Source organism: Pristiophorus japonicus, chromosome 17, assembly GCF_044704955.1.
Source record: "Pristiophorus japonicus isolate sPriJap1 chromosome 17, sPriJap1.hap1, whole genome shotgun sequence".
Classification (NCBI taxonomy): domain Eukaryota; kingdom Metazoa; phylum Chordata; class Chondrichthyes; family Pristiophoridae; genus Pristiophorus; species Pristiophorus japonicus.
In genome coordinates this window covers 36,211,793-36,355,971 of record NC_091993.1, presented here as the reverse complement: position 1 = coordinate 36,355,971, position 144,179 = coordinate 36,211,793, and the positions used below count along the sequence as shown (strand labels likewise).

The 144,179-nt window shown below is 45.0% G+C and overlaps 1 protein-coding gene across 3 annotated transcripts; it reads left to right on the top strand.

Annotated features, from left to right (window-relative positions):
• Nucleotides 1-27,956: 27,956 nt before the first annotated feature.
• Nucleotides 27,957-135,038, top strand: bnc1 (basonuclin zinc finger protein 1). 3 transcript variants are annotated; one of them, XM_070858668.1, is made up of 6 exons: nucleotides 27,957-28,414; nucleotides 101,525-101,627; nucleotides 105,002-105,237; nucleotides 120,799-122,792; nucleotides 128,012-128,126; nucleotides 134,711-135,038. In XM_070858668.1, exons 1-6 carry the CDS (start codon nucleotides 28,406-28,408, stop codon nucleotides 134,747-134,749), a joined length of 2,496 nt encoding a protein of 831 aa, XP_070714769.1. In that variant the 5' UTR covers nucleotides 27,957-28,405; the 3' UTR covers nucleotides 134,750-135,038. The 3 variants fall into 3 exon arrangements, with proteins under 3 accessions (XP_070714769.1, XP_070714768.1, XP_070714767.1); XM_070858667.1 differs by lacking the exon at nucleotides 134,711-135,038 and adding an exon at nucleotides 128,214-129,708; XM_070858666.1 differs by lacking the exon at nucleotides 134,711-135,038 and having other exon boundaries at nucleotides 128,012-129,708.
• The last annotated feature ends 9,141 nt before the right edge of the window (nucleotides 135,039-144,179 follow it).

Genomic DNA, 144,179 nt, shown 5'->3' with positions numbered 1-144,179 from the left:
TGCTTCGCACAGTTATGTGTGCACTTATTATGAGACTCGCAAGCATACTAGCAGTGATTCCCTGAAGGTTTTTCCCCCCATTTAGGAAACAAAACAGGACGTTTCCCACCCTACATTTCTTTCCTAAAATTTATATTTTGCAATAAATTAGGAACAAATATTATGAAGATCTGATAAAAAAAATTAGCCCCTGCATTGTCTTAAAGAAATGTAAAGCTTTCGAAATTTTATTTTTTTCATTATGACAGGAAGGTGCTTTTGTCATGCTTTGGTTTTGGGTGACTTTTTAAACAGAAATTTCACTTTTAAAATTTAGAATAGGTCAGAAAGATGAACATGATAAGAAGTTAAGTCTAAAAACTGAAAAAGGCTTTTGCCCCAGTTCTACGAGGGGATCGAAGAGAAATGCATTCACTCTTTTAACATGTAAGCTGTCAATTCCTATTAAAAGATGTAGATGTCAACAGATTGATGGTTAAATATTACAGTGTAACTTAAGTCGAAATAACACCCATTGTGAATTTACTGCATCAGAAAAGAACTGTGGTACAGGCATAGGTCCTAATATTTACGAGGAGGCCGAATTTAATGGCAGGACCTCATTTATTTATTGTTCCTCCGTTTCTCAGCCGGCAGTCCGCGCAGATCGAGAGGATGGCCTGCTGTGGGCAGGAAGGCCTGCGTTGGTGTGCCGGGGAACGGAGAGGAGGGACGGGATATCCTGGATGCAAGGACGGAGGCAGGGGGGGGTGGGCGGGCGGGAGATTGTGGATGGAAGGTCGGAGGGAAGTTGAGGATGGATGGTCGGGGGGAGGTTGAGGATGGATGGTCAGGGGGAGGTTGAGGATGGATGCTCAGGGGGAGATCAGAGGTGGAAGGTCGGGGGGAGATTGAGGATGGATGGTCGGGGGGAAGTTGAGGATGGAAGCTTGGGGGGGAGATTGTGGATGCAAGGTCAGGGGGGAGGGAGGCCATTCATGGGGAGGGAAGCAGGATATTTTGAGGGCCCGGTGGGGAGCATTCATGCTCCTCCTGGCACACATGCAGTGCTGGAGAGGCACTTACCTGCTGGATCTGGCCCTTCTCGCCTCCCTTTAGCTGCCGGCTTTCCCAAGCCCTGGGAAACGCATGCTGGAGACGTTAGCAGAACAACAACTTGTATTTATACAGCGCCTTTAATGTAGTAAAACATCCCAAGGTGCTTCACAAGGGCGATATAAAACAACATTTGAAACTGAGCCACATAAGGGGATATTGGGGCAGATAACAAAAAGCTTGGTCAAAGAGGTAGATTTTAAGGAGCGACTTAAAGGAGGAAAGAGAGGCGGAGAGGCTTAGGGAGGGAATTCTAGAGCGGAGGGCCTGGGAAGCTGAAGACAAGCCACCGATGGTAAAGCAATTAAGATCAGGGATGCTCAAGAGGCCATAATTAGAGGAGCGCAGATATCTGAGGGTTGTGGGGCTGGAGGAGATTACAAAGATAGGGAGGGATCAGGCCATGGAGGGACTTGACAATAAGGATGAGAATTTTGCTTATCCGGAAGCCAATATAGGTCAGCAAGCACAGGGGTGATGGGTAATGCTGTGGGAGTGGGAAGAGAAGCCATTGCAGGTGATTCTCTGGCTACGATTAGATAGATAAGACTGGAACCAGGCGAGTGCAGTCCCACCCAGCTGGGTGACAGTGAAGCAGCGTTGGAGGAGGATAGTGTGCTCAACTGTGTCAAAGGCTGCAGACAAGTCGAGAGATTTAAAGGTAAGTAAATTTCAAAGCAAAAGGAACTTATTAGCGGACTAATCAGTGGCAAGTAACATTCGCACCACACAAGTGCCAGGCAATGACCATCTCCAACAAGCGAGAGTCTAACCACTGCCCTTTGACATTCAATAGCATTACCATCCCCCACCATCAACATCCTGGGGATCGCCATTGATCAGAAACCTAACTGGACCAGCCACAAAAATACTGTGGCTACAAGAGCAGGTCAGAGGCTGGGTATTCTGTGGCAAGTGTCTCACCTCCCGACTCCCCAAAGCCTTTCCACAAACTACAAGGCACAAGTCAGGAGTGTGATGGAATATTCCCCACTTGCCTGGATGAGTGCAGCTCCAACAACACTCAGGAAGCTCAACACCATCCAGGATAAAGCAGCCCGCTTGATCAGCACCCCATCCACCACCTTCAACATTCACTCCCTCCACCACCGGCGCACCGTGGCTGTAGTGTGTACCATTCACAAGATGCACTGCAGCAACTCGCCAAGGCTTCTTCGGCAGCACCTCCCAAACGTGCGGCCTCTACCACCTAGAAGGACAAGGGCAGCAGGTGCAGGGGAACACCACCATCTGCAAGTTCCCCTCCAAGTCACACACCATCCAGAGTTGGAAATACATCGCCGTTCCTTCATCGTCGCTGAGTCAAGATCCTGGAACTCTCTCCCGAACAGCACTGTGGGAGCACCTTCACCACACGGACTGCAGCAGTTTAAGAAGGCAGCTCACTCCCTCCTTCTTGAGGACAATTAGGGATGGGCAATAAATACTGGCCTTGCTAGCGACGCCCACGCCTCATGAACGAATGAAAAAAGAAAGACGTTCATTGCTGCGATAATATGGCATCAACCCATCTCTTCTGCAGGGGTGTGTTGTAGGGTTTATGGGAGGGGTCTGGTTGGACAGGCCTCCAAGAAGGGAGCCTAGGCTATCTTTATATTTTCCAAGTTTTAGGTGGTGTCCATACATCATGCATTACAAGCATGTGTCCCACAGGTGCCCAATCCTCCTGCCTGTAGGGCCTCATCATCTGCTTGCTGCTAACATTCTGGAAGCAGCCTCATTAATCCTCTGTCATCCTGGCTAAGCACAGCTCAGTACCAGATTTGCTGCTGATGATCACTTCCAGTGGAAGATGAATGGGACGACGTTGGTCTGTATGGTCTAGTACTGCAGCTATTCAGAGCATGTATCCAGTGCGCAATCAGTGGACTCCACACCTACTTGAAAATAGTTTCTACGGTTAGAAATGTTGCTTTCCAAGAAAGTAATTGAAATGTTTCCTCAGTCAGTAATATCTGTTTACTCATTTGTTGCAATGGAAGATCGCTCCAAACCATCAACATCCACCCCCAGATGTATTTTCGGCCGCCTTGGCTTCATTGTTTTGTGCTGGGAAGTGGTCATCATCATCATAGGCAGTCCCTCGGAATTGAGGAAGACTTGCTTCCACTCTTGAAGTGAGTTCTCTGGTGGCTGAACATTCCAATATGAGAGCCACAGACTCTGTCACAGGTGGGACAGATGGTCGTTGAGGGAAGGGGTGGGTGGGACAGGTTTGCCGCACGCTCTTTCCGCTGCCTGCGCTTGATTTCTGCACGCTCTCGGCGATGAGACTCGAAGGGCTCAGCGCCCTCCCAGATGCACTTTCTCCACTTAGGGCGGTCTTTGGCCAGGGACTCCCAGGTGTCGGTGGGGATGTTGCACTTTATCAGGGAGGCTTTGAGGGTGTCCTTGAAAAGTTTCCTCTGCCCACCCTTGGGTCGTTTGCCGTGAAGGAGTTCCGAGTAGAGCGCTTGCTTTCGGAGTCTTGTGTCAGGCATGCAAACAATGTGGCCTGCCCAGCGGAGCTGATTGAGTGTGGTCAGTGCTTCAATACTAGGGATGTTGCCCTGGTTCAGGACGATAACGTTGGTACATCGGTCTTCCCAGGGGATTTGCAGGATCTTGCGGAGACATCGTTGGTGGTATTTCTCCAGTGATTTGAGGTGTCTACTGTATATAGTCCATGTCTCTGAGCCATACAGGAGGGCGGGTATTACTACAGCCCTGTAGACCATGAGCTTGGTGGCAGTTTTGAGGGCCTGGTCTTCAAATGCTCTTTTCCTCAGGCGGCCAAAGCCTGCACTGGTGCACTGGAGGCGGTGTTGAATCTCGTCATCAATGTCTGCCCTTGTTGACAAGAGGCTCCCGAGGTATGGGAAATGGTCCACCTTGTCCAGGATCTTGATGAATGGGGGCAGTCCTGTGTAGCGGGGACAGGTTGGTGGAGGACCTTTGTCTTACGGATGTTTAGTGTATGACCCATGCTTTCGTACACCTCAGTGAAGATGTTGACTATGACTTGGAGTTCAGCCTCTGAATGTGCGCAGACGCAGGCATCATCCGTGTACTGCAGCTCGACAACAGAGGTTGGGGTAGTCTTGGACCTGGCCTGGAGACGACGAAGGTTGAACAGGTTCCCACTGGTTCTGTAGTTTAGTTCAACTCCAGCGGGGAGCTTGTTGAGTGTGAGGTGGAGCATGGCAGCAAGGAAGATTGAGAAGAGGGTTGACGCAATGACGCAGCCTTGTTTGACCCTGGTCCAGATGTGGATTGGGTCTGTAATGGATCCGTTGGTAAGGATCATGGCTTGCATGTCATCGTGGAGCAGACGGAGGATAGTGACGAACTTTTGGGTACAGTCGAAACGGAGGACGATGCTCCATAATTCCTCGTGGTTGACAGTGTCAAAGGCCTTTGTAAGGTCAAAGAAGGCCAGGTACAAGGGTTGGTGCTGTTCTCTGCATTTTACTTGCAGCTGTCGCGCTGTAAAAATCATGTCCGTTGTGCTCCGTAGGGGACAAAATCTGCACTGTGACTCCGGGAGGAGCTCCTCAGCCACAGAGAGAAGACGATTGAGGAGGATTCTAGCGATGACTTTCCCAGTGGCTGATAACCGAGAGATTCCTCTGTAGTTACTGCAGTCGGACTTGTCTCCTTTTTTAAAGATGGTCACGATCACTACATCTCTGAGATCCCCTGGCATGCTCTCCTCCCTCCAGATGAGAAAGATGAGGTCATGCATTCGCACCAACAGTGCCTCTCCGCCATACTTCAGTGCCTCAGCAGGGATTCCATCCACTCCCGTAGCCTTGTTGTTCTTAAGCTGTCTTATGGCTTTTTCTCCCTTGTGCAGTGCTGGGGTTTTACTGAGGTGGTGGCGGGTAGCATGCTGTGGGATGGAGTCGAGGACACTCGAGTCAAAGGCAGAGTCTGGTTGAGGAGATCTTCGAAGTGCTCCTTCCAGCGGGCCCTGACTGCCTTGGTGTCCTTGATGAGTGTTTACCCTTTCTTGGCCAGCATTGGGGTGGGGCCTTGGATGTTTGGGCCATAGGTGGCCTTGACTGCGGTGAAGAATCCTCACACATTATGGCTGTCGACCAGCTGCTGTATCGCCTGTGTTTTCTCCACCCACCATCTGTCCTTTAGGTCACGGGTATTTTGTTGGACTTTGGCCTTAAGCCGTCCATAATGCTCCCAAGTTGGGTTGATGTTTTATGCTCAGAAATGCCCTGTGCTTGCGATCTATTAGCTCTTGGATCTCCTGGTCATTCTCATCAAATCAGTCCTGGTGTTTCCTGGTTGAGTGACCGAGTGTCTCTTCGCAAGCACTGGTTATGGAGGCCTGGAGGGCAGACCAAATACTGTGGGCATTCTACGTCTCGGGGTCATCAAGGCACGGCAGGTTAGCAGTGAGGCGCTGACTGTATAGGGCTCTCTTAGCTGGCATTGAGTGCCCTGGCATTGACTTTTTTTGCGGCACTGTTTCTGCTGCCGTCGCCACTTTGGGGCTATATTGATGTTAATGATGGAACGGATTAGGCAGTGGTCCGTCCAGCAGTCATCAGCTCCTGTCATGGCACGGGTGATGTGCACATCCTTGCGATCTTGGGAATTGCGATCTTGGGAATACCTTGCGTATTGGGAAGTGGTACTTCACAATAGTAACCTACTCCCTTTTTTTTCTATTTTCTATTTAATCCTCTGGTGTGGATTTCCTGCTCTTTGAATGGCCCACGCATTGGCTTCAGTATGAAGTGGCCATGCATGTGCCAGCATGAACAGCTGATCAATGTTCATCTTTTTTGAGTTAATAATGCTCAATAGCTCTCCATTAGGCTGCAATTATTCTGGTACTTCCGTCTCGCCACAGAGCCGTCTGAGATTCATATCCACACAGAAATCGCAGTGTAACTCAAGATCCAGGAGGCTGTCTCACACCAGTTTCAGATCTCAAAGTGTGCAGTTTAAGTGCAGCCTCGGAGAATGTTACAATGTATAAGTCCCTATCGAGACATAAAATTAGAAAAGAAGGATCATTGCCTTCCCTTCAACGTCTTGCTCTGAAGTGAGGTGCTTTTTTTCTAGTTTAGCACAATGAGACATTCACTCTGCTGATCTTCCACAAAACCTCCTCCTCCTCCTGTATTGAGCATTGGTGATCTAACACTGTAATGTATAAGGTCTGCCCACCACCAGGGGGCGTTACCATCGGCGGTCCTAGGGTCATAGGTACACTCGTGCTGGGCCCGATATATAACCTGAACTTCACCTTTCTATCTTCACTTCTGGAAGCCATTAAAGACTGACCAGGTTACACCGAGTCACTGGCTCACAGTACAGAGTTCATTGTATCATTTCATACACCACAACTGACGACGAGGAAAATACGAACCCACGCAAAAGTATAGCGAGTACAGCACGATTAAATACTGTTGGAATTCGAGAGAGATTCAATGAATGAGAGGATTGGGGAGATTTCACGGATCACCTTGACCAGTATTTCGTGGCAAGTGACCTAAACAAAGACGAGGATGCAGAGAAGCGCAGGGAAGTTCTTCTCACCGTCTGTGGCCCAACGATCTATGCACTCATCAAGAATCTGCTCTCCCTCACTCTTCCTACAGAAAAGGATTACAAAGAACTGTGTGCTCTAGTTCGGGAACACCTTAAACTCACGGAAGGAATCCTCATATCCAGATATCGCTTCTATACGCACGTTCATCCAGAAGGCCAGGATGTAGCAGCACTTGTTGCCGACCTGAGACATCTTGCAGGGCCTTGCAAATTTGGGCCTGCGTTGGAAGACATGCTGCATGACTTTTTCGTGATCAGGGTCAACCACGAGGCGATCTTAAGTAAGCTGCTGGCTGCGGAGCCGGCAGACCTCAGCAAGGTTATCACTATCGCCCAGGCTTGTATGTCCACACAGAAAAGCACAAAGCAGATTACGCGACAAAACTGGAACTCCACAGCAAGTACTGTGTACAAAATCGTATCGACGGCCGGCAGAGCTGCACATGGCAGGGCCTACTCGACTGCGTCTGCAAGACCGGGAGTCGCTCAAAGTTCGCTATCGAGGGCCTACTCAACTGCGTATGCAAGAACGGGAGCCGCTCAAAGCCCGCCATCGGGCACAAATCTGAGCTCAACGTGTTGGCATTGCAGGGCAATCACCTACCCCATCAGTGCCGCTTCAGGCAGTATGTATGCAGAGGGTGTGTGAAGACGGGGCATCTTCAGCGGACGTGTCTGCAGTGGAGCAAGCGAACTGTGACACACCACGTGGATGATGATCAATTCAGTGTGGATCTGGCGATGCAGCTCGAGACATTTGAGAGCTCTGAGGAGGAAGTGTATAGCATACATGCGTTCCTAACAAAGAGCCAACTGATGATGATGGAGGTAAAATTAAACGGTGTGCGATATCCATGGAATTAGACACAGGTGCGAGTCAATCGATAATGAGCCAGAGGACTTTCGAAAAGCTGTGGGAGACCAAGGCAGAGAGATCCAAGCTGAGTCCGATAAATGCAAAGTTGCGTACCTACATCAAAGAGCTCATACCAGTAATCGGTAGTGCAGCAGTAAGAGTGTCGTATGATGGAACGGTTCATGATCTACCGTTATGGATTATCCCGTGCAACGGCCCATTGTTATTCGGCAGGGGTTGGCTCGAGAAAATAAAATGAGAATGATACGATATCAAAGTTCTGTCATCAGCGTATGATGATTTGTGTGCTCAAGTGTTGAGCAAATTTCCCTCACTGTTTGAACCGGGAATTAGCAGCTTCAAGGGAGCCAAGGTGCAGATTCACCTAGGCCCAGATGCAAGGCCCATCCATCACAAAGCAAGGGCGGTCCCGCACATGATGAGAGAAAAGGTCGAGCTCGAATTGGACAGGCTACAACGCGAGGGAGCCATCTCACCGGCCGAATTTAATGAATGGGCCAGTCCCATTGTTCTGGTGTTAAAGGGCGAAGCACGGTCAGGATTTGTGGAGACGATAAGTTCACGATCAACCAAGTTTCGAAACAAGATCAGTACCCGCTACTGAAAGCTGATGACCTATTTGCAAAGCTAGCCAGGGGGGAAATCGTTCACCAAATTGGATCTAACGTCGGCCTACATGACACAGGAACTGGTTGAATCATCAAAGAAACTTACGTGCATCAACACGCACAAAGGACTGTTTATTTACAACAGGTGTCCTTTTGGCATTCGTTCGGCAGCCATATTTCAGAGAAACATGGAGAGCCTATTGAAATCCGTCCCCAGGACCATGGTATTCCAAGACAACATCCTAGTCACAGGTCGTGACACCGCCGAGCACCTGCACAATCTGGAAGAGGTTCTGCATCGTCTGGACAAAGTGGGACTCAGGCTGAAACGTTCAAAGTGTGTTTTCATGGCACCAGAGGTCGAATTCCTTGGACGAAAGATTGGTGCAGATGAAATCAGGCCTACAGACGTGAAAACAGAGACCATCAAAAATGCGCCCAGGTCCCAGAATGTGACGGAGCTGCATTCGTTCCTGGGTCTTCTCAACTACTTCGGCAACTTCTTACCCAAATTGTGCACAGTATTAGAGCCTTTGCACAAGCTACTCAGGAAAGGAGACGACTGGATGTGGGGTGAACTTTAAGACAGAGTCTTTGAGAAGGCTAGAAATCTGTTGTGTTCCCACAAGCTACTGGTACTCTATGACCCATGAAAGCATCTAGTTTTGACCTGTGATGCGTCCTATGGGGTTAGCTGCGTACTCAAGCAAGCCAATGAGTCAGGCAAACTACAACCAGTTGCATACGCGTCTCGAAGCCTATCCAAGGCGGAAAGAGCCTATGGCATGGTAGAGAAAAAGGCTTTAGCATGTGTTTATGGGGTAAAGAAAATGCACCAGTACCTGTTTGGGCTTCGTTTCGAGCTGGAAACCAATCACAAGCCGCTTATATCATTGTTCTCGGAACATAAAGGTATCAATACCAACACGTCGTCCCGCATCCAGAGGTGGGCACTGACATTATCTGCCTATGATTATATCATTCACCATAGACCAGGCATCGACAACTGTGTTGATGCATTGAGCCAGTTACTGTTGCTCACACCGGAGGTGGAAACGCCAATGCCCGCAGAGCTACTCAAGGTCATTGATGCCTTTGAGAGTGAAGGGTCGTCTGTCACTGCTCAACAAGTTAAGACCTGGACCAGCCAGGGTCCGACCCTATCGGTTGTAAAACGTGTTCTTAATGGGGTCTGGTCGATCATCCCCAAGGAAATGGGTGATGAAACCAAACTGTACAGCCATTGCAAAGATGAGCTTTCCATCTAGTCCGACTGTTTACTGTGGGGTAATCGTGTTGTAATTCCCAAGAAAGGCAGGGTGAGATTTGTACAGGAGTTACATAGTACGTATCCCAATATTGTCATGATGAAGGCCATCGCCAGGTCCCATGTTTGGTGGCCTGGCATTGACTCGGACTTAGAGTCGTGCGTGCATCAGTGCAGCACTTGCATGCAGTTAAGCAATGTCCCAAAGGAAGCTCCGCTCAGTCTGTGGTCATGGCCATCCAAACCGTGGTCTAGAATCCACAACGACTTTGCGGGCCCCTTCCTCGGTAAAATGTTTTTTGTGGTGGTGGATGCATACTCTAAATGGATAGAACGTGTGATTATGTCATCCAGCACTTCCACTGCCACCATTGGGAACCTGAGAGCCATGTTTGCCATACATGGTCTGCCAGACATCATTGTCAGCGACAATGGACCGCGTTTCACGAGCCTGGAGTTTCAAGAGGTCATGCTATGCAATGGCATAAAGCACGTGAGGTCAGCCTCGTTCAAATCCGCGTCCAATGGTCAAGCGGAGCGGGCATTTCAAACCATCAAGCAGAGCCTGAACCGCGTAACTCACGGTTCCTTGCAGACATGCCTGTTATGCATACTGCTCAGTTACAGGACAAGGCCACACACGCTCACCGGGGTCCCGCCTGTGCAACTATTGTTGAAGAGAGGCCTCAAAACCAGGCTCTCTCTAGTCCATCCTGACCTTAACAATCATGTTGAAACCTGACATCAACGCCAGCAGTGGTATCATGACCGCGCCACAGTGTCACGCAACATATCTGTAAATGAACCAGTGTATGTACTTAACCATGGTCAAGGGCACAAGTGGCTCCCGGGCAATGTTACAGATAAGGAGGGTAACCGGGTGTATATGCTTAAGCTCAAGAATGGGCAGATGTGCAGGAAATACATTGATCAAATCAAGGTAAGACACACTGATGAATCGGAACAGTTGGAAGAAGACACTGCGAGCTTAGACGACCAACCAACTCACAGCCAGTCATCAGAAGAACCCACTGTGGTCAACGCCCAGCCCCAAGTCGTGAGAGACTCGGAAAGCACTGGGATTGTACTGAGACGGTCAAGCAGGGAGCGAAGTGCTCCGGACCGTCTGAACTTGTAATATGGACTTGTGCCAAGAACTTGGGGGCTGGGGGGGTGGGGAATGATGTAATGTATGTACATAAGGTCCGCCCACCAACAGGGGGCACTACTGTCAGAGGTCCTAGGGTCATAGGTACACTCGTGCTGGGCCCGATATATAACCTGAACTTAACCTTTGTATCTTCACTTCTGAAAGCCATTAAAGACTGACCAGGTTACACCGAGTCACTGGCTCACAGTACGGAGTTCACTGTATCATTTCATGCACCACAACCACAGAATCTCCCCCTCCTCCTGCATTGCTGACTGACCACAGAACCTCCATTCCGCATTGGATAGTTACTACTATCCGGAAAGAAGAACCAAATGGCCAGTATAAGTTATACTCTTAAAACAACCTTTTCAAAGAGTGGAATCTTTGTATGTCTGATCTCCATATGGAGTTCCACAAATCACTGCCTTGTAGGTTAGCTGCTAGCAAACTTTCATATGTAAATTACTCAACCCCTTTTGACCTTGTGACTGATTATGGCGTCCCTCCCTTGTGGATACAATTTACAATGTTATTTAATTCAAATTATATGATAATTCATTTTTCATACTAAATTACCACTTTGCTATATTATACACAGATTAATTCAAATTCTTTCGTGCAAAATATGACTGAATTATCAGGAGCAGACTGTAGTGAAATATCGCCAACTCACATCTGCCCTGAACTCACGTCAGTTGGACAGACTCTCCCCACAAGCAGACCAAAGTTGCTTTTTTTTTTTATCTTCTCCAATCATCACCGACTGGATTTTTTTGCTACCTTATGTGCTTGATTTATATTTGAGTATCAGATTATTTGGTGGCACAAGGTTTGTAAAACCTATTTCCAAAGCATTTCAAATAAATGTCTTAAACCCAAACTGACAAACAGAGCAATGATGTGAATTGCATTGTGCCATGAAACTATTGGCCCAGAATTTGCTGGGAAAATTTGCTGGTTAAGAAGGCATATGGAATACTTGTTTTTATTAGCCACGCCATAGAATACAAGAGTAGGGAGGTTATTCTTGAACTGTATTAAACACGAGTTAGGCCACAGCTAGAGTACTCCGTGCAGTTCTGGTCACCACATTACAGGAAAGATGTGATTGCACTAGAGAAGGTACAGAGGAGATTTACGAGGATGTTGCTTGGACTGGAGAATTTTAGCTATGAGGAAAGATTGGATAGGCTGGGTTTGTTTTCTTTGGAACAGAGGAGGCTGAGGGGGAGACCTGATTGAGGCGTATAAAATTATGAAGGGTCTAGATAGAGTTGATATGAAGGATCTATTTCCATTAACAGAGGGGTTAACAAATTTAAAGTAATTGGTAAAAGGTTTAGAGGGGATTTGAGGGGAAATTCTTCACCCAGAGGGTGGTGGGGGTCTGGAACTCATTGCCTGAAAGGGTGGTAGAGGCAGAAACCCTCACCACATTTAAAAAGTATTTGGATGTGCACCTGAAGTGCCGCAAACTACAGGGCTACGGACCGAGAGCTGGAAAGTGGAATTAGGCTGGATAGCTCTTTGTCGGCCGGCGCGGACACGCTGGGCCGAAATGGCCTCCGTCCGTGCTGTAAATTTCTATAATTCTATGATTGTATGAAACTAATGGCGAGTGTAATGTGGAGGCCGTTATTAATGCGTAAGTAAGCAGCAGTTCGGGGCAAGCAAGTGATATGCGGAGTTGCGAATTATCGCCAATTGCTGGATGATTTGCGCCACTCCGCTGTTAACCTCGCGAAGTCATCAGCTCGCCCTCAACCTCCCAGTGAGTTTCAAGAAATTGTTCTGCTGGTGTTGTTAAAATGAATTAAACTCGTCGCAGAAAGTTAGGGTTAGTATTTAATGACGTAAGGACCCTTTAATGGCAAGATTTATGTTCCTGCAATACCACGCAACTTCACCGGCTCGGAGTGAACAATTCAAACTGGAGTCTCACTCCTGCAGGTAATAAATTGTTAATTAAAAACAAATCTTACTTTTTCTTTCTGTCTCTTTTTTTCATTTTTCTCAATCCATTCTTTCTTTCCATCTCTTTCTATATCTAGCTAGACTCTAATTCACCCAACTTCCTTCTCCGTCATTCCCTTGTTTCCATCTCAATCCTTAAGGGGCTGAATTTTCGGCGCCATTCTGCACCGTTTTTTCGGCCCCCGCTGTTTTTTTGGGAGCAGACTAAAATCTGCAGGTTTCGCCAAAGTTTCTGCGCCATTTTAAAGTAGGTACGTCCGACTTTTTTAGTTCCCGAGTTTTTTTACGTCACTGAGGGCGGAGCCTGCTAGGTCGGCATTTCTGGCCATTGAAGCGAGTTTGGCTAAGTATGATTTTTTTCAAAAAATGGCGCACTGGACCATTCTGAAACACCTTACCTACACTTAAGGAAATCGGTGCAGACATGACGCCATTGTTTCAGCAGAGCTGAAGACATGGCACCGGGGAGTCGGGAGGCTTTTCGGCCCGGGATAGAAGCGGGCCGGTGCGGGGGCCTCTCGGCACTGTGGAGGAGGGGGCGGGGGTGGGGGGAGGCAGCCATCACAGGGTCATGGTTGAGTTTACAAAGAGACAGATCAATTTTTAAAAATTAGGCTCTTGGAATACTTGAAAATAGAAGTTCTTGGGGAGAGAAAGATCAGCAACGACACTACAAGATAAATTCAGCATCCCTCATTACCCTGGCAACCTCAGTTTTTCGGCGCAGACCTTAAACTCCACCCACAGAGCTAAAGGACATCTGCGCCGCTCCAAAATGAAAGGTTATGCCGGCTGAAACTTGGAACCTTTTGTTTTGGCGCTGTCGGGCTTCTAAAAAATCAGATGTACCTCTACAACTGTGCCAAAAGAAGTCCATGTGGAATTTTGGGCCCAATCTCATTGGTTGTGGAGATACCCGGTTGGACCTGTCGTTCACCAAGGTCCCAGATACCCCCTTGCCCTCGCCACTATCACACCGCACTGTTATCAAAGCATACTTCCAGCAATTTGCAGCACAAAAACATTTTGGGCTGAAGGGTGGTGAACGGAATCTAATCAACAGTTGTAAGATGCAGTGAAATCTGGACCATTACGTACCAATGTTGCAATGTAAATGGCAAATCTGTGCAGCTTTCTTCCTCATCAGGCATAACAACAGTGTTGTTTTGCAAGTTCCATGGGTTTTGATTTCAAGTGAATGTAATTGTTATTTTTATTCTCTCCATTACCTGTTGTGTCGTGAAATTGCTCTACTGACTTGCATTTTGAAACATTTACGCGCACTTTCTTATTCTTCATTTCTAATCCATATAATTTTTTGTAGAAATTTTTTCTCTAGAGCCACGTGTGAACCCTTCAAAATTATTTGCTTTTTTACAAATTTTGGGTGGTTATTTGAAGAAAAGGAAACCTGATTTTGAATGTACATTCAAATATTCAGCCACTTATGTTGAAGAGATTGGCCTGTACATTATACATGTCAGATTTGGTGAGAAATTGAGCTTGGAAAGTTTCAGTCAGATTGGAACTTTATGCTTAAGTTATAACTTTAAAAAAAGTACTGTTGATGGGAACAGGTGGAGAGCACAGTGAGACATTGGAGATTTTGATCTTCAGTCGCCGGGCTCTCAAGCTCTGCTGCACTGTGCTGGGAGGGGACAATTATTTCCCTGAAAGGAGGAAGAGAAAAAAAATCAAAAGGGGAGTTTGCTCTGGACTGCACTCACTCACCCTTAGTGACACCATGGAAACTAGTTGTCTTTTAGGACACAGGAGGTTCAAGGCTTGTGTGTGGCAAAAGGGCCTATACCTGTCCTCTCAAAATTTTTAATTCAGGAAAAAAAAACATTATATTTACTAGATCCCGCTTTCATCATCATAGGCAGTCCCTCAGAGTCGAGGAAAACTTGCTTCCACTCCCAAAGTGAGTTCTTTGGTGGCTGAACAGTCCAATACGAGAGCCACAGACCCTGCCACAGGTGGGACAGACATTCGTCGAGGGGAGGGGTGGGTGGGGCTGGTTTGCCATGTGCTCCTTCTGCTGCCTGTGCCTGACCTCTTCACGCTTACGGAGTTGAGATTCAAAGAGCTCAACGCCCTCCCGGATGCACTTTCTCCACCTAGGGTGGTCTTCGGCCAAGGACTCCCAGGTGTCGGTGGTGATGTCGCACTTTACCAGGGAGGCTTTGAGGGTGTCCTTGTAACGTTTCCGCTGCCCACTTTGGCACGTTTGTCATGAAGGCGCTCCGCATAGAGCAATTGCTTAGGGAGTCTCGTGTCTGGCATGCGAACTATGTGGCCTGCCCACCGAAGCTGATCGAGTATGGTCAGTGCTTCAATGCTGCGGATGATAGCCTGGGCGAGGACACTGATGTTGGTGCACCTGTCCTCCCAGGGGATTTGCAGGATCTTGCGGAGACATCGTTGGTGATATATCCCCAGCAACTTGAGGTGTCTTCTGTACATCCTTCGTGCCTCTGATCCATACAGGAGGGTGGGTATTACTACAGCCCTGTAGACCATGAGCTTGGTGATAGATTTGAGGGCCTGGTCTTCAAACACTCTTTTCCTCAGACAGCCGAAGGCTGCACTGGCACACTGGAGGCGATGTTGAATCTCCGCATCAATGTCTGCCTTTGTTGATAAGAGGCTCCCGAGGTATGGGAAATGGTCCACATTGTCGAGGGCCGCGCCGTGGATCTTGATGACCAGGGAGGCAGTGCTGTGCGGCGAGGACAGGCTGGTGGAGGAACTTTGTCTTACGGATGTTAAGTGTAAGGCCCATGCTTTCATATGGCCAAGAACGAGGAAACACTCATCAAGGACACCGAGATTGTCAGGGCCCACTGGAAGGAGTACTTTGAAGATCTCCTCAATCGAAACTCTGCCTTTGACTCGAGTGTTCTCGACTCCATCCCGCAGCATCCCGCTTTAGAAAACAGTTCAAACTGCATCAGAAGCTATACATTTGAAGGGTCTACTGATTTTTCAAAGTGCAAGACAGTACAGCATATTCTCTGACTTGTTCTTTTTAAAACTAGCAATTTAATATTTTTGTTCATTCGCATGGGATTAGGTGCAGTTAAAAGTAAATGTAGAACAGCCAGGCTCAATAATTCAAAATTATTTGGGACATGAGCACGTTGAATGATCCAGTTTTAAGGGAAGTGCTTAAATCTCGGAATGAAAACTCTTCAGTAAAAAGATTTGAAGAGCAGGTCATCCTCTGAAATTCAGAGATATGCTTGGACTGCTCTGAATAAAGGATTATATCTAATCTGTACCTCAGGCTCTTGCATTTAAGGTCCTCACTAGAATATGTAATCACCGCCAGATGGTTCTGTTTGGCATTCACACTTCTACCAAGTGCTGGAGATGGGAAAGTGACGTTGAAGCTTTTTTATAGCCTTCTGTACCAAATTTGGGAATATTTAATAGAAAATGGCCACAGGAATTGAGGTAAGATCCCTTCTTGATTATCGTGTCACCAACAGTCTCAGGGCAGCAGTGTAAACTTGCTTCTTGATGAATATCATATCTGAAAGCAGGAGATTAATGTGCCCAGGCCTAATTATTAAGAGGCTATCTCTCCAGACATGGAATGGTATGTCAGATGCATCTGTTGTATCTCCAAGTGCTGGACTGATGTGACAGAACGATTAGAGAGATGGCTTTTTGACTCCAGGAAAAGGTATGCTTTTCAAAACTATGTGCTCTTACTTACAGTCCAACCTAATGAAATGTGATGTTCCAGGATGGGTGTTCACAGATGTTATGAATTTGTGGTTTGTATATAAAAAGACTTTAATAAAAAAAGCAAATCACCAAACTAGTAGTTATAAAATTGCTTTTTCTTTTAAAATAGGATTATGCATCTCATTCTGTTAGAGATTTAGGTGTATACACAATGTTACCATGGGGATTTAGTTTTTATATTCAGTTTTTGAATGTGCTCGTTTCGATTCAAACTTTTAATAAAGTTCTTAATCAACCCCATCCCTCCACTGAAACAAGTATGTGGAAGGGGGGAGAGTAAGAGCAGTAGTTTTGGACAATTTGCTCACAGGCTTTATACGTGGGCTTGGTCATCTGTACGTGAAGCCATCATCATGTCCAGCAAACCTTGCTGTGTTGTGGGGAAGTTCTTAACGAATCTATTGTTTAACTATGCAATCGACCTATACACATCTATCCTGATGGAAAAAAAATAAAGTATACCGTTTCTCAGGAAATTAAGTTTTCAACAATTTAAAAAACGACAGTGTTTTTAAAAATTAATGTCCAAACCTGCCTCCATGTCTCATAATTCATTTGACAGCTGTAAGTAAGCTGGTGCAAATGTGCCCATTATTATGTGTGTTATCAGATTGTACTAAAAGCATTATAATTTACTAATGTACTAATCAATATCGTAATTCTGTTAGTAATAAGGTAAAAGCATCGTGAGCTGGTATTTCCGTACCAATGGGTCAGATCAGTCACCAACTTGACCTCTGATCGGGAGGAACACTGGTCACAAAAATAAATTGAAACGCAGATCTCCCAAAGATAACTCACTACTTTTTTTAATTAAAAACAATCCAGACTTTAGATTTGTTTGCAAACTAAATTTTCCAAATCGAAGTGCTACTTTTGCCATCTACAACGTTTACACATCCAGATTGATTGTGGTGCATTTAATGTTGCACAAGACTCTCGGATTATTTCGAAGTAGAGAGGCAGTTGTCTGTGGGTCGGGCAACTCATAAAGGCAAAGTTGGTGTCTATTTCACAGGTGGCCAGAGGGTGAAGGGGAGCGGATAAGGAAGCGTTGCAATGAGACACCCTAAAGCAGGAAGCAGAATCCTTTAAATATGCAGATCGGGTCCTGGCAATATGGTGTATGAAATGATAAATGAACTCCGTACTGTGAGCCAGTGACCAGGTCAGTCTTTAATGGCTTCCAGAAGTGAAAATACAAAAGTGAAGTTCAGGTTATATACCGGGCCCAGCACGAGTGTACCTATGACCCTAGGACCTCTGACGGTAGTGCCCTCTGGTGGTGAGCAGACCTTATGTACATATATTACATGCGATGTCATTGGGACCCTACTGCAATTTTAGTGGGAAGCCTGAGAAGGGAAGCAGTGACGTCAGGCCAGACCTGCCGGGAGCGGGATCATGGGAAAGAAGAGGCCCAGGTGGATAAGTTTTAAAACTATAATTTTAGGTTTCTTTGTGGGCCAGAAGGAGTAGTACTGACCGGCGGGGAGCGATCCCATGGGCCACCAAACTCCCACCCCCACCCACCAGCCAGGTAGTGGTTCTGGCCGCGTTCAGGTGGGACTCTGGTAAAATTTAGCAAGGCGCGGCCATTATGATTATCCTGGCCTCCACGCCCCCGGACCCCCAGGGAGCTGCCCCCACTTCAGGGCTCGCTCACACCGTACCCGCAACCCCCCCCTAAAATAGGGGGCTATGTTCATGTCAGTATCTATCAATCACAGTCTACCTAAGTCAGGGTTGTAAGGGGTCCGTGGGGCCAGGACAGTTATTTTTATTTGTTCTCTGGATGTGGGTGAGACTGGCGAGGCCAGCATTTATTACCCATCCCTGGTTGCCTTGAGAAGGTGATGGTAGGTCATCTTCTTGAGCCACTGTAGTCCTTGCACTGATGGTGCTCTCATGATGCTGTTGGATGCAGTGTGCCCACTGGAAGGCAGTCTACACTTTTGCTAGATTTTTTTCCCTCTGATTTCCAGGTGGATGTTGCTTGGTCAACTTCGCATATATCTGGTGGGTTTGTGGTGTTTTGGTTGTAGTGTGGAGACAGGGTGTCATGTTGTGCCATAGTTGGGGAATGCCAGCAGTACCTGAAGGGCATGAGCTCCAAGACACATCCTTTCTGCATGAACAATTGACAGCTGATAGTGGAGCTAAAGCAGTAGTAATGGAAGGGAATTTTTTTTAGTCATTCATGGGATGTGGGCAGCGCTGGCAAGGCCAGCATTTATTGCCCATCCCTAATTGCCCTTGAGATGTTGAGGGTGAGCCGCCTTCTTGAACTGCTGGCGAAGGTACTCCCACACTGCTGTTAGGGAGTTCCAGGATTTTGACCCAGCAACGATGAAGGAACAGCGATGTATTTCCAAGTTAGGATGGTGTGTGACTTAGAGGGAAACTTGGAGGTGGTGGTGTTCCCATCCACCTGCTACCCTTGTCCTTCTTGGCATTAGAGGTCGCAGGTTTGGGAAGTGCTGCCGAAGAAGCCTTGGCGAGTTGCTGCAGTGCATCTTGTAGATGGTACATATTGCAGCCACGGTGCACCGGTTGTGGAGGGAGTGAGTGTTTAAGCTGATGTTTAAAGCGGGCTGCTTTATCCTGGGTGGTGTCAAGCTTCTTGAGTGTTGTTGGAGCTGCACTCATCCAGGCAAGTGGAGAGTATTCCATCACACTCCTGACTTGTGCCTTGTAGATGGTAGAAAGGCTTTGGGGAGTCAGGAGGTGAGTCACTCACCGCAGAATACCCAGCCTCTGATCGGCTCTTGTAGCCACATTATTTATGTGGCTGGTCCAGTTAAATTTCTGGTCAATGGTAACCCCTCCCACCCCCACCTCCCCAGGATGTTGATGCCAGGGTATTCGACAATGGTAATCCCGTTGAATGTCAAGAGGCGGTGGCTTGACTCTCTTGTTGGAGATGGTCATTGCCTGGCACTTGTGTGGTGCGAAAGTTACTTCCTGCATGCGAGCACGGACTGCTTCATTGTCTGAGGAGTTGCGAATGGAACGGAATACTGCAATCATCATTGATTACTGCTGTTTTATTCAATATACCAGGTTAATATAGGACAGAGTGGAAAGTATCTGAGTGTCATGGGAAAGACCACGCAATATACAGAGCAGCCACATTCATCACACGTTGAATTATTTACTCCACCATTTTCCCCTCTGTTGCATGTATCTTTGATGGCAATGGTTCTGGTGTAACAAATGGCAGATAAGTTAGCGCTGCCGTCATTAGATGGATCTTCATGCAATGATTTGAACAGGTGGAAGGTTGGTGTAGTGGGTCAGTATGTATGACTTCGTATCAGCCAGACAAACAAATGATATTTCTCTCCTTGTGTTTGGGGCCCATTCCAGTTAAGTGAATTTACTGGCTTCTTCTCTCTCCAGTTCATCCCATTCTTCTCTCTAAGTACGATGGAGGGCACAATGGGGCAAAATGCCTGTTGCTACCCTTTTATTAGAATTGCTGAATAATGCAGCTCATTAATGACCATGCTCAACTTGACTTGAAATTACAGAGTAGTTAAGATTAATTGAATCTGCCACTTGGTAATGACCTGAATTGAACATAAGAACATAAGAAATAGGAGCAGGAGTAGGTCACCTGGCCCCTCGAGCTTGCTCCGCCATTTAATGAGATCATGACTGATCTGATCATGGACTCAGCTCCACTTTCCTGCCCTCTCCACATAACCCTTTATTCCCTTATCGCTCAAAAATCTATCTATCTCTGTCTTAAATATATTCAATGTCCCCAGCCTTCGCATCTCTCTGGGGCAGAGAATTCCAAGAATTTACAACCCTCTGAGAGAAGAAATTCCTCCTCATCCCAGTTTTAAATGGGCGGCCCCTTATTCTGAGACTATGTCCCCTAGTTTTAGTTTCCCCTATGAGTGGAAATATCCTCTCTGTATCCACTTTGTCGAGCCCCCTCATTATCTTAGCTGTTTCGATAAGATCACCTCTCATCCTTCTGAACTCCAATGTGTATAGGCCCAACCTACTCAACCTATCTTCATAAGTCAACCCTCTCATCTCCGGAATCAACCTAGTGAACCTTCTCTGGACAGTCTCCATTGCAAGCATATCCTTCCTTAAATACGGAGACCAAAACTGTACGTAGTACTTCAGGTGTGGCCTCACCAATACCCTGTACAGTTGTAGCAGGACTTCTCTGCTTTTATACTCCATCCCCCTTGCAATAAAGGCCAATATTCCATTGGTCTTCCTGATGACTTGCTGTATCTGCATACTAACTTTTTGTGTTTCATGCACAAGGACCCCCAGGTTCCTCTGTACTGCAGCACTTTGCAATTTTTCTCCATTTAAATTATAATTTGCATTTCTATTTTTTCTGCTAAAGTGGATAACCTCACATTTTGCCACATTATACTTCATCTGCCAAATTTTTGCCCACTCACTTAGCCTGTCTATATCCCTTTGCAGATTTTGTGTGTCCTCCTCACAATTTGCTTTCCCACCCATCTTTGTATCATCAGCAAACTTGGCTACATTACACTCGGTCCCTTCATCCAAGTCATTAATATAGATTGTAAATAGTTGAGGCCCCAGCACCAATCGCTGCGGCACCCCACTGGTCACTGTTTGACAACCAGAAAATTACCCATTTATCCTGACTCTCTATCTTCTGTTAGCTAGCCAATCCTTTATCGATGCTAATATGTTACCCCCAACCCTGTGAGCTTTTATCTTGTGCAGTTACCGTTTATGTGGCACCTTATTGAATGCCTTCTGGAAATCCAAATACACCACATCCACTGGTTCCCCCTTATCCACCCTGTTCATTACATCCTTGAAGAACTCCAGCAAATTTGTCAAACATGATTTCCCTTTCATAAAACCATGCTTGATTGAATCATGCTTTTTCATATGTCCTGCTACTGCTTCCTTAATAATGGACTCCAGCATTTTCCCAAAGACAGATGTTAGACTAACTGGTCTATAGTTTCCTGCTTTTTGTCTGCATCATTTTGTAAATAGGGGCGTTACATTTGCGATTTTCCAATCCACTGGGACCGCCCCAAAATCCGGGGAATTTTGGTAGATTACAACCAATGCATCCACTATCTCTGCAGACACTTCTTTTAAGACCCTACGATGTAAGCCATTAGGTCCAGGGGACTTGTCCGCCTTTAGTCCCATTATTATACCGAGTACTACTTCATTTGTGATAGTGATTGAATTAAGTTCCTCCCTCCCTATAGCGCCTTGATTATCCACTATTGTAATGTTTTTAGTGTCTTCTACATTGAAGACCGATACAAAATATTTGTTCAACGTTTCTGCCATTTCCCTGTTCTCCATTATTAATTCCCCAGTCTCATCGTCCAGGGGACCAACATTTACTTTAGCCACTCTTTTCCTTTTTATGTACCTGTAAAAACTCTGACTATCTGTTTTTATATTTCGTGCTAGTTTACTTTCATGCTCTATCTTCACCCACTCCATTTTTCACCAAGCAGGAAAACAGGGATATCCATCTTGCCTCAAAGATGAGAGGATAGCTGGAGAATGCAAAAGCAAAACAATTATTAAGCTCTTATTACAACCCATCTGTAACATGCACTTACAATGTGCAGAAACAGTTAAAATAGTGGAATTTATTTATCTTGTGTTTCTTCTGTTGGCATTTGTGATCCTTTGTAAAAAGAAATGCCTCCCCTTTTGCTCTACAAGTGTGATTCTGTAGTTAGAGTATGTGTGCTATATGAGTAACTAATCCCTTATCCCCCATCCACTCCCCTTTACGCACACCAATGATGCACCCTTGACCTCAGCTCTTCAGATGTTTGGGTTTTGCACTGGAAGGATTGACTGGGGAATGCATTGCGCCCACTGGCCTGTCCTCCTGTTTTGTTTCATTTTCTGTGCCTGTTGGAGAAATTTCAAATTCTGCGTTGGGAACGAGGTATGAAGGGGCATCCTTGCCAACATTAATTGAACTCCAAGTCTGAATGATTGAAAGAAAAAAGAAAGAAAGACTTCCATTTATATAGCGCCTTTCACGACCACCGTACGCCTCAAAGCGCTTTACAGCCAATGAAGTACTTTTGAAGTGTAGTCACTGTTGTAATGATTGGTACCGAGAAGGGCACTGTGCATCTTTTGCCCCTTGTCAGGAAGGTGAAGGTGGCAGATTTGGACCCACGATATCGGTAACCAACCAGTTTCATCCGCCTTGCTTCCTTCTCTTTTTTTCCCCTCCCTGTCCCCTTGATTCCGATCCTCTTGATGAAAGTGGACCTGCTTTTGTATTTACACCTAGCGCAAACATAACTTGAGCTTTGCATCTGAGTGGAAGTTGGCCCCATGATTTCTGACATTTTTGACAAGAAATAACAAACACCAGCTTTCTGAATCGCATGTTTATTCTGTCCCATAATATAAGCTCCGGTGAAATCCTTTGTTTTGTGTTAGGGGCCTTATTATTATAGCGCAGTTTATTATTGTAGCATAGCTTATGATTTCCTGTATTGTCCCACATCAGGTGAGTTAGCTGTCCTCTTGCGAGCCGCTCACCCATTCTACTTGGTGAATATAATATGGCCCCAAACCTCGCTCGCCAAAAAACAGAACATGATCAGAATGATTAAACTTAAACTCCATGTACCTTGGAGTTTTTCTGTTTTTAAGGCTGATTCTGCTGTACTCATTACCCTTGACTGTAGCAACTGCCCCTTGAGGTGCTGTCAAAATGAAAGGCATTGATTTTTTTATTTTATTTTGCAGACAACTTCATGACCAAATGAACTAGCTGCTGTACCTTAGATACACTTCTTTGAATCAGCATGTTCAGCTCGTGTTCTGTTCCTTGCCTTTAAAAACACTACAAAAGCAATTCAGTCAATACCGCTCGTGGCCTGGATATAGTGACCTCCAAAACTCGAGGTACTCTGCTCGTTACAGAGACCATGTGGTATCTCGGTCTGCGTTTCAGCAGATTCCCATCCCACTGATAATAGTGTTGCTGATTCCTTCCTCCTGTTGCTATCCTTTGGCTCAACTAGAAATTGATCTGTTGCCCAGCATGCAGTTAATTATATTGACTTCATCACAGCTGGGCTTTCCTAGAGCCTGTCGGTGCAATGTATAAAGTCATGCAGCCCAACCTCGCTGCCTTTTAACTCTCTTGCTACCAAACTAGAAAAGATGGAAGCAAGCCTATCATACATCATTATTCAACAGCAAGTTTTTTTTGAATGCAAAGAAGCATGCTGTATTCCAAGTAAATTTTAAATGTGTAGAGCGTGGGATCAACAGAAATGGAGGCCTACAAATTCGCCTCGTGCAGTGGCACAAAACGAGCGGTATCGGATTGACCACCCGTTGTACACAGCATCTGGTATTCATTTGCATTTTGAGCGACCACTCGAGATGACTTTCTAGGCCAGATTCTCCTACACAGTTTCACTAATAGAAAGAAAGACTTGCATTTATATTGCTGCCTTTCATGACCACCGGGCGTCCCAAAGTGCTTTACAGCCAATGAAGTACGTTTGAAGTGTAGTCACTATTGTAATGTAGAAAACATGGCAGCCAAAAATTCGCACCGCAAGCAGCAATGTGATAATGACCAGATAATCTGTTTTTGTTATGTTGATTGAGGGATAAATATTGGCCAGGACACCGGGGATAACTCCCCTGCTCTTCTTTGAAATAGTGGCAGGGGATCTTTTACATCTACCTGAGAGGGCAGACGGGGCCTCGGTTTAACATCTCATCCAAAAGACAGCACAGCACTCCCTCAGTACTGCACTGGAGTGTCAGCCTAGATTTTTGTGCTTAAGTTCCTGAAGTGGGACTTGAACCCACAACTTTCTGGACTGAGAGGCAAGGTGCTATCCACTGAACCACAGCTGACACTAATGGGGTAGACCTGTCGATAACTTGATGAAAACTAATTCCGTAGAGTTCTGTAAAGATAGATATTGCCATAATCTTTCTTTTAGAATGCACTGATTTTTGTATTCAGTCAGACCTGTGCTTTTTGTGAGGTTTTTTTAGTTCCCGAGAATAGCAAAGATATTTGCGTTGGTTTGTTCAATGTTTTAATGTGCTAAGAAAAAAATTGGCAGATCTGCAACCCATGGAAGTCCACATAAAGAATGGGTTTTCTAATAAATGCAAGGAATTAGGAAGCACTTAGCCTGCAGCTACCAGCTTGAGTTTGGGTTTCAGCCAGTTAGCCAGGCCCAGTCACACTGCCTGGTTGGAAGTTCAGTTCTGCTCCAAGCTCCTGTCCCAGTGGCTAATATTTAAATTGTCAAGACAATGCAGGAAGCAGCAACTCTCACCAAGTGGCCACGTGACCCCTGAGAGCGAGACCAGCAGGCTTTTGACTCTTGGGTCCATCACAACCAAGCCCAATTCTGTCCTCACCAGCCGTCCACACATCCAGTTAGGAGTCACTGGATAGCAGTCAGGAGCAGCAACCCTGGACAGTTCATCCCGCCTTAAACCCAGGGACACTCGGGCCAATTGGAGTCCTCTACCATTACCTCTTAAGCTGTCAGCCGTGGCTCAGTGGGTAGCCCCATCACCTCTGAGTCAGAAGGTTGTGGGTTCAGGTCCCATTCCAGAGACTTGAGTGCATAATCTAGGCAGTGCTGAGGGAGTGCCTCACTGTTGGATAAGAAGTTAAACCGAGGCACTGTCTGCCCTCTCAAGTGGGCATAAAAGATCCCATGGTGCTACTTTGTAGAACAACAGGGGAGTTCTCTCTGTTGTCTTGGCCAGTATTTATACCTCAACCAGCATCTCTAAACAAAACAGATTATCTGGTCATTATCACATTGCTGTTTGTAGGAGCTTGCTGAGCACAAATTGGCTGCCGCGTTTCCTATATTCCATCAGTGGCTGCACTTCAAAAGTACTTCATTAACTGTAAAGCGCTGTGGGATGTCCTGAGGTAACAAAAGGCATTATATAAATGCAAGTCTTTCTTACCACTGCTTGTGCTGGGTCTAGATAACTGATCCCATACAGTTTTTCAAACACATTATCGTTCTAGTCTATATAACTTGGCATAAATTTAAATTGCTAGCTGATCTCCTTTGGTGTTGCTTATGGGTAATCTATGGTTGTGATGTTTGACTGCTAAGGTGGTGCTGTATTTAACCTGGCCTGTCCCTTTAAGGGCACTTCTGTTCCTTGTGAATATGTACATCTAGCAGCAAGTTAGAGGCGACTTGCTTATGCCTCAATGTCTCTGCAAGGTCCTACAAATCTCCTGGGAGGACCAACAAACCAACATTAGCATCCTTGACCAGGCCAACATCCCCAGCATTGAAGCACTGACCACACTTGATCAGCTCCGCTGGGCAGGCCACATTGTTCGCATGCCTGACACAAGACTCCTAAAGTAAGCACTCTACTCGGAACTCCTTCATGGCATACGAGCCAAAGGTGGGCAGAGGAACGTTACAAGGACACCCTCAAAGCTTCCCTGATAAAGTGCAACATCCCTACTGGCACCTGAGAATCCCTAGCCAAAGACATCCCTAAGTGGAGGAAGTGCATCCGGGAGGGCGTTGAGCACTTCGAGTCTCATCGCTGAGAGCGTGCAGAAATCAAGCGCAGGCAGCGGAAAGAACGTGCGGCAAACCAGTCCCACCCACCCCTTCCCTCAACGACTATCTGTCGCACCTGTGACAGGGACTGTGGTTCTCGTATTGGACTGTTCAGCTACCTAAGGACTCATTTTTAGAGTGTAAGCAAGTCTTCCTCGATTCCGAGGGACTGCCTATGATGATGATGAGAGGCTACTTGCTTATGGATGTGCTTGTAGGATGGCAGCTGCTTGTAAATTCCTGACTTCTGCCCTTGAGATGAGGCCAGGTTATCAAGATCAGAAAAGCAAACAGGAAATGACTGGCTTTTCCTTTTTATATATTTATTTATATATATATATACATGTCTGGCACCTGAAGTGTGGCAATCATGCAGTTGATGCTAATGTATATTAGTCTAGGTGTCAGCCTTAGCTCAGTGGGTGGCACTCTCGCCTCTGCATCAGAAGGTTGTGGATTCAAGCCCCACTCCAGAGACTTGAGCACATAATCCAGCTGACACTCCAGTGCAGTGCTGAGGGAGTGCTGCACTGTCGGATGAGATGTTAAACCGAGGCTCTGTCTGCCCTCTTGGGTGGACGTAGAAGATCCCATGACACTATTGAAAAAGAGCAGGGGAGTTCTCCCTGGTGTCCTGGCCAATACTTATCCCTCGACCAACTTCACTAAAAAAAACACATTATCTGGTCATTAATGCATTGCTGTTTGTGGGAGCTTGCCGTGCACAAATTGGCTGCCACGTTTCCTGCAGTTCAACAGTGACTACACTTCAAAAGTACTTCATTGTCTGTAAAGCACTTTGGGACATTCTGAGGTTGTGAAAGGCACTATATAAATGCAAGTCCTTTCCTTTCTTGGCGATCCATTGGAATTAAAAATGGTGTTTTGAGTGAGGGCCGCCCATCCATCCACCCAGAACAGCCGTGAGTGAGGTGACTGCCAGGGCCCTACTAATGACTGCGTTTAAATACTGGAGATTAACTCAGCCGACAATAGGAAAGTGCTGCCATTCTGAAACTTCAAATGACGGGTGAGTAAACACCACTGCCTTTCCATTGCCATTTCACCCATTCTGCTGAGGAATTAGACCACGAAAGGGCAACAGACTGCAAACAAAACATGTAGGGCCGTCTCCTGCTTAGTGTGTGCTCTCACTGTTTGCACACGACCTTCTCAAAGCAAGGCTGTGCCCACACACCCCATCCTAAGTGACTGCTCTGCTATTCGATACATTAGTCTTAACCTGTAAGTATTTGCACAGTGCTATCACATCTTTTCTGGCACTTACAAATACATAGGCTGCAGTGGTTTAGGACAGTGTCAAGAAGACTTTCTACATGTATGGAACTATTGTTGCATGTACATGCATTTGATTTGATGCAATTCGATAGTTAAGTGTCTTGTGAAGGTTTTGTGATTTTTTATTTTTTGTTTTTTGGAATTTTTTTCTTGGTGTTTTCCCCACTCCCGAGGCCCAACTCACAGCGGCCTCGGAAAAAAGTTGCAGAAAATTTGCGGTTTGCGCCAGGAATCCTCATGCAACGCCAATTATTACCCCTGGGCGCACTTTAACCCGAATTTTAGGCCTTGTACCCGTAGCGGAGTCATAGTGGTATTTTTGGTGGAAAAATACCGCTATCACCAAAAAACGAATTTCTAGCCCCTATGGTCTCTAAATAATTTACTGTGCCAGATCAGCAAAGGATCTCTTCAGTCGATGGGACACATCACTCTGCCCCTGGCTCACAAGTCAGTGATTGCATGATAAATGTGATTTTTTAATTGATAAAAGCAGACAGTTTATCCTCTCGCATTCCTAGAATAAAATAGGCCAAAGATTGAAACTTATCACTACGCTTTTCTTCCAAAAGATTAATCTAATAAATGGAAAGGTAACATTTTTTTAAAGTTATTTAAAATAGGCATTGTGGATTAATGTGGGTGTGTACCAAAGGGAGCCAGGATCTGTTCCAGCAAGCTGGGGTTTTTTTTCCTGTAAAAGAAAGCAGAAAACTAGCTGCATTGATATGTCGTTCCGGCAGACAGGGCTGAGGTACAATCTGTTCTGACTGCATTTCGCGGGATGTCGGAGCAGCCAAGAGCCACTGCAATTCTGTTTGATGGAATCTGTGTGAAAGATAAGTGTCGTGCCCTGTTTGCAGCAGCTGCGAGGGGGACTGCCCTGTGACTGGAGGGGACTGCCCAGAGCCGCCAGGCTGGGGCAGGGAGGTGAGAGTTTGCTCTGGAGGTGAGCCGGAGAGCCAGCAACACCCCCACCCCCCCACTAACTCCACAGAACACCAAGTGGGAGGTTTTCAGCCCACTCCCCCTTGTGCAGTGTCGGAGCAGGAACCAAAAAAAAAGCGAGGTTCAGACACCACAAAGACACGTTGCTGGCGACTTGTACAGGCAGGCAGAACGGATGCAGGTCTCTCTAAATCGGCGAGGAATGGCAAACTGCATGGTAGCTGTGCAGATTGATCACTGCTGACAATGTCCGAAGTAAGTCATTTGCTTTAACTCTCTTCTGCCCTAGCCAGCGTCAGGGAGGTGTGCAACTTTCCATGTATGAAGTGCTCTTTATCTTTGGAAAGAACTTCATGTAAATTTTGAACGAGTTGATTCTTGTATCGGACAACTTGTTATCCGATCTTTCCTTCCTGGTCTAGTTGATTCTTTAACATTAGCTATCTGGATATAATTCCCTGCTGTGTGTTCGCGTGTTGGAGAAAATTGCTTACAAGGGAACAATACTTCAGTTGGAATGCAGTGAAAATGTTATGCATGATAACTGACATATTCCGAAGTGCGATATCTCACTTGGTATTTTGCACTCATTCGAGGCGTTCTTTGGCCTGTAACTATCTGTCTTCCCAATGAAGCGACTTCGCTGTGTTGTCTTGTCTTTATTTTTGCAAATTGTGCAGAAGGCCCTTGGGGCGAGATGTTTATGTGTGTGTATGTGTGTGTGTGTTTCTCGCACTTTGCTGGAGCAGTCAGCTTCATTAGCTTCATGCTAGCGCATCAGAATGTGCTTTCTGCTGCTAACTCATTCAGCTTGTCCTGCAGCACAGTGTGCGCTATTCTGCTGCTGGATCAGCCTGTAAGGATTTGTCAGCCAGATGTGACAAGATCATCAAGAGGCTGGGAAGAGGGGGGATCTGATATTAATCAGCGCATAGCTCCCAGCTAAACTTTCTGATGTGCTGTGTAGTAACATGTTTTTCTCGTTTAGTCCTCTTCTTTGTGACCACAACACTGCCACAATGTGATTGCCTGTTCTTGCAGCTCAATAGTGGCAGAGGCAAGATGCAGGTGACAACTCGCTGTGTTGTACATTGCCTCTCCTGCAATGGGTTCGCAAGAAGCACAATAGGGTTGACAGTGTGAAGTTCTTTCGTTTTCTATTAGGTGCTTTTGAACATTTTATTTGCTGTCTATGATAGTTTACATCTTTTCATTTATTTTTCCTCTTGGTGATCCTGGGCTAAGGTTTCACATCAGAATCGTAACCACAAACCTCTGCATTGCCAGCAAAATACACTCGATTATCTGGACATCGGGTCCATAACTTAACTACCATTGCACACCTCAGTTATTGGATCTGGAGAGATTAACTCGCTCTTGGCTGGCAGCTGAAGTTTAGTTAAGTTGAAAAGCTCTTAATTGTCTCCTTGCTTCTTTTTGGGGGTAAAAAATTGCCAAGCTGAGCTAAAAGAGTTAAACCATTTTTTATGCACAACTATGAATCGCCATCTGTTCAGTCAAAACAGATGCATCTGTTCTACCTGCAGCTCTAATTTAGTTTAGTATGCATAGTTTTACGGCCTACTTAAATAAATGGATCTTAGCTATGCCAAAATGTGCTATTACTGATGTGAATTTGTTTCTGAAAGTTTAGCTGTAAGAAGCCCTGTGGCTGCATGTTACTCGATGATATTGTCCATTTTATGTCCAGGCATTTTTGCAAAAAAAATTGATGGTGAGAGTTGCTCTCACTTAATCCCTTTTGATAGCTTATACACTGTATTTCGGTAGGCTTCCATACTGGTATCTCACGACTGCAAGCTTGGCAATTAGCATGTTAGAAAATGATGAAGCTGGAGCAGTGGATTTGAATACTGTGCTATGCACAGGCTGCACTAAAGTGGATTGAATAGCAAGAGATTGCAACTATAGGGATTTAAAGCACATTAAACTCCAAGATCAACCTGCAAACCAAATAACAAAAACTGCTCAGTGCTACCTGGATACAACTTTACAGAGACAGGTAACTTGTTTAAATGTCTCAAAATATTGCCAGGTTCAAGATTGAAGGGAAGAGATAGAAGTGAGAACCTGATTTTGGTTTTTTTTTGTTCAAATTATAATATAAAAATGCATCCTTGATAATATCCGTTATAATTAAAGGGTGCACAAATCAAATGTTTCCTAAGATGTATTTGATTTTTTTTCATCCCTCTGATTTATCAAATGTGTTAACTTGTAAATGGCTGAATATCAGAAACGAACACACAAGCTGATGATTGAGGTGGACCATAGATTGCAGTCTCAACAGTGATCAAAGTTACTTTAAATAGACTGTGGGCTTTATGAAAGAATCAAATATTTGGTGTAGTTTTAGTAATTATTTGTGAATGAAAAGCCAGCAATAGTGAAATTTTCACACTTGCATGTTGCATTAAAATTGATATTCAAACACATAAAACTGTAAAATAAAGAAATCTTGCGTAAATATAAAAAGTATTTTAAAAAAACTCGCAAAGCATGCTGCACGTCATTTGGAGCCAGTTGCATTTCTCTGCCAGTCTAACTTTCATATGTAAACCATACCATTTGCAATTTGAGGAATATTTGTAAAGATGTGTGAGAAACTATTCAGACACAGGTAGTCTCACTGAGGGGATGCAATGTCTTGAGATCCGGGGGCATATACTATGGTTTTTAGTCATTTTAAAAACTAAGACTCTGGGTCAGTACTTTCGGCTCTCTTCCCTGAATGGCCATCTACATTTTAGTTTCTATATTTTTTTAGCTAATGCAACAAAAAGAAAAGTAGAATCATTTTATATATAGGAACATAATTTATATGGCCAAACATGTGTCCCAAATCTGTCAGTACCGTATTTATTATGGTTAGAGACAGAATTTCCTTTACAAGTTTAATTTGCAGTCTGAATGCGACTCCTAAACATTGTTTCAAAATGTACATTTACAGGTATCTTTGCCCTGTCTGTTTGACCGCTCCTGTTCCTGTTACATACAATGGTCTTTCTATGTGAAATAGCCTTATTGACTGTTCTTGCCTGTGACCTACAGTAACTTGGCAGTGTTCTCTCAGCCACTACTTACTGTGGTTTAAAACATCTTGCAAGATAGAATTTGATATATATGTTTGAGGGAAGGTTACATTTCTTTGTTTTACAAATTGCTGCATTAACTTTTATTAAGCGGGGGACTTTGCTCCAGTATAACCAGCTGCAATAGTTGTCAAACATATCCACATGAAATCTCCTTTCTAACATCTGGGGCCAAGACTTTTGAGAGTGGTCCAATAATTGGATTACATTTTACATTGAAGAATATGATTGTAATTAAATACTGTACAGGTCTTTGCCCTCAAAAATCCACACTGGTCTACAGAAATGCAAGTAGTAACTATTGTTGTGATGGCTATGGACAATTGTGGTGGTTGTGGACATTTTTTAGTATAGTATCATGCCATTTTTGTGACTTTGTACTTAAGGTGACAGTTGTCTGCAGAACGGAACACCTTTTGACTGCAGTGGGTTCACATCATGTGCAGGCCTAGCAGGGTCAGGTGCAGAGTAAAGATCTCGCCAGTCCGCTCCGTGCATGTGGCTAAGCCACAGCGCTCAGGAGTGCACTCCTTACTGTACCCATGTGACGGTTTTACCCATTTCGCTCATTAACAACGCTGTGGCCTCTCTGATTCAGCATCGCCACTAATTACCAGTGTTGGGGCTGGGACCCACGATGACCAAGCTCACTTCACACAGGATTTTGTAGCCTTCTAGACAGAAGATATTTGCCCCATCAGTCTGGGCTGAGGTTTAAGCTAGTTTGCAGAGGAGTAAGGCAACTATCTAGCCCACTGCACCACCCAATACCCTGCATCATTTTTAATACACAGAAAGGACCATTATATTGTGATTTGACTACATTGGAAACAGACACAGAATATATGCAGTCTCTGTTTTTACAAAAATCGTTACATGTACATTAGTGTTAAGTAATGTAAAGTTTGTGCTTTTAGTATGTTTTTTTTCAGCTGTGGAATTAAAGCTTCAGTATTTGTGAGTTTACCTTGAAATACTTAGTTTTCTGCCATTGCACAAATCTTTATGGAGGTGTATATTCCAAGGCTATGGCAATATGAAGTTATTCCAAGGCTATGGCAATATGAAGTAAAGGGTTTAAACACCAATTGAACAAGACATTTATCGTTAATATAAATGAGTGATCCATCTCATGGGTGACATTTGTATACAAGAAAAGCTCATTTTAATTGGAGCAGGCTCCATTATCTTTTGATGCATCCACAAATCCAGTTCTTCTTGCCCTCCCAATGCTCCTATCTTATGTGGGGTCGTTGCTGCATGACCTGATATTCGAAGCTGGCATCAAAATCGTCCCTAATTCGTGCAGAACTGATGATATTTTTAAGCCCTCTGTGCCCAGAATTATAACAGGTGAGTTGTTTCCATAGCCCAGTTTCTTTAACTTGAAAATCTATTGCATCGAATGTATTGCCCATTCTAAGCTCTCTAATCTTCCATGTGCTGCGAGGGAATACTGGCTACTTGGAGTGGCTTAGATGTTAAGATGCTAAAGTAACCTTTAAGTAGTTTACCAGCCAGGGCAAAGGTTTATTCAAGTTGTTATCATATATTTACAAAGCTAATTTTTTTTTTAAATACACCACTGACTGACTTGACAATATTGCGTACTACAGGTATTCAGCAGTCACTGCATTTTTATATCTGCAACAGTCTGTTTCACATCCCAGCACCGATCTTTTGTTAATATCATTTGTGTAGACGGGTTCCAGGCTTACTTACGGTACCATGAATGTTGAAAAATATCAACCAGAATTATTAAATTATGGGCTCATTTCACTAAAAACTGTTCGTGTTACAAGTTTTAATCAGAATTTTTGATCTTAGAGCATATTTAAATGCCAAATTGAAAAAAATGTTTACTATGTAAGCAGTTGAAACCCATTACATGCACTTAAGTTTTTCTCCTGAGAACTATCTTGTTCTGAAAGCACATAAATACATGAATCAATATTATGGGATGTGATGCTTTAATTGGTATAAAATGTGTTTGCGATATTGGCTGGGATGTGGATGTACTTCCAATAATATCATTTCTTATAATGTTCCTCATCTGCTGCTTTGAAGTCTGCAGGATATATATATTTTGAAGCTTCCTTTGCATTGGCTCTGTAGATATATAAATGGTGAGGGAGAGGTTCCCTTTTGCTGTGGCATCCCTCAGACACAGTGAAAATATCACACCATAGGCCCGAAAATCACCGTCCCCGAAGGGACGGCTACCGCGGAGTTTGGGCGGTTGATCGCAAAAATCAATGGGCCGCCGCGGTCGGGTACTTTTCCCTCCCCGAACCATATTCAGCTTGGGGAGGATTTCAGCGGTGTTCTCTTCCGCCGGAAACGGCGCGGTGAAGCCGCTGTAATGGAAGGTTTCCAGCGGTGAGCTCTGCAGCGTGCGGGCCGCTGGAAAGGGACTACTACAGCGAAATTCACCGAGCAAAAGGCAGGACTTTTCCTGGCAGTGCCCCCGCGAGGTTTTCGATGCGGTGCTCGAATGCGACATCGCTGGGGCCCTTTGGAAGGTAAAAAGTTTTATTACTTATTAGTGTTTTTATTTCATTTTCCGGCATGCATCCACAGTATTTATCTTTTGATACAGTTTTATTGATTATTAGTGTTTTGATTTCATTTTCCAGCATGCGCAGTATTTAGCTTTTCAGATAGTTTTATTAATTGTTTTGGCTCCATTAAACCTGCTGAGTGCTGCTCAGAGGTTTGCACATACCCCGGTACTTTTGTACAACTTTCAGGTCTGACTCTTTAGTGGAGTCCTGTGGGCTGCAGAGACCTGCCTGGCAGGGTTCACCCTGAGGATGGGAGGAGTGTTGGGAGGGTGACACCTGGTACACCTGGTCAGAAGCAGGGTGGCACACAGGAGAAGGCATCGCCGTCAGCATCGTGCAGACAGGCAGCGGGCAAGGGAGGCAGCAGCCATGATTCGTTTATTCTGTGCCAGACCAGTGAGCCCGCCATCTTCACCGGCCCATATCAGGATTGCGGTTGGATGCTTGGGGACAAAAGATATCCCCTGTCCACTTGGCTGCTCACTCCTCTGCGGAACCACAGGATAGTGCCAGAGCATGCATAAAATGACGCTCATTGTGCCACTAGGTGGATCATCGAGCAATGCATAGGCATCCTTAAGCAGAGGTTCCGGTGCCTTGACCGCTCTGGTGGCACCTTGCAGTACTCTCCTCAACGGGTCTCCATAATCGTCGTGGTCTGCTGCATGCTGCACAACCTGGCCATCATGAGGGGACAGTCGCTGGAGGTCGAGCCAGCAGTACCACCTGAGGAGGAGGATTCCCGTCGCCCCAGAGCTAGGAGGCGTCGATCCATCGCCACCCTGGAAGGGCTGGGTGCAGACTCGCCAGCACCCTCCTGGGAGGGTGTGTTCTCACATATATGGAGGTGCCTGACACCTCCCCTGCAATCTCCCTCCATGCATTTATACTGCCTATCTTCCAGGTCTCCCCACGTCAGGAAACAGTATTCTTCTTCTGTCCTCCAGTAGGTGGGTCTGCACAGGGAACTTGCCCGGGCGATGAAAATGTCCTGGAGCTGGAAAATCACATGATTCTCCATTATAAGCGGGTGCCTATAGAAGGAAAATGGCTCCATTGTGTTAAATATCACTTCCACGCTAAGATCAATTGCTAGCATTGTGTTAAAATCCAGTTAGTTTAAATCCACTTAGTTTGTATCTAGCTGGGTGTATGGCATATGTGGAAATCTATTAATGTGGAATCAACAGCAAGTAGAGTTTGCCTGATACAAAGTGCATGCACTCCCTTGTAGCAACACACCCCACTTACCTTATCCCAGAGAACTTTAGGAATAACTTGGCAAGATCCAAGGCACAGTGACTCCCAATGTGCTGGAGTTTAACCAGTTAGTCATGCACCTTACCAGCACAGAACATTGCACTTCACTCTGTTTTTGTCTAGCCAGAAGCAGCTTACCCAGTAGAAAATTAGTTTGGAGTTATCTGCGGCTGAGTTTGAAGAATCCCAGCCCTCCAAGTGACAGGGTTACCCTCCAAAGTTCCATCAATGAGTGAGGCAGGCCATCCAATCATCAAGAGTTCCCTGGGGTACCTCCGAGCTGTCTGAGACAGGCATCTGTTTACTGGGCAGGAGATGGATTCGATTCCAATCATGCACTGTGGGGTATATCATCATGGAGTCAACTCAATCCTAAAGAGACAAAAGCAAAATACTGCAGATGCTGGAAATCTGAAATAAAAACAGAAAATGCTGGAAATACTCAGCAGGTCGGGCAGCATCTGTGGAGAGAGACAGAGTTAACGTTTCAGGTCGATGACCCTTCGTCAGAACTGGAAAAAGTTAGAGTAGTAACAGATTTTTAAGCAAGTGTAGGGGAAGGGGGCAATGGGAGGAAAGAACAAAAGGGAAGGTCTGTGATTGGGTGGAAGGGGGGAGAGATTAAGAGACAAAAGGGATGCTGGTGCAAGGCAAAAGGAGACGGTAATGGGACAAGTTAAGAAACAAAAGATGAGTCTAGATAGGGTGTAAATGGAAATGGCAGAATCAGACCTGCTGAGTATATGTTTTTATTTCAATCCTAAAAAGGCCCCACGTATAATTACCATTTGGACTTTTACTCATATGTACGGCTTACCCGTTTGTGTAAGTAGGTTGCGTCTCAATGAACTGTAACACGAGGCAGTTACTGTCTTCCATACTGAGCGAGAACAGCCCAGGTCCAGCAACTAAGATTGCTCACGGTAAATTGCTTCATGGAAATGCGTAGGATCTCCACTGTGTTTCCTGTCAACTATGATGGGAAATATTCACAAAGCCAGCACAGCACCAGGTCAAACAACGACCAAGAGTTACTTACAAATAACATCGAGTCACAGGAACAAAAGCAGAGGGAAGATGCTGTGCACTACAATCAGTGATTCATGTTGTATATAACGGTGCTGGTTGTTTAAAAGATTTGGCTGTTTGAGTTTTCCCAACCCCTGTGCCGAAGTCTTCGTGTTATGTAGGTAGGCGCTCCTTATGGAGCTCTCGTCACCCTCCGCAGCAATGAACAGAAACTCACGAGCACTGAAAGATGCTTTGAGTTATATGGATTGTGATAGATTGGAGGTCTGTCTTGTAAAAGACTAGATTTTTAATATTTCTTTATGGGACTTTGTGTCTGGCCTGTATGGTGATTACTTTAAAATTGTTACAACATGGCCAGGAGCAGCCAGTCCAGATGGCATACAGACATTATCTGAACTGGGGCTCCCACATTCTACAGCTCATTGTTATGGAAATTGGGCATTTTTGGGTTCCTTTCATCTCTGATGTCTTTACATCTCTGATGTCTTTACTTATATTTGAAGAAATTATCTGTGTGGCCACAGTCTAGATATGGAGGTGGAAGTTTCCACAGATTATTGCTCACAAGTTGCTATCACCTTGGCTGCAGATGTCTCATTGATCAGGCAATTAATAAGATCGAGGGCCAACAGGTTATGGTGGAGGTCTATATTATTTCCAGTGTGTTCTTTGCAATTACCCAATGGCCCACTATTCCAGATTACTTTGTGCATATGGTCACTTTTCGTGTCATAGGGAGTGTGGGCTTGTCTGTGGACATATGCCTTTGCATTGCATCTGAGGAAATGTATCTGGAGTGTGCCTGAATCCAAATTGGGCCATTTTCTCCTTTTTGAAATTTGAGCAATTTCTTTAAAAAAAACAGCAACTAAAGTGTTAACAGTCTTAACACCTTAGAACACAATGAGTTAATGGCTTGTTTTTCATTTCAGTCGTGTTTCCATTTCTCCATAACAGCCCTCCTATTTTAACAACTAGGAACAATTGAAAGTTACATTTTCCTCTGCTCTGTCACATGAAACAGAATAGAAGTAACAGGTCCCTGCATCAAAGTACGTTCTTCAGCTCTTGCATCAGACCAGTGTCTCAGTGTAACCATTTCAGTTTTCAATGAAATTCTTAGAGTCCATTTTAGAACTGGGGAATTGCCAGTTTTAAAAAGTGTACATGTGTATATATCTACATGATATACATATGTACAAGATATTCATATACACATGGACGATATGTCCAGTAGGACGAAAATGTTGTTTTCATTAAACGTGCCTCCCCCCCTTAAGGAAAATAGTCACTAGTTGGTCATTGCTTTTACTAAGAAGAAGAATCATTGCAACAAATTGTTGATACTGCTGAATGCTATGTTCAGTAGCGAGGAACATTTTCGAAATCAAGCTCCTATTGTCCTTTCCACTCTCACCGTTTAGGTTGCCAGTATAGCTTTTTGACTGAACTTCACACAAAGCACTTTCTAAATTCCAGTAGGTTATTAGGAATGATCTTTTGTTTTGGTAACACATTGTCAGGATTATTACCTATGGGTGTGGGGCGAATATTGTTTGGAATGCTTCAGAAGTGTGCCTTTGATGGTGTTCTTATAGTTGTATGCATGGTGAAAACTGTATATTGTAAATACTTAAGTGTACTGTAAATTAAGATCTCTCATGTGCCGACACTTATTAATATGAGCAATTTAGGTAATCCATCATTCTAAAGGTTTTAAAGTTTCATTCTAAATGGCCACAAGGAATTTTTATTCATACACCATACAATTGCCTTTTAATAGACACACCTGTCTCTTATAAGTGGTTTGAAAAATATCAGCAAGCAATCCTTCAAGTGCCTTCCTTATGTGCTTCAAGATATGACGACAACTGGTGCATTTTCCCCCTTAAATCACTGATGCTGAAAACTGTGTAAATTACAGAATTTACTGGAACTGTAGATCTTCTGGATTTTTGAATAAAGTAAAATAAATTATTTCTATTTAAAGTTCAGAAAGCAGTAAAGTGATCAAAATTTTCAATAACAATGTTCAAATTATTCATTATGAACAACAACTACATGCATTCATATAACGTCTTTAATGTAGGAAAAAAACACTCCAAGGCACTCGTGGATGTGCAGGCATTCACTGTTAAAATACGATTTATGCAATGGCTACTTTAAAAATGTTTAAATTATGATCTTGCATTGCATTATCAAAAACAGGACTTTAAAAAAAAAGAAATGTTTTTCTCCATATTAAGAAAAACTGGTACAATACTACATTTCTGCCAGATCAATGAAGGGATAAGTATTTCCTTTTGTTTTTCCCCCTAGATAACTGCAGCTAGTTCCATTGTTGCACAACTGGTGTGCGAAACCACTGATTTCCATCCCCCAATGTGCAAAACATCAAATCCATCCCAGATCTTGGTGTCAAAATTCCTCAAGATCTAATCCCACATCCAGACCCTCCAATTTTACCCAGCATATTTTTCAATAAAATATTTTTAACAATCCACTAACACAGTTGCAAACTTTTTAACCCCCTCCTCCCTTTCTCCCAGCTGTGCAAAGGAAAATATAGTTTGGCATCAAGGACAAATTGCAATCAGCAGAACAAAGCCTACCTATGTGATTAAAATTTACATGAAAAGAGACAATGAGTAAAATAGTATGAAGCTTCAAATTGGCAGCAAGGCAGAAAGTGAGCAGGAACTGGACAGTGAAAGAAAATAAATAGATGGCAGACGAAAATACCAGTCTGGCCTGTGTCCTATCTTACACTGCAGTCAGTCGCGCAACACCTGCGTGTGCTCACTGGCAAGACTGCTCTTTCCCATTCACTAAAGGTGCTGCTGTCATCTAAAGCAGCATGGGCTACGGTATTTCTGGCCAATGTGGAGATGAATCTCTGTCACACTTTTATACACCTTGTTCAATATTTTAGCAGTGGATTTTTGACACAAACATTCCAATTCCTTTGCTGGCAAAATTCTGTCCTTTGTTCTTTGTGTCTGTACAACTTTAACCGAAAGCAAATATCGCCGCGAAAAGGAAATGCAATGAGTAATGATACAAAGCCGATGCCATTTTTTTCATAAAATAAGTACACGCTTATTGCTAATTATGATGCATTTACTAATCTTACAGGTTAGCTGTTTCCCTTATAGGAGTTTAGTTAAATCATCACTGAGCAGAAGAAGTCAAAACTTATATGTAGTTTGATATAAGCTTATATTTGAGTCACTGCATCTTACCTTGTACAAGATTTGTTTTGAAATCAGAAGTTAGAACCACAACTCTCAGTATGGGTTGCTTTTTTATTACACAGTTGTGCTTTAGGTTGTCATGATTGAACTTGGCTTGACAAATACAGTAGGCATTAAAAGTATTACCACATGTTCTGAGCTGATTTTTACAGTGCTACACTCATTTTCTTTCTGGAGACTCCCACATCAGAATAGAAGCAACAGTGAAGTGTTGGTCTTCCAGATTTGGAAAGTGTTGTAAGAAGCATCAGGAGGGGCTGGGCTGGGATGCTCAAAGCTGGAGTTCCCTTAGATCACCGATCCTTGCGTCCACACTAATGCATTTAATTTTCTGCAGACGATAATACTTCTTGCAGCAGCCCAGCCGAGCTACAGAAAGTACAACCTTTGCCATAAGTTCACGTTGATTGCTCTGTACGCCTGTACTTCAATATAGCGCCTGTTGGGAATAGGTTTGATCAAAATAGCTTCGTACTGTATTTACAATATTTTTGGGAAAATCATTAAACACTAAAGCTGCAAGTACCTAAATATGTGAATAGTTCTTCAAATGCTGCAGAGTATTCTGTTTATTTTGTGAGGAATCCTAATTAATGATCACAGTACAATAAGTGCTTGCTGCAGATTGTCAATTCGTAGTATCCAAACTTTCTGGCTACTGTGGTATGTACCCTCCTCGTTAACACTCCCATCCTTAACATGTCCTTGTACTGTGTTGTACAAGTATTTTTCTGACATCCAGAGCACATTGGAAAATATCAGTTCAGTGCAGTAAACGCACCGTTAATTCTACTGTTATTGTGGATTAAAACTCACTGCTCGGAATTTGCAGGTTAACTGATTTCCCAGAGAAAAAAATTTAGTTTCAGTGAAGTTTTGCAGAGTGTCTATCTGCAGATTGTCCCTTTTCCTGTTCCTAAAAGAGTCTTGTGTTCCCAAACTTTCAGTAATGGTTGTTCAATACAAATAATGTTCCTGTTTCATGAAGGGTCCGTCTATACGGTAAACTACAGTCCTTAGGCAACAATGAAGAAAAGTCCCATTTAATTGAAGTTGTGGTCTTTCAGTACAATTTTGGTTCAATTAACTTTATCATTAGTTTGTTTAGGATGAGATGTTAAATTGTCTCAGGTGGATGTAAAAGATCCCATGGCATATTTTAAACCAGAGCAGGGAAGTTCTGCCTCGTGTCCTTGCCAATATTTATTCCTCAACCAACATCATTAAAACCGATAATCTGGTCATTATCTCATTGCTGTTTGTGGGAGCTTGCTATGTGCAAATTGGCTGTTGAGTTTCCTACATTACAACAGTGACTACACTTCAAAAGTACTTCATTGGCTGTCAAGCACTTTGGGATGTCCTTGGGTCATGAAACACACTATATAAAAGCCTTTCTTTCATTAAAGGATAATGTGCAAAAGAACACCACCAACTGGTACTTAATTTGTTTAAAGCCTTATCAATGAAATGTTGTTAGTATGAAATTCTGCCATCTTTGATAAATTATGCCAGACCAAAAACCCATAACCTGCAGAATGCAATTTAGTTGATTAGAGCTCCCCAAATGGTTTTAATGCATTAACAGGAGCCTGAGATTGAATTAATCTTCCAGTGAGTTTAATCATAGAAATGTGGATACTGTCAGAAGCATTCTAGGATAGCAATTATTAACCCAAACTGCAAAATTGTTTAATCCACAAGAAAGCAACAATAAAAGTTAATGGGGTGGAAATTCAGTCAGGCCTCTGTTGTGGCGGCTAATCCAGGCGGAGCGGTAAATTTTGCACCAGTAGATGGTTTGCTTGTGTCTGCCGCCGCAAAATTCATCAGCTGGGCCCGGAGTGTGGAACGGGGCACTAAGGGAGGCGTTGCACACCTCTCTTAGAGCGCTAGGCCGGATGAGCAAGTGAAAATCTCAAGCTAAACAGTCGGCCTCGGAGTGACCTAAGAGATACCTCGGAGGGGGGGGGGGGGAAATCTGAAAAAACCCACCAAAAACATTCCCAATAAATAATTCACGCCGCCACAACCTGAATTGCAAAAAATAAGATTGATCACACTTATCCCAGGTCGACATTACTTACCTCACTGGCTGCTACAGCTCAGAACGCCAGCTTCCACGGGCTTTCCCACCAGGGTGCTACGGATTGGGCGCGATCCAAATATCGAGGGGCGTTGCACACCGGCACGTCACTTCCGGGCGGTAATGCTCCGTGTCCCCTCGAAACCGGCACTGAATGTCCCTCCGAGGCGCTAACAGGCGTGGCAGAAGACTGAAAATCAAGCCCAATGTCTTGTTAAAGATGTATTGTCACATCTTTTGACAAGGTTGGTTCCGATTCTTAAAAACTCTCTCCTCTGCTGCCATATTGACTGCCAGGAAAGTTCAACGCGGAGAAGAGTGAAGGCAAGGGTCTGGAGCACTGCATTAAATAGAGCAAAAAGGACCCGTTAATTAGGAAATAGTGACTAAGCGGCACCAAGGTTGGATTTAGAAAACCTAAAGATTGTGGTGAGAAGTGAGGGAGCTAAATAGTTTGACAGTTTTGAGGTCTTGAGTGATGAGTCTTGGGGCCGAAATTGCCCCTTACCTTAAGGTCTGTTACCGCCGGAAACCGGCTGTTATGCTGCGGAGTGCAGTGGCCGACGATTTTTTGTGGAATCCCCTCCACTACCACTCTGCTGCTGCTGATCTGTCCCAAGCATCACCAGAGCGCGCACTGCCGATGTTCCACCCCCTCCACCCCCCCGACCGACTGTGAAATTACGCCGAGAAAATCTCACCAGCTGGGTCTGGCAGTTCTCGCCGCTCTTCGTTGCCAGGTTTCCCGAGCTGTGCTAACCCATGCTGGTGGCGTTAAAACCAAAAGGGCTGACAAAATCAGAGACACGGAGCCTCATTAACATATTATAATTACCGGCCCGTCTCTCGAGAGCAGCTTACTTGCCCGCCTCGGTTAAACCGGAAGTAGGTACCTTCATGGCAGGTTGGGGTCAGGTTTCCTAGTTTTAACAATTTAACCCCCCACCCGCCACTGTCCTGGGGGTGGGGGGGTTCAATTCAACCACCCCCCCCGCCCCCCCCACTAAAGTTGGAACACCAATGGCAGAAGGTATTAGCAGTTGCTTGTGAGACATGAAGCGACTTTGAGGAATTGAACGACACAAAATTGTTTGGTCCCATTGGAGGGTATGGAGGAGATCAAGATGTAGTAATTCAGCAAAATGTCTGTCAATTGTGGTCACTGAAGGTGTGAAATCTGTGCAGGGCAACCATCAGTGTGTTTTAGCCGAAAGTGTGATGTGTGTGTGTGAGCCACAGTATCTGGTTATATTTTGCATTAGTCCAAGCTGTTTACATGTGCATGGTGGGTGTCCGATTGTTATTGTGCATTAAACAAAGCGAGAGACAACACTGTCCTGTCCACATTAGAGCAGCCAACACCCTTGTGACATTAATAATCAATAAGAGAAAAGACATTCTTGCTATTGAGGGAGTGCAGCGAAGGTTCACCAGAATGATTCCCGGGATGGCAGGACTGACATATGAAGAAAGACTGGATCGACTAGGCTTATTTTCACTGGAATTTAGAAGAATGAGAGGGGATCTCATAGAAACACATAAAATTCTGATGGGATTGGACAGGTTAGATGCAGGAAGAATGTTCCCAATATTGGGGAAGTCTAGAACCAGGGATCACAGTCTAAGGATAGGTGGTAAGCCATTTAGGACCGAGATGAGGAGAAACTTCTTCACTCAGAGAATTGTGAACCTGTGGAATTCTCTACCACAGAAAGTTGTTGAGGCCAGTTTGTTAGATATATTCAAAAGAGAGTTAGATGTGGCCCTTATGGCTAAAGGGATCAAGGGGTATGGAGAGAAAGCAGGAATGGGGTATGAAGTTGCATGATCAGCCATGATCATATTGAATGGTGGTGCAGACTCGAAGGGCCGAATGGCCTACTCCTGCATCTATTTTCTATGTTTCTATGTTTCTAATAGATTGTAAACCCCAGGTTGGAAGAAGTCAGTTAGGTCAACCTGAAAGCACAAAGATCAGCTCTGGTGCCTGGTCCTACATTTCAGTCATTTTTTCATTAATGGATGTGTATTTCTATTTCTATTACAAGAAATTAAACCTTTGTGACCATTTCAAAAGACAAAAAATGACTGGAATATAGTGTACATTTGACAGTTCTCCAGCAAGTGTTAAGACTTTGATTTTACTCTGTGAAGTTGTATTGATGTCCGTACAACTTTCTCTATGTTCATACTTAAAATATCTGTAACTCTTCCAGAAAAAAATTATTTTTGGCTTGAGAGGTAAAATTACAGATGCTTCCAAAATGTCAGAAAATTTGCCAAATGAAGTATCAAATTCAAAGCAGTTTGTGGAGCAGAGAGGGGGAGGGGAGACGCATGACCCCAGCTCATTGTAGAAAATAAATCTCATGCCTTCAACACTGCCATCATCTTCAATAATGTCCACATTCACCACTGCTTTTGTTTTTCTCCCATTAAACAAGTGGTATAAATGTTGCCTATACCCACAACTTATTGGCCCAAAATTTGCGGTGGATAATGACGGTGAAACTGTCAGCGTTTGCCATCATTACCCCTCTGAAACTGGCCGTAACTTTAGGATTTAGTGCATGCGCAGCTAAAGACAGAAATCCTGAAGTTGACATCAGCCATTCACTGCTCCTGCTGTGCTGTGGACCCGCGCCCCCGCCCTCCCCAATCAATGGAACTGATGAAAGCTTGTGCTATTCCACGGTAATATCACTGTTAAACACGCCATTAAGTTTTAAGCCTTGATGGAATAGGTATATCTGGGATTTTAACAGCATATTGACTGCTAAACAACCGTTCTGGCCCTGAAATACTAATTTTTATTTCTGTTGAATGTCTAATTCTCCATTATGATAAAAATTAATCAATTAAAATTTTTTCTTTCAGTTTGTTCATGATATTTCAGCTTCTACCTTAATCCCATGTGTAAGTCCCAATCTTTATTTCACTCTCTAACATTGTTAATAAGTACAGATAATCAGTGCTTTTCATTTCCTGGTTTGCTGTCTGTGAGAATTCTTCAGTGTGATTGGTTGCTTAGACAGTTTGTTGACGTTACTGCTGCATCACGCTAGGAATCCCCTATTGACAGCGCCGCAATCAATCACACATCGAGAAACCTAAAGTTTTCGTCACTGTGGGTAGCTTTCTTTGAAGTCAGTGGTGATCGCACATTATGGGCCCTTGTCTTCATAAAGAAAAAGAAAGACTTGCATTTATATAGCACCTTTCATGACCACTGGACATCTCAAAGCGCTTTACAGCCAATGATGTACTTTTGGAGTGTAGTCACTGTTGTAATGTAGGAAACACGGCAGCCAACTTGCACACAGCAAACTCCAACAAACAACAATGTGATAATGACTGGATAATCTGTGTTTGTTATGTTGATTCAGGGATAAATATTGGCCAGGACACCGGGGATAACTCCCTGCTCTTTTTTGAAATAACACCATGGGATCTTTTACAACCACCTGAGAGAGCAGACGGGGCCTCGGTTTAACGTCTCATCCGAAAGACGGCACCTCCGACAGTGCAGAGCTCCCTCAGCACTGCACTGGAGTGTCAGCATAGATTTATGTGCTCAAGTCCCTGGAGTGAAACTTGAACCCACAACCTTCTGACTCAGATTAATGCAGAGTATAGACATCAGCAAAAGAATGGACAGTTGTTTGGATGGTGTGGGGAGGTGTCACTGTTTCATAAAACACGGAAACCACCTGTTTCCCAAGTTTTGCATAGATTCACTTGATAGCTTCACCTGTTTTACATAGTTTCCCGAACATTCATCAATTTAAACTTTATGTTGAAGCCTTTGATCCGATGGATTATGGCTCCCATGAGTTAACATTAGACTTGTTGTTGTGATGCATGTATGTTGTCAATAATGCAGAAACTGATGCCAAAGTCGATCGTGTCATAGATGTAATAAACCTGACAGCATTCCATCCTTCTCATTTTAAATCCTTTGTCATACTGTAAAAACTGATGTGTCAGAGCAATTACATAGAATTTACAGCACAAAAACACGCCATTTGGCCTAACAGGTCCGTGCCGGTGTTTATGCTCCACACAAGCCTCCTCCCACCCCTCTTCATCAAACCCCATCAACATATTCTTCTGCTCTCTTCTCCCTCGAGTGTTTGTCTAGCTTCCCCTTAAATACATCTAAGCTAGTTGCCTCAACTATTCCCTGTGGCAGCAAGTTCCACATTCTAACCACTCTCTGGGTAAAGAAGTTTCTCCTGAATTCCCCAATGGTTTTATTATGGCCTAAAATTAAAACAAAAACTGCTGGAAATACTCAGCAGGTCAGGCAGCATCTGTTCTGCTCTCACTTGTACGTCTAACCCCTTTCATAATCTTAAAGACTTTCATCAGATCACCCCTTAGTCTTCTCTAGAGAAAAGAGCCTCAGCCTGTTCAATCTTTCCTGATAGGTATACCCTCTTGGGTCTGGTGTCCTCCGAGCAAATCTTTTTTTCATTTTCTCCTGTGCTTCTATATCCTTTTTATAATATGGAAACTAGAACTGCAGTGGTAAGAAATAAAGACAGACTTGCATTTATACAGCACTTTTCACAATCTCAAATTGGCCTCCGGACATCCCCAAGCACTTTACAGCCAATTAAGCACTTGAAGCGTAGTCACTGTTGTAATGTTGGAAATGCAGCAGCCAATATGCACACAGCAAGCTCCCACAATGTGATAATGACCAAATAATCTGTTTGTGATTGAGGGATAAATATTGGCCAGGACACCTGGGAGAACTCCCCTACTCTTCTTCTAAATAGTGCTGTGGGATCTTTTAAGTCCACCTGAGAGGGCAGACAGGCTCTCGATTGACCATCTCATCTGACAGTGCAGCACTCCCTCAGTACTGCAGTTTCAATGTAAATTTTGTGTTCAGGTCTCTGGAGTGGGACTATGAACCCACAACCTTCTGACCTGGAGGCAAGAGTGCTACCCACTGAACCACAGCTGACACCACATAATGGCTATTTCGGGTGTAGAGGTGAAATGCATTGCGATTTGCATTTTCTGGGACAGGTTTAGTGTGATCAATCTTTTCTGCTGATGGATTAATGATAGCAATGCAGCCACTTTTGGGGTGACAGCTCCAATTAGCACCACAGCACTAATTATATAATTATAATTATATGGAGCATGCATCTGAAATCGTAAGTCCTGCTTGGTGACTTACTTAACATTAGAAGTGGAGAGCAACTACTACGGATGCCATGTGGGCATAGACTCACCAAGCTTTGATCAGGGAGCACAATCCCAAGCGGTAACTTGCTGAAAGTCAGCGGGATGAGCTCCAGGATTTTGGTGCATCGTGTTGGGTGTCACAGCCCAGAGGGAATCACCGAATGTAAGCTGCCCAAACTGCTTACAACTCCGCATTCCTTTTGGCCAATCTTAATGGCCCTCGTTCTTATCTTGCAGTAAATTGTTTTTGGAATATTACTAGAGCACATGCTTGTTGTAGTACACTTTCTCTGCTCTTTTTCCTTCTAAATTTGTTTTTCATCTTCTCCAAAATGTTTGCACATGTTTTCTTTTAGGATATTTTAAACTGATCTTAGTTGTGTAATGAGCAATATTTCTGTTGGAAAAGGTTGAAAATATACAGCACACCAGGAGCTGATACACGGACTCAAGAGAAAAGCAATGGGGACAGAAGCTGGGCCAACCTTTTGTTTGTCAGTACCTGTAGCGTGTCAGCTGTGGCTGAGGGTAGCACTCTCGTCTCTGAATCAGAAGGTTGTGGGTTCAAGTTCCACTCCAGGGACATGAGCACAAAAATCTAGGTTACACTCCAATGCGGTGCTGCAGGAGTGCTGCATTGTCAGAGGTGCCGTCTTTCAGATGAGATGTTAAACCGAAGTTCCGTGTGCTCTCACAGGTAGATGTAAACAATCCCACGGCACTATTTCGAAGAGCAGGGAAGTTATCCCCGGTGTCCTCGCCAATATTTATTCCTGAATCAGCATAACAAAAACATTATCTGGTCATTATCACATTGCTGTTGTTGGCAGTTTGCTGTCCAGAAATTGGCTGCCACATTTCCTACATTACAACAGTGACTATACTTCATTGGCTGTAAAGCGCTTTGAGACGTCCGGTGGTTGTGAAAGGCGTTATATTTTTTGTCTATCAGATTGTCGACCCAGCCATTAGGCAGAACAGTTGGAGCACAAAACTGGAAGAAGTTTATACGCAGTGTTAATAAAGGGTATTGGGCATGCAACCTTCCTGTCAGGACATATCCAGGCCACTATGCTTTCAAACAGTGGGGGGAAAACTGGGACTAATGAGGTTTGAAGCTTGTAGGGCTCAATTTTGCCCAAGCCCGTTTTCTGGCGTATTGCCAGAGTTACATTTTCTAGGCCAAAAATATTTTGCTAAAGTCTCCCCGATGTATAATTCAAATTTGGTGCCGCGCAGCATGTCCAGTCGCATCAGGGGGATGGAGCCTGCTGTCTGCACCGAAAAAACGATGCAGCACCTTCTGCGCATGTGCGGAAAAAGAAGTGACGTTTTTGACGTTATTTCAATGAACGCGCATGCGCAGTACAGCTCCGGGTTGGCAATCGGCCATTTTTAAAGAGCCAGTTATGTGAGAAGGAGTGCTGTGTGAGAGCATTGGAAAAATTTGAGCTGCAGCAGTACAAGATGCAACGCGGTGCAAGGACCAAGAATTTCTTTCAGGATGAGATGGAGGCACTAGTTACTGTGATTGAGACCAGATGGCACGAGCTGGACACCAGCAGAGGTCACGTAAAATTCCACCCAAAGAAATGAAGAAACGCTGGAACAAAGTTGCAGAAGATTACTGTGCAATGGTGACCACCCCGAGATCTAAAGGCCAGTGTAAAAAGAACTGGCAGGACCCTGGTCAAGTAGTTAGTGTAAGTAATATTTTCATTTATTCAATGGAATTACAATTGTAAATGTGACCAGCTGTATATGTCCCACCCAGCAGAAAGACACCCTCTCTAAAAAGTTGCAATTTCATCTTTGCAGAGGAAGGTGGCACATAATAAAAGGGAAAGAACTCGAACAGGAGAAGGCCCGGCAAATCTGTACCCACTGACAACCTTGGAAGAGAGGGTCGCTGCTTTGATGGGTCCTGCCTGGAGAAAAGCAACCACCACTGCACAAGCTGGGCCCACACTCGGGGGAGAGGGTAAGTCCTGATAATTCCACAGTCTGGCTTTGATAAATGTTAAGTACTGCATGGACTAGCCATGCTTCGGTTCATGGGGATGTCTCCATCAGCTACGCTTTGGTTGATGCAGTGTGCTATCATTCGTTGTGGTCCTTCAAATGAGCCTGCTGCCTGCCCTGTGTGAGCCTACTCATTGCCACCTACCCTGCCCCCTCCTCTGCTGCTAACCATTTGTCTGTGTTCTGTATATTTTGCAGAACTTGAGGCTAACCCTGATGGTGCAAAAGAATATTCAGACGAGGACGAGCCTGAAGAGAACATCTGCCAATCCCACCTTCCAAGAGCATGGTGTGAGGGGGAGGGGGCTGTATGAAGCCCCATCTCTTGTACTCACTTTGGAGGAGGTGCAGGTGGTGCCCATTGAGTTGCTAGCCCCTTCCCTGACTAGTGGTTTGAGTGTTGGTGGGACATTCCATGGATTCTCACCGTCCAAGGCTGGGAATTCTAGTGGGGTGCAGCGAGGCACACCCAGGGCCCCACCGTCCGAAGCTGCGGGTCCCAGTGGTGGTGTGCGAGCCGCACCCGTGGGGAGGAGAGGAAGCAGAGCTCGACCGTGCTCTCCTGAGGTGCAGGATCCAACAGATGTGTTTCACATGATGGCAATGAGTGCGGGGAGCATTGACCTTACGTGATCACTGGACAGAGGTAACGGGACAGTCGGGAGAAGTAACAGCAATCTCACGAGAAATGGGAACGATGTCCGGGACCATGAGTGAAGGAATATCTCAGTCAGCTGCAACCATGTCAGTGCATATGAAGGAGGGAATGTCAGGGCTAGTGCAAACACTATCAGTGAACATGAGGGAGGGCATGTTGCAGGTCGTTGAGACACTGTCGGGGCACATGAGAGACGGCATGTTGGAGTTAGCTGCTGCAATAAGGGAACACACCCAGACCCCGTGCCCATTGACAGAATCAACTGCCCCAGTCTGGGCCCACTACATTGCCGTCTGCCACCCCCCCCCCCCCCTCGCCCCCCTCCCACCCCCCCCCCCCCCCCCAACAGGTGCGCAATACCCGAGATGTTAGACAGAATAAGCTTGGTACCAACCCCAAAAACACTGTGCCACCGCCTGCGGGCAGGGGTGGTGGAGACACTAAGACCAAGCATGGCGGGCGGTGTTAGAATAAGGTGGAGGTGAGATGGGTGCAGCCTTTCTTTGCTGCTGTTGTTATTATTATTGTTACTGTTGTAACTGTTGTTCTCAAATTAAAAGATTTTTATAAGTTATGTAAATTTACAAGTTTAAAAATTAGTAAGTGATCTTAACGTTTGTAAGTGATCATAACTGAAAACTTTAAAGTTTGATATAAGAATAATTTTATTTTTGTTTGTAAAACTTTTGAATAAAATATATTTTACATTAAAACTGAATCATTTACATTATTTGTTCAATTATTAACACAACTTTTGAAGTAAACAAGAATCATTTCCATCATTTGTTCCACTAACACAACACAACATTATGGAACAGGTCCAAACAGTAAACATGGTCCATATGGAATAGTTGTCTCTGAGCCTTCAGGCAGCAAAGTGTTTAGAAAAATAGAAACATAGAAAATAGGTGCAGGAGTAGGCCATTCGGCCCTTCGAGCCTGCACCGCCATTCAATGAGTTCATGGCTGAACATGCAACCTTAGTACCCCATTCCTGCTTTCTCGCCATACCCCTTGATCCCCCTAGTAGTAAGGACTTCATCTAACTCCTTTTTGAATATATTTAGTGAATTGGCCTCAACAACTTTCTGTGGTAGAGAATTCCACAGGTTCACCACTCTCTGGGTGAAGAAGTTTCTCCTCATCTCGGTCCTAAATGGCTTACCCCTTATCCTTAGACTGTGACCCCTGGTTCTGGACTTCCCCAACATTGGGAACATTCTTCCTGCATCTAACCTGTCTAAACCCGTCAGAATTTTAAACGTTTCTATAAGATCCCCTCTCATTCTTCTGAACTCCAGTGAATACAAGCCCAGTTGATCCAGTCTTTCCTGATATGTCAGTCCCGCCATCCCGGGAATCAGTCTGGTGAACCTTCGCTGCACTTCCTCAATAGCAAGAATGTCCTTCCTCAAGTTAGGAGACCAAAACTGTACACAATACTCCAGAGTGTGGCCTCACCAAGGCCCTGTACAACTGTAGCAACACCCCCCTGCCCCTGTACTCAAATTCCCTCGCTATGAAGGCTGACATGCCATTTGATCTGCAAACCTGGAGATATTACACTCAATTCCTTCATCTAAATCATTCATGTATATTGTAAAGAGCTGCGGCACTCCACTAGTTACTGCCTGCCATTCTGAAAAGGACCCGTTTATCCCGACTCTCTGCTTCCTGTCTGCCAACCAGTTCTCAATCCACGTCAGTACATTACCCCTAATACCATGCACTTTGAATTTGCACACCAATCTCTTGTGCGGGACCTTGTCAAAAGTCTTTTGAAAGTCCAAATACACCACATCCATTGGTTCTCCCTTGTCCACTCTGCTAGTTACATCCTCAAAAAATTCCAGAAGATTCGTCAAGCATGATTTCCCTTTCATAAATCCCATGTTGACTTGGTCCGATCCTGTCACTGCTTTCCAAATGCGCTGCTATTTCATCCTTAATGATTGATTCCAACATTTTCCCCACTACTGATGTCAGGCTAACCAGTCTATAATTACCCATTTTCTCTCCCCCTCCTTTTTTAAAAAGTGGTGTTACATTAGCTACCCTCCAGTCCATAGGAACTGATCCAGAGTCGATAGACTGTTGGAAAATGATCATCAATGCATCCACTATTTCTAGGGCCATTTCCTTAAGTACTCTGGGATGCAGACTATCAGGCCCCGGGGATTTATCGGCCTTCAATCCCATCAATTTCCCTAACACAATTTCCCACCGAATAAGGATATCCTTCAGTTCCTCCTTCTCACTAGATCTACTGTCCCCTAGTACAATCGGAAGGTTATTTGTGTCTTCCTTTGTGAAGACAGAACCAAAGTATTTGTTCAATTGGTCTGCCATTTCTTTGTTCCCCAATATAAATTCACCTGAATCTGACTGCAAGGGACCTACGTTTGTCTTCACTAATCTTTTTCTCTTCACATATTAATAGAAGCTTTTGCAGTCAGTTTTGATGTTCCCAGCAAGCTTCCTCTCGAACTCTATTTTCCCCCTATTAATTAACCCTTAGTCTTCCTCTGTTGAATTCTAAATTTCTCCCAGTCTTCAGGTTTTTTGCTTTTTCTAGCCAAATTATATGCCTCTTCCTTGGCTTTAACACTATCCTTAATTTCTCTTGTTAGCCACGGTTGAGCCACCTTCCCCGTTTTATTTTTACTCCAGACAGGGATGTACAATTGCTGAAGTTCATCCATGTGATCTTTAAATATTTGCCATTGCTTATCCACCGTCAACCCTTTAAGTATCCTTTGCCAGTCTATTCTAGCCAATTCACACCTCATACCGTCGAAGTTACCTTTCCTTAAGTTCAGGACCCTCGTTTCCGAATTAACTGTGTCACTCTCCATCTTAATAAAGAATTCTACCATATTATGGTCACTCTTCCCCAAGGGGCCTCGCACAACAAGATTGCTAATTAGTCCCTTCTCATTACACATCACCCAGTCTAGGATGGCCAGCTCTCTAGTTGGTTCCTCAACATATTGGTCTAGAAAACCATCCCTAATACACTCCAGATGAGTGGATGAGCTGCTGGTGCAAGGCTCGAGCAATCGTTAAAGGGGCACAATGGCCCGCCCTTCTCCGCCGTTGTGCTCCGGGTTCAGGTATTTGCAGGACTTCCTCATCCTCCTCCTCCTCCTGCTCATCATCTGCATCTTCCTCATCATCAGCCACTCTCAACGCATTGGGTCTTCTACCAGTGAACTGACCGACGATCTCAGGGGAGTAGAGCAAGTAGCCTCCGGAATGCTCCAGGCATCGGAAATGCTGTTTCAAGATGCCAATAGTCCTCTCGTTGGTGCTGCGCGTCACAATGTGCGACATGCTGTATTCCCGTCAGCTTCCGTCTGGGTGACGCGTAGGGGTGTCATGAGCCAGGTGGCGAGGCCGTACCTTTGGTCTCCCAGTAGCTAGCTCTATCCTTCTGGCTGCTGCTGAAACATGGCAGATATAATGCTCTCGCGTAGGTTGAACGCATCATGGGTGCTGCCAGGGTATCTTACATCGACTGATATGATGCGATGCATGTCGTCACATACGAGCTGTACATTAATGGAGTGGAAGCCTTTTTTCCTGTACATCTCGGAACCCTCCAAAGGTGTGCACAAGGCGATGTGGGTACAATCAATGCAGCCCTGTACCTTTGGGAAGCCAGCAATCCTGCAGAAGCCCACAGCCCTGCCATGCATTGCCTGGGCGGTCATGGGGAACTTTATGTAGTCATTCCTCCAGGCATATAGTGCAGCTGTCACCTGCTGAATGCAGACATGTATTATATGTTGAGAAATGGTGCACACATCCCCAGTTGTAGCTTGACACGATCCAGAGGCATTGAATGAAAGTACAGCTGTAACCTTCACTTCAACTGACAAAGCAGTCCTCCTGACGCTTCTAGGGTGCAGGTCTGCTTTGACCAACTCACAGATCACAGTTACAAATTCTTTGCGGAATCGCAGCCTTCTAACACAGTTTGTATCATTCAGGTGCAGGTACAATTGCCTGTCTCGATATACCCGAGGGTAAGGCCTCCTGCCCAGCACCCTACGGGCTCTGTTCCTCATGCGATGACGTCGAATCAATTGTCTCCTACGTAGCACCATGATGCAGAAGGCTCACACAAGTTACGATTCTGTGACATTTATAACCATTTTATCTGCCAGCATTAAATCTATAGTCAACTTGCAATAAGCAACTACCAACTAGCAACTAGCGACTAGCAAAAGTGGCATTGTCAGTATTGCCCCGATAGTTAAATTTTACCTTTGCAAGAAGCTCAAAATGGCAGGAAGGCAGGACAGGACCCAGGTCTTGTGACTTTTCTCTTTTACGCCCCCCCGCCCCCAAACTCATTGCAGTCTTGTGACTTCTCCCCTTCTCCCCCCTCCCCCCAACTCATTGCAGTCTTGTGCCTAGTGCAGCAGCCTTACAATCGGCACCTCCCTCCCCAGGCTCAGTGCAGACGCCTTCCGATCGCCACCTCCCTGGGCTTGTTTTCCAGCTGAGCCCCGAGCCTCTGTGTCCAGGCGGGGGCCGATTTTGACAGCTGACGCTACGATCCTTCAGCCCTGCTTGAAGACGTTCGGTGGTGGCGTGAGTAAAAAAAAATGAAAACTTCAGAAATCCAAGAAGCTTCCATGTACTCCATTGAAAGGTTAAAAAAAATGTTCAACTTTATTATGGATATTTCAAGTGTTAGAGACTCCCTCCAAAAACTTCGATGAAAAACAGTGGCGTCTTTCAGCGGTGATTTTTCAACGTGCGCTGTTTCCTGTTAACTCACCAGAAGGTTTTTCGGGAGTGGCCAGATACGCCGACCTAGGTTAAAGAAATTTGGGGCAAACTGTGAAAAATTATGAAAACTGGCGCAGACGTCAAAAAAACCTAACCTAGAAAAATCGTAACGAAGTCAGTTACACCAGCGCAAATTCCAAGGGGAAACTTTGAATTAGATACTTCCGCCAGAAAAAAACTGCACGAGCCAAAAAAACGGTGCAAATGACCCAGGAAAATTGAGCCCCAAATGACTGCATCCACCATAAATTAATATATGCTAGGGACTGGCATCAGTGGTCTGAGAACAAAGGACTTTATGAATATTTATATTTTAGAGCTTTTACAGACTGCAACATCGAGATTATTTATGCTTTCTTGCCACTTTTGCTAGTCGCTAGTCGCTAGTTGGTAGTTGCTTATTGCAAGTTGACTATAGATTTAATGTTGGCAAATAAAATGGTTATAAATGTCACAGAATCGTAACTTGTGGAAAACACTTGCCCAGCAGGAGTTGCAGGGTAGGATGATCTTCACAGTAGAAGGAGGAAAATGTAGAACCAATTTACAAGGCTCCCGTGAAACACATGTAGCGAGAGGCTGTGCCTAAGGTGATCTAGGCTTGGCTGATGACTCCTGAAATACATAAGGAGCTGCCATGTTAATGGAAATTTCACTGTCATTTATACTGAAATGCCAAAAGTCGCTATGGATTCCTTTCCATTGATTGTTCAGTCAGGAACCTGTCCATGTCTGTAGGCACCAAGTAAAACACAGTTTAAAAGTGTGCCAAATCTCTAAAATCAGAGTAAAAGGGCTGCTTGCCAAAAAGCACTTCACAGCTTTAGATTGCTCGCAAGAGTGAAAAGACTTTTAATGGAAGACAAAGTTTTTAAAAAGATGAATTATTTTCTTTAAGCTGTGGATCTAGATAATCCCCTCCCCCCTCTTTACCTGAAGGTGGTGACTCAGTTCCTCAAGCAGTAGAAACATAGAAACATAGAAAATAGGTGCAGGATTAGGCCATTCAGCCCTTCGAGCCTGCACCGCCATTCAATGAGTTCATGGCTGAACATGCAACCTCAGTACCCCATTCCTGCTTTCTCGCCATACCCCTTGATCCCCTAGTAGTAAGGACTACATCTAACTCCTTTTTGAATATATTTAGTGAATTGGCCTCAACAACTTTCTGTGGTAGAGAATTCCACAGATTCACCACTCTCTGGGTGAAGAAGTTTCTCTTCATCTTGGTCCTAAATGGCTTACCCCTTATCCTTAGACTGTGACCCCTGGTTCTGGACTGCCCCAACACTGGGAACATTCTTCCTGCATCTAACCTGTCTAAACCCGTCAGAATTTTAAATGTTTCTATGAGATCCCCTCTCATTCTTCTGAACTCCAGTGAATACAAGCCCAGTTGATCCAGTCTTTCTTGATATGTCAGTCCCGCCATCCTGGGAATCAGTCTGGTGAACCTTCGCTGCACTCTCTCAATAGCAAGAATGTCCTTCCTCAAGTTAGGAGACCAAAACTGTACACAATACTCCAGGTGTGGCCTCACCAAGGCCCTATAGAACTGTAGTAACACCTTCCTGCACATGTACTCAAATCCCTTCGCTATGAAGGCCAACATGCCATTTGCTTTCTTAACCGCCTGCTGTACATGCATGCCAACCTTCAATGACTGATGTACCATGACACCCAGGTCTCATTGCACCTCCCCTTTTCCTAATCTGTCACCATTCAAATAATAGTCTGTCTCTCTGTTTTTACCACCAAAGTGGATAACCTCACATTTATCCACATTATACTTCATCTGCCATGCATTTGCCCACTCACTTAACCTATCCAAGTCACTCTGCAGCCTCGTAGCATCCTCCTCGCAGCTCACACTGCCACCCAACTTAGTGTCATCCGCAAATTTGGAGATACTACATTTAATCCCCTCGTCTAAATCATTAATGTACAATGTAAACAGCTGGGGCCCCAGCACAGAACCTTGCGGTACCCCACTAGTCACTGCCTGCCATTCTGAAAAGTACCCATTTACTCCTACTCTTTGCTTCCTGTCTGCCAATCAGTTCTCAATCCACGTCAGCACACTACCCCCAATCCCATGTGCTTTAACTTTGCACATTAATCTCTTGTGTGGGACCTTGTCGAAAGCCTTCTGAAAGTCCAAATACACCACATCAACTGGTTCTCCCTTGTCCACTCTACTGGAAACATCCTCAAAAAATTCCAGAAGATTTGTCAAGCATGATTTCCCTTTCACAAATCAATGCTGACTTGGACCTATCATGTCACCTCAAACCAAGTGGTCAGTTCTCATTTGTCAGACTGTTGAACCAGGCGGGTATGTGCTCAGCTTTCATTGTTCGTCTCTCGTGATGAACTCGATGTGCACTTCCAGCAGGGATAGTGATCCAGAGAGAATTTCCCCCCCTTTCTAAGTCTCGAGATGCAGGCTAATTGTGGTGCCCCCCCTGACAGAGGCCAGCTAGCTCCGCGTAGCCTGGGGATTGAGCCTGGAACTTTCCTGGTTAATATGGCTCAATACCATATCACATCCAACTCATTACCGACTGATTTGGATGAGTGCAGCAATGTTCAATTTTTTTTAGTCCAGATATCAGATGATTTGTTTTTTATTCTTCATTAATACTTGGTAATTATCAGGAGCACAATGGGTAGAAATTGCCCTCCGCAGGAAACGGGGCGCACCTACCCTTGTTAAAGTGTTCTGGTCACCACAATTGATGCGGCGGCCAAACCGAAAAAAATTCAGCTCCTCGGGTTTGTTTCCAGCGGGGCGGAAGTGGGGGCAGGAGGGCGTGTCCGCAGCTGTCACAACGTCTCTTCCCCTTCAGTTAAAGGGGCGAGCCTCCGCGAGCTCTGCATGGGGGTTTAGTTGGGTCCACTGGGCCACCGAGGGAGGGTTTTAGCCGGGCCAGCGGCATGGCAGCCAAGAGAGGGTGACAGGCTGCCTGCTGGCGGCCCGGCCGAACGCGGGGGTATAACTGTCGGGCCGACCTAGCAGTCGGCCGACAACAAAAAAAATAACATGGCAGCCGCGGCAGTGCGCCCTCCCCTTTAAGGGAGGCCATGCCGCCATTTCACACACGGCTGCTCCCGTGGGACAATTTCGCGAAGAGGGTCCCCGCCAGATGGTAGGGGGTCGGCGCATGCTCACCACGGCGGGATAACGGGTGGAGCGGTCCCGGACTCCGCTCCTGAGAAAGGGAAATTTCTAAAATGGCGGCCCCTCCACATACAGTCGGCGGCCATTCCACACGCCACCCCATGCCTGCCGCTCTCCGTGATTCAGAGGCCTTATCAAAAGGGGCAATTTTGGCCCCTCTATACTGTTGAGCTGTGTGTGCAGTGTTTAGAGCTAAGAAGCTTATGCGAGTTGTGACCCAGTTGGATTTCAGGCTATCTGGCATTGTGCCTGAAGATTGTGGGCTATCTTGCCCCAACCACTGCTTCTTGTAATTGTCTCTGTAGTTCAATGTGTGTAGAGTTATAGAATTTTACAATGCAGAAGGAGGCAATTTTGCCCACCACACCTATGCTGGCTTTTTTAAAGAGTTATCGGCTTAATCCCCTTCCCCTGCCCTGTCCCCTTTAAAAAACATTTTTAAATGACTGACTTCCCTTTTAAGAGGGATTATGGAATTGGCTTCCAGCACTATACCCGGTAGGATATTCCATGTTCTAACAGATCTGTATAACAAGCAACAATTCTCCTAATCGCTCCTTTTTGTTCTTTTGCTAAAAATCTTAAATGAATGCCATCTTGTTCATTATCATCATAGGCAGTCCCTCGGGGTCAAGGACGACTTGCTTCCACTCTAAAAATGAATACTCAGGTGACTGATTAACTCATTTTAAATGGCAGAAGATGCCTGTACAAACCTCCTGACCAATGGAAATAGTTCATCTCTACTCGTCAAATGTCCACATTATTGTGAACACCTCCATCAATTCTCTTCAGCTTCTTTGTTCTGATGAAAAGGCTGGTCTAGACAGTGGCACCCATTTCTTCCAGTCACACTGAGCTCAGAGTTCCCTGAGTCTTGCTCCTTTAGGAAATTCATAGATCATGCAGTTACAAGGCTGACCACTGTGGCTAAAGTGCCTCTTCAAAGAGTAGAAAATGTTTCATTCTTTCATGTTGCCATTCTTCACTCTGAACAAAAAAGTTAACAGTCATTTTTGGAACAAAATGGATGAGGGAAAATCTCCTATTTATTGAGTATTCAAGAGCAGATGGTAGAGCTGCCAAACCCACGACATCCACCACCTAGAAGGACATGGGCAGCAGGTGCATGGAAAGACCGTCACTTCCAGGTTCCCCTCCAAGTCACACACCATCCTGACTTGGACATATATCGCTGTTCCTTGATCTTGGCTGGGTCAAAAGCTTGGAGATGCCTACCTAACAACATTATGGGAGTCCCTTCACCAAATGGACTGCAGTGGTTCCAGGAGAAGGCTCACCACCAGCACCTTCGCAAGGAAAACTGGGGAAGGGCAATAAATGCTGGCCGTGCCAGCGATGACCATCACGAGAATGAATTTTTAAAAAATTGACACTACTTAATGAAGCAGTTGTACATTTTGATCACACACTTGTGGGAGGAGTGGAGGAGTGAAATAATACATTAAGGGGGGCAAAATTTCCCCTTTTTATAGCCCAGTTAGCACCTCTGGTGGGTGCTAACGGGGCAGAGGAGACTTTTAGCCCAAGGACGGGTGGGGGGGTGGGGGGTGCTATCGCCTCCTGGGAAATTGCCCCGCAGCCCGCGAGGCTGGTGCAAGTGGATACCAATGCTCTCGGAGCGCTGTTTAAAGGGGAGGACGCTATCTTTATTTGATTGCCGACTCTCAGATCGGCTCCAGGATGGCAGTTCTAGCGTGGTCTGGGCCGTCATCGTGCAGCCGGGCACTCTGTTTTGGGTGCCGGCCTGCAGACCCGGTCCCAAGCAAAGGGGATAAGCGTTGAAGCGCTATGCAGAGCATCCAGGTAGAGCTTCCCTCCACGCCCCAGTAGCGCCCCTGTAATCGCCCACAAAAGACGTGGAGCGCGCGAGATTGCGCCCAGCTTCCGTTGAGGGGCGGTATGCCAAATTCAGCGGCGGGGGCGGGACTTCTGCATTGGACGCAGAAAGTCCCGCCCCCAGATGGTTACCGCCCCCAATCGGGGCGCGGGGCAACTTTACCCCCAAGGTTTCTTGGCTTGCTTGTGCTTGAATTGGGAGCAACACAGATTTTTGGATTGAAGCAAGATGATCTTGGTCATTGGGATTCAGTTGAGTTGGAAGGAGAGTTGGTCTTGCATATTAGTTCCCGCACTGCTTGGGAATATTGCCCTTGCCTGACTATGGGTGAGTCACTGTTGCTTTTTCCTCCTGGAAGATATGAATAGGAGGAGGCCATTCAGCCCTTCCAGCCTGATCTGCCATTCAATCAGACCATGGCTGATCTGTACCTCAATTTTATTTACCCGCCTTTAATCCATATCCCTTGATACTCTTCCCTACCAAAAATCTATAGCTCTCAAACTTGAAAGTTCCAATTGATCCCCAGCATCCACAGGTAGTGGGGGGTGGGGTGGGCGGGGAGTGGGGGGCTGGGGTGGGGTGGGGGGGGAAAGAGTTCCAGGTTTCCACTACCCTTTGTGTGGAAAAACATGGTCATCATGGGAGACAGCGACACACAGAATTGAAAGCTGTGCTAGCCTGCCCAATGCAGAGGCCTTCACTCTCTGTGAGTGGGCTCGGGAAGCTTTGTACTGAGCCTTCTTGAATTGTGAGGCTGGTCATAGCCCTTGTGGGATCCTGGAGCAGTGTGAAGAATAGCAGACTGCCCGCATTCAAGCAAACTATATGTAGGAAGATGCCCTTTCCTTCATCTGCTCCAACATCTGAAGACGAAACTTATGGAACTATGTGGGGTGCAATAGACAAAGTGTATGATCGGGAGTTGGTTCTCATGCATTTTGCTGCAGGTGGTGGGGTTGAGGGTTATCTGCAGACCCTTCACAATTTGTCCTTCATTAACTGACAGCGCGGACCTCACTCCCAGACTTGCTTCCGGTTTCCTGCTGAGAAGTGAGGTGGATTTGGCCTTTGGTCCCCCCCTGTCTCCTTTGTGTGGTCCAGCTTTGGAGATGTGGCTGCTTTGCTAGGGTGTCTTGTAGGTCTGCGGGGTCTGCCTGCATATGACAAGGTCTTTGTTTCTTTGTGTTCACTCAGGGTGTGGCAACTCTCTCTCCCATCATATTCAACATGTGTTTCGTGCAGACATAGTGATGGTTTGTTCCATGATATCACTGCTTGCCACTGAAATATGATACTTGTCGAGTGAGTTCATTGAGTTCAGTTTAGTTTACCTGTTTTGTGGCTTTGGTCACAAGATCTGAACAAAGTGCTCTGCTCCACCCATTAATATAGACTGCTACATGAGTAGCGGGATCCTCGCCCCCTTGCCCTCCGACTCTTGGATTTCCATGTCAGTCGGTCGGGTTAGTTTCCTGTGTTGCTTGAGTTGGATCTTTGCCAAAAAGAAAGACTTGCATTTTTATAGCGTCTGTCACGACCACCTGACGTCTCAAAGCACTTTACAGCCAATGAAGTACTTTTGAAGTGTAGTCACTGTTGTAATGTGGGAAAAGCGGCAGCCAATTTACGCACAAACAAGCTCCCACAAACAGCAATGTGATAATTGTAATGTATGTAATAACTCGATAGACTGAACACTGTAAACTAACACAGGTACAAACCTGGCTCTGCTTTATTAGGGCCCAAAGTGATTACATTACATGATGGCTTGCCTTTTATACCTGGGCCGCACACACGTTCGTACAGCCCAGTGACCCCGACAGTGGCGCCACCTGGTGGCTAGTAACCCCAAGCATAGAAACATAGAAAATAGGTGCCAAAGTAGGCCATTCGGCCCTTCGAGCCTGCACCACCTATCAATAAGATAATGGCTGATCATTCACCTCAGAACCCCTTTCCTGCTTTCTCTCCATACCCCTTGATCCCTTTAGCCGTAAGGGCCATATCAAACTCCCTCATGAATATATCCAATGAACTGGCATCAACAACTCTCTGCGGTTGGGAATTCCACAGGTTAACAACTCTCTGAGTGAAGAAGTTTCTCCACATCTCAGTCCTAAATGGCTTACCCCTTATCCTTAGACTGTGTCCCCTGGTTCTGGACTTCCCCAACATTGGGAACATTCTTCCTGCATCTAACCTGTCCAGTCCTATCAGAATTTTATATGTTTCTATGAGATCCCCTCTCATCCTTTTAAACTCCAGTGAATAAAGGCCCTGTCGATCCAGTCTCTCCTCATATGCCAGTCCAGCCATCCTGGGAATCAGTCTGATGAACCTTCGCTGCACTCCCTTAATAGCAAGAACATCCTTCCTCAAATTAGGAGACCAAAACTGAACACAATATTCCAGGTGAGGCCTCACCAAGGCCCTATACAACTGCAGTAAGACCTCCCTGCTCCTATACTCAAATCCCCTAGCTATGAAGGCCAACATACCATTTGCCTTCTTCACCGCCTGCTGTATCTGCATGCCAACTTTCAATGACTGAAGTTATTTGCAGTGGTTCTGTGGAACAGTTTGTATTTGCGGATGGGTTCTCAGAAATTGTGCCATAAATCCAGTATCTCTATTGAAATTGTAGATCTTTATTCAGTTAACAATGATTACATCACCATTTACAGGGATGGGGCCCTTTGACACTTGTCGGACAGGCTCCTGGATGTGTATCGCCATTGGTGGGGAGCCCTCAGGGATGTTTCAATATTTAGAGCAGGGACATGGTCATATCTGACTTTGTATAGGGTCAATGGTTATACATTTCTGGGAACAATTCATCGGCATTAACCTGTGGAATTCCCTGCCGCAGAGAGTTGTTGATGCCAGTTCATTGGATATATTCAAGAGAGAGTTAGATATGGCCCTTACAGCTAAAGGGATCAAGGGGTATAGAGAGAAAGCAGGAAAGCGGTACTGAAGGAATGATCAGCCATGATCTTATCGAATGGTGGTGCAGGCTCGAAGGGCCGAATGGCCTACTCCTGCTCCTGTTTTCTATGTTTCTATGTTTCTATGTACCATGACACCCAGGTCTCGTTGCACCTCCCCTTTTCCTAAGCTGCCACCATTCAGCTAACATTCTGCCTTTGTGTTTTTGCCCCCGAAGTGGATAACCTCACATTTATCCACATTATAGTTCATCTGCCATGCATTTGCCCACTCACCTAACCTGTACAAGTCACCCTTCAGCCTCTTAACATCCTCCTCACAGCTCACACCACCACCCAGTTTAGTGTCATCTGCAAACTTGGAGATATTACACTCAATTCATTCATCCAAATCATTAATGTATATTGTAAATAGCTGGGGTCGCAGCACTGAGCCCTGCGGTACCCCACTGGTCACTGCCTGCCATTCTGAAAAGGACCCGTTTATTCTGACTCTCTGCTTCCTATCAGCCAACCAGTTCTCTATCCATGTCAGTACATTACCCCCAATACCATGTGCTTTAATTTTACATACCAATCTCTTGTGTGGGACCTTGTCAAAAGCCTTTTGAAAGTCCAAATACACCACATCCACTGGTTCTCCCTTGTCCACTCTACTGGTTACACCCTCAAAAAATTCCAGAAAATTTGTTAGGCATGATTTCCCTTTCATAAATCCATGTTGACTTGGACCGATCCTGTCACTGCTTTCCAAATACGCTGTTATTTCATCTTTAGTAATTGATTCCAACATTTTCCCCACTACTGATGTCAGGCTAACCGGTCTATAATTACCTGTTTTCTCTCTCCCTCCTTTTTTAAACAGTGGTGTTACATTAGCTAACCTCCAGTCCATAGGAACTGATCCAGAGTCGATAGACTGTTGGAAAATGATCACCAATGCATCCACTATTTCTAGGGCCACTTCCTTAAGTACTCTGGTTGCAGACTATCAGGTCCCGGGGATTTATCGACCTTCGATTCCATCAATTTCCCTGACACAATTTCCTGCCTAATAAGGATATCCTTCAGTTCCTCCTTCTCACTGGACCCTCACTCCTCTAGTACTTCCGGAAGGTTATTTGTGTCTTCCTTCATGAAGACAGAACCAAAGTATTTGTTCAACTAGTCTGTCATTTCTTTGTTCCCCATTATAAATTCACCTGAATCTGAGTACATACATGACAATAATGACCACATAATCTGGGGTATTTTTGTTATGTTGATTGAGGGATAAATATTGGCTAGGGCACCAGGTATAACTACCCTGCTCTTCTTCAAAATAGTGGCCATGGATCATTTACATCCACCTAAGAGAGCATACGGGACCTCAGTTTAATATCTCATCTGAAAGATGGCACCTGCAACAGTGCAACACTCCCTCAGCACTGCACTAGAGTATCAACCTAGAATTTTGTGCTCAAATCCCTGGAGTGGGACTTGAACCCACAACCTTCTGATTCCGAGACAAGGGTGCGATCCACTGAGCCACAGCTGACACTAACGAGAAAGTCCGTGTGGATAGGATCCCAAAGATGCAGGACTTCCTAGGCTCTTACTTGGAACAGTATCATCTCTGTCTGGAAGAGCTGCACATAGAATGAGAAAGAAGGAACTTGCATTTATATAGCGCCTTTCATGACTTCTCAAAGTGCTTTTGATGTGTTGTCACTGTTGCGATGTCGGAAACTACAAGGGCTCTGGAGTTGTCGGGGCCTGTGAATATTGGGGTTAGTTTTCAATGGGCTCGGTCCAGTGACAGATCCACATGACTGCAGAGTGAGGAGGGATATAATGATCCTGCTGGATGAAAGCTGTCGGCTTGTGCTTCCCCCACGCCTGCAGGGGTGACAAAAATATTCCACTTCTGGCTTCTCCTATTGTCTAGGTTTTCTATTTCAGCTGTCATCTTCCAATCCTATTTTACCGCATGCTTGATATTGGTTTTGACCTGGTGTGGTACCTGGATAATTGCAATTCCCACTTTGCCGATTTCCTCATTCACATTCTGGACGGCAACTAGAAAGTTTTTCTCCAATTACAGCGTGATCTGCCTGGGGAGGGTGGGGAATGAGGCCTTCTTGCTGCCGTTTTCTTTTTTAAGGACCTATTTGCAATTTCTTCTGGCTTCTCTTGAGATGGTGTGTGTGATAGAGCAGGGTCATGGTCATTTTTAGTTCTGTGGGGAAATATTTTGCAGATGTCGACACTGAGGCCCAAGCACCTGATGGTCAAGCCATGATATCAACAGATGTGCTCGGAAATAAAATATATATTTCCGACATTACACAGTGTCAGCTGTGGCTCAGTGGGTATCACTCTCGCCTCTGGGTCATGAACTTGAACACATAAAATATCTAGGCTGACACTCCAGTGCAGTGCTGATGGAGCGCTGCGCAGTCGGAAGTGCCATTGTTCGGATGAGACATTAAACTGAGGCCCCGTCTGCTCTCTCAGGTGGACATAAAAGATCCTATGGCACTATTTTGAAGAAGAGCAAGGGAGTTATCCCCGGTGATCTGGTTAATATTTATCCCTCAATCAACATATCAAAAAAACCCAGATGATCTGGTTATTATCACATTGCTGTTTGTGGGAGCTTGCTGTGCGCAAATTGGCTGCCGTGTTTTCTATATTACAACAGTGACTACACTCCAAAAGTACTTAATTGGCTGTAAAGCGCTTTGAGACGCCCGATGGTCGTGAAAGGCGCTATATAAATCCAAGTCTTTTTTTTTCTTTTTACTTGTCGGAGGCGTAAAGGAAGAACAATATCACTTGGAAACTAGTAGTTACCCGAGGGGTTAAAAGGCAACTATCAAAATGTTTATTGAAACTGTGAAGGAGGGGGGATTGAAAACCTGCAATACCTGCTTAAAACATGACTGTAATGGCCATTGATGTAAACTCACAGAAGACATTAACTGCATGTTGCTCCAACGCCAGCAAAGAGTTTGATGAGGTGGTGAAGGCCAGAAGTAAGGCATGGTGTTTAAACCGTTTCACCACCACAGAGCACGTTGGTAGTGTTTTCATAAGAGTACAGAGGGAGGAGGATGTGGTCGTGAACAATCTTTTGAGAAATTGGAGTACTTGTGGGATCATAAAGCACCAGGCCAACGGCAGGGATTCTGAGAAAACTGGAACAATTTAGGCAATGTGTTGTTTTAGAGATTAAAAACAGGAAGACTTTCTTACAGTCTTTGCTGCACGGCCCTGTTTCAGTGCCCTGCTTTTCCTACAGAACAGCCCAGACTGTCCAACAAGGAACCAGATCACACTGGCAGCTTTATAAATGTTGCAATAACCATTATGAAGAATGTTGTAATGTATTTGCTTCATAGGATCTTTGCTCAAGAATTCATATCAACACATTGCCAGTAAGAACTAGTCGGTTTATTGGCAAAGGTTTAACAATCACACTACACATTACCAGTTCATCCACCAGGCTCACAACCACCTGCCTCATCGTGGATCCCCTGAACCCAACTGGCTGGGGTTTTAATGAGTCTTGTGAACATCACGTGACTGTCTAAGTCACAAATCAACAGTTCTACAATTATTTTGGTGGAACATTTAAATCAAGTACCCCCTTTTGTCAAGGGCGCCAGAACCCACAAATTTCCAAATAAAACTTCAACTGAAACGTAAATCAAATTAAAATTTGGTTGCCAGGGGTGATAATGCAATCCAATCCCTCCGGTGCCCACCTCTCACGGAAGGCGTACTGGTGGACACCGCGTGCTCAACAGCTCTACAATTATTTAAAATTAAATGATAAAGTCGAATGCCCCCATATTAAAGGGACGCTAGAACCCAAAAAATTAAGCAATGAACTGTGAACTTTGCCAATTCAAATTAAAATTCTGTTCCCGGGGTCCGGTGCTCACCTCTCGCGGAAGACCGCGAGCATGCCGGTGCGCACCGCATGCTCCATCTCCAGGGACACCCTGGCATGAACGTAGCCACGGAAGAGAGGCAACAATTGGGCTGAACGACCTCCTCGACCATCCGCTTCCTGGACCGGTTAATGGCCACTTTGGCCAGGCCCAGGAGCAGTTTTATGAGGAGGCCCTCCGACCTGCCTGCTACCCTCCGCACCGGGTGCCCAAAGATCAGGAACCTGGGACAGAAGAGCAGCCAGAAATTGAGGAGCAGACCCTTCAAGTAACGGAATAGTGGCTGCAACCTCACGTATTGCACATAAACGTGGAACACGAACTCTTCCAGGGCGCAGAAAATGCAGGCGGCCTGGGAGTCCGTGAACCAACTTAAAAACTTATTGTACGGGACTGCCCCATGCAATGCCCTCCAGGCCAAATCCCCAATAAATAGAGGGACACTAGATTCAACAGCTCTACAACTATTTTTGTAGAAACAATAATCAAGTGCCACCTGGTTAAAGGGGGGTCACACTCCAGAAACTTTCAATCAAGTGCCCCCTTGTTTTTTTTTGAGGGCACCAAAAACATTAGACCAGTGCCCCCTGATTAAAGGGGGGGCACTAAAATCGACACAATAAACAAATTAACTTTTGGCAGTAAACTCAATTCAAATCAAAATTTGGTTGCCAGGGGGTGATGATGCACTCCAGTCCCTCCGGCGCCCACCTCTCGTGGAAGGCGTTCCGATGGACACCGCATGCACAACAGTTCTACAAACCTTTGAGCATTTTCACAGATACATACATTACAAATGTATCTTAAACTAAAGTTGCACAAGTCACACTTAACTTTAAAATCACATACTTGTACCACTGATGTAATTGAGTCCTTAGCATTGCTATTGAAACAGGGCTGTAAATACCCAGTTATTTTGTCCTCATTGGAACTACGTGCCCATGACAAGGTATATAGTGCAACCCACAATCATGGTAGCGTTTGTATTCTTGGACAATCATTGAGTGATTTCTTAACATATTTATTGCTCATCTCTAGTTGTCCTCAGAAGGTGGTCATTGAGTGGCTTGCTAGGGCACTGATATGTAAACCCTCACATTTCTGGTATCGTCCTTGTAAATCCAGTGCCTCTATATCCTTTTTATAATATAGCGACCAGAACTGTACGCAGTACTTCAAGTGTGGTCTAATGTCTCCAGTTGTCTTGGTTAATCCTTGCCACTGGACCAAGACCTAGCTCTGTCAAGCCCGTGTGGTGGCTGGTGTGCAACGGCCACTCCACGTTAAAAAAATCCATTGCCAGGCATCTTCCACCCTTCAACGTATAGTTCGTGATGTGGAATATTAGGTCCTTTATTGAAACACCTGAGAACTCATCCCTTTTTAGTGTGGAAGCAAGTCATCCTCGATACGAGGGACTGCCTAAGAAGAGAAGAGGCCACTTCAGAGGGCAATTAAGAGTCAAACACCTTGGAGCGGGACATAGAGACCAGACTGGGTAAGGATACCAGGTATCTTTCCTTCGATCAGTGAGCCCAGTGGGTATGTACAACAGTCCCAGCAGCTTCACTTTACTAATACCAGCTTTTTTCATTTCCAGGTTTTTTTAACTGAATTCAAATTCTCAAACTTCCTTGGTGTAATTTGAACTGACATTGTGCACATATATCTAAGTTGGCTGAACTTCTCCGGTTTACTGATGCAACTTTTTCAAATTTGTTTGACTATAGCACTTGGAGCAGGAAACAAAATTACTTTTTTTCCCCCTTCAGTAATCCTGATCCACTGGCAAACATGCAGAAGGTGTGATTTTGTAATATGTGATTTCTGCAAAAAAGATTGTGTTGGCGATAATGAAGAATTAGCAGCTAATCATGAGGCATCTGTAGTAATGACCCTCTCATACTTACAGTTAAGCAGTTACTTAACAATGAGAAGTCTCAAAACTGTTTATTCATCCAGTTGTGAAGCATATAATTGTATACACACAAGGCGGAAAGCCAGTAGTAAAAGTCCAAAAAGGCTAAAAGTGTGGGGGCAGTGGGGGGGGGGCACTAAAACCGACTACTCAAACAAATTAAACTTTAAGATATTAAAATCAAATTAAAATTTGGTTGCCAGGGGTGATGATGCACCAAGGCACTGCATTTTGAACGATAAAGGAGTCAAGGATTATGGGGAGCGGGCAGGGAAGTGGAGTTGAGGCCATTATCAGATCAGCCGTGATCTTATTAAATGGCAGAACCGGCTCGAGGGGCTAAATGGCCTACTCCTCCAATTATTTTATGTTTATGTTCTTATTAGGCCCCGAGTGGCAAAACTCTTTGGGCCCAAATTTCCTCCTCTGTTTTTTTCGGCGCACTTACCTGAGATGCGGCGACTTTCTGCTCCCAAAACGGCACCAAAAATGTAGCTTTCCCCGCTCCGTGGACCGTCCTAGAACTTGGCGTGGTGTGGCAAAAGCAGTGGGGGGCAGTGCTAGGGCTGTGCTGCTGAAACAGAGCCGGCAGAGGGGCAGGGCTAGGGCCCAGCGTCTGTAAGAAGTTAAAATCCAATGTGGTGTGATGCTGCACACGAATCCATTAGGCGAGAGCATTGGTGCTCTTGATCTATTATTTACAAAGAAAACTCCCCTTGCTTAAGTGGCCCCTATACTTCAGCCTTCATTACAAGATCATTTTTATTCTTGTAAAAACCCCATAGTTAGTTTAATCAGGCTGATAGCACCTACACCCTGTCCAGTCTCGCTGCTTGGGATTAAAAAAAAACTAGTAATGTTATCATAACACTATCATTTGGAGGTTACCTGCGCTGATTTCTTAACTCTGCGCAAGGGTTTTCGGTGCGGCCACAAGAGGCCACATACGCTGGCCTAAGTTAGTTTGGAGCAACTATTAGCTGTCCAAAGTGGCTTAAATGGCCAAAACAGGCATAGGTGGCTGGTAACGCCCTCTTTTGAAAAATAAACTAAACTAAAAAAAATCCTAACTAACTCACTTACACAGGCGCAAATTAAATGAGTAGATACGAGGGATCGCCTATGATGATGAAACAACATGAATGGACAATGACAGCATCAAGGACCTGCCAAAGGGACAAGTTTGGTAAATTTGTCACTTTTCTTGTGTATGTGATCATTATTATATATGTGAATTACAATAAGGACCCTGACTCTTAATGTGAATAAGTTGCATTTAGTTTTAAGCCTTCAGAGTTCAAAGTTTTAGCTATACTGGTGTAATGTCTGTAAGCTTGTAATGTTTGTAGCTCCACGCTGTGGATGTGGATGTATTGTGTACTGCAACTACAGAGTTAATAATAAACAGACCAGGCATGTTCCGGAGGCTTCTGACAGAGCTGCCTGCCATGTTAGAAAGCTGTGTGTGCTGTGCTCTGTGAAGATATCACATTTGGTGGCGAGATGGAATTTTTCGGATGATTTAAAGTTGAAATTTTGTTGGTGAAGGATTCAGCCAGCCGACAGAGAGACTTTGGAAAAAAGCTACAAAATCCGAGGTAAAATACAGCACATTGTGTGAACAGCTAGAAATTAAAATGGCAGCGCCCGCAGGTGTAATGGGACATTTGGGTGAATATAGACACGACTGGAAACGTTTTAAAGCGTATGTGGATCGGCTAGAAATGTATTTCACTGCAAATAACATAATCGAAGTTCCAGACAATGTAATCCAGAATCAGGTGATATTGGAACATAAGAGAGCGATCTTCTTATCGGAGGCAGGTCCGGCATTGTATGAAACACTGATAAATCTGCTTGTGCCTGCTGAGCCAAAGAACATAATGCTTAAAGAGATTTTAACGAAGCTGGAGCAGCACTATAACCCCAAGCCATTAGCAATTGGTGAAAGCTATCGTTTTGGTATACGAAATTAAAAGACTGATGAAACTATCAGTGATTACATTGTAGCCTTAAAAAAGTTATCGATTCACTGTAATTTCGGAAACGTTCAAAACCGAGCATTGCGGGATAATTTTTTTTGTGGGGTGAAAAATGATGCGATCAGAAAAAAATTATTGACGACAGATGACTTGACTTTTGAGATTGTTTGTCAGACAGCGAGGTCAATGGGCATGGCCGACCAATATTCCCGAGAATTTCATTATAATTACGGTCGTCAGTCAACCGAGGTGAATCACCTGCAGATGTAAAGTAAAAGTCGGTGGGGGCCCAAAGTCTCAGAAACTGGAAATTCTAGCAGAGCGTTGAAGTCATGCTCTAGGTGCCGGGGACAACACATTGCTCAAAATTGTCCATACGTGAAGGCAGAGTGTTTCTTCTGCAGAAAGACTGGGCATCTTGTGAAGGCATGCTGACTGAAGGGTAAACCAACTTTTAAAGCTATGAGTCTAGCGTTTAAAGCTATGAGTAGAAATCCTCAGAGACTACATAGCATGGAAGAACAACGACAGGACAAGGAGCTGTTAGAGTTGCACGTCATCAGGAGCACGAGGTTAACGGACAGCGATTCGGAAAGTATCAAAATCCACATAGATGTTGCGGGATTCAAGATACCAATGGAAATTGACACGGGTGCATCCATGAATGTAGTACCGGAGTCGCTATACTTCGACAAACTGCGTGAGTTCCCATTGGAGAAACCCAAGATGGAGCTGCGAGGCTAGTTGAATGAGAAAATTCCTGTGGTAGGTCGTATCACCGTACAAGTATCAATTTCAGAACTTGCCTCTAATAGTAGTGAAAGGAGACAAGCCTGCCTTACTAGGAAGAAATTAGTTGAGATCACTGAAGCAGGATTGGAGTGAGATTTTCCATGTGGAAGCGAGATTTACATCAACGGATGAGGTCATCAAGAAGTATCCAAAGGTGTTCTGCGAAACGGACAGTCCGATCCAAGGCTTCAAGTCAGGGTACAGAAGGACGCTAGATCGGTTTACTACAAGCCATGTTCCGTACCATATGCACTCAAGGAGAAAGTTGAGCAAGAACTCAAAAGACTAGAGACTGAGAGCATTATTTGTAAGATAGATCGATGTAATTGGGCTACACCCATTGTTGTTGTACCTAAGTCCGATGGTAAGGTAAGATTGTGTGGTGATTATAAAGTAATTTTAAACCAGGTTCGAGAGGGTAATGTCCCCAATACATTGCCGAATATAGAAGATTTGTTCACAACACTGACAGGTGGTCAGATTTTCTCAAAACTGGATCTTACGAATGTCTACTTACAGCTTGAACTAGATGAGGAGTCCAAGTCATGTTTGACTATAAATACTCAAGGCTTATATCAATTTAATAAGCTACCATTTGGAGTGTCTTCCGTCCCTGCCATATTCCAAGGGGTGATGAAGCAGATTTTGCAAGGTATTGAAGTGGTAGTATGTTATTTGGATGACATACTAATTTCAGCACTAAATAGGCAAATTCATAATAACATATTGAATGAAGTCCTCAAATGGCTAGAGAAGCACAGAGTATGAGTGTCTGCTCGTAAGTGTGAATTATTTCAAAACTCAGTGGAGTACTTAGGGTACAGAGCAGACAAAGATGGTTTACATCCAACCAAGAGAAAGCTGGATGCAATCAGAAATGCACTCACTCCCAGGAATGTCACTGAACTTCAATCATTTTTGAGTCTTTTGAACTATTATGGGAAGTTCCTACCAAATTTGGCTACAGTATTACATCCACTGAATGAAATATTGAAAAAACAGGTCCATTGGAGGTGGTCAAAAGAATGTGATACAGCATTCAAGGAGTGTAAAAGCAAATTGGTAGAGAGTACCATGTTAGTTCACTATGACATATCTAAGGAGATTAAGCTAGCATGTGAAGCCTCTCCGTATGGAGTTGGGGCAGTGACCTCTCATGTATCAAGTAGTGGGGAGCAGAGACCAATTGCTTTTGCTTCACGCACTCTCAGTGCCAGTGAGAGTAATTATGCGCAAATTGAAAGGGAAGCTTTGGCATTAATTTTTGGGGTCAAGAAGTTCCACAAATACTTGTATGGTCGTAAGTTTACCATCGTTGCGGACCATAAGCCCCTAACAGCAATCCTCCATCCAAAGTCCCCAATTCCAACATTAGCTGCAACCCGAATGCAGAGATGGGCTTTGATTTTGTCAGCATATACATATGATATTGAATACAGACAATCAGCTGATCACAGTAATGCTGATGCAATGTCCAGATTGCATGCCCCATCACAAGTTACACCGACTAGGGAAGAAGTGTTTTATTTTTCATACATTGATGAACTGCCAGTCACAGCTGAAGAGATTGATAGAGCAACCAAACGTGACCCAGTGATGTCAAAGGTGTATGAGTATATTGCAAATGGATGGCCAAACCAGGTATCAGACAAGGATATTCATCCATTCTTCATGTGTAGGAATGAATTATCAGTCGCTAAAGATGGTATCATGTGGGGTGCAAGAGTAGTTATACCAAATAAATTCAGGTCCAAATTATTAGGAGACCTCCATGACCAGCACCTGGGAATGTGCTTGACCAAGAGTTTTGCACGCAGTTATTTATGGTGGCCAGGTCTTGATAAAGATATAGAATACATCGTGAGTCAGTGTACGACATGTCAAGCGGTAAGCAAGCAACCACCACCAGTACCATTACAGCCATGGAAATGGCCTCCCAGGGTGTGGCAAAGGCTACATATTGATTTTGCTGAGTTAGAAGGACAACAATTGTTCATTGTGATTGATAGCCATTCGAAGTAAGTTGAGGTGTTTCCAATGTGGAAAATAACAACAAGTAAAACATTAGACATTTTGAGAAGTTTATTTTCTTCATTTGGCCTCCCTGAAGAGATTGTTTCGGATAATGGACTACAATTTCATTCAGAAGAATTTGCACAGTTCACGAGCAAAAATCGTGTGAAACATACAAGGTTCCACTACACCATCCTGCTTCGAATGGTGCAGCAGAGCACACTGTACAAATTGTAAAACGTACCCTCATAAAACAAATGTTGGATCCAAATCCAAAGAAACGACAGTTGTCATTGGATCACAAATTGGATAATTTTTTGATTACATATCGTAATACTCCTTATACAACTACTGGTAGACCTCCAGCAGAGTTGCTTCTCAAACGACAGCCATGAACCAGATTTTCATTGTTAAAACCAAATTTGGCACACTCCGTAGAAGAGACACAATTAAGATAGAAAGAGAATCATGATAGAGGTAGAGTAAAAGAGAGAGGTGTGAAATTAAATCAGAAGGTGAGAGTGAAGAACCATCACCATAAATGGTTAAAGTGGTTACTTGGAAAAGTGGTGAAGATATGTGGTCTTCGCACATATTTGGCAAAGATATTTGATAATGGATGGGTTAGGTTTGTTCATATTGATCATATTTTACCTACAGATATGGAAGGAGTTGAAGGTGGGAATGATTCAATTATTTCTGACTCATCAGATAGTTTTGATATACCAGTAGCATATCCTACATCTAATGTACTGGAAACAAATCCAAGAGAAAATCAGAATTTAATCTGAGTCCGAGTCAGGAAACCCAACAGCCTGAAGTTAGAGTGAGTTCAAATGAAAATCAAGGACATTCCATGGAGGAAAACGTTCCTCAGGATGAGCCTCGAAGGAGTTTAAATTCGACACCATGTTTGGAAGGTTGTGTTCGAGAGCAAAGGTATCCTCTTCGAAACAGAAAACAAGTGGTTAAGTTAAATTTGTAAATATGGAAAAAAAAGTCTATATCCTGTGTTATGTATAAACATGTATGATGTTGTTATAATAACTTCTTCATTAAGGAGGGAGAAGTGTAATGTCTGTAAGCTTGTAATGTTTGTAGCGCCACACTGTCGATGTGGACGTATTGTGTATTGCAACTATAGAGTTAATAATTAACAGACCAGGCATGTTCCGGAGGCTTCCAACAGAGCTGGCTGCCATGTTAGAAAGCTGTGTGTGCTGTGCTCTGTGAAGATATCACAACTGGGGACTCATCAAAACAGATGTAATCAATAGACTGAGTGAGGTACACTAAATTGAGAAGCTGGTAGACTGACTGAATCTTTTTTCTCCACTGAACAGTTAATTACAGTACGTAATTGTCAAAAAAGCATGTCCAGGAGATTTTTAAAAACTGTCTTAAATGGTGTGTGGCCTGTCATTTTTTTTAAAGGCACCCCACAGAGTCTTGGAGCAGCAGTGGACTGGAAGGCTGAGCTCAAAGTGGAGTGAGAAAATGTAACAGGCTGGTCCTCTAAAGGGCTGCAGAATGCAACAATTTAGGTTTTTGAAGATTTATTCCATCAGGCTCTCTCCTCTGTTTCCTCACTCCAGGAAACATCTCTCCAGCAGGGCTCCCATGCACCTTCAGACATAAGAACATAAGAAATAGGTGCAATGTATTTGGCTTCTCGCGCCTGCTCCGCCATTCAATAAGATCATGGATGATCTGATCTTAGCCTCAACTTCACTTTCCTGCCTGCTCCCCATCACCCATGACTCCCTTATCGTTCACATGAAGAAATCCACCACTCCTGGTTCAAAGTTGAATAGAAAAGCCATGAATTTACGAACTGAATTACTTAATTGTTCTTTTTCTATGCTTTGGGGTTTTTTTGATGTTTCTCCTCCTGCTCCCTCAGACTATGGGCTGTACCCTCATTAAGGTCAACACAATGAGCAGTTCCTTTATCCCCCTGGCCCGACTTCTATCCATACAACCTACTCCCCTTAATTCAAAGTTAATTCATTCAAATTATCTGAGAAATTAATTTTTTAAAACACCAAATCCCCCCATTTCTGTGCTATGTATCTGGTTTAATTTGAATTATTGGATCATTCGCAATTTTTTTATTCCAAAGTATGACCTTGAATCATTAGGAGTAGACAGTATTTTGAAATGTTCCTGTTTGTCCAGCTCAGGAATGCTGGTTATGAGCTGGAAGAAAGTATTTCTCCATTTGACTGCAACAGCAGAATGGTTTCACAACCTCATGTAATGGCCTAAACCAGCACATAAAATGGTTTTCCTCCTCCCTTTTGGCCGAAGTTTGTTACTCATCGAAAAAGCTCTAAACATGGATTGAATCTATTAAGCGTGCTTTACTTTTGGGCAGCTGATTGCACAATACAAGATGTATTAAAAGTGAATTGTTTTTGTCTCATAATACTCCTGTGAAGCGCCTTGGGATGTTTCACTAGGTTAAACACGCTATATAAATACAGGTTGTTGTTGAAAGAAGCTATAATTTGTTTTGAGAGCACATACAGGGAGGAAGTGGAGCGCTAAATCAAGTATTATCACTTACCTTGGAGCGTTAAAGCCGGCAAGAGGGGCGGTAGCGGTGCAGCTCTGCAAAATGTCGAGCGCAGCGCTGCTGGGATCCGAGGCTCCTTCCCGCCTTAAAGGAGTTACCTGAGCGGCATTACCGTTAAATACTGCTGCCCGAGCACCCGGCCTCCCTCACCACGCCTCCTGTAGCTGTCAGTCTTGACGTCCGGCGGTGATGCAGGGGGCGGAACCGAAGTTCGCTACCGGGGCGAAGGAAATCGTGGCAATAGGGGTTACCGCCACCGCCACGGCAATTTCATGAGCCCCCCCAGAGACGCTAACGGGAGGCGCAAAGGAAGCCAACTTCTCCCCCGTAGTGTTTGTGCTCAGCGGGTGCAATTACCCCTTTTCAATCATGAACTTCTCCAGATGCCCAGTGCCTACGTGATTCCCCAGTTGAGGACACATCAGTGGCAAGTGGTTGCTTAGCTGACTGGCAAGCTGCAGGGAGGTTCAGTCAACCTGCTACCTGTATCTGCATCTGATTCTGATGTACCTGCACAGTGTTTGGAGTTTCCTTTGAAGAAAGACTTACATTTAGATCGTGCCTTTCACAACCTCAAGACGCCCCAATGCACTTTACAGCCAATGAAATACTTTTGAAGTGCAGTCACAGATGTTGGAAACATGGCAGCCAATTTGTGCACAGCAAGATCCCACAAACAGCAATGTGATAAAGACCAGATCCTTTGTTTTTTTATAGTGATGTTAGCTGAGTGATAAATATTGGCCAGGGCACCAGGGAGAACTTCCTTGCTCTTCTTCGAAATAGTGCCATGGGATCTATTATGTCCATCTGAGAGGGCAGACTGGGCCTTGCTCACAGCTTTTACATGGTAGGACCTTCCAGACACCCACAAGGGCCGCCTAAGGGCACAACAGTTTTGCAGTGAGCTGCTTCACTCATTGGAGGGAGCAGCACGTGCTGCTGCAGGAGGGTGACGGCTACAAAGCCAGGTCGCTGATTGTAGTGCGGGCAGGCACAGCAGGAGGGGCGAAGGAGCGGCAAGAGTCCGCAGAGGGAAGTGACCGGGGCCCAGGAGAGGCGTGAATCTGGGGCCCAGAAGAGGCGAGGGCCCAGGGGCAGCACGGGCCAGCCCACACTGCGATATGTGTGCACGCTCAGTCTGTGCAGCAGAGCTGGTCTCCAGTTAGTCTTGGGTAATCCTTGCCACTGGACCAAGACCGTGTGGTGGCTGGTGTGCAACGGTCACCACACGTTAAAAAAATCCACGCACAGGCATCTTCCACCCTTCACGATGTAGTTCTGGATCTGGAATATTAGGTCCTTCATTGAAACACCTGTGAACTCATCCCTTTTTGTCGTGGACGCAAGTCATCCTCACTTCGAGGGACTGCCTATGATTCACTAAGGAGGGAATGGAATCTCTGTATTGGTATGCACCTCACTATATACGCATCAGCAGCAACAGTTCTTCCAAGTTGCTGCCTCACCCAGGGCATTATTGACTGTATGTATATAAGAACATAAGAATTAGGAGCAGGAGTAGGCCATACAACCCCTCGAGCCTGCTCTACCATTCAATAAGATCATGGCTGATCTTCAACTTCAACTCCACTTTCCCGCCCGCTCTCCATATCCCTTGATTCCCCTAGAGTCCAAAAATCTATCTATCTCAGCCTTGCATATACGCAACAATTCAGCATGTTCAGAGCTGAGATAGATAGATATAGACAGTCATGTTCCCATCCATTCCATCACATATCTAAATAGGAAGAATCTATTGTTTCATTAACATGTCAATGGTACACACCTCAGTATATGGTTCTCAGGGGAAATCAGACATGGTACACACCTCAGTACATGGTTCTCAGGGGAAATCAGACATGGTACACACCTCAGTACATTGTTCTCAGAGGAAATCAGACATGGTACACGCCTCAATACATGGTTCTGACAGGGGAGGAGTGACACCTTCGTTCTGAGGAAATCAAACATGGCACAGTGTGTTTAAGGAGAACAGTAAACAGCTGACTCTTGGGAAATATGTTTCAACCATCGCCGCTGCTGCCTCGGCACAACCCCTATTTCCAAAGTCGCAGGAAAAGTGCCTCTAGGCACTTGGGTGCGTTCGAGCCCTTACTGAACTGACATGGGTGCTAAAGCTACACTTTAGATTGCTCAGATTGGGCAGAGGAAGGGGTCTTATGTTATGACCCAGAGAAGGTCTGTAAAATTGTAACCATATGCTACTTGCTGCACAATATCCCTCCCGAGATCTCTGCACTCCTCCAATTCCGGCGTCTTGTACATCCCCAATTTCCTTCACTCCATGCCCTAAGCTCTGGACTTCCTGCCCTAAAACTCTCTACTTCTCTTTTTGGCAATTATCGTTAAGTTCTGGTGCTATGTATTTGTTATGTGTTTTGTTAGTATGTTAGCCTTTTATAAAAGGAAATAGTAAAGATGGGACCACTTGGGGATGCAGGAGGGAGTCGAATTGTGATGGATGAAGGTATGGCATGTTTTACATCGGTTTTTACAATGATGGTAGAAGTGAGAACGTAACGAGAAAAACTAGAGAAGGATTTGAAAGAATTGGTAGAGATAACTGTAGAAAAGGAATTGGTTCTGAAAAAAATGAGCAGAACCCAAGGTAGATAAGTCGCCAGGATCTGATAGCTGCACCATGGGCTGTTGAAAGATGTCCAAGAGAAGATAGCAGAGGCTCTAGCCACAATTTTTCGTTCCTCCTTAATTATGCAAATTGGTGCACTGGACTGGAGAATAGCCAAAATCACCACTGAAGGTACCACGGGCTTGCCATATGCTCAATGACAGACAACAGCAGTGCTCCGTGTGAGGGAAGGCAGTGCATGTCTGGGTGATGGATTCCCCCGCACTAGCTAGACCACTGTTATGCACAAAGAGACAAGTCATTCCTCTATGTGGTTCTGGTGCTGTATCAGTCTCTCTTTAAAGTCCATGGGCTGGAAATTCCCTAACCTTGCACCGGGTTTTTCGGCGATATTTCGCCGTTTTTTGGCGGAAAACGGTGAACCGAGAAATTGGTTGAAGTCTTGCGCCGGCAGTTTTGAAGTACTGTTAGGGAGTGGACAGCCGGCGTGCAAGACTCGAAAAAGCGCTTTCGGCAGATATCTGGCTCGCAGCGCACCCGTAGATAGGGCAAAGAAAACTGCCCAGGAAAAACCTGCGTTGTAGCCCTTGGAACAGCGGTAGGTATGAAGACCTGCAAAAAAGGTAAATTAAAGTTTTTATTTTTTAACTCTTTTGCAGCGATTCGATAGAAAAGGATCTTGTGAACGTTTTGTGATTTTTAAAAAATTTTTTGGAATTTTTGGAGGTGTTTTCCCCGGTTCCCGAGGTCCAACTCACAGCGGTATTGGCCTCGAAGTAAAGTTGCAGAAAATTTGCGGTTTGCGCCACGAATCCTCGTGCAACGCCGATTTTTACCGCTGGGCGAATTTTATACCGAATGTTAGGCCTTGGAATCATAGCAGAGTCATAGCGATATTTTTGGCGGGAAAATACCGCTATGACCAAAAGTGGAATTTCTAGCCCAAAATTCCCCTACAAGTCAGAAGGGACACTCGGCATGCTAGGCTGCTGGTCTGAAGCAGCTGGTTCCTTATCAACCACCATGGATACTCCTTCCTCACCAGTGCTTGGTGATTCGTCAAGGCATTTTTCTTGAACATCACTGTCTATGTATCACCAGTGTATGCTGGTGACTGTTTCCAGAGACAGTGCTCCAGTGGATGGTACTTTCTGTGTTTGGCTGGAGAATGGGGCAAAGTATAATCATGCACTCAAATATCATTGTGCAATATCTGAATGATATTGGCCCTACCATGATTTCTGTACTTTCCTCTAGTTTCCACGGACCCCACACTTTTCAAACTCTCGCTATCGGGCAAATCAACCATAGTATGCTTGTATATTGTCAGTCTGTGTGCTGCTGCCTGTTCCATCCTGTGCCCTCTAATTATTTGTAAGTTTTGCTTTTAAAGGTGTGTTGGACACAACAGTTTGGGCATAGAAATTGCTTCCTGTTGTACATACATCTTCTGCCATGATGGCATGCATAATTTAACTTCAATTATACATCCCATAGGTTTGGAAAGCAAGCAGGAGCGTGGGATTCAACTAGATGGCTTGTGGAGAAAAACACACCAGTGTACACTTGACGGGCCGAAAAACCTGTTTCGATGCTGAAACATTCCATGGTTCTAACCAGCATAAACCTGCAATTTTGATTTCTATTACTTAACCTGCTACATTCTTGTTAACATTCAGTACAACCTTTTTGAAGTACACTAGTTAATGTCCTGTATAGGTTGACCCTCCCTTATCTGGAACCCTCCAGACCTGGCCTGTTCTGGATAAGGAATTTTTCCGAACGAGGGGTGGTCACGTTAAATTGGATGGTACAGGTACTGAGCAAGGGGATATCTGGGCTGGCTGGCTTGGGACTGGGAGTGCGGCAGAGAGATCATGGGGGCGGTGGATCGTGTGGTCAGACTAACAATTGCGGGAGTCGGTAGTGAAGAAGGACTTCAATTTGTTCATGTAGGAGCTCTGCGCATGCGCCACCTGGTGGCCGGGAATGGTTCTGGACAAGGGGTGGTTCCGGATAAGGGAGTTCTGGATAAGGGAGGTTCAACCTATACGACTACTTTACTGTAATATTTATGCTTTATCATTTTGCTCTTCATGATAACCTGGAGTTTCATTCATGCCTCCAGCCAGTGATTGACACACGGCCCACAGTAGCCATCACGAGCTGCCATCCCTTAGATGTAGAATCGCAGAGTAATAGAATCTTACAGCACAGAAAGAGGCCGTTTGGCCTGTCATGTCTGTACCGGCTCTTTGAAAGAGCTGTCCAATTTAGTCCCACTCCCCAGCTTTCTCTCCATAGCCCTGCAAATTGGTCCCCTTCAATTACATGACCAATTGCCTTTGGAATTTCCTGTGGAATCTGATTCCATTGCCTTTCAGGTCACGTGTTCCATACCTTAACAACCCTCTGTGTGAAATATTTCTCCTCATTTCCCCTCTACTTCTTTTGCCAGTGACCCCTGGTTACAGAGCCACTTGCCAGAGGAAACAGTTTTGCCCTACTTGCTCTATCAAAACTCCTCATGATTTTGAATACCTCTATTAGGTCTCCCCTGAACCTTCTCTGCTCCAAGGAGGACAATCCCAGCTTCTCCAATCTCTCCTCATAACTGAACCCCCTCATCCCTGGTGTCATCCTGGTAAACCTCCTCTGTACCCTCTCCAAGGCCTTGACATCCTTCCTAAAGTATGGTGCCCAGAATTGTCCACAATACTGCAGCTGAGGCCTAATCAGTGAATTGTGGGGGCTTGGGTTGCCAACCCTCCAGGATTGTCCTGGAGTCTCCAGGAATTAAAGATCGATCTCCTGGACACTGCTGCGAGCAACCCTGGATAAAATTGGAGTTTGCCGAGAATTACTGGACCTAGTTGGCTAAAATATTTTGTCGAAGTTGAGTTTTTTTTTTAGTACAGCCTTGTACTCTACAACTAAATAAACAAAACTAATAGTTTCTCTCAAAGATGCCCTAATTTCCATAAAGCCAACCATAAATTATTGAGAATAAAATAGTTCAAATTTACAAAACCGATTTCTGACCCCAGTTTGCCTGAATGTCAGAATATTTGGTCAGCTGCAGTACATGCTAAGATCACTTTTAATTGTTGTACAAAGAAAAATCATTCCTGCTTGATGTTACTCTCGTATAATCATGCTTAGGGTATTATTTTTGTTGGGGGAGAGTTAGTTTAGTTAAGGAGAGGAGGGGTTACATGGCATTGGACCTCCTGAATAGTACATTTTCCTGGATCCCGCTCAGCCTAGGTATTTTGTTTAAGTGCAATGATCAAAGCGCCCTCTATATTGCATGAAAACTCTTGACTCGTGATCTACGTATCCAGCTGCAGAACTGAGTATAATTAGAGCAGAGATTGGCTCATTTTGAAAGCTGCACTGTGACCCCGGGGTTGCTTGTGAAGCCATGGAAAATAACACTCTTAATAGAAAGTAACGTGGTAACAATTTCTTTGTGCTCCATGACCGACTACCACTGGGGCAGGAATCCGCACGTAAATAAGTCTCGGTTTGCAAGCATTGTAAGCGTACATGTCGTGGGCAGCAGTGTTTCTGAGCATTCCTCCTCAACGGAGTAAATGAGATAAAACAGCACTGCGCACTTGAGGGGGGGAAAAAAAAATGGACAGCAATTGCTAATCTTGCCAAACAGAGATACCAAGGGATTACACTTTCGTAATCGCGCAGAATCCTCCTTACAGTAAATCACATCAGAGTGGAATGGTGAAATGCTCCACAGCTGCACAACAAGAGCAGGCACAGCTGACTGAAACTTCAACGGTTCTGGAGGAGGATGGCAACTTCGGGCAGGGGGGGGGTGGGGGAAAATAAATAACTGTGCAGAAAATAATAGTCCAGACCATTTGAAAGCAGATGTGTTGTGTTGGGGTTTTTTTTTAAAATACGGGGCCATCTGGGAAAGGGAACCAGTAATTTTCAACTTAATGCAAATCAGTAATAGTACAACTTTTACATTTTGTTACAAATTCTAGTCCTGAGTGTGTGTGTTTATATGATATTATGTGAGGGTATGTACATTTTTGTCTATTATAAAACTTTACAGCACCAATGGATGCCTTTCGGCCCTATGCCAGCTCTCTGAAAGAGGTATCGACTGTTTCTGGTCGGACATACCATGTCCCAATAACCCTCTGTAAAACGTTTTCTTAAATTCTCCTGACCGCCCCCTTATTTTCATACATTTTTATTTATCTCTTTAAACTTATGCTCTTTTGTTACTGGTTCACCGAACAATGGGTTTTTCAGATTTATCTCGTCAAAACTTCATAATTTTGAATATCACTATCACATCTCCTTTTAGCCAGTGAAAAGCAACCCAGTTTCCCCATCAAACTAAAGCCTCTCATTCTTGGTATCACTTTAGTAAATGTCTTCTGAGCTCTCTCCATTGCGTTGACACCTTCCAAAAGGAGGGCATTGAAAACTAGACACAATGGCCCCAAGTTTCGACATGATTTGCTCCTGATTTTTAGGAGCAACTGGTGTAGAACGGAGTATCTTAGAAATCGGAATTCTCATCATTTAGTTTGCTCCAGTTCTAGTCAGTTAGAACAGTTTCACTTTGGAACAGAATTTTTTTTTCAAAAGGGGGCTTGTCCGGCTACTTACGCCTGTTTTCAAAGTTTCGTCAGTGAAAACTTACTCCAAACTAACTTAGAATGGAGTAAGTGAAGATTTTTGTACGCTCGAAAAAACCTTGTCTACACTTTAGAAAATCAGGCGTAGGTTACAAATCAGGCGTAGGGAATAGTGGGGGGGGGTTTAAAGGGAAGTTTACAAACATTAAACACTTCAGTTTTACAAATAAAGAGCCATCATCAATAATAAATGATAAATACATCAATAAATCAACCAATAAATCAATCAAAAAAATTTTTTTTTTTTTTTTAAATCAATAAATAAAACATTTTCTACTTACCGACTGCAGCACCGGGAGCCCTCCAACAGCGTGCTGGGATGGTCCACCCCCCCCCCCCCCCCCCCCCCACAGTGTGTCTCTGTCTGTGTGTGTCTCTCATTCTCTGTCTGTCAGTGTCTGTGTTTCTGACAGCGAGGGGAGGGGAGGAGGGGGGTAGAGGGAGAGAGGGGGGGAGCAGAGGGAGGGAAGGGGGAGGGATGGGGGAGAAGGGGGAGGGATGGGGGAGAGATGGGGGAGAAGGGGATAAAGGGGAGAAGGGGGGAAGGAGATGGGGGGAAGGAGATGGGGGGAAAGGAGATAAGGAGATGGGGGGAAGGAGATGGGGGGAAGGAGGGAAGGAGATTGGGGGGGAAGGAGATTGGGGGGGGAAGGAGATTGGGGGGGGGGGGAGGAGAAGGGGGAGGGAGGCTGAACGGGCCGGGCCCGAGACTTCGGGCAGGGCCCGTCCCCAGCACCAGATTTACAGGTAGGTGGCGTTGGGTCGGGTCGGGGGGGGTGGCGGGAGTCGGGTCGGGTCCAGTCGGGGGGGGGGGGGTGGGCGGACCGGGAGTCGGGTCGGTGTCGGGTCCGGGGGCGGGGGGAGGGGAAGGGGGAGGCGGGAAGCGGGAGTCGAGTCGGGTCGGGAGGAAGCAGGAGCTGGGTGTGGGAGGAGCCTTATTCACGCAGCCCCAGTGAGCCCATTCGGGCAGGGCTAGGGGCTGCGTGCTTCGGGCCCCTCCCACACAGTTTCGGGCGCCTGGAGCTACTGCACTGTAGCGCGCATGTGCAGAGGTCCCGGCACTGTTTTCAGCGCAGGGACCTGGCTCCGCCCCCTACAGCTCCTGCTGCGCTGCGCCGAGGGCCAGAGGACCTGCAGGGAGGTGGAGAATACAGAGGTTTTTTTTAGGCGCACTTTGTGGCACGAAAAACGGGCGTCCAGGTCGGGACTGCGCCGTTCTAGGCGCGGCTCGAAACTTGGGCCCAATATTTCACTCTTGATCTAACCGATGATTTGTATTAGTTTAGCATTACTCCTGCTTTTGTTCTCTGTGCCTCTATTTATAAAACTAGGGATACCCTATGCTTTTTTAACCGGTTTGTCATCTTGTCCCACCAAAATCTCTGTGTATCTGAACCCCTATAAGTCTCTCTGTTCTTCTGTTTGTTTTAAGTTGTATGTACTGAGAGAGAACGAACTTGCATCTATATACACATTTCAAACCAATGAATTGCTTTTCATAGAATCATAGAAATGTACAGCACAGAAGGAGGCCATTTCGCCCATCGTGTCGGCCAACAAAGAGCTATCCAGCCTCAGCCCACTTTCCAGCTCTTGGGACCCAATTTTGGCCATGACTTGCTCCAATTTTTTTGGAGTAAGTTGGTTTTTCTGGCATAAGTTAAAAATCACCATTTTCCCCAATAAACTTGCTCCAGAGTAAGTCAGTTAGGTACAATTTTTTTTAGTTTAGTTTTTTTTTTCAAAAGGGGGCGTTCCTAGTCACTTATGCCAGTTTTGGCCATTTATGCCATTTTGACCAGCTAAAACTTACTCCAAATTCACTTCAGTCAGCGTATGTGGCCAGCTCTGAAAAACATTGTGGGCAGTTAAGAAATCGGCGCAGGTTAGCACATTTAAAGCACCAATACTTACAAAGCACTTAACAAAGCACAAAAAGTAATAAGCAATCAATCAATAACAAATAAAAAATAGAAGCCCTACCTTTATGCCAGAAACAAGTTTTTTTTAAATTTCCGCCCCCCCCGCCGCATCAAAACACTCTCCCCCTCTCCCCTGCCCCCCCCCGATCAAAACGCTCCTCCTCCCCCAAACCCCCTCCCCCCACCCCCGCCCCAATCAAAACTCTCCTCACTAAACAAAGCATAACCATCAATAAATAAAAAATAAAACTCAAGTCCTACCTCAGCCCGGGAAGTCAGCGGGCCGGCCGGCCAGTGTGGGAGGCCACTCGGCCACGGATAGGGTTCGACGAAGATCCGGGCATCCCTTCAGCCAGGGATAGGGGCTGCGAGCATCGGGTCCTGCTCACAGCCCACAGGACATGCTGGGAGGGCGAGGAGCATGCGTGCAGACTCCACTGCGCATGCGCACAGCTGCTGGCAGTGCTTTCTGGTCTGGGCTGTTGCTCCGCCCCACCCCTCCCACTTCACTATCTATGCCACGCTGGGACACCGGAGAGTCAGCAGAGCGGGCAGGATGGGACCACTTTTTTTTCGGCGCCGTTTCCAGCGCGCAAAGTCGGCGCATTAAGTGCCGAAAAAAGGGTTGGGGAAAATTGGGCCCTTGGTCCATAGCCCTGTAGGTTACGGCACTTCAAGTGCATATCCAAGTACTTTTTAAATGTGGTGAGGGTTTCTGCCTCGACCACCCTTTCAGGCAGTGAGTTCCAGATCCCCACCACCCTCTGGGTTAAAAAAGTTCTCCTCAATAATCCTTCTACCAATTACTTTAAATCTATGCCCCCTGGTTATTGACCTCTCGGCTAAGGGAAATTGGTCCTTCCTATCCACTCTATGTCGGCCCCTTGTAATTTTATACACCTCAATCAGGTCTCCTCTCAGTCGTCACTGTTCCAAAGAAAACAACCCCAGCCTATCCAATTTTTCTTCATAGCTAAAATCTTCCAGTCCTGGCAACATTCTCGTAAATCTCCTCTGTACCCTCTCCAGTGCAATCACACTTTTCCTGTAATGTGACCAAAACTGTATGCAGTACTCTAGCTGTGGCCTAACTCGTGTTTTATACGGTTCAAGCATAACCTTCCTGCTCTTATATTCCATGCCTCAGCTAATAAAGGAAAGTATGCCATATGCCTTCTTAACCACCTTATCTACCTGTCCTGCTACCTTCAGGGATCTGTGGACAGCACTCCAAGGTCCCGCTATTCCTCTACACTTTACAGTATCGTTTTGAAGTTCAGTTGCTATTGTTATACAGGTACAGCGTTGAGAATCTGGATGCCTCGGGACCGAGGCCACTCCAGATTCTGTGTATTTCCGAACTTTGGAACGTCTTTATGACATCCTGAATCCAGAAACACCAGGCGGGGGCAGGAGGCAGGGGCCCGGGGCAGGAGCCCGAGGCGGGGGCCCGAGGCGGGGGCACCAGGCGGACCAAGGCAGGGGCACGAGACGGCAGGGGGGCTCGAGGCAGCGGCACGAGGCGGCCCGAGGGGGCATGGGTCAGCCAGGGAGGGGGTCAGGTTGGCCCGAGGCGAGGGAAGATCGGCTCGAGGTAGGGCAGGTCGGTCCGAGGCAGGGTGAGGTGTTCGGCGGCGGCCCAAGAAGTAGGCGCGAGGCGGCTGGAGCGTGTCAGCCCGAGGCAGGGGTCCAGACTCCGGAACATTTTACGGATTCCGGACGACCCTGCCACCAATCGTCCCGGATTATAGAACTCCGGATTTTCAACACTGCACCTGTATAGGTAAACAGGGCAATATTGCACACAGCATGTTCCCGAAACAGCAAATGAGATGAATAACCTGTTAATTTGTTCTGGTGATGTAGGTTGAAGGAGGAACAGTAGTTATGGAAGAGGCAGATGGGGCCTCTGTTTAACCTTTCATTTTTTGATAGATGGCTCCTCAAACAGTGCAGCACTCCTCAGTACTGCATTGAACATTCAGCCTGTAATAGTTGCTCAAGTCTCTGGAATGGAGTTTGAACCCACAACTTTCTTGCTTAGAGGTGCGAGTACTATATTTTTTTCGAAAGGAGTACAGATCTCTTTCATCAGACTCTTATTGATATCCCCTCAATGATTCTACCTATTCGCAGATTTAGACTGTAGCCCACTTAAGGGCCTCAATTTTGGCTGAGCCCGTTTCTCGGCGCACTTACCAGAGTTGCGCCACTTATCTGCGTTCCGAGGTGCGCCAAAAAATGTTGTTGCCACTTTGGCTGCTGTCCGGCCGCTTCACTGCAGTCGCGCAGCATGGCCAGTCGAGTCAGGGGTGGAGCCTGCATTCTGCGCCGAAAGCTGTGCCGGGACGTCTGCACATGCGCAGTGGAGTCCGCTGGTGATGTCTGCGCATGCGCAGTAGCGCTGCGAGTCTGCAACAACAGTAGGCCTCTCTCAGTTTCAGAGCGTGGCGATGGGCTCCTTCAGGTAAAGTTCTCTGCATTTGTTCTGCCTCCATTGTTGGGCTAGGGGCGGGCAGAGAAGAGTTATGAGGTTTATCTTTAGGGTCAGGGGTCTGAGTTGTGAGGAAACACTTGAGAGACAGGCTTTTCAACTTGGTGGTAATCATAGCGAGATGTACAAGATTATAAATAATGAAAAATGTAAATCCAGAGTATTACTTTAAAATAAATTGGAAACTTAAGACGAGGGGACACGGGTTCAAACTGGTAAAAGATAACTTTTTGGCTGCTATCAAAGTTCTCCTGCCCGCCCCTAGCCCAGGCCGAGTGGCCTCCCGCACCGGCCGGCCCGCTGCCTTCCCAGGCCGAGTTCGAAGATGAAGGTAGGACTTACTTCAATTTTTTATTTCTTGTTGAATTGTTCGTACTTTTTGTTTGCAAGGTTTGGCAGTTTAGGTGCAGGCAGGTCCTCTCTGCTTCCTGCCCCTATCCCAGGCTGAATGGCTTCCGATGTACCTTCCCTACTCCCATTTCTTTAACTCTCCGCAAGGGTTTTCTGAAGTGGTCACATACGCTGGCCTAAGTAGAAACGGAGTAATTATTCGCTGGCCAAAGTTGCCTAAATGGGCAGAACTGGCGTAGGTGGCTGGTAACGCCCCCTTTTGAGAAAAATAAACTAACCTAAAAAAATCGTAACCAACTCAGTTACACTGGTGCAAATTGATTGGGGAAAATGGGAATTTTTAAGTTACGCCAGAAAAACCAAGTTACTCCAAAAAAAAACGGAGCAATTCCTGGCCAAAATTGAGCCCCATGGTGAGCCCCACCTTCATGGGGATTACTCATATAGCAACTTTTAGTCAGCAAAATGATTCAAACTAGACACTCCTGTTTGAGAACCCAGAACCTTTTACGTCATCGGGTCTAAAATACTGATCAGTCACAGGATATACACAGAAGAAAGAATCAAACACTCCGAGGTCATTTGTAGTGCAGGCCTACCTCTACATTAGCAAGATTTTAAGATCGCCACACCAAGTGAATGCACACATGTGGCTGTTGTGATCTCATGGCAATTGTCATGATATTAATGCCATCAATTTTGTGCAGTCATGACCTGTAACTGGCAGCCTAAAAGTACAAAACATGATTTTATTTAAGTGCACAGTGTCCTGGCATCATAAACTGTCTATAAACCCACAATGGAGCTCAACTCCAGCCAGTGTGAAAACCCTGCTTCCTGCCTCCACAGAACACTATGACTACGCTTGCAGCAGTCTGATCTTTCAATCTCTACGTTTGTCTTTACTTTGAGTTGCCAAACTGGTAGTAGCTGCTGATCAATTTGTTTTAGTTCTGCGCTGTGGTCTTGTCCCGGAAAAGCTGCATGGAAATACTGGAAGCCCCTTCACTTGTGGCCCTTAATAGTTGTTGGAGAGAGAAAACAATTTTTGGTGTCACTTTTTGGGCTGGATCCATTGATTGTGCCAGAAAGTGAGTGTTCACCCAGTTCAAGAGCTGTTTTGTTCATCTCTGCGAACGAGAAAGAGAGAGAAAAAAAAGAGTTGCATTGGTATAGCACCGTTCACGACCACCAAACGGCTCAAACCACTTTATAGCCAATGACGTACTTTTGGAGTGTAGTCACTGTTGCAATGTGGGAAACGCGGCAGCCAATTTGCGCACAGCAAACAGCAATGTGATAATGACCAGATAATCTGTTTTTTGTTATGCTGATTGAGGGATAAATATTGGCTAGGACACGGGGGAGAACTCCCCTGCTCTTCTTCGAAATAGTGCTGTGGGATTTTTTACGTCCGCCTGAGAGAGCAGACGGGGCCTCGGTTCAACTTCTCATCCGAAAGACGTCAACTCCGACAGTGCAGCATTCCCTCAGCACTGCACTGGAGTGTCAGCCTAGATTTATGTGCTCATGTCCCTGAAGTGGGACTTGAACCTACAACCTTCTGACTCAAAGGCGAGTGTGCAACACACTGAGCCACTGCTGACACTATAGGGACATATAAGTATTTATCTTCAAGTGCGTTTTACTGAAGAAATATTGTTCCTGTTGTACAACAGTGGGTGAAGTCCAGAGGGAATGGAACTTCCGTAATCCGAAAACAACAAAAAACAACAAAAAACAACTGAGTGCGGTGTTAGGCGATGAATCCAACTGATGAATTAAAACTGATACTGTCATTCTTTAATTATAAATAGCCCACATGTAGTATTCGGCAGATAGTATACATTATATTAAATTAAAAGCTGGTATATATGTAGTTACTTTCTGTTACAGTTCAAAATAAGTGGTATTATTGGTGGGGTTTCTGTCTTGAGCTGTTTTGCAATGTGCACTGCTTTGTGAAGTGACATTCTCCTTAAGAATCACATCTGTTTTAAATTTCATCACGAAGTAGCCAGAAAATCTGCAGTTAGCTTTAAGAACGGGAACTGCAGTAAACTTTTTTTTTCCCAGTAAAGGTACAACTTTGCATTTCAGAGATACTGCAGGAATTCGTTGGGATATTAAGGGGCTGAAATTGGCCTCCTGTGCGCCTGCCATTGGTGCCTCCAGAACTGGGCGGGGTTTTGCAGAGGCGCTCGGAGGTAGCGTCCGGCGATGATGGTGACATCGGCGTGCGCAGCACCTCTTACCGCCCCAGAATTGAAATTCGGGCGCGCCCCCACCCCTCCCCCCACTTACCGCCTGGCACTGACAATGACAGCTTCAGCAGTCGGGAGTCAGCTGGAGGAACGCTATTTAAAGGCACCATCTTGATTCACAATTTTTGTTGCCCATTACTATGTGCAGCTTGCGAACACATAGGCAGAGTGGCTGATGGACAGATTTCAGCGACTTTCACTTCAAGGACTTTTCTAACCATTCCCTTGTATCATTGAGGGCAGATTTGAAACCACAACATTTATACCGTTTCATGTGGGCTGTGTTGGCACTTGACCTCCTGCTCCAACGTCACCGTCGGAGGCTACTTAGGCAGAGACAAAGGTAGAGAGAAGCACGTGGAGAAAGGCAGTAAAATGTGGCCAGAGGGAGAAGGCCCAACAGGGCTGGCAACAGAAGGCCTTACCCTCCCAGGGTATTCTGCCAGCAGTTCTCCTACATCAATTTCACTGAGAAACAGCATGTTTGAAGGTTGCGCTTCAGCAAGGACTTGGTCACAGAGCTCTGCCACCTCCTGCAACGGGACCTCGAGCCTCGGACCAGAGTGAGGACGGCTCTCTCAGTGCCAATCAATTTCTATGCCAATGGATCCTTCCAGGGTACGACAGGAGACATCTCCAACGTCTCCCAGTTTGCCGTCCATTGCTCCATCCGCCAGGTCACAGATGATCTGTACAGACGGAGAAGGGACTACATCTTCCCCATGAGCAGAGAGAAACAGCACGAGCGGCATGTGGCTTTGTCAGGATAGCGGGCTTCCCCATTGTCATGTATTCAACCAGCTTTGTAACCCATGTATAATCTGACCTAAGTTGTACACTGTGAGAACACTGACCACTAGGTGGTGAACTTGTGGGAGACATTCCTAACCTAGACCTTCAGATATAAAAGGGGTAGCTCCACCCACTTCCAGCACTTGAGTGCTATGAAATAAAGGACAGGTCACAGACTGACCTTCTCTCAAGCATGGGCCTTATGTGCATTTATACTGTATAGTAAGGACGTATCACCCACGGTGCAGGGCGCCATTGACTGCACCCACATCTCTTTGCACAACCCTACAGTCTTCTGTAACCGCAAAAGCTACCACTCAATGAAAGTATAGCTGGTGTGCGACCACACACAGTGAATCCTCACCGTCAATGCCCGCTATCCTGGCAGCAGCCACGATGCCTTCATCCTGCGCCAGACCTCATCCAGTCACCACATCAAGCTCGTGGCTGGCTGCTGGAAGACAAGGGCTATCCGCTCTCCACCTGGCTCATTAATCCCCTCCACAACTCCAATACTCCTGCCTAGCTCTCATACAATGAAAGCCATGCCGCCACCAGGAACATCATTGAGCAGACCATGGCAATGCTCAAGCAATGGTTCCGCTGCTGCAACCGCTCTGGAAGAGTCCTCCAGTACTGGCCTGAGCGAGTGTCCCTATTCGTCATCGTCTGCTGCATGCTACACAATCTGGCTATCATGAGGCCAGAGCCATTGCCACACCACCTCAGGAGGAGGAAGATGAGGAGCATGAGCAGCAACACCAGCAATGGGGGAAGCAGCGAGTCAATCGCGATTCTGCAAGGACAGTCATCATCTGCAAAGACCCATCAGAGTTCGGTTCCAGTGAATTCCATCCCACTTCCCAGTACCTCTGGACGTCCCCATCACCACATCAATTTGCCCTTCCATACCAAAGCCCCAATGAGAGACGACAGCAAAGATGAAACATTCCAAACAAAATTTATATAACAACAATAAACGGTTCCATAATGTATATAATAATCACCCTTGTGCATTTCCTTATATCTCCTCTTTGCTTTAACTATTCTAGTGCCCTTCTGCAGTGTGTCCCCTGTGGCTGGTGGAAGGCTGGTGGAAGGCAGCTGTGTGTCAGGGCCAGAGACTACAGATGGCCTAGCAGGATGCCCTCGACCAGCTCAGGGCCTGGAAGGCCCGGCAGTAGACTGCACCACTTCAGGCTGGGCAGCGGTAGTCTGAGCTAGTTGGGTGACTGGCAGCAAAAAGTGCAGTGACGGAGTGGCAGAGATGGGATCAGGAATGCTGTCATCCTGAAAGAGGACAGCAGGTTCTTGCTCCACTGATTCAGTGCCACTCCTCCAGGGCAGTACCTCAGTATCCCCACCAATCTGCTGGAGCACAGTTTGGTGGGCTGCTGTGATACCGTGAGATCTCCAGTGGACTGTGATGGCAGCAGTCAGAGCACGTGTGGCATCCAGCTGAGACTGCATGAGAGCAGTCTGAGATACGATGCCAGCAGTCATTGCCTGCATGATAACACCAAGACATTGCGTGGCATCAACCAGAGACTGCATGAGACCATTTCCCATATCTCGGGAGCATCTTATCAACAAAGGCAGACATTGATGCGGAGATTCAACATCGCCTCCAGTGCGCCAGTGCAGCCTTCGGCCGTCTGAGGAAAAAAGTGTTTGAAGACCAGGCCCTCAAATCTACCACCAAGCTCATGGTCTGCAGGGCTGTAGTAATACCCGCCCTCCTGTCTCCTGTATGGATCTGAGGCATGGACGATGTATAGAAGGCACCTCAAGTCACTGGAGATATATCACCAACGATGCCTCCGTAAGATCCTGCAAATCTCCTGGGAGGACAGACGCACCAACATCAGTGTCCTCGCCCAGGCTAACATCCCCAGTATTGAAGCACTGACCACACTCGATCAGCTGCGCTGTGCAGGTCACATAGTTCGCATGCCAGATACGAGACTCCCTAAGCAATTGCTTTATGCGGAGCACTTCGTGGTAAACGAGCCAAAGGAGGACAGCGGAAACGTTATAAGGACACCCTCAAAGCCTCCCGGGTAAAGTGCGACATCACCACTGACACCTGGGAGACCCTGGCCGAAGACCGCCCGAGATGGAGAAAATGCATCCGGGAGGGCATTGAACTTTTCGAAACTCAATGCAAAGAGCATGAAGAGGCCAAGCGCAGGCAGCAGAAGGAGCGCACGGCAAACCAACCCCACCGACCCCTTCCCTCAACAAATGTCTGTCCCACCTGTAACAGGGTCTGTGGCTCTCGTATCTGACTGTTCAGCTATCAAAGAACTCACTTTGGGAGTGGAAGCAGGTCTTCCTCGATTCCAAGGGACTGCCTATGGTGATGATGCATGAGAGCAGTCTGAGCTTCAATGCCACCAACCACTGTCTGCATTACAGCCCTAAGACGTTGCGTGGCTTCCGCCTGTGCTGCAATGGAAGCTGCCAGATCGCACACTACATGCGTCATGAGGTCTGGATCCGCACGGTCTCTCTGGGAGTCCACAGATTATAAATGATGGGCTCCATAGTGTGCGCAAAGCCCTGTGTAGTGCTGGAGGTGGACTCCTCTACGCTCCTTACCATTGCCGAGAGGCTCTCGGGCACCCTTGCCATTGCACCTATGATGTCAGAGTGCATGGCCATCACCCTTTGAGTGAATGCCTCCCCATCAAGATCCTCATCTGAGTCCTGTAGAGCAGAACTCGCGTGCGAACTCGCCCTCCGCGGAGATGGCTCCCAAAGTTTCCTTTCCACTTGGTCTTGCTGCAGTCTGCTAGGCCCCGGTGCATCACCCTCTACTAACCTAACCTCGAAGGAACCCGTAGTGCCAGTATCTGAGCTGGTGCCTGCGGGTGAGAGAAGCAATGACGCAGTGCCCGCCTCCTCCTTCTTCCTCTTCCTCTCCCTCCAGACTTTCTTGGGGGGGCGGGGTCACCCTGGTGGGGGGCCTCAGGTGCAGGCTCCACAGTATAAGTGGCACAAGACTTGCATTAAAGTAAGGGCAGTGGGGCAGGATGGAGCAAGGAATGCAGACAGTATCAAGCTGGAAAGTGATGAAACCTTCTGATGTGGTGGAGGGGAAGTGGTATGAGAAAAGGAGAGGGGTCAACGACACCTGCGGGCCAATAAACCACATCACTCGCTCCTCAAGGTCACTCAGCGGCCACAGTTCAGGTTCCCCTCCTCCAGTCTGCTGCTGCTGCCTTCTGTTACGTGCCATCTTGGCCTGCAAAAGAAAGGAACCCGTGTGAGTAAGAGTCCGGCTATGTATGTAGAAGATATACCTGCCACGGTTGTAAAGTACTGTCCCCTCAGTACAGATTCATATGAGGCATGTAGTGAAGTCAAGGTCACTCGAGACCTGCACCTTTATTTCACAGCTCTGGAATGCTGCACTTGCCTGAGACCTGTCCTTATATACCTGTCTCTTGCAAGTGCACCCCTGGTGGTAAAGTATGCTGGTGATTACAGGTCATATCTGATTACAGTCATGTATAGCATGTTAGGATACAGTTATATATAATAATGTAAGATACATGACATCACCCTTCCCCAAGGTCTTATTGTCTTTATAGGTTCAGTCTCTCAGGTGGTCTACGTTCTCGCGTGGAGCGTCTGAGTTGTGGTTCCGTTGTTTGCCTTGGTGTCTGTTTTTCTTTGGGTGTGGTTGCTGGTATCTCGCCTGGGCGGTCTGTTTCGATTGGTGTGATTGTTGTTGACTCGCCTGGGCTGTCTGTTGAGATTGCCCTTTCCTCAGGTTGTTCCCTCTGTCTGTCCACCAGGTGTGGTGCGAGTTCCACATTGTAGTCTGCCTCTGGTTCTGCAGTGTTGTTGGTAAATCTGCTTTTGACTTGGTCGACATGCCTCCGGCAGGTTTTGCCATTGTCCATTTGTACTACCAGTAGCCTGTTTCCTTCCTTGCCTGTTATTATCCCTGCAAGCCATTTGGGACCCCTGCCATAGTTTAGTACAAACACTTTGTCCTCTATCTCATTCCATCTCCCCTCGAATTTCTGTCATGGTACTCAGTCAGCTTACGGCGCTTTGCCTCAACGATTTCGTGCATGTCTGGGAGGATTAATGAGAGCCTTGTTTTTAAAGTCCTTTTCATCAACAGTTGCGCGGGGGGGGGATCCCAGTCAGTGAGTGCAGACGAGATCTGTATGCCAGCAGCAGTCGCGACAGGCAATCCTGCAGCGTGAAACCTTGGATTTTAAGCATGCCTTGTTTAATGATTTGCACTGCTCTCTCCGCCTGGCCGTTGGAGGCCGGCTTGAACGGTGCCGTCTTGACGTGATTTATGCCGTGGTCAATTATAAAGTCTTCGAATTCTGCGTGGTGAAGCACGGACCATTGTCACTGACCAATGTGTCAGGGATTCCGTGCATTGCAAACATGGTTGCGAGGCTCTCCACAGTGGTGGAGGTTGTGCTCGAGTTTAAAATGGTGCATTCGATCCACTTTGAAAATGCACCTACAACTACGAGCAATATTTTGCCCATGAATGGGCCCGCATAGTCTATGTGCACCCGGTACCACGGTTTGGTAGGCCAGGGCCAGGGGCTCAGTGGAGCCTCCCTGGGGGCATTGCTGAGTTGGGCACAAATGGTGCACCTTCGGAGGCAGAGCTCCAGGTCCGCGTCAATGCCAGGCCACCAGACGTGAGATCTGGCTATGGCCTTCATGAGAACGATCCCCGGGTGCTCGCGGTGGAGCTCCCGGACAAATGCCTCTCTGCCTCGCAGAGGCATGACTACTTGGCTGCCCCACATCAGGCAGTCTGCTTGTAGTGATAGCTCATGCATGCGCCTGTGAAAGGGTTTTAATTCCTCGGGGCAGGCATCACAAGCCTCTGCCCAGTCACCGGTTAGGACACATCTTTTTACTAAGGATAACGTGGGGTCGCTGGTTGTCCAGGCTCTGATTTGGCGAGCCATCATGGGCGAACCTGTGGACTCAAAGGCATTGATTGCCATGACTATCTCACAGTCCTGTTCGTCAGACCCTTCCGTGGTCGCCAGGGGTAGCCTGCTGAGCGCGTCGGCACAGTTGTCTGTGCCTGGTCTGTGCCTGATGGAATAGTCGTAGGACGCCAGCATGAGTGCCCACCGTTGAATTCGCGCCGAGGCGTTGGTGTTTATTGCCTTGCTCTCGGATAGGAGGGACGTGAGGGGCTTGTGGTCGGTTTCTAACGCGAACTTGGCCCCGAAAAGGTATTGGTGCATCTTTTTGACACCGTACACGCACGCGAGCGCCTCCTTCTCTACCATTCCGTACCCGCGCTCTGCCCGCGAAAGTGACCTAGAGGCATAAGCTATGGGTTGTAATTTGCCCGCACTATTGACATGTTGCAAAACGCACCCGACCCCATACGCTGACGCATCGCATGTGAGAACTAGCTTTTTACATGGGTCAAAGAAAGTCAAAACACTGTTGGAACACAGAAGGTTGCATGCCTTATTGAAGGCGCGATCCTGGGCGTCCCCCCAAAACCAATCGCACCCCTTCCTGAGTAGCACGTGGAGAGGCTCCAGCAGCGTGCTTAAGTTCTACATAAAGTTCCCAAAGTAATTGAGTAGCCCGGGAAAGGCGCACAGTTCTGAGACATTCCGGGGCCTGGGTGCCAGGCAAATTGCTTCTGTTTTGGACTCTGTTGGGCGGATTTCATCAGTGGCAATCCTTCTGCCCAAAAATTAAACCTCGGGTTCGAGAAATAGGAATTTGGATTTCTTGACTCGTAGGCCTACCCGATCCAACCGCTTTAGTACTTCCTCCAAATTACGGAGATGGGAGTCGGTGTCCCTGCCCATGATAAGTATGTCGTCTTGAAATACAACCGTCCCAGGGATGGACTTGAGCAGACTCTCCATGTTGCGCTGGAATATGGCAGCTGCCGACCTGATGCCGAATGGGCATCGATTGTACATGAAAAGGCCTCGATGCGTGTTGATGGTGGTGAGTAGCTTGGATTCCTCGGTCAATTCTTGCATCATATACGCATATGTGAGGTCTAATTTTGAGAAAAGTTTACCTCCAGCCAATGTGGCAAATAAGTCCTCCGCTCTGGGCAGCGGGTACTGGTCCTGTCGGGAGACTCTGTTTATGGTACATTTGTAGTCCCCACAGATTCGTACGGATCCATCAGGCTTCATGACTGGGACGATGGGTCTTGCCCAGTCGCTAAATTCCACAGGTGATATAATGCCTTCCTGCAGAAGCCTGTCTAGTTCGTGTTCAATCTTTTCCCTCATCACATAGGGTACAGCTCTGGCCTTGTGATGGACCGGTCTTGCATCCTGTGTGATGTAGATTTTGACTTTGGCCCCTTTGAAAGTGCCCACACCTGGCTGAAAGAGATGTTCAAATCGCTTTATAACTGTTGAGCAGGAGGTCCGTTCCTCTAATGACATGGCATGGACATCATCCCATTTCCAGTTTAGTTTTGCCAGCCAGCTTCTCCCCAGCAGTGCTGGGGGGTCTCCGGGGACAATCCACAGGGTAAGTCGGTTCACTGTCCCTTTGTGTGTGACAGAGAGCATGGCGCTGCCGAGGACTGGTACGATTTCTTTGGTATAGGTCCTTAGTTTGGTGTTGACCCTTGTGAGTTTTGGTCTGTCTCTTTTATGCGGCCACAGTTGTTCAAATTGTTGAGCGCCCATGAGAGATTGACTCGCTCCTGTATCCAGCTCCATGTTGACAGATATCCCATTGAGCAGGACCCTCATCATTATAGGAGGTGTCCTGTTGTAGGAGCAGCGGCCATTGATCATGTACATCGGTGTCCCAGGTACTGCCCCACCATTTTCTAGTCCGCTTTCTGACCCATCCAATTCGTATACCAGCTGAGCTGCCGTTTTTTTGCACATGCGGGCCAAATGTCCTATATATTCACAATTTCTGCAAACAGCCTGCTGAAATCGACATCCCCTTGACAAGTGCCCACCCCCACACCGCCAGCACACACCTGTTCTATTATTTAAAGTGTTCCCAAAGAATGAGCTGCTCTCTCTTGAGCTTCTCTCAGTTTGTAGTTGATTGCTCGCATTGTGGGTTGATGAGGTGTGAACAACCATTCCTGTGGCTCTTGATGGCTTCTGCCTGCTGTCAAGAGCCTGTTCTGCCGGTTTTGTCTGTGTGTGGGGGTAGCAGCTTGTTTGGTGCTGTGAACTTCTTGTTCAGATATTTTGTTAGTTGTCGTACCTGCATTGTAAATCAACCTCCTTTCTTCTTCCCCTACCAAGAATGTCTGTGCAACCAGTGCTGCTGCCTCTAAGGTTAGGTTCTTGGTCTCTATGAGCTTTCGGAATATGCCTGCGTGGCCTATTCCTTCAATGAAAAAGTCTCTCAGCATTTCTCTCCTCAGTTCATCGGAGAACTCACATAAACTAGCCAACCTCCAGAGTTCCGCCACGAAGTTGGGTATGCTCTGGCCCACACAGCATCTGTAGTTGTAGAACCTGTGTCTGGCCATGTGTAGGCTGTTCGCTGGCTTCAGGTGGTCTCTTACCAGTGTGCTCAATTCTTCAAACGACTTGCTTGCTGGTTTCTCGGGTGCCAACAGATCCTTCATTAAAGAGTATGTTTTCGAGCCACAGATGGTCAAGAGATGGGCTCTTCGCTTGTCTGCCTTATTGTCGCCTAACCAGTCTTTGGTTACAAAGCTTTGCTGGAGCCTTTCTATAAAGTCCTCCAAATTGTCTCCCGCATTGTACTTTTCATCTGATCCGTTGTTCGCCATTCTGTGGATTCTGTAATCCCGTAACTCATCGCTACTGTAAAGTCCTGTCCCCTCAGTACAGATTAACACGAGGCATGTAGTGAAGTCAAGGTCACTCTGGACCTGCACCTTTATTTCCCAGCTCTGGAATGCTGCACTTGCCTGAGACCTGCCCTTATATACCTGTCGCTTGCAAGTGCACCCCTGGTGGTAAGGTATGCTGGTGGTTACAGGTCATATCTTATTATAGTCATGTATAGCATGTTAGGATACAGTTATATATAATAATGTTTAATACATGACAGCGGTTGAATAGCTGTGAATGTAGGCAAGCCTTGAGATGAGCATTTGAGTATCTGCAATGTTTGGTGGTCGGGTGGTGGGGAAGTGGTGGTTTGCACAGTGTGCACAGACAGAGGTTCAGAGGCTGGTATGTAGGAGGGGTGGAAGCATGTACTCACCTTCACCACCCGACTGAGGGCATTGAATTTTTTTCTACACCGCGTAAGGGTTCTCTGCATCGCTGTGCTTGACGACTCCCTCCTGGGCCACCTCTCACCACATGGCCCTGAAAACCTGTGGAGATGGCCTCCTTCCCGATGGAGGGAACAGCGACTACCTCCTTCTCTCCACTGCTCCCACCAATGCCTCCAGCACCACATCATTGAACTGTGTGGCCCTCTCCCTTGAAAGGGGATTAGCAGCAGTCATTTCAGAAAAGATCTCTGAATTCCTCAGATGCCCAGGTGACTGACTCAAGTGCAGCAAGGCTGAAAATGAGCAACTGCAGGTTTCAAATGACCTCCTCTTTAAGAGCCAGATTGAGCTTGAGTCAAGGATTGAAAGCTGATTGGTGAATGGAACTCAGCTGAAATTGGGTAACTCTCTGTGAATACTGCCCAGCTGAGGCCATTACCTCCTCATTTACCGCTCCCCTTTCACTGCTGGGGCAAAAATGCCGAATTGCACACAATTTGGCAAGACATCTCGGCGAGTGCTAAATATTCAAAAAGTGAAAAGTTACCACCGCCAACGGTGCACTACTGAATTTCGCCCCCTAAATTTCTGTTAATTGCCAATTTTGTCACCGGTTTTAACATGTAGGGCTTTGTAAATCCAAGCTTTTGCAGGTGTACCAATCTATCTAACCACTTCTGGAGCCAGATTATTGTGTTTCTAATCTGCAGTCGAGTGCATGGGAATAAACCAGTCTCCCCAGAAATCCTAATCTAATTTATCTATTCAGTTGAAACATATTCCACTGCTTTGACATTGCATGAGCAAAACTTGTGCACTTTCAGCAAATAAAAAACAACGAATGGAATGAAGCTGAAAACCAAGCGCAGTATCTGTGTACTGTTTATATAGCTGCAGTGAGATCGCCAGCCCTCGGAGGCCGCAACACACAGAGGTGTAACACACATTTCATTCAAGTGCACTCGTCCCTCGTGATCGGTTCTCACTTGACCTCCTTTCTTTTTCTTCACTAAACAGAAGGACCATTGGTGGGCGGGTGGGTGGGCGGATAGCTGAAATGCAGCCTCATTGGTCTACAAGGGTGAAATGACAATTCAATGCACATCTCTCCATGTTACAATCATCAGTTGGCAGATTATTCAAAAATCGGTAGAAGGTCCATTCACTTTCTTTGCTGTTTGAAACAAGATATCATCATCATAGGCAGTCCCTCGAAACAAGGGTGACTTGCTTCCACACCAAAAAAAAGGATGAGTTCACAGGTGTTTCGAATGAAGAACCCGAACTACATCCTCAAGGGTGGAAGATGCCTGTGCGTGGATTTTTTTAACGTGTGGTGGCCGTTGCACACCAGCCACCACATGGGCTTGACAGAGCAAGGTCTTGGTCCAGGGGCAAGGATTACCTAAGACGACTGGAGACCTGCCCTGCTGCACGGACCTGGTGCGCACACATATTGCAGTGTGGGCTAGCCCGTGCTGCCCCTGGGCCCCTGACCCCGAACTCATGCCTCCCCTGGGCCCCGATCACATCCCTCCACAGTCTCTCACAGCTCCTTCGCCCCGACCTCGCCGCTCCTGCTGCATCTGCCCACGCTCCAATCACCGACCTGGACCTTCAAACAGGATTCAAACAAGGGCACTGCACACCCACACAAACAACTACAAAGGACACCTGCGGCAGTGTAAACATTGTGACTGGGAAGATGTGTCAAAGACAGACGTGGTCAGTACCGGTAGACGAAGTCCTCCCCTCAAGATAAACATGAGCACAAACTGCTTCGTCCAGTGTCAGCCTTAACAACAACTTGTATTTATATAGCGCCTTTAATGTTGCGAAATGTCCCAAGGCGCTTAATGAAACAATAAGATGGCGGGCTGTTTTTGAATGTCTACTAATCAGCATGTAGTTTAGAAGTAACAGCAAAAGAACTGTTCTGTGCAAGTGGAATAGGTTCATTTTATTACATAGAATTTACGGCAAAGAAACAGGCCATTTGACCCACCTGGTCGATGCCAGAGTTTTTATGCTCCACACGAGCCTCCTCCCACCTTACTTCATCTGCCGAGTAATAATGGGAATTAGCCACTTTTAGATATCCGATTTTACACACTTTATTCTTTCAAATGAAAATCCAGTTTCTTGCCATGGTAGGAAAGTTGACATCAGACCATTTTAGTAGGACAGCTTCAGCGGGAGTCACTTTTAGAATTGAAGTGTCGCAGCATGTTGCAAATTTGCAGGAAGTTTCATATTTAAACACTAAACTTACTTAAATGTTTTGTGGCGTGTTTATTGAAAGTGAAACACTTTCCTAAAACATATTGTGAAAGTTTGCAAAAATTTTATCCCTAAATCATACATGTAGAGCCATAAACACAGTTGAAAGATAATTGGACCAAGTGCTACAGGATGGTGTCTGCCAAAATACAAACTTCACTGTGAGGTTCAAATACAATGTTATTTCCAACTTTTTTGCTACATAAAACCTGGAGCGTTTCTTGTAATGGGAGACTAGATATGTGCTCAGTATTCCCTTAACAAAAGAAAATGTTGTAGTACAAGGTGACTGATGAGTTCCACAATCTTCATCAATCAATATTATTTTTCTGACAGTAATTCTAAACTCAAGGCCACTCTGAATAATCCAGTTAGTTTTAAGGAAGATTCACTTGGCCATGTGGTTAAATAAGTACACTTTCCATTGTGTAATGCAGAAAATCTGTTAAAATGTATTTTATGCATTTGTTACACATGGGGTGCAGTTGGTATTGTGTTAATAAACAATTCACACCCAATGTGGGTAATATTTCATTCTGTCTCTATTTTCAGGCCATTCGCTGCACACTGGTGAACTGTAACTGCGAGTGCTTTCAGGCAGGGAAGATCAACCTACGTCAATGTGACCAGTGTAAACATGGATGGGTGGTACATGGTAAGGACTACAGGGAATCTTGATACTGACGCCCTAAGGCACTCTAGGGGAACCTTGCAAAGATGAAGCAGTCTACCCATCCAGTTGACAATGAATCCCATGGTACGCATTTTAATGTCCTGAGAACTGCTACTGTGGCACCGATTCACATCAAGAACCAACATAGAACCCCATTTCCCCTCCCCAACCCCACTCCCCCCAGACCCTCAGCACATTGAATATAAAAGCACCAAAGTTATGTTGTGTTGAAGTAATATTGACGTTGATTATGCTACAGTTGCAGCATTGCATATAGTTCTGGGCACCCCATTTAAAAGAAGGATATTCGAGGCATAGAAAGGATACTGTAACGGTTCACTAGAATACTAGGTAAGAGAAATTATAGTCATGAAGAAATATAGAAACATAGAAATTCGAGCCTGCATCACCATTCAATAAAATCATGGCTGATCATTTACCTTTCCTGCTTTATCTCCATATCCCTTGATCCCTTTAGCCTTCAGGGCCATATCTAACTCCCTCTTGAATATATCTAACAACTCTCTGCGGTAGAGAATTCCACAGGTTAACAACTCTCTAAGTGAAGAAGTTTCTCCTCATCTTGGTCCTAAATGGCTTACCCCTTATCCTTAGACTGTGACCCCTGGTTCTGGACTTCCCCAACATCGGGAACATGCTTCCTGCATCTAACCTGTCTAAACCCGTCAGAATTTTATATATTTCTATGAGATGCCCTCTCAGGATTAGAAAATTTGAACTTTTTTCAGAGAAGGTTCGGGGATGGGAGATTTTCAAAATGATGAAAGGTACATAGTGAAAGATTATTTCCACTGGTTGACAAATCTATAACAAAGAAGTGTAGATTTGGGGGTGACCATTGGAAGAATGGAAGGGGAATCGGAATAAGTTTTTCTACACAGAGGCTTATAAGAAGATGAAAAGCTTTACCGCAAATGGCTCTTGAGATAGACACATTGACATTGTTTAAAAGGGAATTGGATAAAGGAAAGAAAATGGTATTGGAGTAGACTGCTTCAGTGAAGACTGGGATGGGCCCGATCACTTGAATGGCCCCTTTCTGTGCTCTAAATTCTATGATCACCCTGCAGAAAATGTAGTTATGTTAACTGGCATAAGAAAACCTTTACATGAAAGTAGAGCACAGGATGAAAAAGCACCACATGTGATCGATTCCAGAAACAGTAAGAGCTGGACCAATGTGAACAGACAGTGTTCTGTTTTTAAAGGCCTAGAAATCCCGTCAGCTGCTTCCCGCGGGCGATCGGGTAAAAAAGTTAAAAATGATGCGCACTTACCAGAACCCGCTGCGCCCACGCGGGTCCCCCATCCTGAGTCCTCCACTGACTGCGCCTCACAGCGCGTGCACATCGGGACTGGAGCTGCAGTCACATGGCTCTTGGCAGCCAATCCAGGTAAAGTATATACTCGTTCATAATAATGGGAACTCCGTAAGTTGGAGTTCCCATTGTTATGATTGAGGAAACCCCAAACACACAAATAAAAAATAGAAAAAATACACCACATTTTTATGAATTTAAATTAAAGTTATTTATGTATTATAAAAAATATATTTTTCCAATTTAAAAAAAAAAGTTTTTTTAATTATGGTTTAAAATAAACTTACTGTAGTGGGGAAGGTTTTTAACAATAAAATGTGTTTTTTAAATTTTATTTTATTATGTTTTTGTGTATGTTAAAACTCTTACTCCTGTTAAAGTCGGCTATGCGCCTGCTTTTATCAGGCGCAAGCGTTTTCAGGACATCTGCTGGGCAAGATATGGGTAAATACCGCAATCTTGCCCAGGCAAATGCCCTGGATGTGGAGATATGTACGATCGGTCAAGCTCCAGCTCGACAGATTGAAAAAAACGGTTTTCAGGGCATGTGCATTGTGCGCTGAAAACCGGCTTTTGCGATGCCTTCCCGAGTCCTTACACACTCTGTAGCAACCCGGAAGACTGGAATTTCTGGGTCATCCTGTGCATGAAATGGAAACAGGAAAATGGTTGGGAGGAGGCAAAAGAAACACTTGAGGCTACAGCGATTAAATAAGAAACATGTAGTCGAAGAACCATGTAAAATAGTGTAGTTATGCAGAATATACAAATAACTCGTTACCAAGTTCCAATACAGGCACGATTGCCTGAATGGCTTCCTTTTCCACTTAATAAGATTCCCTATAGAGTCATATCCGATAGGCCGGATTTTTGCGAGGTTTACGACCGGGTTTTCGCTGCGATTTGACCCTCCGCGGCGAAAACCCAGTCGCAAAGCCCGGGCGGGATCCTCGGGTACCTGTTTGCGGCGGTGCTCCCAAATACCGCCGAGGAGAGGAGCGCCGACGTGGAACGACTCCGACTACGTTTGCGATCGAGTTTTGGCTCTCTCCCGACCCATGTCAAATCTGACGGTGCAGCCCTGCCAGCAGCAGTAAGTCAGAAAACCTGCGAAAAAGGTAAGTTAAAGTTTTTATTTTTTACATTTTTTTTTAGTTAAGGGTCTTGCAAATGTTTTGGGGATTTTTTTTCTCCCTCCCAAGGCCTCTCTCGCGGCGCTCCCGGCCCCTCACTAGAGTTGGCGAGGATTGCGTTTTTGCGCCAAGAACACTTGTGCAACGCCTCCCTTTAGACCTAGAGGCTGAAAATTAAGCCTTAAATCGTTAGCGCAGCGAAAACATTAATTTTCACACTTGTGTTTTTGCCCAAAAAACCCCAAACCCGAAAATCCAGCCCTTTATGTTGTGGCAGATCCATCACAGTGAAACATGATGCTAGCCTTCAGTGAAGTCCAAGCACCATCTCAGAGATGCAATTATACAGGGTTGCTGTTAATCTACTTTCCCCTTGCATTCGGGTGAAAAGAGATTGCTTACTGATATTTGAGTGGTCTATAATTAAGTAGCTACTCTTCCCCTGTAGTAGGCTCTAGGTGTGTGGTGGGAATGATGATGTGTAAGCTCCTTCCAGCCTGTATGGTGCTATCCAAAGATGGCTGTGCGCACGATACTCCCACAAGTTTGCCATTCTCCCGTGGTGCCATAATCGAGTTCAAGGTTTGCCACTGGATCCTTTGTTTTTGGGGCCATATCATTATGAATATTATCATCAGACATCCTCGGGACCTTGTTCAGGAAGATGGTATCATTTCTTGCTGCGATTCTGAGGGAATAGAAGTAGAAGCCCAAATGTTGTTTACTTCAAGCCCAGCAAACAGTTTGGAGCACAGGACATCATGCATTGTGTTCAATTTATTGCAAGTCCCTTTGTAAAATGATGCATGACAAAAGTTTACAAGACTACATGCTTTTTGTGATTCTTCCCATAATATATCAATATTTGGTTTTCTACTTGCAGCCCTGGACAAACTCCGTGTGAATCACCTATATCAGCAGCGTCAGGTGGAGATAGTCCAGTCTAACGTTGTGTTTGACATTAGTAGCCTAATGCTCTATGGTACCCAGGCTATTCCCATCCGCCTCAAAATCCTGCTGGATCGGCTGTTCAGCGTACTCAAGCAAGAAGAGGTACTCCAGATCTTGCATTCTCTGGGATGGACGCTTCAGGATTACATCCGTGGTTACATACTGCAGGTAACACAGCACTCGCATCTGGCCTTAATATTTCAGTGAGTTGGGCCCATTTCAGATATTTCTTTGGTTAGTAAAAACGTCACGTGTTTAAGACTGGGAATGTGAAACAATTGCTTTTCACATTTTCACACTTACATAATCTGCATTCGGTAAGTAGCAGGTGTTATTTTATCACTGTAGTATAACAAAGTGAAGAATTCAAATGGCAGGACAAATTCCTCCCCCCGCCACCCTTTATTTTGACACTTGTACTGCACACTGACTTTGACGATTACGTAAAATAGCTTATAAAAACATAGAAAATAGGAGCAGTAGTAGGCCATTCGGCCCTTCGAGTCTGCACCGCCATTCAATATGATCATGGATAATCCTCTATCTCACCACCATATTTCCGCTTTTTCCCCATACCCCTTGATGTCTTTTGTTTCTAGAAATCTATCTATTTCCCTCTTAAATATGTGGATTTATCCGGGCAACTGCTTCTATTACTGCCGTGTTCACCTTGGGCTCTTTCATGGACAGCCTTGAATTCAAAAGCAGATCGTAAGCCACAGAAATCTCAAAGATCATCTTCTTTAGTTTAGGTTTTCTGGTCCCCTCTGTGTTTGACAGATATTTCAGAATGCTCTCACTAAAAAGTCCCAATACAACACAGAGTCCATTTCATTTCCCCATCAGTTACTCTATGCAACATGGGGAGCATGTTTTTCAAGAAAGGCTTGAGCCGACATACCATGCAATGCACGTTTGCTCTACACATGATTTAATTAACTCTCAATGCATCAGCAGTAAGTTCTTTAATTCAGAAGCTATGGTATTAGTGAAGGATCGATTAATAGAAAAAAATAACTGCTGCCTTCTTTATTATGACACTTTTATTCTTATTTATATATCGTTTCTGCTTTGGATGCAATTGGCGATCCAGGTGCAAATTGCATCCAAAATTGTGCTAGTTTTGAGAAGTGATTGTTTTTTGCCATGTTTCTGCTCGGTGCTCAAACATTTGCATATCACCAAACATAAAATCTGCAATAAACCAGCGCAATTGTGCAGTGTTTTAAAACATAATATATTATTTATGTTTTTGCTTTAAACTATATTTTGTGATATATTTAAGAGTGGTAACTGTAATGTATTTGCTCCATGGGTTTTTTGCTTAAGAAGTCATAGCAACACATTGCTATTAAGAACTAGTTTGTTTATTAGCAAAAGGTTTAACACTCACACTCATTACCAATTCATCCACCAGGCTCACAACCACCTGTTTCATTATGGACCCCAACTGACTGGGGTTTTATTGAGTCTTGAACATCACATGACTGGCTAAGCCACTCCCAACTCAACAGCTCTACCAACCTGTGAGCATCCTCACAGCTCCATACATTACAATAACCTGGTGCAATTTGATTAATACAGCTGAAATGGGTTTATCACAAAAATTAAGCATTTTTAATCAGTATCAGTCCACGGCCTGTGAGTAACCCGATTGTAAATAACTGAAAATGACTTTAAAAGACTACACCAAACCATTTTCTAGTTATATTGGTGTACAGTAGTCAGTTTCTTAGTAAATTTAAAAAATCTATATTCAAAAGCTTTTAAAACGTGTCCTTGCGCCCAAAAGAACAAGATTAATTTTTAGAGCCTCCTCGAAGGCCCGCAAACAAACGCAATTAGCGGAAACGCCCAGTGGTGATTAATTCGATCTGGGGGCATGGCAAATGTTGTGGGTGGGGCCAGCTTCCAGCACAATGGCACAGAAATTGTGGTCGGAGGCTTCCCGCAAACATTTCCATGTCCTGAGGTTCAGAAACATCTGGTCCTGGGCCTCTATGCGTAGGCCTGTGTAGGGGCCCACGTATCCTAGGGGCTTAAGCGGTTCATACCCATCGCTGGGATCACATGGGCCGGCCCAACTTATCAAAATGGGGGTATTCCCAGGCATACTTATGGTGAGTTCTACAGAACTGCCGTAAGTATGAATGGGAATACCCCCAAAACACACAAACACATGAAATAAATTTTAAAAAACACATTATATATTTAAAATTAATTAAAATGTAATTTCATTAAATACTTTATACTAATTTTCTTTTTTTTACTTTTTAAAAATATACTTTAACAGAGCTAAAAATCAGCTTACCTTAACGAAAAGGGTTTTTAATATATAAATAAGTGATAATTTTCTTTTTCTATTTTTTAAAACTCTTACGCTGGTAAAAGCATACCTTACACCTGCTTTTATCAGGTGTAAGAATTTGAAGGACAATCGCTGGGCAAATAGCCCAACTCTCCGCCCGCGGTGGCCCTTTTCCTTCAGATGCGGTGGATCAGTCAAGAGAATTCTTGGCAGATCACAAGTTCTGGGTTTAGGCGCATGCACTTCACATATCTAAACCCTTACGGGTGTGTACACACGCCCATAGGGGCCACGATTTCAGGCCCAATGTTTTTTTAATTAGCGCAAAAATCACGGTTTTACTACGCTGGACGTAATTTGCGCTTAAAATTCCATGATGTTTTGCGCCGGTTACACCGATATCGAGGGAATTGCGCCAAAAAAAATGGACAATATTTGCTGCAGGTCTATGTTCAAAAACAATCTAAGGTTGGCCAGTGTGCAACGGCCACCACATGTTAAAAAAATCCACGCACAGGCATCTTCCACCCTTCAACATGTAGTTCAGGACCTGGAATATTAGGTCCTTCATTGAAACACCTGTGAACTCATCCCTTTTTGGCGTGGAAGCAAGTCATCCTCGCTTCGAGGGACCGCCTATGATGATGGGAAGGGTAAAAGTGAAGGATTTTAGTCGTGAATCCAGTTATTGCACACTCCTTTTTTTAATTTTTTGGGGAAATTAACGATTCCATTAGTTAATTGGGTTGGCAGTTAATGGTGTCTAATTCAGTAAAGTTAGTCTACTTTGGAACATCTGCTTGAGTTAAGTTCTGAGAATGCCTGACACTTGAGATCACTTACAAACAAGTTCAGCTGGACTGCCAGATTGAATTATGGGTTGAAATCCGACCATAGCAGTTTGAGAATTTGAATACAGTTTTAAAAAACCTGGAAATAAAAACACTGCTGTCAGTAAAAGTGATCGTGGAACTATCAGATAGGTATAAAACCCAACTGCTTCACTAATGTCCGTTAGGACTGCAGCTCTTCAAAAAGAAGGCCACCACCACCTTCTCGGAACAGCTCGGGATGAGCAAGGAATGCCGGCGTTGCCAGCAATGCCTCACCCCAAGAATGAATAATAATTTTAAAAAACTGGGAGATTCTACGTGGATTAACTTGCTGACACTTTGCTAGGACAGGAACAGTCCAGATATTTTAGTTCCATGATTTGTAAATTTAAGTAAACCGAATACTTTAGGAACATAGGAACAGGAATAGGCCATTCAGCCCCTCGAGCCTGTTCCGCCATTCAATTAGATCATGGCTTAACTTCATTTACCAACCTTGGTTCCCTTGCCTAAAAGAAAATCTATTGATCTTGATTTTGAAATTTTCATTTGACCTAGCCTCAATAGCTTTTGGGGGGGGGAGAGTAAGCAATTTTAAGTAAAGCAATCTAAACCTCTGAATATTTGTATGCAATGGATGATTCTTAAAGGAGTACTATCAAGAAAGGCAGTTTGGCAAACCTTTTCGTGCTTAAGTTTTCAAAATGTAAAAGCTAATGGCATAAGCTAATGCTCACCGCACTGGGAATTTCACATCGTTTCTTTTTTCTTTTCTCTGCCTAAACGGGAAAAACTTTTCCTAAATACTCCCAAACTCAATTGAACTCAACTTCTTCTAAACTGAATATATGTCTTCATTTATCCTTCAAATACCATTGGATGACCCATTACGCACTTGAGCAAAGTAGCCAGGATAGTTCACCTCTCATGAGTTGACATGACGTCAAAGAACATATTTTCCCATTGTCTCTGACTGCATAAAACTTCTACTGCTTTCCCGGTTCTTTTGTCTTCTGTCAGCAGCAGTGATGTCATATTTGTTCGGTTAGAAAAGTTCTTGAAAAGTCACCAAGACTATGTGCAAAGCCCGAGGTGCAAGGTCAGCTCCTTAATAGCATTTAAATGAGCTCCCTGTACAGGGAGCAAAATGAATGGGGCCTCACGGAATATCACAAGTAGACAGGCTAGTGCTCCTAAATAATGTGATGCTGCCACATAAAGGTAAGTGGTTGTATATGGTCATAAGAAAGCCTTAAAAATGCTTCAAGCAAGTGTTCAGCCTTTGCAAAGTCCGTATACAAATGATGGCCAAGAAGGATAGGACAGAAACCCCAATGTGGAGGTATGAAGCATGTCAATGGGTAGGTGGCAAAGCACATTCAACTAATGCAATCAACAAACCAATAGTGTGTTGCATTACTTCTACTTTCGTATGACGGGAAAAGCTTACAACAGGATGTCTAGTTTGGCTCTCCATTCGATGGCCTCCTGAGATGCCGAATGGAGAAATGAGGTACCTCCCGCAACAGAACTTAGTAATGTTGCATTACCCAGAACTGTAGGCCATAGGTCAGAGAAAGTTATGATCAAACTGCACAGTGCTCTCATCAGGCCATATCTTTCTTGTCCATTTCTGGTCACCGTGAAGCAAGGGAAACATTGAAAAACTGGGGTCACAGTAGAGAGGAGAGCCACACGTGTCCACGATTTGTGTTAGGTGGAAAGAGTAGATGAAGTTGGGTTTTTCAGCCTGGAAAGGAGGTATTCACGAGGGTTTTTATAGAGGTATGCAACATAGTTCAAGGACTGGAAAATGTAAATCCAGAATGTGACTTCAAATTAAATTGGGAGAATAGGACAAAGTGACACTGGTTCAACTCGTAAGAGTAAATTTAAGACTGATATTCGGAAGTTGCTCTTCACACAGAGCGTGGTCAATACATGGAATGGGCTTCTAGATAGATCAGTGGTGGCAAAATCCTGCAAACATTTAAGAAACTGTTGGATGCTACAATGGGGAAACTTTAGGGCCTTTCATGATGGATAAATTAAGATGGACTGAATGGCCTTCCTTAGCCATAATTATCTTGTGATCTTACTGAACTGACCAAGGATGAGGGAATACAGTTACATGCATATATTGGAGAAGCTCGGGTTGTTCTCCTTTGAGCAGAGAAGACTAAGAGAAGATTTGATAGAGGTGTTTAAGATCATGAAGGGTTTAGATTCGAGTAAATGAAGAGAAACTGTTTCCAAATGCTGAAAGGTTGAAAACCAGAGGGCTCAGATTTAAGGTGATGGGCAAAAAAAGAGAGGTGGATGAGGAAATACTTTCTTATGCAATGAGTGGTTAGGATTTGGAATGCGCTGCCTGATAGAGTGGTGCATACAGATTCAATAGCACCTTTCAGAAGGGAATTGGATAAATACTTGAAGGAGAAAAAATGGCAGGGATATGGGGAAAGAGCGGGGGAATGGGACTAACTGGATTGCTCTTCGAAAGAGCCAGTGCAGACTCGATGGGCCGAATGGCCTCCTTCTGTGATGTACTATTCTACAATTCTATGACCTCCCTCAAAGTTGGTTGGGGCAAAACTGTAAGTATCTCCAAAGTAGTTCCATGTAGCATTTTGGTCAGGAAAGTGTCAGGAACACAAGGACCCTTGTCCATGAGGCTATAATTGCTCAGCCTGTAATTGTGCTTCCAAGTGGGTCAATGAACTGGGGTAACATAGATCAGTGTCATTAATAGAAGTAGTTTTGGAGATTATCCGTCTGGTCTTAATTCCTTTGGTTCCAGGACATTAATTCGAATCAAAGGTCTTGCAATCAGACTGTTCCTACATTCTGTGGTTCTCCTCCAGTAGTTATGCCAGAGTCCCGGTGGAATTTTGAACCTCCAGTAACTGAAAAGGGAAAATATGAAGCGATCCTTTTCCGAGCACAAATAATCAGCAACAGGAAAGCAAATAGATCTGGGAATTTCTTCTGGTGAGGATACTCCCTTTACCCCACAAAATACTTTATCATGCAAGGATTTGGGTTGGCATTGGTTCAGAGCTTAATCTTCCAGATAGCTGTCAGGAAGCAACTTATAAAAATCTTGAATTCAGCCTCCACTTCAGAAGAATCATTAGGAATGTCTACAGCACGATGCCCTAATACACTTTTTTGTGCCGAGTCCCATCTACTCCTCCCACATTCTAGTTGCTGGCATAAGGTGACTTTTGACACCCAACTTCTGTCTTCAGGGCAGAATTATTTGATGGTTTTAGCATCGTCATAGCATTACTATTATCCCTCGCGTTTAAGATCCCAACTAATTCTTGGGCTTGAAGCTTCTATTTTCTGTTTTCATTCCTCCAGTCTGATGTACTACAGATTTGGTTTAAAATGGTTTCAGTAAACTTGATTTTAAATGGTTTCAGTAAGTTTTTAAGCTCTGGCCAGAAACATAAATTTTACAGAATTCCAGAGGGAAGTTCGCTTCATTTGCACAATATTGGTTTCAGCAGAGGTAATTGAAGTACAGATGAGGTACAGGAACGAACCCCGTACGTCTCCAACAAAGAGTCCAAGAATTTGAATGTCTGGGGCAGGAGGTCATACTTCCAAGGTCATTTACCAATAAGGATTGGTACATATCAGATGAACTTGGGAATGTTCATCCACCAGCAAATGATGACTGACCAAACCTGTTCCCAGGACAGTCCAAATTCCTGCAAAATGCTAACATAGTTCCACTGCTGGATAGCATTTTACAAACTGCAAAAGTGCTTCAGTATGTGCTGTTCTATTAGACACAGGTGCTCACCCAGATGCATCTTTAAATGAAAAACGTGCTTACTTCAGGATTCTCACTCGCCCTCTGAATCAACCAATATGGCAAGCCTTCAAAGAGCTCTTTGATCCTGCCTTTCTCGGAAAGGGAACAATCCTGAATATTCTTGACTATCACTGATTAAGTGAGACACTATTGCCTTCACTAGTGAAAGCTTGTTTCCCTGATTTGTTGAAGCTGGACATCTTGACCTCCAAATATTCCTCACGAGCTGGCATCACCATCTTAGACTCACAGTTAAACTTGGTACACCTGCTCCCATGACCATCCAAAGATAGAATGATTCATCTCCTGAAAAAATACTTTCTATGGAGATGTTCCACAATTCAGTGGTAAATACACACCTGGCATCTAAAGATATCTCCTACTTGAAAGGCCACATAATATGTAGAATAGAATGGTGCCAACATAATCCATATATGGTTGTAAATTGTGGCATTCCAGTAAACTTCCTTTTATGGAATGGTTATTCCTTCAAAGACTCAAAACTAGTTCTAGTCGATATAATTTAGGGACATTTGCATCTTCTACATTCCTTGGAGGTCAAATGCAGATTTCACTGCGTAAACCTGTGTCTGCAAGTTTGTGTACTTTCAGAGAGTTGACAGTTTATTTGGTTATGATCTTCAGATAACCTCATCACCAAGCAATATATGATGGGGAAATGTGATGGGGGAAATGTGATAGGAATCATGTGTGACACTTAAAAAATTACACGTTTCATGCAAGACTTCTAATCCATTATAGAGAGATGATTTGTGGAATTAATATTTTTGTAATGAACTGGCAATTTGACGAGGTAAAGTGCAAGTCCGTCCCACTTTGGCTATTGTTTATATGCTAATTCACAAAGAGATTTAATGTCCATTAGTAAGATGTTCTTTTGAGTGACTTTCATACTCTGATTATTGGCTGAACAATATTCTAAGCAAGAAACCCTCTTCACATCTGTCTTTGAGGCAAGGTTTAGTTTCAAATTAGAATTTTCCCATTTTACTATAAGGGGCATGGATGATTTTATCATATGGTAACAATAAAAATGGACATTTGAAAAAATGACCTAACTTTGATGTAGTTTTCTTAATTTTTCACATTATAGTTCATGATTCATATTCCCATCCTTCCTTCTAATTATTCTAACTTTAATTTGAAGTGTTTGGACATTAAGAACATAGGAAATAGGAGCAGGAGTAGGCCATACGGCCCCTTGAGTCTACTCCACCATTCAATAAGATCATGGCTGATCCGATCTTGGCCTCAACTCCACTTCCCTGCCCGTTCCCCATAACCCTTAACTCCCCTATGGTTCAAGAATCTGTCTATCTCAGCCTTGAATATATTCAATGACCCAGCCTCCACAGCTCTCTAGGGGAGAGAATTCCAAAGATTCACGATCCTCTGAGAGAAGAAATTTCTCCTCATCTCCATCTTAAATGGGCGACCCCTTATTCTGAAACTATGCCCTCTAGTTCTGGATTCCCCCACGAGGTGAAACATCCTCTCAGCATCTACCCTGTCAAGCCCCCTATTTGACAACTTTTCCCTCAGTTGTGTAACTGCAGGTTGTCTGCATCAATAGGCAACTGGTTTTGGGGAAGGGATTTTGTGTAGTGTGAGATACCAAGATGGGAGGGACTGCAAACTACAGGGAAATAAGCTGATCAAATGCAGAAGGACCTGGGTAGATTGGGGAGCTGGGCTGAGTGGTAAATGTCACTCAGTGGTACAAGTAAAAGCCGTGAGATTAGGAACTTATAATAACTGGAGGCAATGTAACCTAAATGGTATTAATCTGCAAGGCACAACTTTAGAGAGGGACTTGGGCTTGGGTTACTTGCAGATAAATCAGTGAAGTCCATCAACACAGTGAATGGTAACAGTAACGAGGGAAACACAGCTATACTGTCGCAGCAGAATAATACATTGTCCTCCTGTAATTATCAAATAATTCGAATCACCATGAGCAGTGCCACAGGTGATCTGCCAAACTAATATAAATGATACAAAAGCAAAATACTCCGCTTGCTGGAAATCTGAAATAAAAACAGAAAATGCTGGAAATACTCAGCGTCTGTGGAGAGAGCAACAAAGTTAATGTTTCGGGTCGGTGACCCTGCGTCAGTACTGTTTTTGGTCATCTGTTCTATTTTTTTCTTGATGTGGCTCGATGTCAAATTTTTGTTTATAACACTCCTGTGAAGTGCCTTGGGAGGTTTTACTACGTTAAAGGTGTTATATAATTGCAAGGTGTTGGTGATGCATCGAATGCTCACAGATGCTTCACTGCAGACGCCACACAGATACAAAACAATCATAAACTACTGGTCTGACCCGTGGCCCGAAACTGACCAGAATATTCCAACTTGCAAAGATTCCTGACCAGGCAACGATTAAACTTTGACCCAAGCCTGTAACAGCAATTTGATTTTACAAATAGCTTGTCTGTGTTTGTGAACTTTCTGCCCATCATGTCACTTACTTAATTATCGGCCAATTTCTTCCAAAACCTGTAACAAAAGAGAAATAAATATAGTCACTTGGATACAGGGAAATATTCCCACCAACAGAAAATATCTCCCTAATGCAGGAATCAGAAAATATAACTTAAAAAAAGCAACACTTTTAAAAATAGAGCCAAGAAAAGGCAGACATTTAATCCTGAATTCTGATTTAAGGCTTACATGCAATTAAACTCTGAGTGACATCACCCAGCATAGGTCTCTCCACAAACGATTAAACTCTGATCATCTGTTTGCTTACTAATTATACTTTGTGGTTTTCCAAGAGGAGGTCCCACTTTAGCATCAGAATACATTGTGCATTACGTGGTATAACACTCATGTTCTTATAAAATAACATATTATTTACTTCACCATAAGCAGATCTGTGAGTGAGAATGTGGGCAATGCACATATTTAGTTAGTATCACACTTTTGGCGTTACATTTTGTGTGCAAGTTTTATGTTACACTTGCATCTAATTGGCTCCATTCCCATGTTCATAAAATGGCATCTCAGCATGTAGGGAAGATGCTAATCACCAAGTAGAAAGCAGGGACGGGAAACACAAATCATGAAAAATGGGTAATCCGCCAGTAAAAGAAAGGTGAGCCAATCAAATAGATCAAAATATACTATTCAAAAATTCTTCCATTCCTATCTTGAGCTTTCACTAGCTGAGAAACTTCGCACTGGCCATAAGATTTATTAACCGGTCCAGGCAGCGGGCAGTCGAGGGGGTCGTTCAGCCCGACTGCCTGCCTCTCTTCGTGGTTACGTTCGAGCCAGGGTGTCCCTGGAGATGGAGCACACGGTGTCCACCGGTACGCTCGCGGCCTTCTGCGAGAGGTGGGCGCCAGAGGGACTGGAGTGCATTATCACCCCCGGCAACCAAATTTTAATTTGACCGTTTAAAGTTTAATTTGTTTAATTTGTCGGTTTTAGTACCCCTTGATTTACAGGTTCAACTCAGCAGAGACCCAACATTTTAAAAATTACACGAAAATGATTAAACTTAGCAATGGAATCGTATTTTCTGTAAATACATCCAAGATGGTTTTCCATGAGAGGCCTGTGCTTTCTTGGAAGTCTACGACAGGAATTCATGATCTTTACAGTGCAATCAATCTAACAGCACCAACTCCAAGCAAACGCTTGGTCCTACAAATCCTTTGTATACTGCAGTCTGAGTCAGTAAATGAAGAGAAAATTCCCAGCATTAACACTATGATTCTCTGCATGCAGTCTTTGCACCACTCTAAACCTCTCATAGTCCACCATTTTTGTATTTCCTGCCCCCGCCATTACTTTATTCTTGGCTGCTGCTCAATTTGCTACCACACAATGCAAAAAGGGGAGGATGGATTCTGTGGCGATTCCGAACTAGCCCATAATTGGGATTAAGAGAAGTTTGAGGGCCCAACAAATGCAGGTGTAACAACTCTGGAGCCATTATAGTCACATCCATCTCTACCCCAGGACCTGTGTTTACAGACCCATGCATATGTACAAGGACATGTCCGGAGAGATCTTTCGTCACTGCCTTTGCTTCACAATACAGTCTGTTGCAGAGGTGTGACATCTGCCGCACATTGAGCTAGAGAGAACCTCTGGGTCCGAAATGTGGTTTTTCCCATAGAAGTCACATTTACCACAAGCTTTTGTGCTACCTGATCCTTCCAAGCCATCCCAGGAGATATCTGCCACCCCCAGCCCGCCCACCGTTCCCCAACCTCCATCATCAGTGACACAGCCTTAAGCCATCATATCCCTGCACTCTCAAATTCTCTTCCTAAACCCCTCCAACTTGCTACATCTCTCTGGCATCAAAAGTCTCCTCAAAACCTGTGACCAAGCTAAAGATACAAATTGGGTTCGTAGTTTATTTGAGTACGTGTTGGAGAGGAAATATTGTAACCATTGTGATATGGGTGGAGCTGTTCTGTTAAGTCATTTTACCTCATGATTTTAAGCATATCCAGTCATTTTATAAATGTTCATTTATTTGTGAGTACTTGTGAGTTAATACCCTTTTCAGTCTACTTTTGAAAGGTTAAGTTATCCAAAATGTGTCTGGTTTCCCTTTTTCCATTTTTGCTGTCGCAAATTATTCACCTTGCTTCAGCAGAAAGGGAGAAAGAGTCTAGATATAAACTGTCTCCATGTCTTACCCCAGTACCATAGGGCTCAATTTTCCCCGGTCATATGCGCCGTTTTTGGCACGCACCGTTTTTTTGGTGTATTTATTATTTTCCAAGTTTCCCCCTGCGCTCTGTGCCGGCATAACTGACTTACTTCCGATTTTTCTAGGCCAGTTTTTTTTGACGTTCCCTCACGTCTGCGCCGATTTTTATAATTTTTCGCAGTTTGGCCAAAATTTTTTCCTCCTAGGTCGGCGTATCTGCCGACTCCCGAAAAACCTTCTGGGCACTTAAGAAAACTAGCGCACGTTGAGAAATCGGCGCTGTTTTTAATCGAAGATTGGAAGGAGTCAAGAACACTGTCAAAATCAATAATAAAGTTCAACTTTTTTTTACCTGTCAAAGTAGTAAATGGAAGTTTGTTGGATTTCAGAAGTTTTCTCTTTTTTTTCTCGCTCGCACGCCACCACCGAACGTCTTGAAGCAGGGCTGGATGGTCGCAGCTTTAGCCGGCAGAATTGGCCCCGCGCCCAGACACGGGCTCGGGGCTTGGCTGGAAAACAAGCCCGGGGGGAGGAGAGAGAGAGAGCGAGGTGCTGATCGGAAGGCTTCTGAAGACTGCAATGAATGGCGGTGGGGGGGGGGGGGGAGGCGGGGGGGGGGGTGCAAGAGAGAAGGGGAGAAGTCACAAGGCTGCAATTAGTTAAGGGAGGTGGGGGGGAAGAGAGAAGAAGTCGCAAGACCTTGGGTGATTCTTCTTGAGTTCCAAAAGTTGTGTTAAGAATGGAACAAATAATGGAAATGATTCAGCTTTAATGTAAAATATATTTTATTCAGAAGTTTAACAAACAGTTCTTTTGTACTTAACTTTAATAAAATTAATCTTGTATCAAACTTTACTTTAAGATCACTGTTTAAAATCACTTGCAAACTTTTAAGCTTGTAAATTTACATAACTTACAAAAAACTTTTACTTTGAGAAAAGTTACAACAGTAACAACAATAATAATAACAACAACAGCAGCAAGGAAAGGTTGCACCCATTTCTCCTCCCCCTTATTCTAAGACCGCCCGCTGTGCTTGGCCTTGGACTCTCTACCACCCCTGCCCACAGACTTGGTACCAAGCTTATTCTTTCTAAGGTCTCGGGTACTGTGCACCTGTTGAGGGGTGGAGGAGGGGGCAGCAAACGGCAAGTTGGAGGTCCTGGCTTTGGGCTCTTCAGAGGCTGGTGTGGGGATTGGAGTGGGAGTGGAGGTTAATTCTGTCAGTGGGCGCGGGGTCTGGGCGTGTTCCCTTATTTCAGCAGCTAACTCCAACATGTCGTCCCTCATGTGTCCTGACAGTGTCTCAATGACCTGCAACATTCCCTCCCTCATGTTGAGCAAAACTGTCTCAACTACCTGCAACATCCGCTTCCTCATGGTCAGTGACAGTGTTTGCACTATCTCTGACATTCTCTCCATGATGGTCACTGACAGTGCATCAGCCACCTCAGACATTCCCTCCCTCATGGTCACTATTCCCTCACTGATGGTCCCGGACATCGTTCCCATTTTTCGTGTCATTGCTGTTACTTCTCCCGACAGTCCCGCTATCTCATCACTCACCCCACTGATGGCGTCCAGGAGTGATCGGGTAAGGTCAATGCTCTCCGCATTCAGTGACATAATCTGAACCACATCTGTTAGATCCTGCACCTCAGGAGAGTGCGGTTGAGCTCTCCTTCCCCTCCTCCCCACGGGCGTGGCTCGCACCCCACCACTGGGACCTGCAGCCTGGGACAGTGGGGCCCTGGGTGTGCCTCGCTGCACCCCACCACTGGGACCCGCAGCTTCGGACATTCGGAAACCATGGAATGTCCCACCAACACTCAAACCACTAGTCACGGAAGGGGCTGTCACCGCAATGAGCGGCATCGCCTCCAAAGTCAGTAAAACAGTGGGGGCCTCATGCAGCTCCATCCCTTCCCCTTCACCCTCATGATCTTGGTCTGGAGGGTTGGATTCGAAGGTGTTATCCTGTTCCTCATCTGAATTTTCTTCTACATCATCAGGGTCGGCCTCAAGTTCTGCAAAATATAACAGAACACAAACAAATGGTTAGCAGCAGAGGAGTGGGCAGGGTGGGTGGCAATGAGTAGGCTCACACAGCGCAGGCAGCAGGCTCATTTGAAGGACCACGATGAATGAAAGCACATTGCAGCAGCCAAAACAAAGCTGACGGAGACATCCCCGTGAACCGAAGCATGGCTAGTCCGCGCAGTACTTAACATTTAGCAAAGGCAGACTCTGGAATTTGCAGGATTTCCCTCGAGTGTGGGCCCAGCTTGTGCAATGGTGGTTGCTTTTCTCCAGGCAGGACCCATCAAAGCAGTGACCCTCTCTTCCAAGGGTGTCAGTGGGTACAGATTTGCCAGGCCTCCTCTTGTTCAGGTTCTTTCCCGTTTGTTGTCTGCCACTTTCCTCTACAAAGATGAAAACATAACTTTTTAGAGAGGGCGTCTTTCTGCTGGATGGGACATATACAGCTGGTCATATTTACAATTGAAATTGCATTGAAGAAATGAAAATATTACTTACACTAACTACTTGACCAAGGTCCTGCCACTTCTTTTTACACTGGCCTCCAGATCTCGTGGTGGTCACCATTGCACAGTAATCTTCTGCAACTTGGTTCCGCCGTTTCTTCATTTCTTTGGGTGGAACTTTTATGTGACCTCTGCTGGTGTCCAGCTCCTGCATCTGGTCTCAATCACAGTAACTAGTGCCTCCACTTCTTCCTGTAAGAAATTCTTGGTCCTTGCACCGCGTTGCACCTTGTACTGCTACAGCTGCGATTTTTCCAATGTTCTCACACAGCACTCAACATTCTCACACACGCACAACTGGCTCTTTACAAATGGCCTATTGCCAACTCGGAGCTGTACTGCACATGCGCGTCCATTGTAATGACGTCAGAAACGTAATTTTTTTTCCTGCTCACGCGTAGAAGGTGCGGCATTATTTTTCGACACAGACAGCAGGCTCCACCCCCCCCCCCCCCCCCCCCCCGAGGCGACTGGACACGCTTCGCAGCGCCAAATTCGAATTATAGATCGGGGAAACTGTGGCAAATTATTTCCGGCGCATTTCTGGCCCTGAAAAGCGGGCATAACTGGCAATACACCAGAAAACAGCCTTGGGCAAAACTGAGCCCTTAGAATGATGAGATAAGAAAGTGTAACTCCAGTGGGATAAGTATGACTCGATTTTGCTTTTGTCTTGTTCCACCTTGCTTCTACATCTTGATCCATGTAACAGCTTGAATGAAAACTGATCAAAATAGAAACAAACAAAATTCTGAAGGGAATTGACAGGGTAGATGCTGAGAGGTTGTTTCCCTTGGCTGGAGTGTCTAGAACGAGGGAGCACAGTCTCAGGATAAGGGGAAGGCTATTTAAGGCAGAGATGAGGAGGAATTTCTGCACTCTGAGGGTTGTGAATCTTTGGAATTTTCTGCCCCAGAAGGCTGTGGATGCTGAATCGTTGCGCATATTCAAGGCTGGGATAGAGAGATTTTTGGAGTCCAGGGGAATCAAGGGAAATGGAGATCAGGCACGAAGGTGGAGTTGAGGTCGATGATCAGTCATGATCTTATTGAATGGCAGAGCAGGCTCAAGGGGCCGTAAGGCCTACTCCTGTTCCTATTTCTTATGTTCTTAACTCACCCATTTAAAGCACGAATGTTTGACCAGCTGCTTGGGGATTTGAGACTTTAGGATTAATAGTCAATTGTTAAACCGCTTGAGAACTGTAGGAAATGTTTGCTTAAAAACTGGTCCATCATTTGCTGCGGTTGATATAATGGTCACAGTTTCCTGAGTCCATGCTGAAGACAGGAAAACATCTCTGTTACTGCGAGCACATATTAGAAAGTCCTGGGCTTCTTTTTCCCACAACATTGCAACATGTGCTCTTCGATGGGTAAGATTCCCCACCACCAGTGTCCACTTGGAAAATTAACACATGGGGGAAAGACATGAAACCACATTTAGAGACTTTAATAATGAAGTAAATCATACTAAGCAATAATAGAGTTTTAATCCACACTAATTCTTGTGTTACAGGATGCCTCAGGGAAAGTATTTGATCGGTGGAGCATAATGACTTATGAGGAAGAAATGGTCTCCCTGCACCAATTCCTTCGCTTTGGAGAGACCAAATCTATCGTAGAACTCATGGCGATTCAGGAGAAGGAGGGACATGCTGTTATGGTCCCACCGGCCAAAAGTAACTCCGACATCAGAGCCTTCATAGAAAGCAACAATCAAACTCGCAACCCTGGTTTCTCCACTCACTTGGAAAAAGTAAACCCAAACAGTATTCATCACTTTGAGAACATTGTGAACAATCTGGCTTTTATGTTGCCATTCCAGTTTTTTAATCCTATCCCAATGCCTCTATTGGGGGCATCTCCCAACAGTTTTCTCCTTGATCAGTCTCAAGATAGACCACGAGAAACCAAGCAAGAAATTCCGATTCCGATCAGTAAGAGTTTTCTTTTAAGTACTGGCCCTGATTCATTTCAGAGTGCAGAAGAAAACAGCCAGAACTCCCAAAATGACATTGACCTCGATCTGAAGAACGACTCCACCAATGAGTCGAATGCCGTGGCATCCCCTTCACTTAGTACAACGTCAAACCATGAGCTTGAGCAAGCTCACGGGCCCTCTCATACCAGAGTCAGATCCATGGAGTCTCCACACTGTGCCATGGAGAAACCTGGTTGCCCAGTGACCAAGGGGCGTGTTTACTGCACTGCATGTGAGAAGACCTTTTATGATAAAGGCACCTTAAAAATTCATTACAACGCTGTTCATCTGAAGATTAAGCACAGGTGCACCGTCGAAGGTTGTAACATGGTTTTCAGTTCCCTGCGCAGCCGCAATCGCCACAGTTCCAACCCCAATCCCAGGCTTCACATGCCAACCATGAAAAACAATCGTGACAAGGATCTGAGAAGCTGCTCTTTGACAACAGTCATCCAGGTCAATGACAAACGGCTTGATTTCAGTCCTGGCACAGACACCCGGTCTCTCACAGGATTTGATAATGCCCGTGCAGAGTCAAACCTTCAGAGTAGTGCACAGACTAGCATTTCCAACGCCGGGCACAATGCCTTGTTTCAAAGCCTGAAGACGGTGCAGCCAGTTTTCCCTTTCTATCGCAGTCTCGTAACACCAGCTGAAATTGCCATTCCTCAAGCTGCCCTTCCTTCTTTACCTGTTGCAGCTCCTTTGATCCCAGAGCAGCTTGCAGCAAGAGAGCCTTCAGCAGACCCTGTACCAAAAAAGAAATCTCGCAAATCTAGCATGCCTATCAAAATCGAGAAAGAAACCATGGAAGAATTAGAGGACCCTGAAGGCGGAGTTTCTGACTATGATGTGGCTGCTCAACTTAGAAGTGACGATGAGTTTAGCAATATAAAATATGACTTGGAAAGAACTGAAAGTGGTACAGCTTATTTGTCTGACACAGAGGAACAGGGCCTCAAAGTGCAGCCACAAGACTTGATGACTGCTGATACCCGAGCAGATACTGAAGGAAAATCAGACAATGGTCCGCACTACTTGAAGAATGGCCCCCACCAGTTGGAGAATGGCCCCCACCAGTTGGAGAATGGAGATGCTTATGTGAAGACAAAAACTGTAATCATTTCGTCCCTTGAGGACGAGCAAAGGGAGACTGAACCCGACAATGGCGAGAACTTGGTATCTAAATCAGAAGGCTGGTTACAGGAGGAGCGGCTGATGAACAATTATAAAGAAGTGCAGCACAGGCTAATCAATGGAGACTTCGGCAGTGCATTACTGCATCAGAGGGCCGGTTCACCATGCTTCGACAGTCCAGCGGTCAATGGCTGCACATGTCCACAGCCAGTTGCAGATAAGGGGGATAATCAGGGTACTTCTAATCCTAACTATTGCTATGTCTGCAAGAAGGTGTTTAAAAGTTCATACAGTGTTAAATTGCATTACAAAAATGTGCATCTAAAGGAGATGCACATGTGCACAGTTGGAGGTTGCAACGCAGCTTTCCCTTCAAGGCGCAGTAGGGACAGGTCAGTGAAAAGTTGCTTCTTGTCTTGTGTATAAAAACTGATGGCAGTTGGTTCAATAATGTTCTAATTTACTTCGCCTCGCGTTCTCGAGTTGGTCCTCCCTCGCGTTTGCATGTTTTGAAAACCTTTTGCCTGGATTCTCCTTGGCAAGCTCTGTCTGTGTGCCTGGCACAGGTACAGAAAGCAGAGTTGTGTCTGAGACGCTGCTGTTAGGATTTTTGGCTAGCCCACCTGCATCGGCCCTAGGGAGCCAGAGCTGCAGCTGTGCAGTGAGGAGGAGCAGGCAGCCAATAAAACACGGAGCGTGCGGGGTGGGGGGGGGGCAAGGGGGGGAGATTGGCCCTTCGAGTGGCTTACCTGCAATATTGCCTTCTAATTGTTATATTAAAACAAAAATCACAAAATTGTTTTCAGATGAAAAATAAAAGGCCTTGCACAGTATCTACTGAAAAAAATGTATAATAGCTTTGGGATAGAATTGCAGCTTTCAGTGATTTTTCTAAACCTGAAAGAGTGCTTCCCTGCTGTTCTAGTGAGTTTATTCAGTGAGGAGTCGAGCCAGGCAAACCAGGAGGAAATCCAGTTCGATCCCCTGAGTTGGCTAACACCAGCTATATGGTGGTAAAGGCACTATAGGTGCCCTCAGTGCCCAGGGCCCAAGGAGGGAGAAATACAGCTCCCGCATCAATCGCGCACAGGTTGTGTTATGCCCTTCCCTGTCGATTAGCCGACTGAAACTCACTGCATTGGCTCACAGATGAGGACTAGCCACTTGGGGGAGGTACTGGAGGGCCTCCTGGTGCCTGTGTCCCAGAGGAATTCGCGCCTTCAGTGTAGGAATTCTGGGGAGAGGCAACTGCCAATTTTCGCAGTGATGGCCACTAGTCCGTCGAATGCTTTCTGTGTCTGTCACTCATTTACACGGTCCGCAGGATGGGAACCAAGTGTGGGAATTACTATATTGAAATGTCATTTAAACATTTTTGGCAGTCTCCCTGTCTGGAAAGTGGTGACTTTGTTTAGGCCAGCTGTGTCTCACTGTCAGTTTTGTAGCAATGTTTTTTTTACAGCTGTTTTGATGCAGTATTAACTCGAGAAGGATGCATGGGATCCTGGGAGGGAGGTTTGGGTTGGTGGGAGGGGAAACAGCAGAGGCAGCTGAATGGATTATCTCAATCCTCGAGACAAATAAGTCCACGAGTTTGTCACATTTGTTGCTGGAGTTGATGATGATGGGGTCAGGGGGTGGGGATTGATGAGATGGTTGGTAGTAGAGGTTATCTTTTCCAGGGGGTGACCTTTGCATTCCAGGATGATCCAAGGGAGCACGGCACAAGGGAACATGGGTGGTGAGAGATTCACGGAAGTGGTTGGAAATGGCCTTGCCAGTGACCGAGACCATGGGAGAACAGAGGTCACGGGCAGCGGCAAGGTCAGTGGGGTGACCATGAATATTATAAGGAGAGTTTATATGGAGGCAATGGTCTAGGGGCAACGGGACGGACGTGAATTCAAAGGAGTGCGGGCAAGGTGAGCTGTGATGGAGGTTTAAATCGTTGAGGCTGCAGTTGCTCAGTGCAGAGGCTGATGGAGGAAGTCCTGGTGAGGAGCTTGGGATTGGGATTGGGGGTCGATTGGAAATGAAGATTTTGAAGGAGAAGTGAGAAGGGTGGAATAAGGGTATGGTAGCATAGTGGCTACATTACTAGAATAGTAAGCCAGAGAACGTGAGTTAAAATCTCATCGTGGTAGTTTGAAAATTTGAATTTGAATTCAGTTTTTTTAAATTGAAAATAAAAAGCTGCTCTCAGTAAAAGTGACCATGAAGCTGTCAAACTGTCGTAAAAACCCAACTGGTTCACTAATGTCTTTTAAGGAAGGAACTTAGCATCTTTACCCGACCTGGCTTATATGTGGCTCCAGTCCCCTGCCAAAGCGGTTGACTCTTAATGCCTTTTGAAGTGCTATAGCAAGCTATTGAGTTGTATAAAATCACTATAAGTGGTTCAAGAAGAGGGCCCACCATCAGCAACTTCTCAAGTGTGACTAGGGATGGAGAATAAATCCTGGCCTTGCCAGTGCAACCCACATCCCGAGAATGATGTTAGGTGATCAAAGGAGGAGGTGCTTCTAGAGCAGTAGGGCGAGTGACCAAGGTGTGGTTTGGTGATCAGCGCCACACGGTTTGAGCAGGGCAGGTGATGGAAAGTACAGCCAGGCAGGAACACTTCAGTAAGGACTACAGTGTCATGACCTGTGAGCCATCAGTCACGGTCATGATGACAATGCAATCATCCAGAAAAACGTCATGGTGGCAAGGGCCTTGTTCACAAGTGAATGGACATTCTGGAGGGAAATGCAGAGATCATCAGGCAGAGGCGGTGGAGGGTGGAGAGAGCGGGTTGGAACGGAGATGGATGAGAATTGCCATCAGTGGGCACTCTAGGCTGCAACATAGGCAGAAGGGGAGGATGGGGCAGTTGGCATTGCTCCCCCTAAAGTCTCAGTCTGTCTCTCCCTCTGTCTTTCTCTCTCTCTCTATCATATTCACAAGACTTAAATGTCCGCATATACTGTCAGGGGTCAGTACAGCAGGACCCCGGATAATGATTTCTCTCTCCATCCCAATGTTCTTAGCTGAGACTGAGTTCAATTTTAGTGCCTCCGCTGCCACACCTTAGCATGCAGGCTGGAGATTGGTTAATTCAACACCCACTAGAGACTTAATATTGCATCTTCTGTCCTATGTATTTCATGTACTTTGTGTCTGTCATATTCATATGTCACACTTCTTATGTCATACTCTGGCATTATACCTGATCTTACAATTTATTCCACCTCAGTTCAAATTTCTTCCATCTGATTGGATGATCTACAGATTTATTAATTTTAATTCAAATTAATTACATCTAATTCAGTCATATAAATGTATTTCAAGAAGGCAAGCAAACCAATTAAATCGTTCAAAGCATTTTATTTAAACCTCAGCTAGCTGACTATACTCAGGAAAAAAAAAACACAATTTATAATGTATAAAATTATAATGAATTCGCAAAAGTAATTGGACTTTACGCACAACGCTGTGTGACTGCTGTCAGACATGTGTCTTAGTTCAGCCCCCTGAGGCCTGATTTCTGCTGGGGCCCATCCTAACCTACTACAACTAGTGTCCTGCCCACTTTTACCTGCCAAGTCTATCCCACCTCTCCATCTGCTAACAGTCTAGTTCCTGCCAGTGAGGTCACGGGCCGTTAGCCCAGGTCGTGGCCTGAAGCCGGCTTTCAAAATGATTTGCAGTTGAACACTCTTCTTTGTGTCTACTGTCGACAAGTAGAGCATCGGCACGAAGCAGCCTCACAATTGGCTACAGAGTGGGATCCAGACCAATGGTCGGAAACAAGTCAGGTTGCTCGGACTACCTCTTCCCCTGAACCCCTGCCCGAATGCTCCTTGAACCTCGGGACCTCCCGCATGCTTTTAGACCCCATCAAAAGATAATCACTGGACTTCCCTCCCCCCTCCATTTCCAACACCAGTGCTCCACTCCCGCTGATACCAGAATACAAGACCTCCCCCGCCCCCCCGCCATCCAGTGCGGACTGATGTCATCCCTGCTCAATATTAGCATACCTCACAACTCTCCTCCCCAAGCCCACTAAACCCCAGGATTCCCCCTCCTAGGTCCTAGATATCGTAAGATCCCCTCAGTGCTGAAGGCCTTAGCACCATTCTAACAGCTGCCACATTATAGTTCTCTTCCGATACCATCCAGTCCTGACCGACCCCAGTACTTCCCGCACTGCTCCCAGACCCTTGGGTACCCACCCCATAGTATTTCCGAACCCCAGGAATACCTTTCCCTCTTACCCTTGCCAAACTGTGGACCTCCCCCACTTTCAGCAGATCCAAGGGATCACCCAATAAACCAAACCTCACATTCCATCCTTCTACCAAAGATTCCTCCTCAGCAGAGCTCTCATCCCCGAGATGCATTCCCCTCTGTTAGCAATACCCAGTAATCCTTCTCCCACAATTGCAATAAATCCCACAATCCCTATTTGTCTGCTCATTGGCTGCTATATTTACAACAGTAAATATAGGTAATCTTTTGGTTGTAAAGTGTGTTGGGACAGTCTGAGGATGTGATAAGGTGCTATATAAATGCAAGTTATTTTCATTCACTTTACTGCTCCTAAATGCACTTGCCTACCATAAATCTCTGATATGTTATTTACCATCTTGAACTTCAAAAAAGGAAGAGATAAAAGTTACATTTAAAGGTACAATAATCACGGCCATTTACAGTTTCCATGGAAAATGGACAATCACAGAATTCAGTTCCCATTACCCCAATTAAAAATCTCCGTCTACCAGGTAATAAAAAACATTTTTGATTTTGTCTCCTGAGCTACAGTCTGAAATTGATGATCACATTCTATTCTGCAAAGTTCCTTGGCAAAACAACAATTAAACTCCAATAAACCTAAGTCTCTGTTTACATAGAAACACTTTAGATTAAAGGCACATCATCATCTTAACGGAATAATACAATGAGCATTATAACACCCCGTCCTTATAAAACATCATAGCAGCCAAGTTACTATGAACCGTGCCAGGGAAGATCCACTAATATAACAACAGCGACCTTTATTTATATAGCACCTTTAATGTAGTAAAATATCCCAAGGCACTTCACAGGAGTGTTATAAGACAAAACAAGTACATTTTACACCGAGCCACATAAGAAGAAATAAAATATATAAAAACATCTGACATTATCTTTTTCCAGTACACTTCATGTGTCACACTGTCACAATTCTGTGTCATTTTTTTTTAAAGAAAGCCTATCTGACCTCTTATTGCCCTGAAGATCTACTAAGCCGCCACTTCACCTGAAGATTGCACAGAAAATACATCTTGTTCCCTTTTGAGAGATTAGGTTGCACACAGAGTTGCATGGTATAATCTATTTATAAACGGCACATCCTCCGACTTGTGAGAAGTACCACAGGAGATCCACTGGTTAAAATTAGATCTTGTAACTGAAGTGAAATGCGTGTGCAAAAGATACTGTGTGTATAGCTCCAATACGACAGTTTAGCAGAAAGTCATAGGCGGTAGATTTGCACATTTTGGTGCATCATAGAACAGAAACAGTTGCATTTTAGTCCAATGCTAAAAAAGTCATTTATTTGATGTTTCTTTTTCCTCATCTTTAGACATAGTGCAAACATCAATCTTCATCACAAACTTCTGACCAAAGGCTCATATGAGGCGCAAAACAACTTCTTCAACATCACCCCTATAACAAAGGAATTTTGCGACAGTGTTCTGGTAAGAACTCACATGGGACATACTCCAGTAATATTGAAAGGAAAGAGCAAAAATGAACATTTTGTGTTTTCTCTCAACAATGCTCAGGAGCAGTCTAGCGATGCCCAAGGGGGAGATGGTTTTTATGATGGGACTGTGCTGGATCTGAGCACTACATCCAGTGTCAAGTCCGGAAGCAGTATCAATTCATGGGATTCGGACGCTGGGAGTGAAGAGGGGGTTCCTGTAAATGGCGAGGAAGGCTTAGAGCGCTCTGATTTAATGGTGAAAGATAAGTTATACCAGCTAGTTGCTGCGGTCGAGGAGCCTCTTGACTGTTTGATACAATCCCCCTCTGCTAACTCATCAATCATGTGCAACATCTGCCAGAAGATGTACAGTAATAAAGGGACCTTCAGGGCTCATTACAAAACGGTACACCTTCGCCAGCTACACAAGTGCAAGGTGCCTGGCTGCAACACCATGTTCTCATCTGTTCGAAGTCGGAACCGACACAGTCAGAACCCTAACTTGCACAAAGACATGTTCTGCAGCTCCAGTGAGTCATTGAACTTCTCCCACACCTCTTAAGATAATGGATTTCAAATTTCCTATTGATTTGTCTATCCAGCGTTCGTTACAGCAATAGATGGAGAATTTCAGACTCATGAAACTGCCAAGACGTTTTGTATTGCGTGGTGATACTGACGCATTTTGCTACCTTCTGCAGCCATCCCGATTGATGGAATTCGGCCAAATGTTCCCAACATTCCTGTTTTATAGGTGATGAAGATAGGAACCAAGTGGACCTTATAGTCCCCTAAACCTCATTTTATGAATTAGATTTTTTTTATATAGCATGAAAGGCTCCTTGTTGCAATTCTTTGATTATCTGGATCAAAAGGCACTTTTGATACTTGCTTTTGGCTCGCGCTCTGTTTGATTAAAGATGCCTTTTCATGTGCACTTATGCCACCTTTTTCACATTCCAGCTTCCTGCCTAAAAAATATCTTTACATATGGATTGGCAAATGAGGCACGAAAAACGAGGCCAGATGCAACCCAAATATTTTACTTTTCTAATTACCCAAGTCTGCAGCAATTCTGATTCCAAGTCAGTTCCATCCTGTCAAGATTTTTTGTCGAAATCCTGTTACTGTGAGTGTAACTCCCAATACACACCAATCATTTCATTAAGCTCCCTTTGTTGGCTGATGTTTCCTCAGTTTGACTAGGCTGTGTTTAGGCAAAGTGAAGGTTCAGAGAGAACTGAATTGGAACATGTTTTTCAGATTGTGGTAAGGCTTTGTGGGGTATATTGCGATTAATAATGTAATGTGATTTGCTGGTTGTTTTCTTAGTGCTTTTAAGTTATTCCATAACATTATGAATGTTCAACCTTTTTGCTTTTGTGATATACAAAGATATTTGGTATTGGGGCATCCTACTGCTCACAAGAAACCTAAAAATCACAGCTTGCCAAAGATGTATCCAATGTGATAATCTGTAAATGAATACATTGACAAGTAATAGTCATGGCAACAAATTCTGCTTGAAATAAAAAAACCTTTTTTTTGTTAATTTCAAATATTCGTAGGATTAAACGATGTATGATTTAAAAATGTGCCGTGTTTCTATTTAACGTATGTAAATGTGTTGCATCCGATTATTTCAAAAGGAAATCCTAAATTTAATTTAATTGTAACTGCCGAGTTGAAAGGGCCTTTTCTCTTGACAGTTTGTTCCTGGCTCTATAATATAGCTAGTGCTAAAAATTATACAAATACCACAATGTATGAGAGTATTCTGAGACAGAAGGTCGAGGGTTCGAGTCCCACTCCAGAGACTTGAGCACAAAATTCTAGGCGCTGCACTGTCGGAGGTGCCAGCTTTCAGTTAAGACGTCAAAGCGAGGCCTCGCGGGTGGCGGTGAAAAATACCACGGCACTATTCGAACTAAAGCAGCGGAGTTCTCCCCGGTGCACTGGTCAATATATTTTACACTTAAAAAAGGACACCATTAAATGTGCCAATTTAGTCGTCATCAGAGATTGGCTGTTGTAAGTATCATCCTCCAAAGTTGGTTGGCTACCCCAATATCGAAAACAAGTGTTCTATTTCTTGCTAAATAAGCATGTCAAGAGAAATCCCTCAGCACAGTGCCACCACTGACTGACAAGTGACCTCTCAATCACCGTCCAGTTAGAATTAAGCCTGCATCCTGTGAGAACACGCCACCTCCTTTCCGTTAACAGCAATAATAAAATATATTTTTTAATGGAATACTCCTTTCACAGTGGTGTGAGACCTGAGTCTCCGTTCTTGCTAACAATTGTTTCTCAGTATTTTGTGTATACACTGCACTGTTCTGATTCTAAAGTTCCACATCTAAATTGAAAGTATGTCCCAGTTTTTTTTTCCTCGGGATTGCAATCATATAATTTGGCAGAAGGAGGAGAAAGAAAGTGATATTTCAAATACTGAAAAAATACAAGCATTTCTTCTGAAATTAACTGCTGTTAATTTAAGAAATAATCTACCCAGCTGCTTGTGATTGTTCAAAGTCACATTGCATTATTATTGGACCCATAACTTGAGTGACGTTTGCTTAAATTAATTTGTTTCCATTGGCAAGAGACACTTTTTTCATGTGAAAGGGTTCTATATTTTCTTAATGAAAAAAAAACTGATTAATAATTAAACTTTTACTTAAACACAGCCATTTGAACGCCCATTAAAATTAGTTTTTGCAGCAAAGCCTTTTGTGTAAATCTTACTAATCATGGACTCGAAATATGCTTTTCATAAGAGAATCATAATTGACATTACACCTAAGAAATATTACTTGTTTCAGATTTTGCTGAAATACATCTAGGCCTGACTGACTCTTCTCTCAGAAATAAACCAGAAGCTGAAGTTGGTATAAGGTTCAATATTATATTGTCAGAGATTTAATAACTTCCTATTTTATACTCTGATCTTGCAGGCCCCATCCTTGTCTCTGGTCAGTTATAATTAATGTAAACTTATCCAAGATTTTATATCTCTGATATAATAGAAAGGTTCTACACGTTGAGATTGTTTTATGCTGTTCCCCACCACCCAGCATGGCAAGAACAGTGTGGGTGAGGGGTTAAGATGGCAGGAGGGGTTGTGTCACGTTCCCAGCACTCTTTCATCTTAACTCGCCTCAAAACAGGCACACAGGAGGCCTGCCCACTCCAGACAGGTGGGGGCCTACTTTACATTGATGTCATCAAGCCGCGACTCCAATTTAAATTTTTTAAATTCAGGAGGCTAAAATTAGACCACATTTGACAGCAGGACCCGCCATGAATCAGTGGAGTGGTCAGAAGAGGCCAAGGTAAGCATGTCAATTTTAATATTTCGGAGAATTCCTTGTAGGCCGGAGAAGCAGGGGGGCTTCATCAGGCCCCACAAGGAGTACTCGGGCCTCCCCAGCCCCGACCTTGCCTCTCCCTCCAAGCGCCGGCATCCGCTATCAATCCACCGCCAGCACTAACCCCCTACTGGCGACCATTCACTTGGGTTCCCGGCGCCCTCAGGCTCCCCTCCCAATTTCCGCTCACCCCTACTGGCCCTGATCTCACTCCCATCAGATTCGGTGCAGTATTTAAATGAGGCCCAGGTGTTAAAATGGGGCTCACGCTGAACTCTCCTCGGGAGTTTCCCTCCCGCCCACCCCAAACCCGCCACAAACTGAAATCGGCCCCGATGCCTTCTCACATTGTGTCGTGACTTTACCAAAGATACTCACGTAGGCTGAGACTTGGAAACTCAGCAAGTTTTGCAATTAAAACACTGTTACTGGCACGCCTTGTTGTCATTTCTTGGTTTCAGTACTTGTGTATTCAGCCGAGTGCATATTTCAATATTTATATTTAAATGTGATATTACAACTTTTGATGTATGGTGGCATCAAAAATGTTCCACTGTGGTGGCACTTCAGTAAAGAATAAACCAATGCTTAAACCATTTCTACAGATGATTTATTAAAATGTTATTCTTCATTTCTCCTGCATCTTTTACTTATAATGAAAAACTGAATTTAAATGAAACATTGTCTTCAGACCCCACCACAGATTCCATTCCCTCGCCACTGGTTCTATACCCCTCCCTGGCCATTGTCTCAGACTGAACCAGACTGTTCATAACCTTGCCTCCTTTTTGACCCTGAGCTGACCTTCTGACGCCATATCCTTTCCATCACCAAGACCTCCGACTTCCACCTCTGTCACATCCCGTCACCGCCCCTGCCTCAGCCCATCTGCTACTGATCCATACTTTTGCTACCTCAAGACCTGTCTATTCCAATGTTCTCCTGTCTGCCTTCCATCTACCACCCTCCATAAACCGGAGCTCATCGAAAACTCTGCTGCCTGTATCCTAACTCACACTGAGTCTTGTTCACCCATCATCACTGTGCTAGTTGACCTACGTTGGCTCGAATCCACCAATGCTTCAATGTTAAAATTCTCGTCCTTGTGTTCAAATCCCGCCACGGCCTCTCCCCTCCCTATCCCTGTAACCTCCTCCAGCCCTACGACCCTCCGAAATCTCTATGTTCTTCCAACTCTGGCCTCTTGTGCATCCCCTCAAGTTTGCTGATGATACAAAGATGGGTGGGAAAGCAAATTGTGAGGAGAACACACAAAATTTGCAAAGGGATATAGACAGGCTAAGTGAGTGGGCAAACATTTGGCAGACGGAGTATAATGTGGCAAACTATGAGGTTATCCACTTTGGCAGAAAAAATAGAAAATCAAATTATAATTTAAATGGAGGGACCTGGGGGTACTTGTGCATGAAACACAAAAGGTTAGTATGCAGGTACAGCAAGTGATCAGGAAGGCAAATGGAATGTTGGCCTTTATTGCAAGGGGGATGGAGTATAAAAGCAGAGAGGTCCTGCTACAACTGTACAGAGTATTGGTGAGGCCACACCTGGAGTACACCTGAGTTTTGGTCTCCGTTTTTAAGGAAGGATATACTTGCATTGGAGGCTGTTCAGAAAAGGTTCACTAGGTTGATCCCGGAGATGAGGGGGTTGACTTATGAAGATAGGTTGAGTAGGTTGGGCCTATACTCATTGGAATTCAGAAGAATGAGAGGTGATCTTATTGAAACATATAAGATAATGAGGGGGCTCAACAAGGTGGATGCAGAGAAGGCATTTCCACTCATAGGGGAAACTAAAACTAGGGGACATAGTCTCAGAATAAGGGGCCGCCCCTTTAAAACTGAGATGAGAAATTTCTTCTCTCAGAAGGTTGTAAATCTGTGGCATTCTCTGCCCCAGAGCGCTGTGGAGGCTGGGTCATTGAATATATTTAAGGTGGAGATAAACAGATTTTTGAGCAATAAGGGAATAAAGGGTTATGGGGAGCGGGCAGGGAAGTGGAGCTGAGTCCATGATCAGATCAGCCATGATCTTACTAAGTGACGGAGCAGGCTCGAGGGGTCAGGTGGCCTACTCCTGCTCCTATTTGCTATGTTCTTATGTTGCCCAATTCCTTCACATCACTATGTGCAGCCATGTCGTCAGCGGTCTAAGCCCTGAGCTCTGGAATTCCCTTCCCAACCTCTCCACCTCTCTGCTCCTTTAAGACACGCCTTAAAGCCTACCTCTTTGACCAAACTTATGGTCACCTTTCCTAATGTCTCCTTTTTTACTCAGTGTCAATTTTTGCCTGATTACGATCCTGTGAAGCGCCTTGGGACATTTTACTACATTAAATGCATGTTGTCGTATTTTGAATTTGTCTCGCTTGTACTTTATTTGTCCTGCTAAACTATTAAATGTACACTATAAAACTACTCTTAAATGTTCTACATCTGTTTCCATCAATGTAATTTTTTTTTCTAATTTAACGACATGGTGACCAGTTAGCAACGGCCGTGGTGAAAGTTGGTTGTAGCTTGCTTACTATTGTGCATTAAGCCATTAACGTGGGTCGAGAGTGCTGCAAGATACCTCACTGGAGGAACGGAGAAAGAAGTACTTCTCTCTCTCTTAGTTGTGCAACAGTTTTACTGCAGCTATGTTACCTGTGAGTGATGAGATGCACATTCAGTTTTGACATTTTTGAAATGTAGTTCCTCTCCCAGCATGGTTTGTCTCAATTCTGCAAGCATTGGGATCCTCAAACTGTAACATCTAAACAACACAAGAGGGGAAATTTGACAAAAATCCTCTTATTAAGACATCAAAAACCAATGTCCTGGCATGTTAAATATCACTAACATTCCACAGTTTACATTGAAGCCAAGAAAGTGCACATAAATGTGGAAATGAAACGCATGAAAATAACCAAATGAACCTTTAAAGTGGCTTCAAGAACTGATTATAATTACAACCACCTGCCCAGCAAGAATTCCGCACTGTGGAAGTTGAGAGACTCTGTGGCCCGTGTTCGTGTGAACTGTCTACCTACAGTAGCTATTAACTTTTTTTTCAACAAGGAGTGTCATCCAAATATATATTGTTAACAGAACTTGTGATTGCAGAAGATAGATGGATATATTAAGCTGTAATTTGTCCAGTAACAAAGCTTTCTTTGTTTCCCTTCTCCTCCACAATTCAGGTCAGATATATAATCTGCATGAAAATATTAACATCGTGATTTGGACTCTGATTTGGACTGTGCATGAAAAACACTCCAGGCAAAAATGTTCAAGTAAGGTCACATGCAACAGCGAGACTGGTTTGCAAAGTCGCTGCTCTTTTAAAAACTCTTTTTACTTGTAACATGCAGATTCTTTCATTCTCCCAGTCTAAGAATTGTGTAAAATGACATTTCAATTCAGCCATTGCATTACTGTCGACGATAGGATTTATGTCATTGGTCGGTTGCATTTTTGAATGTTGACATTACATTGTTGCATGGCAATTAAAACCGTGTACTGACTGTTTTCTCAATTGTGCCTCATGGTTTAATAAAAGGCCAGAAGGTCAACGGTTTGGTTCCTCGTCTTGAATGGTCATAGCCAAGGGAGTACTGCAGGTGGCTTCAGTGTCCTTGTGCAAAGGAGAAGAATCAGTCTAGGTCCCTGGTCCTGAATATTATCTAATCATTTTTACATGAAAGTGCATTCAAGATCCACATCAGAGACTTGAGCAGAATATCGAGGCTGACACTCCAGTGCAATTCTGAGGGTGTGTTACACTATCGGAGGTGCCATCTTTCAGGTGGGAGGTTAAACTGAGGCCCCATCGGGTGCCTCTGGTAGACGTAAAAGATCCCATGGCACTATTTTGAAGAAGAGCAGGACAGGTCTCCCCAGATTCCTGTATTTATCCCTCAACTAAAAAAAGATTGCTGTTTGCTAGGACCTTGCTGTGTGCAAATTGGCAGCCACGTTTCCTACATTACAGCAGTGACGACACTTTAAACATACTTCATTGGCTGTAAAGCACTATGGGTGGTCCTGAGGATGTGAAAGGCACAATATAAATGCAAATCTTTATGATCGGATAGGCTCAGACATAAAGGTACCGGAGAATTGCAGCCCCAGCAGTGCTCAAGCAACTACCGGAAGGGAAGAAAAGGGACTGGGGGAAATGGAGAATGGTTAGTTAATTTCTGTACATCGTCCATGCCTCTGAACCAGACAGGAGGGCGGGTATTACAACAGCCCTGTAGACCATGAGCTTGGTGGTAGATTTGAGGGCCTGGTCTTCGAACACTCTTTTCCTCAGGTGGCCAAAGGCTGCACTGGCACACTGGAGGCGATGTCGAATAGAAACATAGAAACATAAAAAATAGGTGCAGGAGTAGGCCATTCGGCCCTTCGAGCCTGCACCGCAATTCAATGAGTTCATGGCTGAACATGCAACTTCAGTACCCCATTCCTGCTTTCTCGCCATACCCCTTGATCCCCCTAGTAGTAAGGACTACATCTAACTCTTTTTTGAATATATTTAGTGAATTGGCCTCAACAACTTTCTGTGGTAGAGAATGCCACAGATTCACCACGCTCTGGGTGAAGAAGTTTCTCCTCATCTCGGTCCTAAATGGCTTACCCCTTATCCTTAGACTGTGACCACTGGTTCTGGACTTTCCCAACATTGGGAACATTCGTCCTGCATCTAACCTGTCAGGAAAAAGAGTGGGAGCGCGATAGTCATAGGGGATTCGATGGTGAGGGGAATAGATAGGCGTTTCTGCGGACGCAACCGAGACTCCAGGATGGTATGTTGCCTCCCTGGTGCAAGGGTCAAGGATGTCTCGGAGCGGGTGCAGGACATTCTGAAATGGGAGGGAGAACAGCCAGTTGTCGTGGTGCACATTGGTACCAACGACATAGGTAAAAAAAGGGATGAGGTCCTACGAAAAGAATTTAAGGAGCTAGGAGCTAAATTAAAAAGTAGGACCTCAAAAGTAGTAATCTCGGGATTGCTACCAGTGCTACGTGCTAGTCAGAGTAGGAATCACAGGATAGCGCAGATGAATACATGGCTTGAGCAGTGGTGCAGCAGGGAGGGATTCAAATTCTTGGGGCATTGGAACCGGTTCTGGGGGAGGTGGGACCAGTACAAACCGGACGGTCTGCACCTGGGCAGGTCCGGAACCAATGTCCTAGGGGGAGTGTTTGCTAGTGCTGTTGGGGAGGAGTTAAACTAATATTGCAGGGGGATGGGAACCTATGCAGGGAGACAGAGGGAGACAAAAATGAGGCAAAAGCAAAAGACAGAAAGGAGATGAGGAAAAGTGGAGGGCAGAGAAACCCAAGGCAAAGAACAAAAAGGGCCACTGTACAGCAAAATTCTAGAAGGACAAAGGGTGTTAAAAAAGCAAGCCTGAAGGCTTTGTGTCTTAATGCAAGGAGTATCTGCAATAAGGTGGATGAATTAACTGTGCAAATAGATGTTAACAAATATGATGTGATTGGCATTACGGAGACGTGGCTCCAGGATGATCAGGGCTGGGAACTCAACATCCAGGGGTATTCAACATTCAGGAAGGATAGAATAAAAGGAAAAGGAGGTGGGGTAGCATTGCTGGTTAAAGAGGAGATTAATGCAATGGTTAGGAAAGACATTAGCTTGGATGATGTGGAATCTATATGGGTAGAGCTGCAGAACACTAAAGGGCAAAAATCGTTAGTGGGAGTTGTGTACAGACCTCCAAACAGTAGTAGTGATGTTGGGGAGGGCATCAAACAGGAAATTAGGAGTGCATGCAATAAAGGTGCAGCAGTTATAATGGGTGACTTTAATATGCACATAGATTGGGCTAGCCAAACTGGAAGCAATACGGTGGAGGAGGATTTCCTGGAATGCATAAGGGATGGTTTTCTAGACCAATATGTCGAGGAACCAACTAGGGGGGAGGCCATCTTAGACTGGGTGTTGTGTAATGAGAGAGGATTAATTAGCAATCTCATTGTGCGAGGCCCCTTGGGGAACAGTGACCATAATATGGTGGAATTCTGCATTAGGATGGAGAACGAAACAGTTAATTCAGAGACCATGGTCCAGAACTTAAAGAAGGGTAACTTTGAAGGTATGAGGCATGAATTGGCTAAGATAGATTGGCTAATGATACTTAAGGGGTTGACTGTGGATGGGCAATGGCAGACATTTAGAGACCGCATGGATGAATTACAACAATTGTACATTCCTGTCTGGCGTAAAAATAAAAAAGGGAAGGTGGCTCAACCGTGGCTATCTAGGGAAATCAGGGATAGTATTAAAGCCAAGGAAATGGCATACAAATTGGCCAGAAATAGCAGCGAACCTGGGGACTGGGAGAAATTTAGAACTCAGCAGAGGAGGACAAAGGGTTTGATTAGGGCAGGGAAAATGGAGTACGAGAAGAAGCTTGAGGGAACATTAAGGCGGATTGCAAAAGTTTCTATAGGTATGTAAAGAGAAAAAGGTTAGTAAAGACAAACGTAGGTCCCCTGCAGTCAAAATCAGGGGAAGTCATAACGGGGAACAAAGAAATGGCAGACCAATTGAACAAGTACTTTGGTTCAGTATTCACTAAGGAGGACACAAACAAACTTCCGGATATAAAAGTGGCCAGAGGGTCTATTAAGGAGGAGGAACTGAGGGAAATCTTTATTAGTCGGGAAATTGTGTTGGGGAAATTGATGGGATTGAAGGCCGATAAATCCCCAGGGCCTGATGGACTGCATCTCAGAGTACTTAAGGAGGTGGCCTTGGAAATAGCGGATGCATTGACAGTCATTTTCCAACATTCCATTGACTCTGGATCAGTTCCTATCGAGTGGAGGGTAGCCAATGTAACCCCACTTTTTAAAAAAGGAGGGAGAGAGAAAGCAGGGAATTATAGACCGGTCAGCCTGACCTCAGTAGTGGGTAAAATGATGGAATCAATTATTAAGGATGTCATAGCAGCGCATTTGGAAAATGGTGACATGATAGGTCCAAATCAGCATGGATTTGTGAAAGGGAGATCATGCTTGACAAATCTTCTGGAATTTTTTGAGGATGTTTCCAATAAAGTGGACAAAGGAGTACCAGTTGATGTGGTATATTTGGACTTTCAGAAGGCTTTCGACAAGGTCCCACACAGCAGATTAATGTGCAAAGTTAAAGCACATGGGATTGGGGGTAGTGTGCTGACGTGGATTGAGAACTGGTTGGCAGACAGGAAGCAAAGAGTAGGAGTAAATGGGTACTTTTCGGAATGGCAGGCAGTGACTATTGGGGTACCGCAGGGTTTTGTGCTGGGGCCCCAGCTGTTTACATTGTACATTAATGATTTAGACGAGGGGATTAAATGTAGTATCTCCAAATTTGCAGATGACACTAAGTTGGGTGGCAGTGTGAGCTGCGAGGAGGATGCTATGAGGCTGCAGAGTGACTTGGATAGGTTAGGTGAGTGGGCAAATGCGTGGCAGATGAAGTATAATGTGGATAAATGTGAGGTTATCCACTTTGGTGGTAAAAAAGAGAGACAGACTATTATCTGAATGGTGACAGATTAGGAAAAGGGAAGGTGCAACGAGACCTGGGTGTCATGGTACATCAGTCATTGAAGGTTGGCATGCAGGTACAGCAGGCGGTTAAGAAAGCAAATGGCATGTTGGCCTTCATAGCGAGGGGATTTGAGTACAGGGGCAGGGAGGTGTTGCTACAGTTGTACAGGGCCTTGGTGAGGCCACACCTGGAGTATTGTGTACAGTTTTGGTCTCCTAACTTGAGGAAGGACATTCTTGCTATTGAGGGAGTGCAGCGAAGATTCACCAGACTGATTCCCGGGATGGTGGGACTGACCTATCAAGAAAGACTGGATCAACTGGGCTTGTATTCACTGGAGTTCAGAAGAGTGAGAGGGGACCTCATAGAAACGTTTAAAATTCTGACGGGTTTGGACAGGTTGGATGCAGGAAGAATGTTCCCAATGTTGGGGAAGTCCAGAACCAGGGGTCACAATCTAAAGATAAGGGGTAAGCCATTTAGGACCGAGATAAGGAGAAACTTCTTCACCCAGAGAGTGGTGAACCTGTGGAATTCTCTACCACAGGAAGTAGTTGAGGCCAATTCACTAAATATATTCAAAAGGGAGTTAGATGAAGTCCTTACTACTCGGGGGATCAAGGGGTATGGCGTGAAAGCAGAAAGTGGGTACTGAAGTTTCATGTTCAGCCATGAACTCATTGAATGGCGGTGCAGGCTAGAAGGGCTGAATGGCCTGCTCCTGCACCTATTTTAAACATTTCTATGAGATCCCCACTCATTCTTCTGAACTCCAGTGAATACAAGCCCAGTTGATCCAGTCTTTCTTGATATGTCAGTCCCACCATCCTGGGAATCAGTCTGGTGAATCTTCGCTGCACTCCCTCAATAGCAAGAATGTACTCCAGGTGTGGCCTCACCAAGGCCCTGTACAACTGTAGTAACACCTCCCTGCCCCTGTACTCAAATCCCCTCGCTATGAAGGCCAACATGCCATTTGCTTTCTTAACCGCGTGCTGTACCTGCATGCCAACCTTCAATGACTGATGTACCATGACACCCAGGTCCCGTTGCACCTCCCCTTTTCCTAATCTGTCACCATTCAGATAGTAGTCTGTCTCTCTGTTTTTACCACCAAAGTGGATAACCTCACATTTATCCACATTATACTTCATCTGCCATGCATTTGCCCACTCACCTAACCTATCCAAGTCACTCTGCAGCCTCATAGCATCCTCCTCGCTGCTCACACTGCCACCCAACTTAGTGTCATCCGCAAATTTGGAGATACTACATTTAATCCCCTCGTCTAAATCATTAATGTACAATGTAAACAGCTGGGGCCCCAGCACAGAACCTTGCGGTACCCCACTAGTCACTGCCTGCCATTCTGAAAACTACCCATTTACTCCTACTCTTTGCTTCCTGTCTGCCAACCAGTTCTCAATCCAGGTCAGCACACTACCCCCAATCCCATGTGCTTTAACTTTGCACATTAATCTCTTGTGTGGGACCTTGTCGAAAGCCTTCTGAAAGTCCAAATACACCACATCAAGGTTCTCCCTTGTCCACTCTACTGGAAACATCCTCAAAAAATTCCAGAAGATTTGTCAAGCATGATTTCCCTTTCACAAATCCATGCTGACTTGGACCTATCATGTCACCTCTTTCCAAATGCACTGCTATGACATCCTTAATAATTGATTCCATCATTTTACTCACTACCGATGTCAGGCTGACCGGTCTATAATTCCCTGTTTTCTCTCTCCCTCCTCTTTTAAAAAGTGGGGTTACATTGGCTACCCTCCACTCCATAGTAACTGATCCAGAGTCTTTGGAATGTTGGAAAATGACTGTCAATGCATCCGCTATTTCCAAGGCCACCTCCTTAAGTACTCTGAGATGCAGTCCATCAGGCCCTGGGCATTTATCTGCCTTCAATCCCATCAATTTCCCCAACACAATTTCCCATCTAATAAGGATTTCCCTCAGTTCCTCCTCCTTACGAGACCCTCTGACCCCTTTTATATCCGGAAGGTTGTTTGTGTTCTCCTTAGTGAATACCGAACAAAAGTACTTGTTCAATTGGTCTGCCATTTCTTTGTTCCCCTTTATGACTTCCCCTGATTCTGACTGCAGGGGACTTACATTTGTCTTTACTAACCTTTTTCTCTTTACATATCTATAGAAGCTTTTGCAGTCCGTCTTAATGTTCCCTGCAAGCTTCCTCTCGTACTCTATTTTCCCTGCCCTAATCAAACCCTTTGCCCTCCCCTGCTGAGTTCTAAATTTCTCCCAGTCCCCGGGTTCACTGCTATTTTTGGCCAATTTGTATGCCACTTCCTTGGCTTTAATACTATCCCTGATTTCCCTTGATAGCCACGGTTGAGCCACGTTCCCTTTTTTATTTTTACGTCAGACAGGGATGTACAATTGTTGTAGTTCATCCATGTGGTCTCTAAATGTCTGCCATTGCCCATCCACTGTCAACCCCTTAAGTATCATTCGCCAATCTATCCTAGCCAATTCACGCCTCATACCTTCAAAGTTAACCTTCTTTAATTTCTGGACCATGGTCTCTGAATTAACTGTTTCATTCTCCATCCTAATGTAGAATTCCACCATATTATGGTCACTCTTCCCCAAGGGGCCTCACACAACGAGATTGCTAATTAATCCTCTCTCATTACACAACACCCAGTCTGAGATTCTCTCCCCGCTAGTTGGTTCCTCGACATATTGGTCTAGAAAACCATCCCTTATGCACTCCAGGAAATCCTCCTCCATCGTATTGCTTCCAGTTTGGTTAGCCCAATCTATATGCATATTAAAGTAACCCATGATAACTGCTGCACCTTTATTGCATGCACCCCTAATTTCCTTTTGATGCCCTCCCCAAACATCACTACTACTGTTTGGACGTCTGCACACAACTCCCACTAACGTTTTTTGCCCTTTGGTGTTCTGCAGCTCTACCCATATAGATTCCACATCATCCAAGCTAATGTCCTTCCTAACTATTGCATTAATCTCCTCTTTAACCAGCAATGCTACCCCACCTCCTTTTCCTTTTATTCTATCCTTCCTGAATGTTGAATACCCATGGATGTTGAGTTCCCAGCCCTGATCATCCTGGAGCCACATCTCTGTAATCCCAATCACATCATATCTGTTAACATCTATTTGCACAGTTAATTTATCCACCTTATTACGGATACTCCTTGCATTAAGACACAATGCCTTCAGGCTTGTTAACACCCTTTGTCCTTTGAGAATTATGATGTAGTGTGGCCCTTTTTGTTTCTTGCCTTTGTTTACTCAGCCTTCCACTATTGCTTTTTACCTTTCTACCATCTGTTTCTGACTCCATATTACTTCGCCCTGCCTCGCTGCATAGGTTCCCATCCCCCTGCCATATTAGTTTAAACACTCCCAAACTGAATTAGCAAATATTACCCCCAGGACATCAGTTCCATTCCTGCCCAAGTGCAGACCGTCTCTTTTGTACAGGTCCCACTTCCCCCAGAACTGGTTCCAATGTCCCAGGAATTTGAATCCCTCCCTCTTGCACCACTGCTCAAGCCACGTATTTATTCTAGCTATCCTGCTCCCTCTGCTCTGATTGGCACATGGCACTGATAGCAATCCAGTGATTACTACCTTTGAGGTCCTACTTTTTAATTTAACTCCTAGCTCCCTAAATTCAGCTTGTAGGACCTCTCCCCACTTCTTACCTATATCATTGGTACCTACATGTACCACGACAACTGGCTGTTCACCTCCCTCTCCAGAATGCTCTGCAGCTGCTCCGAGACATTCTTGACCCTTGCACCAGGGCGGCAACATACCATCCTTGAGTCTCGGTTGCGGCTGCAGAAACTCCTATCTATTCCCCTTAAAATAGAGTCCCCTATCACTATAGCTCTCCCACTCTTTCTCCCGCCCTTCTGTGCAGCAGAGCCACTCATGGTGCCATGAACCTGCCTGCTGGTGCCTTCCCCTGGTAAGTCATCTCCCCCAACAGTATCCAAAACGGTATATCTGTTTTGGAGGGAGATGACCACAGGGGACTCCTGCACTACCTTCCTGCTCTTGCCTTGTCTCTTGGTCACCCATTCACTATCTGTCCTAACCCTTACCTGCGGTGTGACCAACTCACTAAATGTGCTATCCACAACATTCTCAGCATCGCGCATGCTCCAGAGTGAGTCCATCCGCAGCTCCAGTGCCATCATGCGGTCTGTCAGGAGCTGCAGCTGGACACACTTCCCGCACACATTGTAGTCAGGGACATTGGAAGTGTCCCTGATTTCCCACATAGCACAGGAGGAGCATGACATGGGTCCGAGCTCTCCTGCCATGACTTAACCCTTAAATTAATTTACTTACTAAAATTTACTTAAACACCAAACAACTACTTAGTAGTTCACTGCCAATTAAACCAATCTAAAAGTCAGTCTAAAAGAGAATCATACTTATCAGTCAAACAGCCAACCACTTACCAGCTTGGCTGTGACGTCACCTCTCGATTTCGCACCCCTCTATCTTTGTCTGCAGCTGGTTGGGCTGGTCTCTGGGCCCCCTTCTCCTACTCTCGCACTCCTTTTCAGCTGCCCTACTGTCAGCACTGGTGGGAAAAACAAGACAAAACAGCACCTGCCACCCCCACTTGCCCAAACTCACCCACTTACCAAACTCACGAATCCCACTCTCTGCTGCTGCACTCCGTGCTCTGCACGAGCTGCCTGTTTTTAAACTGTATCTAGGTCAGATGACTCACTATTGGTCAGTTGTTTACAGAACTGGTTTTAACTAGTTGCTAATTGCCTCTTACTGGAGAGCTACCTTGTTTTTCTCGGCCTAAACCTGAAAGATTCCCAACCATTTAACTTTTCCCCTTTAAATTAAACTGCTACTTACTTAGAAGCTGCGGGCAATTGCCACTAACAATTTACTCCAGCCTCCAAATGATTTAAAGAGAATAACCCTTAAAACTCACCCACTTACCAAACTCACAAATCCCACTCTCTGCTGCTGCACTCTGTGCTCTGCACGAGCTACCTGTTTTTAAACTGTATCTAGGTCAGATGACTCACTACTGGTCAGTCTCCACATCAATGTCT

Coding starts and splice junctions, on each gene's coding strand:
- bnc1 (XM_070858666.1), top strand. Junction 101,628..105,001: donor ACATGGATGGGTGGTACATG/GTAAGGACTACA, acceptor TTCTACTTGCAG/CCCTGGACAAACTCCGTGTG. Junction 122,793..128,011: donor TCAAGGCGCAGTAGGGACAG/GTCAGTGAAAAG, acceptor CCTCATCTTTAG/ACATAGTGCAAACATCAATC.